Genomic DNA, 143,155 nt, shown 5'->3' on the forward strand with positions numbered 1-143,155 from the left:
CTTACTTGTGCACAGCATGAAGGAAGTCAGTTTTGGCTGGGACTGTCAGTTCATGGGAATTAAGCTTTTCCCTGTTACCTCTCAGGGAATACATTGGGCTATTCCTTCCCCCAACCCCCACGGAGTTTTAAAAAGTGTTTTTGCAAGTATCTGTGAAAATGTTACCACTCCACCCATCTATGCAGATCAGTTTGAAATCTGAACAGTGCAGCCGACTTTTAATTTCTGATGGAAGAAGTCCATGAAGTTCAAATGCTGCTAGGCCTGGAACGTGATCAGCAAGTCAAATGATAAAAAAAAAAAGAATACTACACCATATGCAGGGGGGAGGGGAAGATGGGAAGCGCTTCCTTGATTTTTTTTCCCCTCAGTATGTCCTGGTGTTCCCTGAGGTCCCAAGGCATGTGCATGTCCAATGTATGGCTGGACATGCGCAGATCTGTGTGTCAGTGGGACAAACAAAGACATGCTTGAGAAGGGTTGAGTGATGGGATAATTAGAACCAGCCAACAGCAGGGTGGAGGCATCATCTGTGCGAGATAGCTTGTCCACTAATTGCCAGCGCCAGATTTTCTGGGCAATTAGATGTTCGGTGTCTTCCAAGACCTTCTGTGCAAACACGGACACATGGCCTCCAGCCTTCCAGGTAGCAGGTGGAAAGAGGGTAGCTCCCTGGTGGATGGCAACTCTCTCGAGGTTACCCCAGGGATGGCATATAAAATGGAACCATCATCAACTGGTGGGATGATTGCCTGGCGAGGCCCCTGTGCAGAGACAGAAGAACCCCCTACTTTTATGGAAATCTGTGCCTTGAGTTCAGGAGGAACAAAGCTGGGGGTGTTCAGTGGGCTAGCTGAGGAGCTAAGTGTATTCCACTCTTTTTCAAGCACCGTGGGACACAGGTACTAATAGGTACAGGAAATATTGTGTCCTCCTACGAGCATGATTAAGTTATAGGTTTTGTTTTTAGACAAGGCCTCAAGTAGTCCAGGCTGCCCTTGAACTCCCTGTGTAGCCTGGGGATGACTTAAACATCTGATCCTCTGGCCTCTCTGCCTTCACAGTGCAGAGATTACCAACGTGGGTCACTAAACAGTGCTGGGGATCAAACCCAGGGCTTTGTGCCCACCAAGCAAGCATTCTACCAGCTGAGGTGCACTGCCCAATACGCGTTTTTAGTAAATATTTTTATTATGTTAGAGTATACATAACACTTTAAAACTTTCCATTGGGACAGTTTTAAAATGTACAATTAGTTGAGCCACACGATTTATATTCACGACGCTGTCCCATAGCATCACTAACCATTTGCAAAACTTTTCATGGCCCCAGTCAAGAACTCTAGGCTCATTAAGCAATAACTCCTGGTAACCTTTCATCTGCTTTCTGTCTCTTTGGATGGGCCTATTCTGGATAGCCCATACAAGTGAGATTACATACTATTTGCCCTTTCTTGTCCAGCTTATTCCAATGTTCCCTGGTCCACTGGTGTTAGAGCGTGTTGAGGAAGGCTGTTCCCTTTGCACACAGTTGTTCTGTCCCGAGAACTGTTGAGTGAACAACATTTCACTTACCCACTTCTTTGTTGACGGACACATGCGTTTGTTTCTACCTTTCGGTGATGGTGAATATTGTTGTTGCAGTGACCGTTCACCTACAAGTCTCTCTGGGAGTCTGATTTCCAGGCCCTAGTAGTTACATTGCTGGATCATAGAGTTATTCTGCATGCGACATTTCCAGGAGCTGCCAAACCGTTCCCACAGCAGCTGTGCCATTTGCATCCTCACCAGCAATGCATGAGAGTTCCAATTTCTGTACTTGTTTTTCTTTCCTTTTAAAAAATTATGCTCATCCTTGTGGGCAAAGCAGCACAATCATTGTGGTTTTTGGTAGAGCACTTGGTTTTAGACTCACAGAAATCCACCTGCCTGTGCTCTCCAGGGGCTTGGATCCAAGGTGTATGCCAACACACCCTGTCTTCACTGTGGCTTTGGTCTGCATTTCTCCAGTGGCATTTGAAGCCAGCCATCTTCTCCCACACTTGCCGAGCCTCCTGGTGAAGACAAGAGCCAGGAGCTCACAGATAGGTGGTGACTTGCAGGGTCGAAGGTTCCCATTGGCTTTTTCAGGATCTGTTTCAGTCTGCAGTCTGTCCGAGAGCCACTGAGATAATGCTGTTCCCACCAAGTAGAAGAAAAAAAAATTCTGCAAGAGCCTGGGATTAACACAAAGTGATTTAGCAGATGGAGCTATTTCTCATGCTCCCTCCGAGGGGAGAGCCTTTCCCAGATAGAGCCAACCCACCCACCGCCTACATGGAATTAAGCTGTGTACTAAACCAGGAATGTATTCAGAGTAGCGCTTGGCCCCTGGTACTGGTGGGTGTGCAGCATCTGGTTATTGTTTCCCTGGTTGTTTGTCAGCTGCTGGTCTTGGCTTGGTTGCTTTACAGCCCTGCCAGCCCTGGGCAGTGGCCTGAGGCCACTGTGGAGCCTTCAGGCACTGACAGGTCTCTTGTCCTTGAGGGCCCCTGAGAGTACTCCAGAACAAATGTTCGTACTTGAATCCTTGCTACAGGGCCAGGACAACATGATATTTCTGCTACTTTGCCATTGGTCCTTCTAAAGTTTGACTTAGTGTCCCTGTGTCCCAGGGCCAGAGAAGCTAACCCAGCTACCTTCTGGCTGCTACTCTCCTCCCCAAATGTTGGACACCTTCGGCACCCTTGAAGGCACAAGTTCTCTGTGTTCTGGTGGTCCTTGAGCTAGCAGTGGGTGGCAGGTGGTGCATTGGCAATGAGATGCTGTCATTCAGAGTTGCACTCATGTCCCATATTCTGTGGACAGGAGTTGTTCATCCTGGGATAGAGGGTGTCCCATTCATCTTTAGGAGCCCAAGGGCTATAGATGCTCTTCCAGAATACATGAAAATTGGCACAGCCTCTCTGATACCATTGCAATAATTCCTTTCCTGGGGAGATATAAACAACATCTGTCTCCCCATTATAAAGTCTACAAGTGAGTTACAAGGCTACACAGAGAAACCTTGTCTCAAAAACCAATCCAACACACACACACACACACACACACACACACACACACACACACACACACACACACACACATCCCAGTGACCATGTATGATTCCACCAAAGATCAGAGTGAGGAAGTGAGTTTATTGGGCTTACAGATCATGGGTGAGGAGTCACTTACAGGAACATGGGTGACCACAAAGCAGCCACGCTAGAAAACCTTCACCCAGCATGGGGATGATGGCTTGTCCATTGCCACACTGGAAGAGCCTCTTGGGTTGAAATTCCCCAGCCTGTGTTCTCCAGCACCTCCGAGACCCCAAGGCCACTGTAATTAGAGCAGGATGGCACACGCATGCTGGGAGGAAAGGTTGGAATCTCGGGTGAGGGTCCTGTGACCCTCCCCATCCCTTGTTCTGAGGGAATGTTAACAGTCGACCATTGAGGTGAGCTCTTGCAGATAGCTTCAGCTGATGTAATGAAGACGAGGGCCGCATTGCTTGGAGGAACACACCCTACTGCAGAGGATTCAGGTTGCTCTGGTCCACTGTGGAGTCTGCATCACAGAGCCACCTGGCCAGGAGCTGAGCCCGTCTGGGAACAGAGCAGCAACTCCTGCTTAACGGTGTGTGTGTGTGTGTGTGTGTGTGTGTGTGTGTGTGTGTGTGTCACAGTGACAGGCCTGACGGTCACTTAGGGACATCCAGTTCTAGTTCTAAAGGCCAAGCATACGGTGCTAGCCTGAGTAGGGACCTCCTGCCTCCCTGGGTGGGAACTAGCTCTGCTCAGTGTGGTAGCAGACTTCCAAGAATCCCGTGCAGGGAACAGAGCCACACGGACCTCCTTTCTGCTCCCTGGGTTGCTGGCCCATGTCACTTTAGGAATCTAATTTTTGTCTTTTCTTTTAGAAACAGCCCCTACATCTGCATATTCCTCTCCAGCTCGGAGTCTCGGGGACACAGGAATAACACCCCTGTCCCCTTCCCACATCTTGGTAAGAAATATGTGTGACTGTGCATATGCATGCTCTAACTGCCTTTGCTTCCTCTCTCCCATGGCAGGCTGCTAGGCAGTCCTTTACACGCCTTTGTGGAGCCGATGCTGGTGTGGTGACAGCGTGTGCATTCTGCCCAGTCTGTTCCATACCCTAGGCCTGTAGAGGCTTTCTGGGGTGTGGCTGGTGTTTCCAGAGGCACCAGCCTGGGGATAATGTGAGCAGGCAGAGGGATCAGCTCCTGAGAGACTGGAGCCCAGAGATGGCAAGGCAGCTTCTTGGGGATGAGTCAGCAAAAGTCAGTGGCTTTGTCCACGGAGGTTCTCTCCGTGTCCAAATATCATTGGCTAGGGAATTGTTTCTTTCTCTGTTTTCCCTGGAGAGATCTGAGCAGCCACTGGTCTTAGGGGATGGGCTCTTGCCCTCCCCAGTCCTTAGATACAAGGAAAGATGGATGGTAGGGGAAGTCCACGGAAGGGAAGCTTTGCATTTGCTGTTCAGAGCCACAGAGACTCTAATGAGGAGCACATGGGAGCCACCATTCACGGGGGGGGGGGCGGGGGGGGGGGGGGCGGGGACAGCTTTGTTTTGTTCAGTCCCAGAAGTCTCAGTCTTGCGTCTTGGAAACTCCCTTAGTCCTGGCCACATACTGAGTAGAGGAGGTAGTAACTTGTAGGCCTGGTCCCATGAGATCCAGACTTTGTACCCCTTGCTCCTTGGGAGAGCAGTTGGGGACAGTGACAAGGGAGGCTAGTGGTAGTGTTCTCACCCTCAGTTTAGCCAGTCCAAAGTGTTTCAGGTTTATAATTTGGTGTTCTTTGGGAATTAAAATAGAGGAAAAGGAAAAGAAAGTCTATGTTGCTTTAGGAAAAAAAAAAAGCTGGGATACCTCAGGCGGCCTGTTCAAGTGGCTTCACAGATGAGGAACAGCTGTGGACATGAGGCCAGGGGCCTGAGGCCATGTGATGGGTGTGTAGCACTGGACAGAGTCACTTTCCATGCTTGCACCTGTCTATGCAAAGAAAACACTGCAAAGATGGAGTAGGCACTGGTGAGTGCTCTGAGTGGTAACAGGGTTCTGCAGAGGGAGGTGGGGACAGCAACAGTGTCCACACAAGGAGCCACTCACTCTACTGGGCTTTTGCCCTGTGGTAGCATTTCCATAGTGCACGACTGGGAGGGGAAGGGTCTGTAGGTGGCACTCTCAGACCGTTGACCTGCACCCCAATTTGGGGTGTCCTCATCTCTCTTTAAGCCTCTCAGGTGGGAGCTGAGGCTGCTTGAGCTGCTGTAGTCTACCTGCAGCAGATCCCAAACTGGGCAGGGTAGAGGTTTCTTTCGGAAGGCGAGGCCCGGCCTTACCCTCCAGCACTTTGCTATGCACTTTCAGAACGATGCTGATCCCGTCTCAGACGAGCAGACGTTCCTGGTGGTGGTGGCCATCGACTTTGGGACCACGTCCAGTGGCTACGCCTACAGCTTTACCAAGGAGCCAGAATGCATCCACGTGATGAGGTGAGTGCTGAGGGGGAGGGGCAGGCGTCACGTGACCTGGTCACCTCACTTGTGTAGACTTGGGGGTGGGGCTAGTCACTGGCGCTTAGGAAGGGCACTATGGATTCAGGTCTAGACCACCTGGGTTACTTTCTAACATCGAGACTGCAGCTTCCCGTCTGTCAGCTCATTAGTTCAATTCTTGCCTAGTTTTGGGAGGGGCTATATGGTATGAATGAATCCCAACCAAAGTGATGCCAGGGTTCGGCCTGGGTGAGAGGAGCCAGGGGATGGCCTACGTGGTGTCTGTGTTAGAGGCGACCCATGGGTCAGCTCAGTAATCACTTGCTGTGATTACTCAGCCACTTCACCTGTTTCATCCCCTTTGAGATGGTGATAATGGCAGCTTCTGCCTCTCATGTTTGCGCAAATATTAATGAGATTTTTCTATGGAGCAAATCAGCATACACAAAAATGTAAGCAGGAAGGTGCCAGCTGGTGGCCCTCAGCCTGATGGCATCCTTAATGCTCACAGTGAAGGGACCAGACCCTCACCCAGTCCCCTGCTTTAGCAGCCATGACTGGCCACAGAAAAGACCCAGCAAGATATAGGCCTCTGACTCAGCACATGTCTGACCTTACAAGAGCTGCCCTAGTCACTACGAGGGCAGATACCCTCCACGTGGCAAGGAACCAATCAGAAGTTAGCTGGTGGGCTCTGGATGTGGTTTACAGTAAAAGTGGCTAAAAGTGTCATAACAGTGAGGTACAGAGCATAGCAACTGCCCTGGGAGGGCCTATAGACCATAGCAACCAGTTGACCAATCAACACAGGATAGGTGGCCCAAGCCGGAAAGTGCACCAATCCTGAGACTGCTAAGAACCCCTAGTCGCTCCCCTTGCTCTCCCCAATAAATTCCCCACCTTGTGGTTCCCCTGGGTCCTTCCCAGGCCAACCACTGTGTTGGATGGATGAGGGAACGGAATTATTAAGGCAGTTAGCTCGTTAAACAATAAAAGACTCTTTGCTTTTGCATCAAAATGGGTCTCTTGGTGATTTCGGGGTTCAGAATTTGGCCACAACATGCACACAACAGCCTGGCCCTCACAGCACCGTCCATCCCTGGGGTCCATCATCAGATCTTCCAGTCTTCAGACATCCTCACAAAGCTTTGGAAGCTCAGAACTTGTGGCCGTTTTTCCAACTAGGAAATGAGGTTAAGACGAACCAGGCTTGGTTCTGTGTTGGCTGTAGCAGGGTTGATTGTGGAATTCACTCATCAATCCTAGAGTGAGACTTCAGCTATGTGTCTAAAGTCATTGTAAAAGTGATTCACAGCAAGCCTTGTTTACCAGGTGTGTCCATCCTGCAGCAGGCTGTGTGTAGCCACACTTGGCTGAGGGTAGCTTTGAATGTAGCCCAGCTCAAAATCATAGTCCTCCTTAGAACATTAACAGTTGTCTGGGGTTTTGTTTGCTTGCTTTTTGGTTTTGCTTTCCTGTTTTAGTTATTTCTCCAGAACTCTGTTGTGAGGTTTGTACAGGAAAATACCATTCCACAGTGTCGTATGTCAACACTCCTCACGAAGCCAGACTTTCTCCGAAAACCAGGGTGTTTGGGCCTGAGGGTGTTGCCATCAAGAGGCTCCACTGTGTGGGAGGTGGCTCAGTGCCAGTGTGAGTGAGGACCTGAGTTCAAATCCCCAGCACCCATGTGAAAGCCAGGCACAATGGTGAAGTATAGAGCTCACTGGCCAGCCAATGTCGTGTGATTGCTGAGTGTCTGGTTCAGTGAGAGACCCTGTCTCAGAAATGTCAGTATTTACCTCTGGCTTGTGCATGGGTGCATTCATGAGTGCTCTCACACATAACATGTGCGCACGCGCGCGCGCGCGCGCGCGCGCGCACACACACACACACACACACACACACACACGCATGCACTCACGCTCGTGTGCACACACACACATATACATACACATACGCATGCCACCTACACAGTGGGGGGGCATGAATATGTAAAATTTATAGGAGTGAAAGAATAAAAGACTGAGTGGAAGAAGCTATGGGTGTCCACTTGCAGAAAACAGAACAGAACTACCTAACCTAAATAGAAGTGGCCCCATGTCCCCATTCAGTCACCTGGGGCATTTGCCTGTGGGAGAATATGCCTCCTGCCTGGGAAGCTGGCCAGGGACAATGCCAGAGCCATCCGAGTGGAAGTCCCTCAGGAGGGAGGCACCATCTGCCCTGTGATGGCCTCTTCATGCTGCATGCAGCCCTGTTCACCAGCACAGGCTGGAACTCAGCCTGGGCCTCAGCTGATCCCTCCCCCGTTGGACTAGGCCAGTGTCCAGCGCAGTCTCCACCTGAGGCTGCCCCCAAGTCTGGGCTCTTGGCAGCCCTGGCTTCTGGAGGGCAGGGACCCCAAAGAGAGAAGAAACATGCGTGACCTGCCCTCCCCGTACTGTTTCCCTGGCTTTTGTTTTCTCCTTCTGTCCAGGAGAAGGAAGATTCTCTAGGGTTGAGCTGACCTCACCCCTGCCCCGTTGCGTGTCTGTATCTGTCTCGCTGTGCCCTCCTCTGCTGTTGCCTTCTGTGTTTATAACTGACCAGTCCCAGATGATCCCTTAGTGCCCTCCCATCTGTCACCTCGACTGTCACTGAGCTATGGAAGCTGTATCTGGGGTCTTTTCCTTCAGTTAAGGGTGTGTGCTCTTCTGGGCACTCCCCACCTTCCCCTAGAGTTCCCTGCTCCCCAGAACTCCAGGTCACTATCTGTGCTCCCCTCTCCAGGGTCCCTGGGGCTCCTCCTCATCACAGCAGCCATGGGCTGCCTCCTCCCTCTGGACTTGTCTGTCATTCCCCTCTCTCTTCCTAGGTCTCTCTCAGCCCTGCCCCAGCCTGGGCCTGACCTCTACAGCTGCCTCCTGGCTTCCACTTTGTTCTCAACATCAGCATCTCTCATCCATCAGGCTTTCAGCAACCCCTGTAGTAGTTCACAGGTTAAACCCAAGTCTGCAGGGTTCTTTTCAGGCTTCTCTGCAGCCTGGCTCTGCTGTTTCCCCCCTCATACCTCAGGCTTCTAATTTACATAGTGTCTGACCAACCTGGGTCAGTTAGCTGCCCGGGCCAGCTCACCTCAGAGCAGCCTGGAGTGAGCTCCCTCTGCCGTCTAATTCTCAGGGGAGCTCTCTCCTTCTTCCATTCTCTCCCGAGCCCTGTCTCCTGGCTCCACCAACCACTACTTCTGCCTTATCTGGCCCCTCAGGCCGTTTGCCTGAGCTTCCTCGTGCCATCTGGACAGGAAGGTCAGGTGTGTTTGTTCACACCACCTTATTTAGAAGAGGTTTCCAGCCAGCTCGGTATCAGCAGATGCTGCTGGGAGCTGGGAGCTGGAAATGAACAACAAAACATGTGACCTTCCAGACTGTGAGTTATTGGAGGGCTGAAACGTATTATTCAGCCTTGTGCCCCCATGTCACAGTCACGTGGCACATACATAGTAGCTGCTCAGTAAACACCGAGTGGAAGATAAAGGCAGGACTCATTTCGAGTTAAGAACCTGGTTTTCGCCTCGTCTCATTCTAACTGAGGCGTGTCTAGATGTTAGCTGAGACGGAGTGAGTTCTGGCACTAACGTCAGTGACTGACATACACATAGTAGGTACTCAGGTTCACTATGCTGACTGGACTGGGGTTTTCAAAGACTTGTAACTTCTGCTTTCCCTCCCGACAGGAGATGGGAGGGAGGTGACCCTGGCGTCTCCAACCAGAAGACCCCGACCACCATCTTGCTGACACCAGAGAGGAAGTTCCACAGCTTTGGGTACGCTGCCAGGGACTTCTACCATGACCTGGACCCCAATGAGGCCAAGCAGTGGCTGTACTTGGAGAAGTTCAAGATGAAACTCCACACCACAGGGGTGAGCTGGCCTCTCTAGGAGAGCAAGGGACCTTAGTATGAGGGTTGTTCAACTGGGGGCCTCTAGGTTTCTCCTAAACTGAAATTAATGCCCACAGGGCACCACCGCTCCACACATCCATTTGTGGGCTCAGTTCTTACTGGTGTGTGTGGGGGCTGGCAGGAGGTGTTGGGGATGTTTAGCTGTTTTGTTTGGAGAAAGGTCACCTCAGAGAAGATCCTAGTTGTGATATGGATGTAGGGTGCCGCCACCTTGCTGCCCAACGGGTTTTGGGGAGGTCAGGGGACTCTCTGTCCATTGAGACTGACTCGTGGCTGAAGGCTCAAGTAGGGAGGAGGGTCAGGGCTATGGTTATTAACTGGTCAGTTTGGAAGTAACAACCGGCCACACCGGACAGGCCACCATCTGTGTGTGGAGCAAGAAACCAAGTAGAAATGGAATAGTCATTAGAGGCCTGAACGCCACAGCAGTGGCCTCACTTCTAAAACCCCAAGCAAGCCAGCGCTCTGTGAGATGCCCAGGTCCAGCAGGCATCCCTGCCCCAAAGCTTCCTGGGAAAGGTGGGAGCTAGATGAAGACCATGGGCTCTGAGCCGCATGCCGTGGGCTTCAGTTCCACTCCTGGTTCCTCCAAGGACCTTGCTGTATGTACCTCGTTAGTTATACTTCCTTTTTAAGATGCAGACAGTTATAGCATCTTGTTCACAGGGAGAATATGAGGACCAAAGCGCTAGAAATGCAGCATGCTCCCAGAGGAGGGCAAGTTCCAGCCAAGCGGTAGCTTCGAAGCATTAGTATTTGCAGATGGCAGGCAGCACAGAGGTGACAGGAAACCCAGCACTGGCAGCTAGCCTTCCAAGGCTCTGGACTTGCACGAGTTTGCATTTCTGTGCCTGGACCCTCTCGGGCTGGAAAGGGCTCACCCCCTTCTCTCCAGGTGGTATCCCATGCTGCTCCTCAGGATTGGGCCTCCTTGAGCCCAAGAATCTAGAAGCAGGGAGGCTTTGCTGGACACCAGGAGAGGGTGCTGGCCGGGAGCAGTGAGCATGAGCAGACAGTTTGGGATAAGCCTGAAGGTTCCACAGGGACCCTACCTAAAGCAAAGGCAAAGCCTTGTTGTCCAGCCTGCATCGGTCTGACGTCCACTGATTAACTTGTCCCAACACTAATAAGCAGGTTAGTTCAGGGACTTCCTTCTACTTTCCACCCACCCTCTCCCGCTTGGGGACCATGGTCATCGTTTTTCTGACGACCTCTCTCCAAATTCCATCTGGCCTGTGCACAGTATCCTTTGCCCAAGGACCATGTGCAGCAGCTGCTTTGGCTTCTGGCAGAACTGGAGAGGCAGCTATGCCTAGCTTTCAGCAGATTAGACAGAACTGGCCTTAAAATAGGAGCTCTTCTATTTTAGTGACTTGGCTGGCAGCTCACCGGGGAAGGAGAGATTCCTGTGTGTTAGCATCCTACTTGGCAGCGAAGTGGCATGATTTAAGCTCTGTCACCGGGCTCCCGAGGGTGACTGGTGTCTGGAAGTCGCATGTAAATTTCACTAGGCTTGGCACCTGCTACACCAATCCGTTCATCCTGGGACCTGCTATTGGCCAGAGAGGCCTGCCTGCTCCTGAGGATCTAACAAAGGGAGAGAGAAAGGAAGGGAAGGGAGGAGGCGCAATGAAGGTCGGGTATCCATGAACACAAAGTGTAGTCAGAGATATGTTAATAATGATAGTTTATTGGGGGAAGATACTCACTCAAGGACGAACCCAGAAATGCTTCCCAGTCGGCTCAGCCTAGCGAGAGAGCACATGGAGCACATGTCCTTCTCCCCGCTTCTTAAACCCCTGCTATGTTCCTATGACCAGGGTTACTCCCCACAGTGGGGCCTGGAGAGAGCAGCCAGGGCTCTTATACAATAAGGGGCATTGCTGCCAGTGCCTTTGGGGGTGAACTGTTGTATCTGCCTCTCTGAACACAGGGAGCTAGACTCCACTGGTCTCCAAACACCGCTCCCCCAACCAAAGTCATGGTTCCCCTCCACCCTTTCCTGAATCGAGTGTCTTTCTCCCTCCAGGACCTCACTATGGACACAGACCTGACAGCGGCAAACGGCAAGAAAGTCAAAGCCCTTGAAATCTTTGCACATGCCCTGCAGCACTTTAAAGAGCAGGCACTGAAGGTGAGGCTGAGGGCAGTGGCCCAGGGCGGCGGTAGGCAGCCTTCTGTTAGGCCATCTGTGGTTACTGTAACCAGCAGTGAGGCAGAGGGCAGGTCCAGCATGCAGGGAGCAGATGTGGGCTCTGGTGTCACAACAGTAGGATGTGTTCTTCAGCCATGCTGGTTGGCTGGAAGGTGTAATGGTTCGGCGTTTTGGAACATATTTGGAAGCTCCTAAAAAAAGATAAACACAGACATCACCCAGCAACCCCACTCCTAGGCACACATCTGAGGGAAATGAAAACATGCACACCTAAGACTATTTAATGAAAGTTCACTATTCGTAGTAACTAAAAAGTGGGAACAACTCAGATGCCCATCAACCGGGGACAACCAAATGTGGTTATGTCCATTCACTGGAGTGTTATCCAGCCATCAAAAGGAGCGAAACACCGATGCATGGTACGGTATGGAGAAGCATCACAGATGTCTTGAAAAATAGAAGAAACGATGTAGAAAAGCCATGTCATATAATTCCATTTGTATGAAATGTTCATAACAGGTAAATCCACAGAGACAGCAGTCTTCAGGGAGCTGGGGATGTGGGAATGAGGACCGTCCCCTGCAGGGTGTGGGTGATGAGACAATGAGGCAGCCAGGAGCATCCTGCCTCCACACCGCTGTGGCTTGGGTGCCAGGCACAGACTCCTGTGGAGTCCTGTTAACATCCTGCTGCTCAGCAAAGCCACAGGAAGGGTGTCCCTGGGGGCCAGCAGTGTCTCCCCACCTGCCACATTTACTCTTCTCGGCATTAGGAGCTGAGTGACCAGGCGGGGTCCGACTTTGAGAACTCTGATGTCAGATGGGTCATCACAGTGCCTGCCATCTGGAAGCAGCCAGCCAAGCAGTTCATGAGAGAAGCTGCCTACCAGGTGAGGGACATTGGGATGGGGATGGGGGGCGGTAGAGGAAAGGGCTCAGGGATGCCCACGCGGTGACTGTGCTCAGGCGTCTCCCAGGATTTGCCAGCTTACTAAGGAAGATGGGACATGGGACAAAGAGCCTTCTTATGCCTCAGCTTCCGGGGTTAGTCCTACAGGGATTGTGCTCTCTCTCTCTCTCTCTCTCTCTCTCTCTCTCTCTCTCTCTCTCTCTCTCTCTCTCTCTCTCCCTAGATCTATGTGTCTGAGTCATGTCTCCACTGTAAATTTCCTAGGGTTGGATTTCACAGTGAGGGTTCAGAGACATTCCCTGTAGATGAAGGAAAGTGAAAAAAAAAAAAACAACTTCAGGAAAAGCCTTGGAAACAGGAATATTTGTATAAGAAAGGAACAGAGGCAAGGATGTTGTCAGGGCCCAGGCATTTCAGCTTGTCCAGGAGGCTGAAAATGGCCACCTGCCACTGAGGAATTGAATTGTCTCTTCCATACACTTGCCTGTCAGAGCCACACAGTAGTCTGTGGGCTCTAGGGAAGGGTGAGGGCTAATACATGGAGTGCTGGCAGGCCCCCTTGTGAGAGCAGCAGTGTGGCTCCAAGATCAGTCTCAGTGGTAAGACTCTCCCATCTTTGGTGACCAGCCATTAAGGGTCCATCAGCAGCATAAACACTCGTGGTCTCTATGATGGTTGATGGTGGTGGACAAGTTGACAGGATCTGGAATTATCCAGGGGACAAAGCTTCAGGCATGTCTGTGAGGGAGTTTCTGCAGGTGGCGCCATCTCAGGGGCAGGAGGGCTAGATTGATTACATTTGAGGAAGGGAGCTCAGCGTCAGCGTTTACCTCCCTGCTTCCTGATGGTGCAATGTGACCGGCTGCCTCACGCTTCTGCCGCCATGGACTGTACTCTCAGATTGTGAGCCAAAACAAATCCTACCATCCTGGAATTGCCTTTGTCGGGTGCTTTGTGTTAGCACTGAGAAAAGTGACCCACACAGCTTCCTACTGTCACAGCCAGACAACTTGTGCCTATCTTCCATGACAGGGACAGCTAGCCACACCAAACTGCTGTTCCTGCCCACAGCCCACAGCCCACAGCCCACAGCTGGCATTTGTTGAACCTGGGTCAATGCTCTGCCTTGAGAGAGTCAGCTTTTGGTCTTTAATCTCAGTCCCAGCAGGGCAGGTACATGGAGGCAATAGGTATCTCCTTTTCCTCATCCTCTTCTCAGGAGGCGTTGTGCCCACCTTCCCCAGGAGGCACACTTCTGGCATCAAGTTAGTAGCCATGTATATGAACCTTTTCTTCCAAAAGAAGGAGTCACCAAATCACCCGGGCCACAGCAGATGGCAAAGTGGCCCCTCAAACTCCAGCACCATGGGCTCTGCTCAGTGCTCAGGGTTTACAGAGCTCAGCTTGTACAAGGTCAGGGGCAGATTATCCCTCCCCTCCCTGTCCCCTTTCCGGGACTGTTTCCTCTGCTCTCCCCTTCCTTCATGTGTGCAGCGTGAGAATCTGATTCTGTGTATGGAGCTGCCAAAAATAGATCTGCTTTCTTAGGGAATGAAGGAAGAGGGCAGAATTCCAGAAAGAGACAATTTCTTGAAGAGGAGGGTAGGTGTATCTTAGCTCTTCGGAGAAGCTCCAGGAATCCCAGCCTCAGCCTTCGGGGAGTGTGTAGAGATGGGCCATCATGGCATGGTCATTGCACACATTGCACCATGCCCTGAGCTGTTCCCGGGAAGGAGATTCATAGCAAGGTTAATGGCCTTGGTTCACATTCACCAGCCCACAGGAGGACTTCAGCAATGCGTGTGTGACCTGTAAAGGGGTCAGATCTTATTTTTAGACTGGAAAAAGGAGAAAGTGCACGGGCTGTGCAGCACTGGACTGGCTCCTCCTAGGACAGAGTCTCCCAGTGGGGCCGCACCCCGTGGAGTCTGAGTAGAAAATCAGGCAGTAGAGGCATAGGCACAGTATTCTTGGCTTCGGAGCCGAGCATGGTGGCTCATGCCTGCAGTCCCTGGAAGACTGTTTCACTTTTTCCCCGGAGGCATGCAGGACATAGGGACTGTCTTCCAGGGCGGGGCAGCCGCTCTTTGGTAGTGCTTTTTGCAGCTTATGCCTTGACCGTTTTGTAGTTATGCTTTCATACTTACATTCAGTTCACATGGCCAAGTGGGTTTAAAGATGGCCACCTCCTTCAGCTAGTCTGTGTTCATTCATTCATTTCTTCATGAGGCCTTCACACTGGGGCCCTTCTGTGGCAGGCTCTGGAAGGCACTGGATGCAACAACCCAGCTGAGTCAGGGTCCCTGTCCTCAGGTTGCCCGTGGGGCCCAGTGGCTCATAGTTTGGAAGTTAGAGGATGTAGGCAGGGGCATGGTTGCTCTGTAGTATCTTCAGGAAGGGTTCCAGGAGGAATGGGAGAGCAGCACCTGGCGTCTCCCCGCCGCACCCCTCCACATTTTTTTTTTTTTTCTTAAACAGAATGAGAAAGGTCTGGTTTTGTGAAGGTCCATTTTTGTGGGTCATCTTGACTGGGCCAGAGTTTGACCAGATGTTTGGTTAAATAATGTTCTTGGTGTTTCTGTGAGGGTGTCATTTAGCTGTCCAGAGTAAAGCAGATATCTATGTAACATGGATGGGCCGCCTGTAGTGGACTGAAGGCCGAGCAGGCCAGAGAGCTTCCCTGAGAGAGAAGAAATCCTGCCTCTGGGCTGGGACTTTTTTTCTTCTCTACCCTTTGGAATCAGACAGAAGCTTCAGCTCTTCTTGGATTTTGAGCCTGTGTCCTTTGCACTGGAGCTGCTCAGCTGCATCTCCTGGGTCTGCAGCTGTCTATCCTGGGACTCGCCAGGCTTTGTAATCATGAGCCAATCCTTATAAGAAATCTCCTGAGTGTGTCTGAGTATCCAGCTTGTACTGTTTCCCTGGAGAGCCCTGGTTGGTAACAGTGAGTGAATCCCGAGTTCTGAGCCCAGTGTCCTCTGAGGATGCTCTCAGCATATCCAGCTCCACGAAAGGGCTTTCCTCAGGTGGGTATTTGCTTCCTCCTACATTGTGGTGGCTGCCTGCCATCCCTCCCCCAAGAGTGACTTCAGAATGAAGCAGAACCAGTGTGCCAGCAGGACTGTAGGAAAGTGGGCGCACCATTGGGTTTGGGTGGGAAGCACGGAGGCCCTCTTTTAGGAAGCTTTCTGAGTACAAGATCATGGTCCATTCACCTGCCAGAGGGAGGGAAGAGGCCCGGAGAGAGCAGAGCTGCAGTGGTCTCAGCATAGCACCTTCCAGGCTGGACCAGGTCCAGAGCCTCTGCTGAGTCAGTGCCCATAAGGGCTGCAGAGCTATGCACACAGATCTGGTTCCTCTGGAGACCCTCCCCAGGCCTGTCTGGCCTCAGTCCTGAGTGAAAGAATGTGCCAAATCTCAACAAAGCTCAATCTCTTAGGATTCACACACTCAGGACAGCTGCAGATCCTTGAGGAGCAGACAGTGGTAAGATGGTAGCAGAAAGAACAGCTGAGGTCTGGAACACACAGAGGAAGAGGGAGGGAAGGGGAGAGAGAGAGAGAGAGAGAGAGAGAGAGAGAGAGAGAGAGAGAGAGAGAGAGAGAGAGAGACAGAGAGAGAGACAGAGAGACAGAGACAGAGACAGAGACAGACAGAGAGAGAGACAGAGAGAGAGACAGAGAGACAGAGAGAGAGTGTGTGTGTGTGTTACTGAATCTCAGGGACAGGAAGTCATCCAGTTTTTAGAGGCGTTTTGCATAAAACATGTAACTCTGTTGAGTGAAGCCTGTTAAATAAATGATGCTGCCATGTACGGTGGCCTCATTTAACACAGAGACACAGCTTGTAGCTGCCTCCCTGCCTGAACAGGCTGCAGTGAAAAATAATCCTATCAGGAGAAACCAGAGTGCATGACACCCAGCTGGGGCAGCTGGAACTTGCTTACAGGCCGGTAGAACGCATAGCTGGCCTGGCCATTATTCTTATCTGTGGACACAGTTTCTTGGTAGATTTTCCTGGCAGATTGCAAGGATCAAGGAGATGAGTGGTCAGGGTAAAGTGTCACTTCCATGGGCTCCTTGGAGGGCGGTTTTGTTGCCTACACCTCCTGCGTGGATCTCGCAATTCCGGGAAGGCTGTAACATTGCAGCTTCCATTCGGTGGCTTTGATCCCAGAGGAGTAAACAGGGTAGTGTGCTTCAGGCTTTCAAACTAGCTACAGGACACCCGGGTCCCTCCTACAGAACGCTAGGCTCTGTACAGACCAGGGCAGGAGAGGGTAGAAGAAGGTGGCTGGAGGAGTATTTGAATCACTCATTCAACAGCTGCCTTCTGAGCAGCTGGTGCCTGCTACCGAGCAAGAAGACCTTGTTGTTGCCCTTAGCCGGTACAGTGCCTTGCTGCAGATCCTGGTTGTGTCTGTGCCGCGTCTACATAGTTGGAGACAGACTGGATTACTTGGCAGCGGTGCCAGTGTTACTGTTGGTGAGGGGCTGGACTGGTTTCCAAGTTCTTGGCATCTCATTCAAAGAGGAAAGGCACATATGGAGTTGCAAAGTAGTAAGAATGCTTTACTCAAACCATCTAGAAAGGAGTACACTTTCAAGAGTGACAGTGGCGTGCATGAATGAAGATGGGCCCCCTTTTATGGGGTCTAACAGTAAGACGCGTTTGATTACTGGGGTGGGGGTAGTCTGTGTGGATCTCTATTGTATTAATGGATTACGTCCTGTAACTGTTTCTCTATAGTGCATGTCTCTTCCCATAATGCCTTTGGTTATTTTTAATCGTATACACATCAAGTTACGCATAGGTAAGTAGAGGTAAGATGGTCAATAGAGGATTGTCTCTAAAAGTTCACTCTGAAGACATAGTCAGCCTTATTTTGCATGAACCTCACACCAGTTCAGGCCATCTTGGCCTTTCTGCTGGCTATGCCCAGACAGAAACAATTGTCTTGAATCTAACTTTGATGTCTTTTAGGAGGAGGAAAAACTTATTCTGGTGGGTACCAGAACAGGACACATGATCCCCTGGGACTGTGGGTGACTGGAACCAAATACTGGTCCTCTGGAAGTGCTCTCAATTGTGCAGCCATCTTCTCAGGCCCCCAGGCATGTCTTTTCAATGTTTGAGAATGCCCGAAAGGACAGGACCATCTTACTAATTCTCAGCTACACACTAACCCAGGCGCAGCCCCGGCAGCCATGTCATCTCAGGCAGGATTCATGCTCTTGACTGGAGTTTCCATGTAAAGGTTTCCTGGGGCTGAGGATTTGGCTTAGTAGGTGAGGCGTATGTTGTGTGAACATGAGGACATAAGTGTGGATCCCCAGAACCCGTGTAAAAGCCAGGCGTGGCAGCATATGCCTATATGTGCCCCAGAACTAGGATGGGGGTGGAGGCATGTAGGTCCCTGAGCTCCCTAGCCAGCCAGCCTAGCTGGCTCCAGGTTTACTGAGAGAGCCTGTCTCAAAATGAAGAGGTGGAGAGCAATAGAGGGAAGACACCGATGATGACCTCTCACCTCTGTGTATTGCACACAGGGCGTGTGCACCCCCCACACATACACGTGCACATGCATACACATGCATATACCACACATATACACAAAAAGCTTTCTATCTGAGTCAGAGGTCCTGCTTAGGATGTCAGGGTCATAGTCAGTGACAAATGAGGCCTTGTGTGTAGGTATTTCTCCCTTCCATCCCTGCACCTCCTGGCCATGGTCCAGGCCCATCGGGATTGTGGCTGGTGCAAATTCCAACTGGCAGGTTGATATCCCAGGGGGACACAGGAATAGTTTTTTGGCTTTAAAGTCTGAAAGGTCTTTGCCTGACTCTTTCCTTGGTCCCTGGGCTCCACCCCAGGGATGGGCCCTGTCACCTTGGTTTAATTTCTAGTGTGAATTCCAGAAGCTGTGAATTCCAGAGTCCCAGGAATTTCACACATGAGTGTCTCCTTACCTTTCACCCCTGTCTGGGGAAGCTGCCTTTGGGCATCTGTTCTCTAAAGAGCTCCTTGGTGCTAGAGACCCAGAAAGGGGCTGTTTGGCACACAAGCTGTCCTTTAGCAGGGTAGCTCTGCTCTGCCTTGCTTTGGGTTACTGATTGTGGGGACCCCAGGGCTCAGCAGATTCACCATCCCTCTGGCACTAGTTGTGTCTGGCTCCACCCTATTTCACTGGGCACCTTTAACTTTCAGCTGTCCATGTGCTGAGCATATATGGTCTGACCTGGGAGGAGTAGCTGGGGTAGGACTACCAGTAATGGCTTGACAGGGTGCAGTGGGAGATCCTTCATGCCCGAGTCAGTGGCCTATTGATGGATGCCATCTAAGGGCAGCCCAGCCTGTTTTCCCCATGGACCAGAATAATGAGCACTGTTGTTGCCTGTGTGCATGGCCGTAGCTGAGGTATTAGGCAGTAGGGAGGAGGTACCCTATGACTTGTGCAGAGCATGGGTGTGGCTCTGGAAGCCACTCCTCCAGAAGTGGGTGTGCTCCTAGGGAGGCACATGGTGTGGGCAGAGTGAAGCCTGCCCTTCTCCTGCCTGGTTGATAGCAGCCCTTCCAGATGTTATTTGTGACATTTATTTGGGGTGTGATTGCCATGGAGAGCTATGGCAATGCATTATCTGATCTGCCCCACCCAGTGGGCAAAGAGATGGTGCCTAAAACCAGAGGAGGAAGGAGTTTTGTCAAGAGGTTGGGGCACTCCAGTTTGGTGTGATTTAAGGAACCTGGTTCGAGGGACTCAAATCCTCACCTGTGCTGACAGTGGATACCTGTGAATAAGGCTCAACTGTGTTTAGCTCTGCAAGCCCCAATGTTCCAAGGGATACGTCCTGTCCTAGACAAACTAGAGTAGTTTGTAGGGAGTAACCCTAGCCCCGCCCAATAGTCCTGGGGCAGGTACCAGGTGGACCTGGGGACTCGCCCATAAGGGCGGGGTGAAGGAAAGCCGGGATGACGTAAGAGGGACTTCTTAAAGGGCGGCACGGGGGACCGCGCGCTCTCTTTGTTCTGGCTGCGCTGGCTGGGTTCTTAACCTAGCTCTGGCCTGTGTAACACCCGGTTGTGCTTGGAAATAAAGAGACCTTAACCCAATAGTAGTTGGTCACCCTCTTGGGGCCTTCCTGTCTGTGATGGTTTGAACATTGAATGTCCCTCATAGCCTTGGGCATTTGAACCCTTGGTCCCCAGTCGTGACATTGTTTGGGAGGTCTAGGAGGTGTGACCTTGATGGAAGAGGTATGTTACTGTGGGTGGCCTTTGAGGCTCAAAAGCCCAGAGTCATTCCCAGTGTACCCTCTCTATTTGATGCTTGTGGTTCCAATGTAAGTCCTCACCACACCTTTGCTCTCCCATCATGGACTCTAACTCTCTGGACCTATAAGCTGAAATAAACTTTCTAATATAAGCTGCCTTGGTGATTGTCATGGCTAGTTTTATGTCGGCTTCTCACAAGCTAGAGCATTGGAGAAGAGGGAGCCTCAACTGAGAAAATGCCTCAGTTAGAGTGGGCTAGACAAACTTGAAGGGCATTTTCTTAATTAGTAATTGGTGGGGGAGGGCCCAGCCCATGTGGGCTGCTGGTCCTGGGTTCTATAAGAAAGCAGGCTGAGCAAACCGTGGGAAGCAAGCCAGTAAGCAGCACCCTCCATGGTGTCTGCATCAGCTCCTGCCTCCAGGTTCCTGCCCTGCTTGAGTTCCTGCCCTGACTTGCCTCAGTGATGAACAGTGATGGGGAAGTGTGAGCCAATTAAACCTTTTCCTCCACAAGTTGCTCTGGTTATGGTTTTTTCCTCACAGCAATAGTAACTCTGTAAGTAGGATAGTCACAGTGTTTCCTCACAGCAATAGCAACCCTGTAACTAGGAAAGTCAAAGTGTTTCATCATAGCAATAGAAAGTCACTAAGACATTACCTTTAGTGAAGGAGCTATGTGAAGGTCTGAGGGGCCCTTGGTTTCCAGCATTCTGATCTGAGCCTCCTCTTCTTCTTCTTCTTGCTTACTGATGGAGCCCCCAAGGCCCCTCTGCCCCTGGCTCCCTGGGGCTCTTCTTGTGAATATGTGGCATAAGGAGACTGTCTGGAGGTGGGAGTGGGGAACTTTCTCCAAGTGGGTGTGGCATGGAAACTGGTCCCCAGATCTCTTTGGAAACAGCAGAAAAGCAGCACCATGGTGACAGGAAATGATTTGTGATGCTCGTGGCCAAGAAAGCCCCATGCACCATGCACAGCCTTGTAGGAAGAGCTCCTGCTCTGACCCAGGCCTCTGGGAGGACCCTGTTACAGGTCAAGAATCATTTCTCTCAGTATGCACAGAAGAGTGGCTTTGGGACCTCCAGGGCCTGGAGGGGAGCTGACTGGGACAGTCACACATTATGGAACAGAAGCATTTCTGCCTCTTGCAAGCCAAGGAAGATCCCAGATACCAACAGATGGAATTGCAGATGGGGACCTGGGGGCTTAACTGTTATAATATTAAGAATATGTAGAAGCTGGGGGTGTACTCAGTTGGTAGAGTATTCCTCCCTCTCACACACCCAAAGTCCTGGCTTCAATCAGTAGCATCACACAAAACAGACTCAGTGACACACACTTGTAATAATCCCAGAGGAGCACCCATGAAGTAGATTCAGGAAGATGAGACACTTGTGGTCATTCTTGACTACATAGCTTGGTTGAGGTCAGTCTGGGATCCATGAAACCCCATCTCAAATTATTATGCAGTAAATTGTTGAAAGAATAAAGGCGTTAGTTAGAACACCTGTCGGCTGACCGCCACCCTCACTCTAGGAAATAAGGGACTCCACGAAGGCTTCCTCCAGGAACCGCTGCTCACATGTCACACCCAGTAGGCGAATGGCAGGAGCGCTCCAAGCTCTTGCCTAGCTGTGGGCCACCAAGATCAGGACCTGCACAGCCTGCCAGGAGGCGTGTGACCCACTGTCACAGGGGTGCATCACCCCTCTTCTATCTGTGACGCTTTGCAAAGTGTTGGGGTCTTTGCAACCCTGTCCCCCAGCTGCTTACACACTAACCTCATCATTACCCACGGTCACCTTGCCTCTCCCATGGCACTTTTCAGTTCTGATCTGAACAAGCCCCAGGGGCCAGAGTGCCCTGCATTTCCCAGGAGTCCTTTGATAATTCAGAGACATTTGAGAGCTCAATGTCTGTCTGGTCACCTCGGGTATCAAATTCTGCAGAGGATTGTGGAAGGAATGTCCCCCCTACCCCCACCCCGAACAAGCTAAGCTCATTGCTCAGTTCCTCCCCTGGGTGTGTCACCCACACTGCAAGGTGTGGTGGTCCTCTGAGCAGGCCTGCCCAGGAAATCCCAGGTCCCAGCCTCTGTCTCTCTGTCTTCCAGGCAGGCCTGGCCTCCCCTGAGAATTCAGAACAGCTCATCATTGCCTTGGAGCCCGAGGCCGCCTCCATCTACTGCCGGAAGCTGCGGCTGCACCAGATGATTGAGCTGAGCAGCAAGACGGTGGCCAATGGGTACAGCACCAGTGACTCAGTAGGAGCGGGGTTTACACAGGGTACCTCTGCTCTCTCTCTCCCTCCCTCCGCTTCCCCACCCCAATCCCCTGGGTGTGACTGAGCTTGAATGATGCTCCAGGCACCTCAGGCTGTAAGGGTCAGGATACTCCATGGGGAAGACGGGGGTCTTAAGCCCCTCCTCGTTCTGTGTTCCTACCTGGCCCCTAAGAGCACTCCCCCATAAGATAAGCGTCAGTTACCCTGGCTTGTCACTTCTTGGGGTGGGGGTATCTCCACCCCAAGGGTGACCTGAGAGCCATTCTTAGCCTTGCACTTTACTTTACAAGGACCGAGGCTTGTCTTGTCTTTCTCCAAGTCAGTCTAACCCACTTTGCCTGCCATGAACTCCTCCATCAAGACTGTTGACTTGTTGCTGTCTTACTCACTGGGCTGCTCTGGGTGTGTGGGAGGGATGGGCCCTGTAACAGGTAGAGACTGAGGGATGCTGGGAGAACCTGGAGGCCTGGTCCTTTTTGATGGTTAAATAGGCACGTCGGCCATTTGTCCTGGTTTTGAGACCTAACAGGATCTGCATTTTCCACAGTCCCCACACCAGAACCCCAAGTCTGCCCTGGCCAAGACCCCAGGCCCAGGCTAACCCTGGGAAGATGCGCTTCCCATCCCTGTGTACTGCAGTTTTCCTCAGGTCACTCCTCAGTTGTGAGTCCTCACGAGGACAACTCTGTCCCAGGAGACACCCTTTTCCTTTTAATCCCTTGCATTAGTTTCAAGTGGCTCCCAGGGGGTGGCAAGAGCTAAGCTTGTCCCCCAAGCTGCTGTCTCTGCTTGCCAGGGACTATGTGTCAGCACCTTAGATCCTCTTTACCACAATGGATGCAGAGACTTGCCTTTAGGCCCAAGGGCTATATTAGTCCTTATCCTCACTAATGGCCATCCTGGCCTTGCCAAGGGATGCCAAGGCCAGCCTTGCCTCTAAGGAACCTGGTGCTTTATCATCTCAAAGACACAAAGGCATGCCTCTCTCCATTGTCTCACTGGGTGGAAGATGAAGCTTGTGGTCTTACAAGCTAATTCTCAGTTCGTAAACAGAGATTCATATCAGGGTCTATTGATTTCAGCACAGCTTTTAGTATGGACTGGCCCTCGGTTTCCAGGAGGTGCCTGCTGACTTCAAATGAGATCCTTCCTCAGAGTTCGGATTCAGGTTTCCCAGCCTTTAATCTGCTCTGTCTCCCCATGGCTGCTCTGTCCTAACTGTTCTGTGGCTTGTGGATTCTGTGGCTATCTGTGTGCGCTCACAGTGGGGAGCCTTTCCTTTTGGTTTTTGGAGCCTCATTGGCGACCAACATGCCTTGGAGGGACAGCAAAGCAGGGGTGTAGGTGTCAGCCTTGCATTGTAGTTGGGCTGTCTCTCCCAGGGGTGGGGTGCCGTAGGGACCCCAGGGGACATCTGACGCCCCGTGGGTCCCTCGTGATCAGAGGCAGTGGACTGAGGCTACTCTAGAGGGAGGGAGCTGGCAGACACTCAGCCTCCAGCACTCCTGGTTTGCAGGGAACACTCTGTTACTCCTGATGGGTTTTAATGGGATCCATAAAACATACATTTGTCCAATCTTGGGCTTAATCTGCCTGAAAAACTGGGATGGTTCTTGGCGAACTGGGAAGTTGTTTTGTCGCCTTCACTCAGATATCTCTTATGAATTCCATCTGTGGCCATCTAAATCGTTTCAGCAAATCCGATCCCTGCTACACGGTGTTACTGTTTTGTTTAAAAAGAAGAAAAGAGAAATTGCTGAGACGTGAGACTTAAGACTATAAGTTTATTATAAGGCCCGGCAGAATGGGGAGACTAAGAAGAGGAACAGGGGTAAATGGCTGACCGCCATGGCCTGTCGCCATAGAGAGACAGAGCGAGAGCATAGGTGGGGGACAGAGTAGCACAGAGAGCGGGACAGAGAACGGGAACGGAGAGCACAGAGAAACAGAGAGCGTAAATGGGCAGGGGCCTATCTTTTAAAGGGGTCCTCTGCACCTGCGTGCAGACTTATTTCCCTGGAACCTTGGGCTGACCAGGGTACTGCCTGTTTCACCAGGTAACAGGGGCAGGCCAGCATAATGCCTGAACCTTTCACACGGTCCGAGAGGCAGCTTGTTTCTTGTTTGGCCCCTGCAGTGCCTGGGATTCCTCTCGGACCAGCGTGGGAATTGGAGAGAAGCCCAAGTTTGGGGAGACCTCCTGGGGTGCCCCTTTGACCACTCTAACCCCAGGCTCTAGAGAACTCAGAGTCAGCTGGGGCGTTTGCTGGTCTAATCTCTAGAGAAGTTGGTTTTGCGAAGGTCAAGGGTGCTGCTAGATGAGCATCCAGGAGGGGCTGAGTGGCATTTCAGAAGGAGTTGGGTAGCTTAGGGGTTTAAAGACTAGAAAGGTCGGGGAGTGAGGGAGGTAGGAGGCAGCAGAGCCTTTCTCTGTCACCCCACGGCTGCTCTAGTAAATCATTGGTTGCAGTTGCCATCCAGGGACCACCAGGTCTCATAGTGGGTGTCCTGTTTGTTTCACCCACCGTGTGCAGGCTGTCACTCCAGGTACACAGTGGACAAGCAGGCTGCATTAGGGAAGCAGTCCTTCTCTGTCCACGAGAAACCCAGACCAACTAGTGACACACCCATTTTATAAAGGAGGAAACCGAGGCCTAAAGGGCCCACTTGGCTGAGGCCTGCTGCTTCCAAGGTACCTTTTCGCAATACCTTTCTTGGCCCATTGCTCTGCTTTTCCAGGCCTAGGAATCATTAGATCTCAAAAGTCGAGGGGGTCTCTGGTCTGACGGTTCATATTGCCCAGACAAGAGACCTGGAGCTTCCGAGTGCCGTGACCTCACCCTTCGCAGCTGAGCAAAGGACGGTTATGAGTGCCCTGTCTGTCCCAAGGCGTTGCAGCGCTCAGCACACAGGCGGAGGCGTACCCTGGGTACCCTGCTGTTGGATGCAGCGCTGGGATCCCCTAGGCTCAGATGCTGCCTCGTGGGTGAAGCGCCCCCCTGTGGCTGAAGTGCACATTGTCTCCAACAGCTGCAGGGTCGGGCTCTAAATTCTTTTATGGGAGATTCTGATGGACCCAGCATTCCAAAGTTGCACGATGTGGAACGGCTTAACCTGGTGCACCGTGGGCTGCTGGGAAATGGGCCCATTTCATTAACCCACTCCCCCAGAAGAAAGTCACCACGGCCAAGACTCTCCTCGGGGCAGGCTTTACAGCTGGGCCTGGGCCGAGGACGAGGGACTGACTGGCTTTCTGGTTTTTGAGGTCGTGTTTATTAATCCTATTGGCCAAGTGTCCGCAAACATTCCGTCCCTGCACCCACCGTGCTGTTGTCTCCAGCAGCTGCAGACAATGGTCGCTTTTTCCTCTCCAAGTTTTCTTACGCTTGTTCCTTTTTCTTTCTGTTGGCCGCTAGCTAAGGAGCATGTTCGGCGGAACCGGCAGAGTCGGACCTTCTTGGTGGAGAACGTCATAGGAGAGATCTGGTCTGAACTGGAGGAAGGTAGAGTATTGGGATGTCTTTGTCCCTGTTTGTTATTGTTTATTTTCACTGCTGGCAACAAATGCATTCGTATTCGTTACGTTTGCACTTGGGGGAGATGCTCAGCAGAAGGTATAAGGACTCAGGCGTTATGCTGGCCTGCCCCTGTCACCTGGCAGAATGCACTCAGGCAGTGCCCTGGTCAGCCCAGGGATCCATGAGTACATAGTCTGCAGGCAGCTGCAAAGGACCCCTTTAAAAGACAGACCTCTGCCCACTTCTGCTCTCTTCCCTGCAGTTCCCCTGGGACAGACAGGACTTTTTCCTGTCTCCCTCTTCTCTTCTGTCCTCTCTCTGTCTCTTCCTCTCTTTTCTCTTTCCTTCCCCTTCCCTTCCCCTTTCTAATAAAACTTCTCACTTAAGTACTGTCTGCCTGGCATGTTTGTCCCCTGCCTCAGTCACCCTCGCCTGCCTTGGAATCCGCCAAGGTTCCCTGGGGCTTTATCCTAACAGCAGGGGCCTTAAGGACCCTTGCCCAGGGATCCCCGTGGTCTGGCTTTTGGGAGCTAGAGTTCTGCATGTCAGAAAGCCACACAGATGCAGATACTCCCCAGTTATCGAGGGAGTCATGGGATGTGGTGGGGACACCGCCCTGTGTGACGTGAATGTCCTGGTCTTCTAGATTCTCTCACCTGCTTCTTCTCCTTCCATGCTTAGCCCGCCCTCTTGGATGGGCACAGCCGAATTCTCTTTAGTTACTGAATAACTTGCTATGCTGCCAATTGACCAAAACCACTGTGCTCGTGGGCAGTGCTGATGTGAGTGGCCGAGTCCAAGCTATTCACCAGCTTGTTTGAGGGGGGACGGATTCTTGGTGTATCTTAAAAATCACTGTCTCTCACGCCAGGTGACAAATATGTGGTTGTTGACAGTGGCGGAGGCACTGTAGACCTGACAGTCCATCAGATACGGTTACCAGAGGGGCACCTTAAGGAACTGTACAAAGCGACAGGTGAGCCACCGCATGGCTGGTTAGCTTTCCCAGCCTCCAGCCATTTCTAGTTCACTCATTTCAAATCTCACTCGCATCACAAGCATGTGGAGTGTGGGTAGTGGGCGGCCCATCCATCTGTTTACAACTGGAAAGCAAAATATATTTAAGTGTTCTCTCAAAGACAAACTGCCGGGTGACTTTGGGCATCAAACTGGATTAGTGACACTGTTTCTAGAGTTTTGCCAAGATTTGCCTATGGCTTGTTACCTCCACCTGAAATCCAAGGCTAGATTTATACACGTAGACCAAGATCACCAAAATAAGGAACATACCTTTCCATTTGGGAGGGGAGGTCTGCGGGGTGATGTCGTCGACAGACTAACTACACAGGCCTAACTGAGGCTTGCTGGTTTTTCAGACCTCACCTGTGGGTTTTCCAAGAGGGAAGGTTGTGATTTTTTTTTTTTTTTGAAGTTAGTTATCTGTCCTGATCTTATTTATCATGAAATAGATTTAAACAGACTGTAAGATTGCTTGGGGGAGGCACAGAATAAGAGCCTAAGGGTACTGAGGTGTGAGAGGGGATGGTTAGCTGTTGTCTGTGTGCCAAGTGGGCCCCCGGGTGCTTCAGAGAACCCAGGGAAGGCCTGGGTTTTTAGCATTTTCAGTCCCCCGTGGTTTTTCTAACACTGTGGGCTCCCATTTTGTCCTCTTCTCAGGTGGACCCTATGGATCTCTGGGAGTGGATTACGAATTTGAAAAGCTGCTTTGTAAAATATTTGGAGAGGACTTTATCGAGCAGTTCAAGATCAAGCGCCCGGCGGCCTGGGTTGACCTAATGATTGCCTTCGAGTCTCGCAAAAGAGCTGCTGCACCCGATCGAACGAATCCCCTGAACATCACTCTACCCTTCTCTTTCATTGACTACTACAAGAAGTTCCGGGGGCACAGTGTGGAGCACGCCTTGAGGAAGAGCAAGTACGTTGGGCTCCAGAGAGTCTGGGGGTGGAGAGTGTTGGTGCGACAGAGAAATCGGGTGTGGATGGTGAGTTCTGACCCTATGCATGGTGTCCTGAGCAAGTGACTTAACTAACTTTTACTATGGAAAATGGGGGTAATAATTCCACTCACCTCAAAGGGTTGCTGTGGGAGGAGTGTGAGTGAATTCCTATCTGTTAGGCACTTAGCGTGATACCCAGGTCACAGGAAGTATGGTCTGTGTGTTAGCTGGTACCTTCCCTGAGAAAATAATAGCTTTATGAAAACGGGACATTTTGTTTGGGTGGTGTCTTGAAGAGACATCGTGATCAAGGGAATGCTTATGAAGGAAAGCATTTAATTGGGGGCTTACTTACAGTTTCAGAGGTTTAGTCCATTATTATCATAGCAGGGAGCATGGCAGCAGGCAGGGAGATATGGTGCTGGAGAAATTAGCTGAGAGCTACATCCTGATCCCTGGCTGAGAAAGAAGAGAGAGGAGAGGAGGAGAGGAGAGGGGAGGGGAGAGAAGGGGAATGGAAGGGAGGGGAAGGGAAGGGAGGGGAGGAGAGGAGGGGAGACAGAGACAGAGACAGAGTCAGACAGACAGACAGACACTGGGCCCTGACATGGGCTTTTGAAATCTAAAGTCCCCCCTCCTGCCAGTGATACACTTCCTCCAACAACGCCACACCTTCTAATCGTTTTTCAAATTGTGCCGCTCCCTGATGACTAAGCTTTCAAACCTTTGAGTCTGTGGGGGCCATGTATTCAAAACACCACAGGTAGCTGCTGTAGCAGTGTCTAGAATAGGACTTGGCCTGTACTAGGTCAATGAATCCCACTGGGAATCTGGTTTTTTTGCTTCTCAAGGCCCTGGCCTGCAACTGTAGCTCAGTTTGTTGCAAAATGAATCCATATAGAAGATTTGGATTAAGCTGAATTTTTTAAAATAGAAAAAAAAAGCAAAGTTTCTGATAACTTTTAAAAAGTGTCTTTTGAGCCATATGTGGTAACCCATGCTTGTAATCTTAGCAGTGTGGAGGCTGAGACAGGTGTGTATCAAGTTCAAGACCAGCCTGGGCAACTTAACAAGACCATATTAAAAGTTACTTTTGATATACACGTCCAAGGTGAAATGGTTGGCACTACAGTCTAATTTTTTTTCTGTCCCTTTGCATAGTCACCCCCTCTTAATGGCCTTGTTATAATGGAAAATGAAACTCTTATCATCCGACAATCTAAACCACCTGAGCCTCCCCCAATTATTTTAAAGCAAATCTCTGCTTATTATCTAATCTGTGAGTGTGTCAGCATAGATTCTAAAGGAGAGACATTTCAATATGGCCATAGTACTGTGGCACTTAAAATGCATTGTTCTTCAGTGTCACTGAGTTACAGGCCGAGCCAGGTACAGGAGCATACATCTGAAATCCCAGCATTCCTACAGCAAGAAAGGAAATGGCACAGGAGAAACTGCTGGAAGCTTGTGGGTCAGGTGGCTCGAAATACTCAGTGGAGAACAGTTTCCATTACTGTGATAAACACCATGACCCATCTGAAACAAGGTGAAAGGTGGGGACTTGTGGCGTTTCTTCCAGCCTGGTTGGTCCCATAGCTCCTTTAGTCCCATATAAGCACACAACACTGTTAGTTATAAAACTGTTGGCCGATGACTAGGGCTTCCTATTGGCTAGCTCTGTCTTAATTATTAACCCATTTCTATCAATCTAAGTATTTCCATGTGGTCTTATCTTACTGGAGAAGGGTCTGGACCTTCTACTCCTTTGTGGTCCACATGGCTACTGTCCCTGGCGGGCCCTCTCTGCCTACCACTCCCACCTATCTTCCTGCCTCATTGGTCAGACAGTGTTTCATTCATCAACTAGTAAGAGAAACGCACATTCAGAAGGACACCCCCATCATGACTGGCATTTGAGGTTGTCCTTTGACCCCCTCATGTCATCCATACTATGACATGTATATGCCTGCATGCCTACATGAGTGTGCATGCACACATACACATTTATACACACACATACATGTTCTCTCCTACACACACACACACACACACACACACACACACACACACACACACACACTTTTTAAAAAGCCACCTAGCTCTATCAGTCTTCCTGTCCCGTTTCTCTAGTTTGTGTCAGCATCCTAGTGAAGGCTGTACAGCATACCTTGCTTTCAAGCCCCACCCACGGTGCAGTCTTCCCTCCTGGTTTCATCCTTCTGCAGTGTGTTAGTTGTCACGGAGACTGGCTGCCCTGTGTGCCCACAGATCCCATACTCTGTCTTGTGTCCCTGTTCTGCTTTACAAATAGACTGACACTGAGTCTTAGGTGGCTTCCAGTCTGAATTTTTGGCAAATCTACTTAATGTGTGGCAGTTTTTGTAAATTTATGCTTATTAGCACATAATAATTTTATGTAATAATTATATGCAATAACTTCATTGTGACATTTTTATAGATGTAAAGAAACAGTTTTTCCTTGGTAGTTTGGTGACTTCAGAAAAGAGAATAAATGATGAATGATAAATGATTCTTCCTTCCAGTTGTTTTTAAAAAAGTGGTGTGGCAGCACATGCCTTTAATCCCAGCACTAGGGAGGCAGAGGCAGGAGACTCTCTGTTTGGGGCCAGTCTGATCTACATAGGGGGTTCTAGGCCAGCTAGAGCTACATGGCAAGACTCTGTCTCAAAAAACAAAGTAGAACCTAGCATCCTTCAAAATGGTAATGAGTTTAATTTTGTAGGGAAATGTGGATTTAAACTTGCTTGTCGCCTTTTAAATCCTGATGACTATGGCCTCGCTGATGCTCAGAGTGTTCCCCCTTGGACAGGAGCGGCCTCTTCCACTTGGTTCTGATCCCCTTTGAGGCAGCAAACGGCCTCTGCTCTGTGAAGATGAAGACACTCTTGATTTACCTCACACATTCTCTGTCCCCGTCCTGGGCTAGACCATTTCTCTAAGAAGGCATGGCTCCTTTTAGTGAGAAACAAAGTAGATTTGATTCAGGATGTCCTGCCCTCTGGACAGGGCCACATCAGGCTGGCAGTCTTTTTGGGATGTTGTTTTCTCTGCCCCATTGGTTCCCTAGAGAGAACACCTGCCCTCTGGCTGGAGTCCCAGGTCCTGGATGCACAGTTCCTGAGGCCTTCCAACCCTCCCATTGTGGAAACCAGCCAGCCGTAATGAGCCACAGGGTCATTCCACACCAAATGTTGTCCTTTGGCTTTTGCCATGGGAATCCGTCCTGGCCCAGGAAACCAGGTGCCATCTGGATGTGTTGTTAAGAAGCTGGTGTGCACTTTGCTTCAGAGACTGAAGTGCAATTTGCGTGGTCCCTGAACTTCTGAATGGGTGGGGTCTCTACTGAGGGCCTGGGTAATGGAGAGTTCCCAACATTAAGTTAGGACAATAACAAACTTTCCCAAGTGTTTTCACAGACATACCATGTACTTGGTCTTCACTGTCTCCCCTGAGAGGAGACACTTAGGTCAGAACTGTTAACCTTAGCTTCCGGCCACGGAGACCAGGCTCTGAAGAAGATGGAGGACAGAGTCCATGGCTTCTGAGTAATGGGGCCACACCACAGCCCAGCCTCCCTGGCCAGTGCTCTTTCTGCTCCACACTGCTGCTTCTGACTATGCTGGGTCTTGGCTAGCGATCTAGAAACCCAGGGCCATCCCGTAAGATCAGGTTCAGCTCTGTGATGCCACAGGGGCCTGGAGAGCCGAGGGTGGGGGTGCACCCAAGCACAGGTGTGTAGCTTATGTCTGTACAGCACACATATCCTACCCTCTAAACAAAAGACAGGGAGCCTCTACTTACCTCCTGGCCTCTTGTGCTAGACTTTGGCCGCTTTCACTGTATATAGCAAAGAGAAACAGATGAGGAGATGTCTTAGCTCGAGCTTCTGAGGGTCCAGGTCCAGGTCCAGGTGGTTGGCTTTAAAAAGCTTCATCCCCAGGATGAGACAGACATTCTTGCAGACCCGCACATCTGTGCAGATCCACCTGGGTGCCATGCACTCACTCACGGCTTGCTCCTCTTGATGCTGTCTATCCCCAGTGTGGATTTCGTGAAGTGGTCCTCCCAGGGGATGCTGAGAATGAGTCCGGATGCCATGAACGCCCTCTTTAAGCCCACCATCGACAGCATCATCGAGCACCTCCGTGAGTATCAGCTGGGTCTTGGCCACTTGTGGGACAGAGCTGGGGCAGGGACAAGCACTGAAGAAGCCCAGCTGGTAGGTAACCTGGAACTGGAAGCTACGAGGCCAGAGCCTTCTGGAGTGGGCAGGATTGAGCACATCATGAGAGGGGCTGCTGGGCGTGGCTCTGCATATTGTTTGTCTAATTCTGCAGACCTGAGAAAGCTGAGGGCCTGCCCGCCCTGACCTAGGCTTCACTTTGGCTTTGAAGGTCAGAGGTCAAAGAATGCTGAAGCCATACCACTCTAGAGTGACAAGCCCTGGGAATGTATCTTGTCTGAAGTGTCAAGAAAACTTAGGAATTCTTGCCTCACTGGGCAAGAAGGAACTGTTTTGTGAACCCGGGAAAGAGTCCAGCAAGACAGTCTGTCTGTCCATGCTGTCATCTGGTGCATTGTTTATCCTCGCCCAGAGACACACAGTAACCTGGTGGGGATTTTTTTTTTTTTCTTTTCAGGATCCAAACATCATGCCCCTTTAAGCATCCCTCATCTACCTTTGTGACTATCAGACAATTATTTCTAACAGCTTGGACCACATGTTTAAAGGAATACTATTGTTAGGAAGAATGAATTAAAATCACCACCGGGAGGTGGTGGTGCACACCTTTGATCCCAGAACTCGGGAGGCAGAGGCAGGTGGATCATCTGTGAGTTCGAGACCAGCCTGGTCTTCAAGAGCTAGTTCCAGGACAGCCTCCAAAGCTACACAGGGAAACCCTGTCTTGAAAATCTCTCCCCCACCCCCTGCCCAAAAAAATAGCCACCACCTCTGACAAGTTAGGCTTCAACTTGGCACAGCCCTGGCCTTTATTCCTAGGCATAGAGTATGTAAAACTTTCTTTATAAGACTAGCTCAACACAAACTCAGTTGGATGAGCCCCGGCAAGCCAGTGTCTGGGGGCTGGTGCTCACAGTTAGCTGACTCCCTTTTGTAAGCATTTCGATGGCTCGGTTGGGATAAATGGGGATGGATTATGGCACTTGGGAGCCAAACAATACTATTACAGCTCAGATGGAAAGTATTCTGGCACTCGGGAGCCAAGGAATACCACAGGTCACAGTAAGCGTAGCAGTCTACAGCCCTGTTTCAGGGAGAGGCTTCCCCAGTGTATCAGTTCTGCTCCAGCAGGAGAGAATTTTCCCCACCAAGTTGGGCTCCAGTCCCCCAGAGAGCAGAGTGTAACAACTCTGCTTAGCCAGCGGAAGGTTTCCTGGGCAAAAAGTGTTACAGCCCAGCTCTGCTCTGCCCAGGGTTGTCTCTGTTCCAGCAAAAGAAGGTCTTCACCCAAACCTCATTCAAAAGATTTACTGGGAGGGAAAAATCCAGGAGAGCCCAAACAGCCACAAGCTGAACAGACACAGGATTTATATAGGGATTCTTAGGGGGTGGAGTTTTCCCAGGGTTGGGATTGGTCAGATTTCAATCCCTGAGTTTAGGATGGCTAGATCTGCTCAGGGATTGGTTAGTTTTCTGCCCAGGTTTAGTGTCAGATTTGGCTCTGGTCTCAGGGCAAAAGTGTGTTTCTTTCACTGGTCCTTTTTTAGCCTTTTGGCTGTAGTTTTAGGGCCAGGGTGTATGTCTTTAATGGCTCTGATCCCAGGGACAAAGTGTGTTTCTTTGGCACTGGTTTCAGGGTCAGGGTGTATTTCTTTGGTTCTTGTTGCAGGGCCAAAGTGTGTTTCTTTGGCTCTGCTCAGGGTGTGTTTCTTTGGCTGGCCCCCTTTCCCTATACCATTGGCTCAGAGGGCTGCATTTCCCCCTTGCTGGCTTGCTTTGGGTAACCCGATCTTCACCCCCTCCTTCCCTTTCAGGGGACCTGTTTCAGAAGCCCGAGGTTTCCACCGTCAAGTTCCTCTTCCTGGTGGGTGGCTTTGCAGAGGCGCCCCTTCTGCAGCAGGCGGTGCAGGCAGCGTTTGGTGACAAGTGCAGGATCATCATCCCCCAGGATGTGGGCCTCACCATCCTCAAGGGTGCGGTCCTCTTTGGCCTGGACCCTGCGGTCATCAAGGTGCGCCGGTCTCCCCTCACCTATGGGGTGGGCGTGCTGAACCGCTACGTGGAGGGGAAGCACCCTCCCGAGAAGCTGCTGGTGAAGGATGGCACGCGCTGGTGCACCGACGTCTTTGACAAGTTCATCTCCGCCGACCAGTCCGTGGCCCTGGGGGAGCTGGTGAAACGCAGCTACACTCCCGCCAAGCCCTCCCAGCTGGTCATCGTCATCAACGTCTACAGCTCGGAGCAGGACGACGTCAGCTTCATCACCGACCCCGGGGTGAAAAAGTGCGGCACGCTCCGCCTGGATCTCACGGGGACCAGTGGCACAGCAGTGCCCGCCCGCAGGGAAATCCAGACCCTTATGCAGTTTGGGGACACCGAGATCAAGGCCACGGCCGTGGATATAGCCACCTCAAAGAGTGTCAAAGTGGGGATCGACTTCCTAAACTACTAACTGTAACCATCCCTCTCTCATCCCTGCTGCCAGCCACCCACTGGGACTCCTCGTTTGCATTCGCCGACCTCCACCTTGACTGTTCTGTCCCCACCCAGACCTCACCCTCACCATTGCCCACCTGAATTTCAGTAGGAAAAGAGGAGAAACAGGGAGAGAATTAGCTAAGGATTTTTTTTTCTTTTTGAGGGTACATTGGAGTCAGACAAACTCAGAGATTAACATCAAGGCGTGGAAATAGGAAGTTTAAGGATCCTGGAACAGCCAGCTTTCACGGGGTTCCTGAGTGGTAGGTAAGACAGCCCTTGGTGAGGAAATTGGTGCAGCTTGCCACGAAGAGGCCCCTGTCAGGGAGGACTTAGGGCACCCACTGCCATCTCTCTGGATTTGAAGGGATCTTCTTTGGAGGTCTCTGTAAGTTCTCTCATGGGACAGTGACTAGGAAATACCAGCTTCCTGCATTTAGCTTCTTCTCTTTGTCATGGGACTCAAACTGGTGACTCAGTGGCAACTTAAAGTATTTTTTTTTTAATTTTATATTTTAAGTCAGTGGCAGGAGACTGCCTACGCTGGGCACTATTTTAGGTTCTCATATAATTTAAATTTCCAAGGAGGCTCGATGAAGGATAGGACAGCCTTGGCTAACTCAACCAGGGTGGGGGTGGGGGAGTAAGAGGGCTGATACCTCCATTTTCCAGAGCAGGTATAAAACTCCCTTTGGTGGAAATGCATACCGAAGAGTTAAAGTTAGTGACTTACCCAAATTAGAGCAGTCCCCTTCTATCTGTAGAGGATACATTCTGATATTTCCCCCAGTGGCTGCCCAAACATTATCTATACTATGTTTTTTCTATACTTAACGTATCTGTGATAAAGTTCAATATAGTAAAGTAGTAAGAGATTAGCAACAATAACTAATGATGAAATAGGACAATTAGGAAAACACACTTTGATAAAATTTATATATGAACATGGTCTATTGAAGCATATCTTACTATACTATACTGTTACACATTTTTGGACCACAGTTGACTGGGGCTCATTGAAAACCCAGTAAATGCAAACACAGATCAGAAGGTAATTCTTAGAGCAACAAACCTTGGGTTCAGAGGCCCTGCATAATTCCAGGTGATCTTAGCAGGAATTTTGTTTGAGAAAGTGAAGTTTTTATTTGCCCTGTTTTTTATGTGTCACCAAGCCCAGAAATCCAAAATGGCCCCCTGCCTTGCAAACCATGCGCATTTTCGTTCCCCAATGAGGAGATATGAAAGGAGGTTCTGTTCCATGGAATGTCTCGATCAAATCTTCAGCTTTTCAAATTTACCTAAAAAATAGCATGTAAACCTAGACCTGGTAAATGAAAGCAGCCTTTTCTAAAGTGGGTCTGTGGCCCACTTGCCGCAGAATCGCCTGGGTGCTGGTCGAGAGCAGGTCCTGAGTCAAATACCTTTTAGCCAGAGCTGAATCTGGAGAGACCGGATCTGCGTTTTTTAGTGTTGGAATGTGAGATTCTTGAACCTGAGGCTTTGTAAAGCTGAAGTGACCACAGACCACAGCGTGTGGCTTCAAACCTACCTATCAGAGTTCTCTTAGGGAAGAGTGTGTGTACCCCTACACTCTGCCCTCCAGATAAGAGGGGTTGGAGATCCACCTGGCCTGGCAGGGGGGAGGAGGGGGGGGAAGCCGGGGGAGGGGGGTTGGAGCATCCCTAGCAGTAAGGCACAGGAAGAAGGATCAGGGAAGGAAAAAGATGTCACAAAAGGAACCCCTGAGAATGAAGCTGCCCAAGGAGCCAGTTAGGTTCTGTGTTCCCGCCTTCCCTCTGGGCAAAGCCAGTCTCTACAACATTCAGGAGTCAGCTGAGGATAGGGAAGGGTAAGAATCAGACTCATAGTCCATTTGATCTGTTCAAAGCTGCCTTTCCCACCTGCCGGAATTCGTTCTGATTTGAAATCACTGGAGGCATGCAGAATGAATGAATGAATGGATGGATGAATGAATGAATGGATACAGAATGAGGAAGGGACTTCAAATGCAAGTTAGATTTGTGAACTCATCATCATAGCCAATATGTAGATTTTTACGTAGCATTTTGAATTCCAACCTTCTGTCTTCTTTTTCACACCACTCCCTTGCTGCAGAATTCCCTGCTAGAATGTGAAAATGCTATCAAACCATAGAACAAGAGATGGGAGCCCCAAACCGAAAGGCAGAGTCTCAACTCTGGGCATCGGGATGCTTGCTAGGACTCTCCTGCTAACTCTGCCTCAGAAGGTCATGGGTTTCTCTTTGGTGTTTCCAGCCGCCACAGTCCTCAAACAGACTTTCAATTTTGTTATAATGGATATAATTTTATGTACATATACTACTAGAATCTTGTACAGAATCTTTATTTCTACCGTGTGCTTGTTTGGCAAGGAAAGTTCTCTTAATTTTGGTTACTAACACTGCTGCCTGTAAGCTCCATGGCTTCATTTCTTATTTGCTCTCACCGATGATCACTCTCTGTGCTGACGCCCTGCAATGGACTATGTATGCAAGACCGAGCAATAGACAGAGGTGCCTTGGGTCAGAGTATTCTGACCACACAGACTACCCAGTTGGACAGCTTCATCGGACCCTTCCACACGTGCCCACCCTGCCCAAAGCTGAACAGCTTCTGCATGAAGAGTAATGTATCAATTCTCCTGTCCAGACTATGACAGCTGAACATCCTGGTTCTGTAAGCTATGCCTACCCAAACGCTTTGTCTCTCGCAGGGTTGTTGACCTCTCCTCTCTGGTAAGGCAAAGCTTGGCCTTCTTGGTGATCAAAGGAACCCAGTGGTACATAAACCTCAGTTTATGTCGGGCCGAGAAAGTGAGTGGGAGAGGCTATAGTTCAGCCCTTCTTCTCCTAGCTAATGTAAAGCACCCCTCACCGTATGCTAGCTCTGTCTCCCTGCTCTCATTTTTCACTTCAACGAGCTGATAGAAATCTACAGTGTTAGCGAACTGTTGATTATGGAGAAAGGGTGGTGATTCCTTCTGGCCCAGAGCTGCAGCCTCCGTGGCCAGACTCCTTAAATAAAGCCCTCCACTCTACCCCTGCCCCAGTCGGAATCATCTTATTAGAACACTGGATAAGTATACTCGGAACACATTCCCCAACTCAGAAAGTTCTAGAGGGTCTGTGGTCTTGGCCAATTGACCTTTGTGTATGTTATGTGGCTACTGAGCTACCTTTTCTGTACACAGTAGGCATTCACAATTGCAGACCGACAGGTGACATACAGTAGGAAAGAGGGGGTGCTTCTGAAACAGTCCTGGGAGCGATGGCTGAGTCCAGGTTACAGAGCCTGCCCGCCCCCACCCCCCCCACCCTTAGAATGTTATTTAGACCAAGTTTAGCTTTTAGAGTCCAGGTCTGGTTAACTGCCAGGGTAGCAAAGAGTTGCATGCACCAATATAAACAGGAGTCAACAATGCATTATTAATCGAAGATCGAATTTCACATTTTAAGGATGAAATAGTTGTGTTTAGGCTGCATAGAAGGTATGGTGGGGAATGGCTTAAGTTAATGGCTGGTATAAAAGTTTTGGCCATAATATCTTAACACCTCTCATCTGCTCGAAATATGGAACAGTATCCTAAGACCTCAGCCACTGGGAGTCTTGTTCACTACAAGACAGAGCCAAACTTCACACAATTTCGAAGCAGTCCACAACTAGACAGGATTGTGTCTGCAAACTCTCTTGTCTTCACAGATTCTAATAAAGTGAAATTCTGAATTCTGCGTGGCCTGGAATAGTTTGCCTCATTTGGGGTGTACAGGTGGAATTGTTGGGGGAATCACTGCTGACTTCCTCCCGTCTCAAGTCTCTTTTTCGGGTGGTGCAAGCTTTACTGACTGCCCTTCCTATGCTGGGAACCAAAGCTCCATGGATGCCCCCAGAGTCCTGTCTCCTCCAGACGAGGTGGGGGCAGTGGTTAGCTGGAGAGAAGGCTGGTTGGCAGAGTGATAGATGGAAATCATTGAAAGCGCCTGCCCTCCGGGGCACCCCTGCAGGCAGAGGCTAGCCAGCTAAATTCTTGGCTTCCTCCCAAGTTCTACCCCTGGGGCATATTCTAAATTGGCTCTAGAAGTGTCTGGATGGCTTGAGGTGTGGTCCCAGGAGTCCATGGGGGGTGAAAGGTGGTGAAGTTCAGTCTCCAGGATAGCTAAGTCCTCCTGCCCACTCCAGGGAAGCCCACTAAACAAGCTTAAGGTAGGCAACGCAACGCAGAGGCAGCAGCCAAGCAGAGCTTTCCATATCCATTCGGTTCACACAGGGCATCTTACTGGCATTCAGGCGAATGAGGCCCTGGCTCAAACCCTCTTCCCACCCATAAAACCACTGCTAGAAATGAGTAACACAACTTTCCCAAGCACACCTTCAAGTTGGGAAAACACTGGTGTGCCGGGACATTGGTGGGGTGGGGGGGTGGGGGGGGGGGGGGTGGGAGGGGGAAGGGAGAGAGAGAGCAAACCCCAGCTCTCCTAATGGAGGAGAACGTTGTATGCAGGGGTGGACTAGTCTGGGGAAGGTGCCTGTGTTTGGAAGCCAACATGGACACAGATGCCCTTCTTCTTCCTGACCGCCTCCCGCCCCTTGCTGGCCCTCACATGGCGGGGGCGGAGACCACTGGCGACCTCTGGGAGGAAATGGGGGTGGCTTTCTGCATGCACCCCCTCGGTGTCCACACCACCGAACAGGAGCTGCAACCTCCCGGGACAGTGGGTTCCACTTCCCTTGGTGGGAATGAGGCACTCAGGCTAACAGGCATGAGCTCCCAGAACAAAGGTTTATGGCAAACGTCTGGACTTCGCAGTGCCGGGGAGAACTAGCGGCTGAGGGACTTGGTTCTGGTTCTGGTTCTGGTTCCGGTGTCGTCCCCCACCCCCACTCCTGATGCCCATGTAGGGGGCGGGACCAGCCCCAAATATCCCGGATGGATCTAGAATCTGCCCCGCCCTGCTAGAGTGAGCGCACAAAGGCCCAGAAGAGCAGGTGAGCTGGCAGCAAGGTGGAGCTGCCCAGTTCCCTTGGGGGTGCTCGGCCTGCACAGGTGAGAGCAGGAGCCGGTGGAAGTGGGTGGAGAACGGTCCTGGTCCTGTTCTCTCCGGGACCCTGCCCTGCCTTTCTTCAGAAATCCCCCCAAGCGCCTCCCACCGGGTTCTAACCACCAGGGGTCACACCTTAGACAGTATGGGCTGCCTCTGGGATTCAGCAATCTTTGCTCATACCTTCTTTCACTCCAAGAAGTGTCGCTTTACAGAGAAACACCGCCTTGGTGGGATAGGGCATAGACGAGTCAGAGAGTCCATATACAAACCTTGCCCGGTTGTGGGAGACCACTGATGATCTCTGGTGAGGGGAGGGTTTTGCTCCAGAGGTGGTATCCGTATAGCTGGTACTAAGATAGGCACCCATCACCTCTATTCATCTCCTCCTTGGACTCCAGGACAGTTTTTTTTTTTTTTTTTTTTCGTTTTTGGTTTTTTGCTTTTTTTGTTTGGTGTGTGTGTGTGTGTGTGTGTGTGTGTGTGTGTGTCTTTCAGATTCCCCCAAGACTATAATTGCTGTAAGCCTTTGTTGTGTGTGGGGGGTCTTATATGCATTGAATAAAATTCGGAAGGGATCCAACCAAAAGATACCAGTAGCATCCTGCCCCCCTATTTATGATACCCAAAATGTCTCTAGACATTGTCAGATATTCTGATAGTAAAGGGATGTAGCAACATGAGTCGCTACCAAACCAGATTCTGCCTGAATTAAGAATGGGCTGTGGAGAAATGGGTGTCTAATCATTTCCTTGTGCAAGTTTCCTGAGCCTTGCATACTGGCTCCTGGGTCTTGCTTGTCTGTATATTCACAACTCGATCCATTTTATGGCCATATATGCATATGGTTTATTAGATGGGTGGATGGATGGATGGATGGTTATCTCTGGAAAGAGACACTCATAGGAGGAGATCTGCAATAAGCATAAAAAGTAATGAGCCCTTGGTACCAGGTCTCTGGTTTATAACTAAACTCTTTTCAACTAGCTTTGGGTGTGATGGTGGCATTACCTCTCAGTCAGAGCCTGACAAAGTCATTCTTTTACATCCAAGAACTATTGCCTGTGTGCAATAAGTCCCTGAGGCAAGGACTCCTGAGACCATTTCATGCCTCTTTCCCTTTCCTGGCAGAGTAAAATGGAGCCTCCTGAGACCTTCATGAGAAAACTACCCATCACACCAGGGTACGGTGGTAAGTGACATTTGTAACAGTGGTCCTGGTCTCCGGCTTGTCTTGGTTATTGTCTGTGTCTAACTGGGCCCATGCAAGCACTCTACAATACACTTGAGAACACCCAGTGCTACAGGAGGTGACAGCTAGTCTTGCATAATTGAGAAGAAAACACTTAGGCCAAGTCCTTTAGGAGTTGGCTGGGGCACCAGAAGCATTTGACCCCTGCTGGGCAGCTTGTGGGTCAGATAGACAGTGATTGAGGGTAGGCAAAAGGGGAGAAGTTGGGGCTCTATGCTTTCCCAAGTCTCTCCCGCAAGGGCGGTTCTTGCTTCCTCACTCCTTCCTGTGTCTCACAGAGGAGACCGACTTCTGTCCTGCTGAGGTTGTAGCCCTCAAAGTCCTGTCTAAGAAACCCTTTCATCTTTTAGAAAAGACAACAGTTGGTCTCTTTCTTTGTCTTCTTTTATTTATTCTAATCCTGGCTGAAGCTACCCCTCCCCCCTCCTCGTCCCTTCCCCTGCTTCCCTCTCCTCTTACCCATTCCTCCTTTTTTCCTGTTCAGAAAGGGGCAGTTCTCCCATGGGCATCAACAAAACATGGCATATCTAGTTGCAATAAGACTAAGCCCCTTAAGGCTGGCAAGGCAATCCAGTATGAGGAATAGGTTCCCAAGAACCAGCTAAAGTGTTAGGGACAGCCCCTGCTCCCATTGTTAGGAGTCCCACAAGTAGACCTGTTACGATAAATCTTTCTGCCAAAAGCTGCCGAGCCCCACCGCCACGTGTGCGCTTTACGTCAGCTGCCTGCCTGAGTTAGGGCCCAAATGAATACACAGAAACTTGTATTAGGTACAATGCTGCTTGGCCAATGACTAGCTGTTAGCTCAGTCTTAACTATCATAAACCTATATATTTTATAAGACTTACGGGGGCCTTATTGGCGTCCCTCCTTGCTGGTGGATCACATTGTGCCGCTGGAACAGGAGCCGAGGGGAAAAGAGACATACTTCCTGTTTCCTCGCTTAGATATGAGTCTCCTTGCCATGTCACTTCCTGCCTGGATCATCACTTCTCTACTACATTTCCCAGAATCCTCTTTGACTCCTAGTCCTTGCTTGCCACTGGCCAAACAGTATTTTATTCAATAATCAATAAGATAAATATACACAGAAGTACATTCCCCATCATAGGCCAGGCTACACAACTGTCACATATATGTAGAGGGCCTAGGTCAGCATTGGTCTCCATTCTTTAAGGCTCTTCCTCCTCAGACTTCTGAGAACTGTGAACATCCCTGTTATTGACCTGCTCAGTGGGCCCTCAGTTTTCAGACAGAGCTGTTTTTAGAACAGGCTATGCTTGAAAACATTCCAAGGTGTCCTAGGCTCACCCTGGTCCTACTAGCTAGGTAAGAGAATATGTTTGGATTTGGACAGTTCAGGTTTCATACCTCCCTTTGTCCACTGTCTGCAAGATTGCAGATAACCCCTTTTAACACAAGGAATGAATTCTATACAATGGTGACCAGCCCCATCATTGATTCTTCAAATGGATGTTTGTAAGTGTGAGCTTCTCTGGTCCTTTCCCTTCTCTGTCTTATTAAGGACGCTGGCTTTAAGGACAACTTAAACATGGAATGATCTTGCTTCTAGTTCATTAATTCTGTTTTCTAAGACCGTGCCCATAGGTATCAGAGATTAGGGACTTTGAGGTCTTTTGGGGGGATACCATTCATGCATCTTATCATATTGGATACTCTTTGGTAGTTGTGATAATTAATGAAGCCAGTATACACACACTCCACTCAGTGAGACGTCTTGTATAACTAGGTATGTGAGTGTCATGTCTACGCATACACGTACATAAATGTATAGCTAAAAGTAGGCCTTGGTGGTAGAGGTACCATTTCAAAAAGAACCTTAAGTTTCTGTGGCTTTCTCCATGACATCACAGGACATATTTTGATTGCTCAGGGGTTGGGGGAATAGTCTATAGTTACTCATTGCTGTGACCGAGCATCTGATGAGGGACAACGGAAGGGAGAAGGGACTTATTTGGGCTACAGTTTGAGCTACAACCCTTCATGGTGGAGAAGGCCTGGCAGTGGGGCTTGCAGATATTGGGTTTTGGGGACTCCTCATATTCTGATGGACCAAGATGCAGCAGCCCTTTTCTTTTGGGCCACCAGCCAGCTCTCAAATCATGGCATGAAGACTTCTTACTAGTTATGAAAGCTCAGCCTTATCTTAGCTCTTATTTTAATCTGTTTCTCTTTACTTTTTTGCCTTAGGGCTTTTTATCCTTTCTTTCTGTACATCTTACTTTCCTGCTGTCTTTGTGTCTATTTGGCTGGCAGCTTCCTGCTTCTAGCCCCAGGTATGTGCCCCCTTTTCTACTTGTTCTCTTATCCCTTCTCCAGCCTAGATTTCTCCTCCTATTTATTCTCTCTGCCTGCCAGCCCCCTCTAGCTATTGGCCATTTTTTAATTAGACCCAATCAGGTTCCTTAGGCAGGCAAGGTGAAACAGCAACACATCCTTACATAATTAAACAAATGCAGCATAAACAAATGTAACACACCTTTACACACTTAAAGTAATAGTCCACATCATAAACGTAACACACCTTCACACACTTAAAATAATAGTCCACAGCATAAACAAATGTAACACACCTTCACACACTTAAAATAATAGTCCACAGCATAAACAAATGTAACACACCTTCACACACTTAAAGTAATAGCCCACAGCATAAACGTAACACACCTTCACACACTTAAAGTAATAGCCCACAGCATAAACAAATGTAACATACCTTCACACACTTAAATAGTCCACAGCATAAACAAATGTAACACACCTTCACACACTTAAAGTAATAGCCCACAGCATAAACGTAACACACCTTCACACACTTAAAATAATAGTCCACAGCATAAACAAATGTAACACACCTTCACACACTTAAATAGTCCACAGCATAAACAAATGTAACATACCTTCACACACTTAAAATAATAGTCCACAGCATAAACAAATGTAACACACCTTCACACACTTAAATAGCCCACAGCATAAACAAATGTAACATACCTTCACACACTTAAAATAATAGTCCACAGCATAAACAAATGTAACACACCTTCACACACTTAAAGTAATAGCCCACAGCATAAACAAATGTAACATACCTTCACACACTTAAAATAATAGTCCACAGCATAAACAAATGTAACACACCTTCACACACTTAATAGTCCGCAGCATAAACAAATGTAACACACCTTCACACACTTAAATAGCCCACAGCATAAACAAATGTAACACATCTTTACATAGTTGAACATTCCACAACACCAAGAAGCAGAGAGAGGACAGGAAGTGATGCTGGACTGTAACCCTTAAAGCCCTCACTCCAGCCTCCTACTTCCTCCAGCTAGGCCCCACCTCCTAATGTTTCCACAATCTCCTGGAACTGCACCATGGAACCAAGTTTCAAACACATGAGCCTGTGGGGACACATTCATGTTAGGTTCAACCCATAACAGATGAGGAATCTGTGACTTGGGCCCTGTCAAGGTCAGTCTATTAGATTTTTCTAGAAGGTGCTTTTTTGTGGGTAGAGGACTTGGAGCTTCTACATTCAGCCTCAAAGCCAGGTTTTCTTTCTTAAGCAACAAAGCAAAAGCCAAACAAACCAAAACAAAAAACCACAAACAATGAGCTACAATACTGAGAGATACTTATTTACTTTGAAGATTGAAGCTAAGTTCTTAACCAGTTTTCCTCATTTGTTCTTTAAAAAAATGGTCTCATTGTGACAGTATTATAGTACTTAGGATTCAGCACCCCATTTAAATAAATAGTTGTGTTTTACCCTTACTAATTGTAATGATTACATGGTATTTTGTGGGAAATGGTGAAAAATTGTCCTAGGGGTGGGTCTTGCAGATAATGAATTTACCTTTTTATGTCATATGACTCTGCTTTAATGGGCCTGCAATTTCTCTATGGTCTGGCAAGAAAGATCCCAGATTGCATTTGGGAAGTGTCAAGGAAAATAAGCTTTTCTCAAAATAAAAGATGAATAATTTCAATTACTCCTCAGACTGTCATTTAGGCCCATTAAATGCCTTCCCCATTTGCTGTTCAGCCTAACATGGGGGCTTTGCCATCAAACTGTATGACTGTCATCTCCTTTGTTGAAGTGGACCTTCCCTCCCCAGCTCCAAGGTCATTTTTCTGCACCAGCCATGGTGCAAACAACAACACCATTTGTATTAATGGCCTTTGGGGAAATAAAGCCTTGGCGGCAGTGGAGGGGAGCCAAGCAGCGGGCTGCTGCGGTGTTGGGCACAGAGGTGGCCTCTCAGACTGTAGCTAGCTACCTCATTCAGACTGTGACTCCCTGTGCTCTCCCAGGCTTCATACCGTGGCTCAGTTGCCAGGGACCCTTCAGCGAGGATGACATGAATCACTGTGTGAAAGCCTTCCAGGAGAAAACGCAGAGGTACAAGGAGCAACAGCAGGAATTGAACTGCTCTGTGAATAGCATCCCGGCCCTGAAGCCCATCTGCTCCGAGAACACAGTCCTGTGGAAGCTGCATGAGTATGCCAAGAAGTACCACCCCCTGACTCTGGGTATGGCCTCCCCCACATCAGCTTCTCTCAGCCCTGGTCCCGAGTGAGATCCCAGCAGGCCAGAAAGAGCACCTAACCAAACACAGCTGATGTTGAGGAGAAGAGACCCACCCCGGGCAGTTGGGAGAGGCTGGCAGCACCTTAGGAGCCCTAGGCAAGTCCCAGTGGTCTTTGAACATCAGCTTCTGGCTCTGTGTATGCCACTTTGGGAGTTGTCTCTGAGCTGGACTTCATGGTTCTCTGAGCAGACACAATAGCCTTGTGAGGATGAGGCAGCCATTCCTCTTAGAGGTTCCTAGAGGTGCTCCCAGAGGTCACAGCAAGGATGCTGACATCTGTCCTAGATCAGAATCCAGCTGTTCTGATGGAAGCTTCTCCCCAACCCCTGACACCCATATCCCTGGTTATTGGAACTGTGCCACTAACCACGCTAATGTAATAAGCCAGTCAAACTGAATTAATAAATCCAGGTTTAATGAACAGAGCAAGGCAACTCCTGGGTGACCCTTGAGAAGGCAGGGGAGGAGTCACCCCTCATCTATGGTGGCCAGATCTTAAGTAGCCGGTAGATGTGGTCTTGAGCAGCCCCAGGGAGGGGCTAACTCTTGGCGGGCTTTCTGAGGGGCGGAGCCTGAAATGAGGCAACTCCAGGGGAGGGGCTGCTGCTTGGCACCCTGAGGGTGTGGTTTGAGACAGGGAGCAGCAGATTCCAAACATCAGACCTGTAGACACTAATTCTGCAGGAGGAGGTGTCATACAGAGAGACAAATGAGGCAGCAACAATTTAATGAGATTTTGTCGTGGGTTATTTGTATATCTAAAGGGCTATAGGAAAAGTAGTGGAGGGCCCTGGAATGGTCCCCCAAACCCATGTAAATAAGCCAGGCAGATGGCTGTAATCTAATGGTGTATCTCACGGCTGAATCAGTCTTCAGAATCACTGAGTTAACCAGCCTCCAAAAAACAAGGTAAGAGTAACAAAAGAAGACATTCAGTGTAGACCTCTGACCCCAAGTACGTGGATGGACATGCTCACATACAAGTCCATGGATGCTCTATGGCGCACTCTGTGTGTGAGTGTATGTGTGCATGTAAGCACGTGGGTATGCACACACTGGGCTGGTAGCCTTTCTTGTTAATATTAAATTGTTTAGGGATTTATAAAAAATAGATGATAATTTATATGTTTGCCAGGTTTTAAAATATTCCAGACATGACAAAGAATCCTTGTCCAAGTTTTAGGATTTAGCCCATCACTATGGTAACTTGCTGTGTGTCCTAAAGCAAACTGCTTTACCTCTCTGGACTCCAGTTTCTTCATCTAAAGCAGAGAAGGATGCACCAGGTATCCCCTAGAGTGCCACTCTTTGAATTTATTTGATTCTTTAGCACCTGCCTTCACCCTTACAGTCAGTGTCACCGCCAGGACCTGATGGCTTTTCTGGTGATAATTTCCATGTGCTGTCTCCCACCTGGGGGCTCTCCGGGATTCAGGACCCGAGAGCTAAGTGTATACTGGACCTATCCTACCTAGACCTCCTGGCTATGTCTCAGCACTTGCCACGGAAGTAACATGTGGAACTAACAGTGGTGTTCACCTGCTTGGCTGTTGAAAGAATGATATATGAGGTATCTGCTGGGGAGCAGCTCACTCCAGGTCCCTGGCAAGCAGTTGGGGATCTAGGTGTGGCCTTCCAGTTTTTAAACTGTTAATATGCCAGGGAGCTTCCCACCCTGCTTCTCTGAAACTCTCAGGACCCCTACTGTCTCCTTGCAGAATGCAAGAATGTGAAGAAGCCCCTAAAGGAGCCCCCCATCCCTGGCTGGGCAGGCTACCTGCCCAGAGCCAGAGTCACTGAATTTGGCTGTGCCACAAGGTATACCATCATGGCCAAAAAGTGCTATGAGGACTTCCTGGATCTGATGGAGCAGGCCAAGAGGGCCCAGCAGAAGCCCTATGAGCAGTAAGTGTAGCTTGCCTTGTTCCTATAAGCTGCAGGGTCTAGGGGGGAGAGCAGAGGCAGGGGCAGGGACAGCAGGGCATGCCCCACCCCAGCACTATAGCCTTGTCTTGGTTCTGGGTCTGGCTTGCTATGTAGACATGCCTGATTTGTCACAGCAGGGCCTTCCTGCAGGGAGCCCACACTCTGTACCCTCCAGCTTCTTTTCAGGGAAGGTATTCTTTTCAGGGAAGGGCTGGGAGCAACAAACAGAACTGTCTGTCTCAGCATTGGCCTAAGACTCAAGATGCCGAGGGAAGCCAGGCATGGTGGCGCACACCTCTAATCCGAGGCAGAGGCAGGCGGATCTCTGTGAGATCAAGGCCCAGTCTACATACTGAGTTCCAGGACAGCCAGAGCTACATAAAGAGACCCTGTTTCAAAATAATCTAATGACAACCAAAAAAATGAGGACAATTGGTTCTAGCCTCCAGTGCCTCAGGGTTGATTTGGGATCTGGCTGGCTAGGCAGCTGTCGCCTGCCTCCTCACTGCTCCACATGCGTCCCTCTTGTTGGAGAGGACAACTTTTCCCCAGTAGAGGAGGACTGATCTGCTGTGCTCCCTGCTACAACCTCCAACAGGTTCTCAAGATGCTCACCAAATTGCTGGCAGGGACACTGGAGCACTGCACAAGGCAGCTCTCTTGCCTCAGTTTACCATCGGTGGATGGTGAACTGAAGGGTAGGGTGGGCCCTAAGTATTAGAGCAAACACACTATGCTTGCCCAGGGCCCGAGTGCTAGACCTCTTACTGTAAGGAATATCTTCACTCTTTCTGCTTACTTTAGAATATATGGTGTGAGCTCTGAACAGCCTCCCCAACCTTCTCCAAAAGTCTCGCAGCTCCAAGGTCTCCCACCTGAATACCCGGAATCCTCTGTGCCAGGTAAGTAAGTGGAGGGACTGTTTCCCTCTGACCTCCATGCTCAGCTGGGTCACCTGTGTTGTGTGCAGCTCCTAGGGAGGATTTCTCTTCCAGGTCAAGCACTTCCAAGTGAGGACTCCCGAGCTCCCGGAACCTGTGGCTGTGCTCAGTGGTCCAGTCTGTCATGCAGCAGGAATGCATATGAGAGATACCCACCCCAAGAGATGCAATTTGCAGTGGGCCAGAGCCTTACACCCTCCCAAGAGATTTGAGCCTCAAGGGACTTGAGAAGCCTGCTGCACTTGCCTGTCCCACTCTTGGGCAATGAGGAGATTGAATAAGAATTCTTTAACTGCTACCTGTGCCCTGCGAGATTGGCCTTGTCAGCCATGACAATCTTTGAATAGAGAGGTTACCTCTCAGCCTGTTTTTTTTTCTGTTTTTGTTGGGACAGGGGGAGGGGCGGCTAATGGGAGTTCTCAATATGTTGACCTAGTGAAGGGCCCATCTAGGGCTGTCTCATCCTACCACCAAGGTAACCTTGTGTATCTGGGTCTGGTTCTTCTTCGAAAGCCTAGCCAGTGGGTCCTGGTATAGCCTGCCTCCAGCCCTGGTACACATATTCTACTCCAGCCCTGTTTTTCTAGAATCTAAGTCCCCAGGGAGACTCCAGCTGGTGGACCAGCTATGTGAAATTACCAGGACTCTTTAAACACAGTACCCAGCTGGGTGGCTTCATCATACACAAAGCCCAAATCTGTAGGTTTCAGTTGCTGGGACCAAATACCTAAGAAGCAGCTCAAGGGTGGAAGGGTTTGTTGTGGCCACAGTTTGGGGCTTCAGAGTCCATCATGCTGGGGAAAGCATGTCAGAGAGGAACAGGAGGTGGCCAGACACATTACATTTGCAGGCAGGAACAGAGTAGACAGGAAACAGACCCAGGATATATCAAACCTCAAGGCCCTCCCCTAAGTGACACATGCCCTCCAGTGAGGCTTCACCTAAGTGTTCTGCAGCATTCCAAAAGAGCACCAGTGATGAGGGAGGTCCTTCTGTGTATATGTCTCTCTTACTGGTTAATGAATAAAACACTGTTGGCCAATAGGGAAACAAGATAGGCGGGGCTAGGAGAGAAGGAGGATTCTGGGAAATGTAGTAAAGAGGAGTCGCCATGTGATCCCAAGAAGAGAGGACTTATAAGGCTGGCGTCCTCGGTAAGATAAGTTCTTATAAAAAATATAGATTCGCAGTTATGTTGATAATTAAGACTGAGCTGGCAAAGAAGAAATCCTAGTCACTGGCCAGCAGCATTGTTAACTAATTTAAGACTCTGTGTGTTATTTGGGGGCCCTAACATGGTGGTGGAACTCAGGCAGCTGGCGGAAAGAGTTACTGTTACACACCACCAATGGGGGACAGTGCTCAAACATGGGAGCCTGTGGGGGATGTTTTAATATTCAAGCCATGCCTTGGATCCTCAGTCTCTTCTTCCGGTCACACGGCATTCTTCCTGTGTGTCTGTATACTCACAGCCTCTTGGGGAGTTCACTGTGCTCCATTCTGATGTCATCCTAACCACTCAAGCCTGCAGGACCCTGTTTCCAAGTCAGTCATATTCAGAGGTCCTTGTTTTTAAGGGACTCGGTTCAGTCAATAGGATTGGCTTCCTCCCTCTTTGCTGTGGCAGGTCAGGTGTCTGATTTCCTGTTGTAACTGTCATTTACAGAAGAAGTCGGAGGGAGCTCTGGGGGCACAGTCTATCCATGCCCATCAAAGCACTTGGAAACTCACAGAGCCCACAGGGACAGCGTTTTCTGGGGACTCCTCACACAGCAAGGTCATCCTTGCTGCATGGCACATGGCTGAGTTCTCTGGGTAAAAAAGGAGTGTGCAGAGAGTAGGGGAGTGAGTCTGAAATGCCTTAGATATTTCAGGACAAGAGAGATAGCTCAGTAGGTAAAGGCTCCTGCCATCAAGTCTGATGACTTAAGTTCAATCCCTGGGACCCATATGATGGAAGGAGAGAAACAACCCCCATAAGTTGCCACCTCAACCTCCACAAGTGTGCCATGCATGACACATGTATGCCTAAATACATTTAAAGTTTTTTTTAAATATATTGGAGTTTTTGTTTAAAGGAAAAATAAAGCCTTGTCTCAGTAGAAGGTAAACTGGTGTTCTCCTCAGAGGGCAGAAGCAACACTCCAAGATCAGTCAGGATTCTTCCAGGTTCTTTATCCTGAAGGAGTGACTGCACAACCTCACATAGGAACCAGGAAACCTGTCCCCAGCTTCCTGGAGGTGTGTGGTCCAGACCTCTGCTTCTCTGAGATGGCTGAGCGAGCAGAGCAGGCATGAGAGGTGTGTCTGCTTGGTTCTTCTTAAGACCCGAGGTTTGCAGGTAACTGTGCTAGGCTACTGGGGTCTTCACAAGTGAATTGAAGGGGATGACAAACTGGCGTGTTTCTCATATTGCTCTCCTCCCAGGAGGTAAAGCCTGTGACAATATTAAATTTCTTGGTGAATTCCTTTTACAATGACTTTTGAAAAAATGGCCAAAACTTGAAACCTCCAACAAAACCCCCAAACAATCCAGTGGAGAGGTAACGAGGTTGGAGGCGTTCAACTCATGGATGGGCTGTTCTTTTCCAGGTCGCGATCACCAAGTTCAGGACACAGGGCTGTGATTCCCTTTGTTTCCTCAATTCTTCGCTTTGCAATTCTTTTCCTGAGTCTTCATCCTTTCTATAATTTCCCTAGCCTATAATTTCCACAAGCTTCTGTCGCCCAGAGGGGTGTACAGAGGTGATTTTTGCCTTGCAGCAAATTATCATTATTAGCACAGGCTGCATCCGTAATGAGCTCATTCTTGCCACTAAAAACAATTCTATTACCTGATAAGAATAAAGGAATCCCTGGGCCAACTGGGCCTTTTGTCAGGACAGGCATTTTTTTTTTGTGGCGATTAAAGTCCTCTTTTTAGGGGTCACCTCTTCTGTACAAAAATTGATAGCCTTCCTTCAGCTTGGTGGAGAGGGGACACCAGTGGCCCCTGTCCCTGCTACAGGTCCCACAGTGGTGACCACCAGCCTGTAAACCTCCTTACAAAGCTCTTAGCCACAGCTTTGACTTTGCTCAAGCACAACTGTGTATGGTGTAGGGTGCAGACCCCAGGACTCGTATCTCAGCTGTTTATTCCTGCAAGTGTCACCGTGAACACAGTCCCTAAACTCTCTGAACACCTCATTCCTGATTTGTGAAATGAAGGTTATAGAAGAGCCTTAGAGCATCCTTAGGTAGTGGCATCTTGATTTGCCAGTGGACAGGCAGCAGTGGCCACATCCTATGGGTGTGGCTTCAGGTATGCAGACGTGACCCCTTATAAGGAAGAGGAGGGGCTGGCTCATGCACTTAGGATGTGGCAAAGCAAGATGCCACTACACCTTATGATATCAAGAGGCCAGACAGACGTGGGACTGTGGCTGTAGCTTAGTGGCAGAGAGCCTGACTAACGTGGGTAAACCCTGGGTTCTGTCCTGCTGTGTTAATATTAGTTGTACTTTTCTTGTTGCTGGTGTCCAATACCCAAGAAGAAGAAACTTAAAGAAAAGTTTATTTTCTCTTCCAGTTCAAGAGGGTACAATATGTCACTGTCAGGAAGACATGGGCTGCAGAAACAGAAGGCAGCTGGTGATGTCACACCCACAGTGAGCAAGCATAGTGCTTTTTATTCTGCTCAGGACTTCAGCCTGTGGAATGATGGCTACACTGGATCTTGCTACATCACTTAACCCAATCTGGAAATTCCCTCATAGAAATGCCTAGAGGTGTGTCTCCTAGACTATTCTAGATCCTGTCAAGTTGACAGTACAAAAAACGACTACACCTATAAGACAAAACAAGACAAAGCCAATCAAAACAACATCGTAGAAAGTTGTATGGCACCACCAGAAGGGAGGTCTGTATATTAAGCCCTCGGCCACTCTGTGGTCTGTGGATTTCCACCTTGGCCATTGTCACAGTGAACAGCTTGTAAAGAGTCATGGGCTCACCCGGGATCACCTCAAGGAGATAACAGGTGAGGGGACAAGGAGGGGAATGCAAGAGTGTAATGAAGGGGATGGAGCCTGCTCTGGGGTTTGGTTGGCCACTGCTGGCTTGGGGAGTCCTCAGGCCTTGTGTTGTATTATTGCCAAATGATCTCCATGAGAAAACAACCACTTCAAGTTCCTGTCTTCTGTCATAAAGATGATCAGCCTGCCTTCCTCGTGAGGTTGTTTGGGAAGATTCAGTGTAACAATGGGCTTAGCAAAGTACCTCACAGTTTGCAGGTGTTAAGTTCATAGGTGTAGGCCTTCACACATAACGATTGCTACAAGCATTAGGACAGGCAACACAGGAAGAAGCTGACTGAAAACAGACCCCTCACCTGGTGTGAGCTGGCCCGGAATTCTCCACTTGCTTAGAGTACCCCATTTTTTTGTGGGTTTGAAAGCAATTATCAACCTATTGGCTAGGCATTTCTAGTGAGCAAGCCAGTAAGACGCCTTACTCCATGGTTCCAGCCTCCAGGTTCCTGCTCAAGTTCTATTCCTGGTGTAAGATGAAATAAACCCTTTCTTCCCCAAGTTTCTTTTGATCAGAGTGTTTACCATAGCAACAGAAAGCAAATCAGAATAGGTCCGGACAATTACAATAGGCTTCATGGGTCATATGAACTTTGGAACAATTCCTGCCACTAGTAGAATAGTCAGTGTATAATTAAATGGTTGGCTTTTGTGTTTCAATAAAACTTTATTGATAGACACTGAAATTTTAAGTTCATAAAAATTCTCCTGAATTGTAAAATGTTGTTTGTATTTTGAATTTCCAAAAATGAATTAAAGTTGTGGATGCCATTCTTAGCCAAGGAAGAAGGACAAAGAGAAGGGGTTAGAACCCTAACTCTAGCCTCTGCTGTAAGCCACAAATTAAGCCAAGAGCATGGTGCTAGCCAGACTCTAGTTCTAAGTGATGTATTTGTTGCAGTATGGGCCAAGCAAGCACCCCTCTGAGAGATAACCCACTGGAAGATTCCAGAAACATAGCCTCCTGCAGTAAGAACCCTGAGAATGCAGCCTAAAACCATGGCCAAAAGACAGGAGGACAAAGACCAACGTGGAGCTTATATTAGCCAGGAGAAAGCCTACAGGGGCTTGAGAGAAGGCAGAAACAAAGGCCCAGGGGAGGCTTTTTATACCATGCATTAAAGTTAAAATCTAATTTAGATGAAAATGGAGGTACAGAAATGAAAAGTGGGTGTGGCCCGAGCTGTTCAGCCACATGCCCTCTAACGATAGCTTTACAGAAGCATATTCCCTTGGCTTGAAGATAAAGATGATATTTCTTCTTTTTTCTGCAATTTGACTTTGTTGTTTTTGCAAATTGCTTTAGCTTTGTGAATAGTACGAACACCATTTCTGATCTGCAGCAAACAAAAATAGAGCATTAAAGTGTTTAAGGTTCAATCAAAGGCTTGCTGTGTGCGGCACATATTAAAATAACAGAAAAATCAATTCTGTTTTTATTCTGAACGTGATTTGTCACAAATAGCATTCTAATAGATAACACTGATTATATGGTAGCAAACGTAGTTTATATATACCAAGCGCTGTGGCTTTGTCAGTCGTCATTAAGGAATTTGACACGTACGCAGGAGAACAATAAGTGTCAGCTGAAATATATACCAGCCGGATAGAAATGGGATGCTGAATGAGTGGCACTGGCTTACACTATACTTATAAGTAATAGTATGCAGTCTAAAGTAGCTTGGGTTTTCAAACAAGAACTCTTTTTATGTTGTCATTTAAAATATCTCATATTTCTGAAGGTCAGGAATAAATGGCACTATTAGCATTAAAAGCTAGTAAAAGATATTCATTTAACATAACATTCTATGAAATAGCTTTGTAAAGAATTCATTTTTTTCCCTACCCTATGGAGGCTGAGAAGACATGAAGATGCCAGATTCTCTGTGGGCGACTTTACGTTGCACCTATGTTGCTGTTAACATCATTCAGCAAAATCTTTATGGAATTTTGTGCCTTGAGCCTGGGAGGGAGTACTGTGGAATAAAGTTGTCTGCACAGCCATGGCCTTGGCTGGTGTGGTGGTGCCACAGGGTGTAGGGGTATTAGGGTCTGAGGTGAGAATAAAGGGTTTTCTGTGACTGGCATGGGTCCAGGGAGGGGGAGAGGAGAGACTCTCGCCTTGTACTTCAGCAATAGCAGCTGAGGAATTAGAATCGAACTCAAATAGAGACATGTCCCTCCTGGAGGAAGCTGCCATTGAAGGCCTTTTGATTGCTTTTTTTACCTTCCATAGTTGCTGAACTGCAAAAAACAGTATCAAACTTAATCTATTGGGCTCCTGCAACTCCATCAGTCAGTCCCTGTATTTCCTCATTTTCTTAGATTTGGACTTTTAAGAAGTTAAACTACAAAGGAACCTTAGTGACAACCACCTGGGGTTATTATCAAAAAATGAACCTTTTCATCACATTTATCTGAACTTCTTTTGCCATGGAAATAGATAACATTATTGCTGGTCTCTGGGCAGGGTTCTAAGCAGCTTTCTTGGCCATCAGGGTATTTCAAATAGCATGAGTGGTAGATAGTGATGTTTTTATGAAGAGTGAAATATAAAAAATCTCTGAGTCCCCCATGACGGTTTCTCAGCACTGTTTGCCTTCTCCCTGGGATGTGGGGGCTCTGTCTATTTTGGAACCTAGGGATTCCAGTTTGTTATTTTTGTTTGGAATAGTTAAGTTTTATATAATCAGTCAAGTGAATTATCGTTTTGGTCTTATTGACATTCTCCTGACTCCTCAAATGAGGTGAACCGATGTGATTGTCCTCAAAGGACAATAATGGAACCCTGGTCCCCTTGGTGGATGTTGAGATGTTGGGGGTCTTTCTTCATGAGGTCTTTTTGAGGTGAGGTGTTTTGGGCACCAGGAGGACAGCACTGTTGGAAGGGACTGATGCCCTCACGAGGGTGTGAGGCAGGTCTCAGGAGGATTGTTTCTCAGGAGGATAGGTTGTTATAAGGTCATTGTGATTCCCTTTCGTTTCTGCCCATGCCCACTTGTCCACCACGTTGTGACACAGACCTTGACATTTAGACTTTCCAGCCTGCAGAACTGTGAGACACATGAGATGTAGCTTCCTTTCCTGTTACTGTTCAGCATCATGCTGTTGCTATTGTTTCAAGAGCAACATCACGGCAGCCTCTCTGTGGGCTACCTGCTCATCTCCTCTGTCTCTTTCTCCACAGTAGTGCTCTTCTACTCATGGTATCTACATACCTGGCCTTGGCTGTGCCTGCTTGAGACACCTTCTCTGAGGCTAGGTCTTGTCTTTGCTGTTTTCTTTTGATTCTGTATCACTCCAAAATAAAACCCATGGAGGAGGAAGGTTTTTATCTGCCTCCCTGCCCCCACCCCCATCCCACAGCCGCCTATAAAATAATCACTCAGAGGCTTAATATTAATTACAAACTGTTTGGCCTGTTAGTTTAGGCTTATTACCTAGCTCTTACAACTAAACTAATCCATTTCTATTAGTCTGTATTCTACCACGAGGCTCCTGGCTTGTTACCTCAGATCTGGCTTCCCAGGGGGCTGCCAGTGTCTTCTGGAATCCACCCTTCTTCTTCCTATGTCTCTGCTTGGATTTCCTGTGTGGCTCTATTCTACCTGGCTATTGGCCAAGTCAGCTTCTTTATTAACCAATGGTAATAAAACATATTCACAGCATACAGGGGAAGTCCTGCATCAAATGCATGCCAACTGGTACTTCTTGCCTCATGGATCGGCTGCTAATTATTTACCAGGCTCTGTGGTACTTGGCTTTTTTGCATGTGGTGTTGACTTAACCCTAATGGCTACCCTGTGTGCAGGGTTGTTGTTGAGCATGGAGAGGTCATGTGGTTGTGAAAGAGCCAGCTTGGCAAACCTGAAAAGCTTTATTCCCACTGTTAGGATCTGTAGGGGCTGGAGAGATGGGCTGTCAGGGCTTCGATGCTCTGCCATCGCAGAGGACCTGGGTTTGGTTCCCGTCACCCATACTGAGCAGCTCATAGCCACTTGTAACTCTAGAACATGCACTGATGCACGCGTGCGCGCGCGCGCTCACACACACACACACACGCACACTACAACCACACAGATGCACACACATACACACACACACTCACACACAAGAGTACACACACACACACACACACTACAACCACACAGATGCACACACATACACACACACAAGAGTACACACACACACACACACACACACACACACACACACAACAACCACACAGATGCACACACATACACGCACACTCACACACACACAAGAGTACACACACACACACACACACACACACACACACACTACAACCACACAGATGCACACACATACACACACTCACACACACACAAGAGTACACACACACACACACTACAACCACACAGATGTACACACATACACACACACACTCACACACACACACAAGAGTACATACACACACACACACACACTACAACCACACAGATGCACACACACACACACACACACACACTCACACACAAGAGTACACACACACACACACACACACACAACAACAACAACAACAACCACACAGATGCACGTGTAACCTAAAGAAATAATGCAAGGGGAGGGAGGTGTTGTTAGAAACCCAGAAGGAACTGTACTCAGTGTCTTTCACCTTGGCTGTACATTTCCTAGGAGCTTAAAAAGTACAGGTGTCCACCACAGAGGTGGCGACTTGGCTAGGGCACAGCCAGGGTATGAAAAGCTCCACAGTGATTGTAATACGAAATCAAGACCAAGAGCAGAAGCTCTGTGTTCTGTGGCTTTATCTAGAACACACAGTAGGGCTCAGACAACAGCCCATTTCATTGTACAAACTAAGACTTTTAAATGATGATACATAGGGTTTCAGGGAAAAGGAGTTGGAAAATACTAACAAAAAACGAGGGAGAGGAGAATGGGCCGAGAACCCCAAGATACTGAGCGGAAGCACGTCAGTCCCACAGTGAGCTCCTCACTTCAAGCATTGGTCTCTGCCGCCAGGACACCATTCTTGAAAGTTACTAAGTGAGGCCATTTCTAGATTCTAAGAACTAAACAGTGACTCCCCACTATGGCCCATCAAGGTCACCCAGCAGAAAATATTGCAAAAATAAATAAATTGTGTGAGTACTTGTGATGGAAAGAGCCTGTCCTTTTCAGCAAGAGGACCCACCATTCACACCTGCATGCCTGCCCTTGGAGTTCACAAAGCTTCTTGATGAATAAGAGCCCCTTTCTGTACCATGAGATAATAATACCCAATTTATGGAGGATTAAAAACACAGCACATACAGTGTTCTTCCATTTGTGCCTGGACAAAAGGGTAGGGTTTGAGGTGGACACGAGCATATACACATATAGACTATTATTGGAAATAAACTCAAGTTGTCCCTTGGAAGAAAATCAGGGACACCTGAAGACGTAGGAGCGTTCTGTATCACTTGAAATCTGTGCCAAGTGCAGGTATTAACTTGCTGTTTGGAAGCTTTCTCTTTGATGCCACAGATTGATTTTAACCCCAAACACAAAAGTTTTTGGTGTTCTAGGAGCACAAGATACACAAAATGTCCTAAATGCAAGAGATGTGACAGAGGAGTGTGTGAATGTGTGTGTGTGTGTGTGTGTGTGTGTGTGTGTGTGAATGTGTGTGTGTGTGTGTGAATGTGTGTGTGAGTGTGTGAGTGTGTGTGTGTGTGTGTGTGTGTGTGGTGTGTGTGTGTGTGTGTGTGTGTGTGTGTGTGTGTGTGTGTGTGTGTGTGTGTGTGTGTGTGTGTGTCTGTGTGTGTGTGTGTGTGTGTGTGTGTGTGTGTGTGTGTGTGTGTAATCCCAGGTAGTATTATTTGTGGTGACCTTGCCTTTAACCCATTCATCATTTCCCGGTACACAGAGAATGCCGTGCTACACCTCAAGCTCAGAACAAGTGCACTAAAAACATTTATTATGGAAAGAGGCAGGAGCCCAAGCACACCTTTAACAAGGGTAAAGAGACTGTAAGACGTCTTCACGCACAGTGTTGTTGCTACAGAAGTTGTACCTGTGGGGAAAGCAGCAGGCTGGTTTGTCAGTGGGTCTATGGCTTTGAAGAGACTGTTAGACAATAGTGATCTAGCTCCCGGGTCTGCTTCCTCAGACTGAAAGACTCTAGGTGGGGACCCAACTGATTCTAACTAGGAATCAACCCTTCTTCTCCTTGAGGGTTTTCCAAATGCCAGAAGTGTGTCAGCTGCATCAAACTGAAGCTTCTAACTCAGGCTTCCCCTGTTGCTTCTTCCATCTCACGGAAGCCAGCAGTGGCCCCATCACTGGCCCAGAGCAGGTTTTCCCTTTGAGGTCTACATTTCCTTCTGATAAATCTCATTATTTTTCTGATGACTATCTGTTGAGGTATGTTGAGGTATCTGTTGAGGTTTTTCTTTCTATGTTTTGAAGTTATTTGGTCTCCTGGTTATTTTTAAATGTCAACTTGACACGCTCTTGAGTTGTCTTAGAGAACCTCAATAGAGGAATCATTCAGACCAGATTGGCCTGCAGGCAACCGTGGAGCACTATCTCCACTGTGGAGCACTGTCTTGACTTTTAATTGATTTAGGAGGTCCCACCCCCTGTGGGAAGCACCACCCCTAGGCAGGCAGTCCTGAGCTGTTGAAGAAAACTGGCTGAGTGTAAGCTGGCCTTTGAGCCACCTGGCAAGCAAGATTCTCCATCTGGTTATGGAGTGAGTTCCTTGGCCACAGAATGCTGTTTGGGCTGGCAAGGGGGCCTGCCTTCAAGTCCAGGCTAGAGTTCAGTCTGTGCTGGGGTGCTGTACTCCCTTCAGTGATGGACTGTGACCTGGAGATATAAGCTAAAATACTCCTCTCCCCTCACCACCCAGTTGCTTTTGGTTAGAGTGTTTTTATCACAGAAACAGAACGGAACCTCCAGCAGCTGGTTCTATCACAACTCCTACTAAAGGAGATTCTCTTCCCTGAGAATTGTCGCTGTGAGCCAAACATACGTCTATAACCCTCTCACGCCAAAATCTCAAAACCCCAGTTCACACTAAACACTGCATACTAGCTGAAACTAATCCCACCACTATTTTTCCTAGATAACTTTGTCATCAGAAAGCAAAGAATCCCCCACTTGCTTGTTTCTCATATCTTACAACCAACCAATGTTTTGCCCTTCATCACGTTGATCCTTGTCTAAGGGAAATGATCGCAAGTTTTCCCAGTAAATCAGATGGGTAGGTGGCAAAGTGGAGTGAAAAGCTGGGTAATGAGTGGATGGGGTGAAAGGTGGGAAACTTGACTTGGTGATGAAAGAGGAAGTGAGAAGGAAGAAAGAGCTTAGCTGGGTGGGGAGGCGAGCGAGTGGGTGGAAGGAAGCGAAGACAGGCGCATCAACACAACCAGACAGAAGGATCTCAGATACGCACTCTTTCCCGTCTTTGCCACTTTGCACTGTGATCTGGGACGCTCCCATCTCCGGCCTGAAGAGGTTTATCACTCTGTTGTTCCACAGGAACTTAACCTTCTGGATTTCTCCGACTTCCATGTCCACGTCGATGTCTCGAACATGCACTGCTTCTGGTTTGAGGGACCCTCTGGTTACACAGACAGAAATATCATGTCAGCGCACGCGTGACTATAGAGATGACATTCACCCATTGTTTCTAAATGAAGTGGGTGCTGGGTTTCAGCAAACACATGGAAGATCTGCAAACATACCCAGGGGCTTCACAAGCAAATGCATTTCTGGAGAACACGTCTTTTTAAAAAAGTCAGTCTTCACATGTCCATTGTTTTTGTTTGTCCCAAATTGGAGTGAAGTGCTTGGGGTAGCTGGTAACTCTAAAGTTTGCTACAGGACAAACTGATGCAGTCTTTGGTTGAAAGATGCATGCAGTTTGGTAAACACAATTTGAGAATGTCGCATCAGTAACTCCAGAAGTTGTCAAATAAACTCACACGTGGAACCATTAAAGTTAGTGCAAACCAGAATCTAATTTTTACCATCTAAGTTATATATTCACTCAGCACATACTTATCAAGCTCTTCTTCATACATGCCATACATACATGGGATGAGACCATGATAGGAACAAGCCGTGGGCCCCAGGCTTCATGTGTGCCTCTGTGTGTATTGGGGTGCGTGTGGGGAGTGAGGCAAGGTGTGCATCATATAGATGAGTCTTGCTAAAAGGAAAAAAGACCAATCCAGGCCAGATGCTGCAGGCCTGTCATTCTAGTTATCTATAAGGCTGAGGTAGGAGTATTCCAAGTTCAAGGACAGCCTGTGCAACTTAGTGAGACCCTGTCTCAAAACAAAGTAAACAGAAACACTAAAAAGAGGCTGGAGACACAGCTCAGTGGTGAAGTATTTGACCAGCCTGCAGGAGGTCCTAGGATCCAACTCTGGGTATTACATTACACACACACACACACACACACACACACACACACACACACACACGCATGAGCATGCACACACACACACACATGCATGAGCATGTACACACACACACACACACACACACACAAACACACACACACGCATGAGCATGTGCACACACACACACACATGCATGAGCATGTACACACACACACACACACACACACACACACACACACCACACGCATGAGCATGTGCACACACACACACACACACGCATGAGCATGTACACACACACACACACACACACACACACACGCATGAGCATGTACACACACACACACACACATACAAAAGCACACACTTGCACATGTACACACACACACACCATCCTCCTGTGATTAACAAAAGCAGTCAGCATGTGATCCTTTTAAAACAATAGGCTCTTTCTCACCGGGACTCCTCTTCTCCTATATAAAATGGGGTGATTGATTAAATTAGACATGGCAATTTCCTCCCAGCTTGGCTGGTCTAGGGCTTGGGTTCTGCTGAGTAAACACCTGCATCTGTAAGTGGTGGACAGCCAAGCCTTTATGAGTCACCTCTTATAGAATTCTTAGCTGTTGCATTTGCTGCAGAACTTACTTGAAAATTTCGTACTGTCTAGAGTTTCCGTTACTTCCATACAAAGCGACCAAGATGTGCCCATTCAGTTTCTTTGCTCCAGACAGTGTGACTGACACCTTGTACCTCCAACCTGTGCCAAGAAGTATATCATTTCAACAAATTTATCTTGTTGGGGAAACATATGACTCAATTGGAAGTGTTGTTTTCTAAGATCGACTCCCCTCGGGTAAGAGGTGAGGCGGGTGTGACTGTGTTCTTCCATGGAGTTGACACATGACTTCACATAACCGGGCAAGGTGAGGAGACCAAGGGGACAGAAAACACAACAGCTGAGCATAACACAGTGTCTGCCCCAATGGATGAAGGACAGGCCATTGCTACACATGGCCCTGATGGATGCAGGAGAGTGTCCCCCTTCTCCACCTCAATTTGTATGTTAAAGTCTTGTTTGTGGTGGCTAGTTTTGTGCCAATGCAACACAGAGTTATTTTAAAGGAGGGAACCTCAATTGAGAAAATGCCTTCCTAAGACTGGGCTGGAGGCAAGCCTGTAGAGCATTTTCTTAATTAGTGATGGGGGCGGGCCCAGTGCTTGATGGGTGGTACCATCCCTGGGTTGGTGGTCCTGGTTCAATAAGAAAGCAGGCTGAGCAAGCCGTGATGAGCAAGATGGGACGTAGCATCCCTCCACGGCTTCCGCATCAGCTCCTACCTAAGGGTTTCTTGTTCTGGCTTCCTTCAGTGATGGACTTAAATGTGGAAGCATAAGGCAAACAAACCTTTTCCTTCTCAACTTGCTTTTGGTCATGGTGTTTCATCACAGCAATAGAAACCCTAACTAGGGCCGGGTGTTGCTGGCACACACCTTTAATCCCAGCATTGGAGGCAGAGGCAGGCGGATCTCTGAGTTCGAGGCCAGACTAGAGTGAGTTCCAGCACAGCCTCCAAAGCCACAGAGAAACCCTGTCTCGGAAAAAAAAAAGAAGAAAGAAAGAAAGAAACCCTAACTAGGACAGAAATTGGTACTCGGGTAGTGGGGGTGTTGCTGTGACCATGTGTTTGGGATGATTGTGGGAGGGCTTTGGAACTTTGGGCCAGAAGAGCCACTGAGTGTCGAGAGCTCAGGGGGCTGTTCTGTGGAAGCTATGAAGATGAGAACATTGAGAGCCCTGAGATGATGGGGGCCAGGCTTGTGAAGCTTCAGAGGGAAGTTTCAGAGTCCCTTAATCATTCTATGGGTCCAGTCAGCTCGGCTGAAGAGTCAGCTGTGATTAGCAAGAGTCCAGAATCACTGTAGCAAAACCTTTGTTTAACGGGGATAGTCGATGCTGCATAGCTGGAGCTGGGAAATCAGGGATGGTTAGGAAGAGACCAGAATCATTAATGTGAAATCATCCGGGAAGTGTTTTCTGAGAGTCAACACACAGAAGCTGTGTTCAGAGGTGGCCAAGATTGTACCTTGTGCTGGCAGACAAACTTGGTAGTATAAGAGTCTCCCAGGTGGCACTGATTTTGAAGGCATAAAGGGGTCATGGAGAGCATCTGAGGCTCGGTGCTGTGAGAGGCCAGAGAAGCCCTGGTGAAGGTGCAGCTGCAGTAGCTGTGGAAGCCCCAGGATTGAAGGGGCCATGGAGAAAGTTGAGGCTTGGCACCAAGAAGAGAGGGCTATTGATGAAGGTGCAGCCCGGGTGTAGATGAAGACCCCAGCATTTCGGAGATGCTAGTACTCTGGGATGACTGCTAAGAGCAGCAGCAACCGTGATGTGAAGTGAGACCAAGTCTAGAAGACAAGCCCCGTGTGCTGCAGAGGAGAGAGGCCGAGAGGAGACCCAAGCTCCTTGGAAGAGCCCAGAAAATTGTGAGTGAATCATAGATAATTGAACATTGAGTATTTACATTGTTGGAGTTTGGTTTTGCTTTGTTCAGATTGATTGTGTCCTGGGTCTTCCCTCTTAAAGCAAGAAAGTATTTAGTTTTGATTTTACAGGAGCCCATGTCGAGAGACTTTTAATTTAATTTAAAAAGACTTTAGATTTTAAAAGACTATTTTAAAGAGGCTGAATTTTTAAGTGTTTCAATTTTTAAACATTTTGGGACTTTTAAATTTTAGAAAGTGCATTGCAATGTTGATATTAATGTGTGATCTTGGCAAAGAACGATAAAGGAAAGGTTGCGGCTTAACAGTGATACATTTGTGTATCAAGCTGACAAGGGGTCAATAGAGCTGACTAGTTTTATGTCAGTTTGACACAAGCTAGAGTTACCCGAAGAAAGGAAACCTCAATTGAGAAAAGGCCCCTATAAGATCTGGTTGTAAAGCATTTTCTTAATTAGTGATTGATGGGGGAGGCCCTGCCCATTGTGGGTGGTGTTATCTCTGGGCTGGTGTCCTGGGTTCTGTAAGAAAGCAGGTTGAGTAAGCCATGGGGAATAAGCCAGTAAGTGGCACCTCTCCATGGCCTCTGCACCAGCTCCTGTCTCCAGGGCTTCTGTCCTGACTTCCTCCAGTGATGCAGTGTTACCTGGAAGTGAACCCTAATAACCCCTTTTCTACCCAACTTGCCTTTGGTCATGTTGCTTCCTCAAAGTAACAGTAAACCTAACGGGGACGGCTGAGGTGACAGTAGTGGTGGAGGAGGAGGAACCTTTGGAAGATAAATCGTGAGGGCAGAACCCTTATGGATGAGATTATTAAAGGGACTCCAAGAGGCTCTGCAGCCCTTTCTGCACTAAGAGGCAGGATGCAGTTGGAAGATGCTTGTGTGTAGAACCTGGCCATGCCGCTGTGCTGAACTCAGTTCCAGCCCCCGGGACCTTAGGGGGCAGATGTGTTTATAGAGCTGTCATCTGCAGAGTGCTGCTGTAGCTGCCTGCACTGCCTAAGGATTGGCTGCAGGTGGCTTTGTTACTCCTGGTGTCTGAGCATTTCCTTCTTTCCCAACTGGTCGACAGATTTTCTACTCAATCTTTTGCTTAAAAGCAACCCTATGGGTAAGAATCTTTGAGCACATCAGTGTTTCTGTGGAATGAGAAGCAGAGTGACTCTATGGAGGGGAAATGCCTGTTAAGGCTTTATGGATACTAACGAGTTATTCTTTTTCATGATGAACGTAGGATTGCAGGAAATAATGTAATTGTATAGTATATAACTAATGAGTTATTTTTTATGATAAAGTTAGGATTGCACGAAATAATATAAGTGCATACTATATAACCATTTAAATTTAAAGCTACCTCAGAAAAGGCTTTTCAATTAGTTTGATTCTACTTATGACAAATTAATCTTGATGTATCAACTCTTTTGTGTTTTCTAATGAGAACTTGAGCAATATGAAACCCGTGACAATGGAGTGCTGTGTGTCTGTGTCTGTGCATTTGTATGCATTGCGTGTGAGTGTGTGCGACAGTCATGTGCGATGACTGTCTGGCGGTAGTCATCTCTGTGGCTTTCTGATTTACAGTCACATGGCAGTCACTCTGTTGTTGTTTCAAGGCATGTATCTTCTCTGTCATGAGTAGGTGGACATGGGATGCTGCTGCTCACTGATATCTAGTTTTCCTACAAGTTACTAGAGTGAGTGAGCCCTAAGGCATGCCTTGTTCTGCCACCCTTACACGACAGCTTGGGCAGGTGACAGTTGAACTTTTAGTCATTTAATACCAAGGGGCTTTACTAACAGAGCTCAGATGCTTTTAAAATTAATTGTAAAAGATTTTTAAGTGAAATGGGAACTTACAAGTAAAGTTACCACTATCTCCTGTGTTCAGGAAAAAGGTTTGTTCTACGGCGATGGTTTTCCCCTCAAACTGTTCAGCATAGTGTCCCATCTTGGGGCACCCTTCTTCTGGACAAGGGAAGCAGCCATTCTAGGGGGGAAGAGATCATTTGTTAGTAGGAGACCTTGTCCCAGGTCACTCCTTCATCTTTCCTTCCTTCCTCCTTCCTACCATTTGTCTGCTGATTATTGATCTCTCTTTTATCTTTATTTCTACCCATCCTTCTGCTTACCCATCTTTCATTCATCCTCTTGGTTACTCAGTCATCCTACTAGCTCAAACATCCATGCATTTATTTACCTATACATCCCTGGACCCGTGGATCCATTCATTTATTCTCAGAATTGTATACATGATCATTCTTGACCATGTAGAACTCCCAAACATGTACCTCCAAAACTTACAGTTGGGAGACAAGTCCTATAGGAAAAAGTAAAATAAATCAGAAGGAAGACTGTGAGATGATGATTCTGGGGAAAAGTCAATTGGGAAGACAACAAATGATCTGGGCCAGGTATGGTGATGCACACGCCTTTAATCCCAGCACTTGGGAGGCAGAGGCAGGCAGATCTCTGAGTCTGAGGCCAGCCTGGTGTATATATTGAGTTCCAGGACAGCCATAGCAAATAGAGAGACCCTGGTCTCAAAAATACAAAACAAAACAAGAATGAGAGAAAAACAAGGATCTTTAATCACTTGTCCTTTGCTACGAATGACTTGACTAACTTGGTTGACCCCACCAGTACTCCGTAGATGGCTGCTCCTTCACTGGGCCTTCCAATCAGACAAGCACTTGCTTTGTTCTCTGACCTTATGCCTTACCACAAATATGTGGTTTGAGATTTGCAAAGAGTCAGACAGATGTTGGAGGCAGTGTGACTGCCCAGTCTCTTGCAGTAACCAGTGCAGGCAAGGCTACTCACTAAGTAATCACAAGCCATGATGATCACATATGAGGTTCTTTTAACCCTGATACCTCTCAAGATGTCAGGGTCAAAGTTAGTTTTGAAAAGAATAAATATATTTTTACTTGATAAAGATATTTTAGAAACTTGAGAGTTTTGCAATATTTGATATGAGAACTGGTTTAGGTGAAGAGCATCAACAAAAACTCCATTTTTTTTTTTTTTTAGTTTATTGCTAAAAGCAGAGTTCCCTAAAAGGTTGTTTAGAACTAGTTAGTATTTTTATAACAGAGATCTGGCACACATGACCTTACGGAGTAAGCAAACTTCAGCTGTCAAATACTAGAGAAAGTGCTAGTGAACCGATGCTCCTGGCTGTGATTCACTGAGAAGGGCCCTATGTCAATCTCAAAATCAGAAATAAACCACTTCTGAGCATGGGCATTCTACCAAACACGTTGTCTGGAATCCTCAGAACTATCTGTGTTCTGGAAACCGTGGAACTGCTTCTGATCAGGGAGGAAAGAGGCATGGCAATAAAGGCAATGCAGGAAAAAAGGGGCAGAGGGCAAGAAAGATGGGGAGAAGAGGAAGGAGCGATGGGGAGGAAGGGAAGAGGGAAGGAAGGAGGAAGATGGAAGGAAAAACAAAGGAAGTTAGGAAGGAAGGGCAGTGGCAAGCTGACACAGTTCCAGCAAACTTCAGATACATGGAGTCTTGACCATGGCCTACGCATTTAAAATGTTAGTGTATCGAAGATGAACTTAAGTCCCTTTGTAGGAGGGTGGTCCTGTTCTTGGAGATGAACACTGCAGGGCCTATGAGCACAGTGCCCTAATATCTCTGATTCACTTTCACATACTTAAGGTACAAAACCACACACATGCTTGTGTTTGAAACATTAGCAATTGGTGTGTGTAAGTGACAGGTGTAACAGACACTTTTGTGCTCCTCTTTCAACCTGCTTGTAGACAGGGAGTTGTCCTAAATTAAAAGCTGGGGACCCTAGAGAGGTCCAGTGTGGCCAGCAATGAATGTGATCTCCCCTCCAGTTCACTGCTGGAGGAAGGGGCTTTGGAAATCTCTTCATCCCCCCACCCCCGTTCATGTCTGCAGAGTCGATGGCATCTTTTTATTGTGCTATATGTCACAGAGATGAACACAAGCAGCAGGGTCACCAGGCTCTTCTCTCTGGGGCCCTGCAGTGACCTACCTGTTGGAACTCCTCATAGGAGGTGCAGGGGTACCCCAGGAAACCGTCGGGGTTGAGGATGCTGCTGGCATAGTACTTGTAGCTCCGGAGATGGTTGCAAGCTGCAAAGTTTTGAGTCCCTGAGAAAACCAAGGCCACAGGAGTGAGAGAAGGGCCTTCACCTTCAGAAGGCCAACTATTCTGAGTGAGCAAGGAGCGGCCTCCGTCCCTCGGAATTCAGGGCCAGGCAACTGCTGAGGAGTGACAAGTTCTAGAAGTGTGCCTGTTGAGTATGTGTAACATATGAAAGGACTGAAAGAGGGCAGAGCCAAGGGGCAGAGAGAGAAAGAGACAGATAGACACAGAGAAGGAGAAACAGATAGATACAGGCAAATCTGCATATATATGGAAAGAGAAAGTAGAACAGTTGATTTTAAAAAGCTTTTTAAAGACTTAGCTTTTAAAACCCAAACACACACAAGGTATGCAAGTAGAGAGAAGATAAGACAGAGATAATCCACAGGTGGTCTTCATTATCTGGGAACTCTACAGCCTTGGGTTGAGCCAACCATGACTGGACAGTGTCATTAGGTCTATGGTGGTTGCGTTTGTACCAAGCATGTGCTGACTTCTTGTCAGTATTCCCAGAACAGTGCTGCATAGCAGCCATGTGGGCACACAGTCTTCCCTGGGGGCCAGCTCTTCTCAGGTCTCACTGTTAAGGCTGCGTTAATGCTGAGTAACCTCCCACCACACATACTCTAAGCTGGGCCAAACTCGGGTGATTCCAGTGCACTGCCTTCTACTTTGACCCAAAGATGATTTGTTGGGAAGAAAATCACTTTTCATTTCTCTAGTTACTTGACATAAAACTTCCCATGGAGGAATCGAATAGGACCATTCATGGGAGTCACTCATCAAGAAACGACCTGTTCCCTTTGTGGGTGGGGTAGCTTTGCTATCTCAGCTCCTAGTCTCCTGCTGTGCTCACCGCCCACCATCCAGCCCAGAGTGCTCACTCTCACGCCCCTCAGTAGACAGCAGAACCTGCTTTAAGCTTAATTGTTTCTTTCATCCAAAAATTGCTGCTCAGGGATCCCATAATAGAGGAGAGAGTGTGTTCAATTGTTCCCTATGCCCAGGGCCTGCATGACTTGTGTGGCATACAATAGAAACACACTCCAGTGCTCATGGGCTGCTTCACTCTAAACTGCCTCTTTAATTAAACCTGGGCTCTCTGCTATTGTGTGTGCCCTGCTCGTCACTTCTGGGAGGTGGCAGCTGTTATCACGACTCAGGCTTTTTTGGGGGGTGGACAGCCAATCCCCCAATGAGTTACCAGGTAAGGGACCAAGAGGTCAAAAGCTGTTTACTTGTCAGTAGGCTCTGAAAGTTGCTTTATCCATACTACTTCCAGACATTAAGCACACAGGACATTAAAAGGCCACAACAAACCACTCAACATGTGCTTGGTGCTTGCTTCAGGTACTGGGGTGATGGGCTAAATCCAGCCACATGGAGCTTCCAGTTCAGAAAATAACGACAAATGAAATGATCACTGACCCTTCCAGAGAAGACAGTGAAGTCTGTCCTCAGGAGAGGGACAAAGAGAGCAAGTGGCTGTCATGCCAGCTAATAGTAAGTAAGTTCTGCTCTCTTAACACAGTGACACACAGGCTTTAGGAAGCCACACTGCTGCTAGCAGTTCAGGCCTCCCTGCCCACGAATGCCTCGAACCCTCAGAGTGTATCTTCTTCTAGCCAGCTACCTCAGTTGCCTGCCTGACACAGCCAATAGCAAGAAGGGTAGAACCTCCACATACTGTGATGATCTGCAGTTCTTCAAGGAGCAGGAGCTGAGGACATGGTGAGGGTGGGGGCAGAGCCAGAGCTGGGTGTTTGCTGCTGTGTCTGTCTTACCCTGGCTTTCTGGCAACTGAGTTAGGAGCTCAGAGCCTTCCAGTAAGAAGCCCAGCTTACATATAGTGTACCCTTGAACAAAATATGTAGCTGTCCAGGCACCCTGTGCCTGCATGTACAAAGTAGGGGCAAATATCTCGCAGTGTTGTCAATGCCTGGCTAAGAGCAAAGCCATGATAAATGGCAGCGAGTTCATCACCGTGGTGGTCAGACTCCTACATTCTGCTTTCAAGCTCCAGTTCTGCAGGTAAGACTCACTTCTCTCTCTTAACCTACCTTCCCATATTCCGTTTATGTCCACGATGGTGGAAAGGATGTTTTTCTGACATCCGGGCATTTCCTTTCCTCCGTTTGGGAAGAAATCCAGATGGCCGACCTTTTGGCTCATCCCAAAACCTGAAACATTTGAAGCTGAAGTGAGCAGGGGAATAAATGGTCCCAAAGTTACATCTGGCTTCAGTGTTCAGTCCATTCAAACAGAAGCACAAACCTTGGCAGTTTTCTCCTTCACCACATCAACTCTCTTCACAAGAGAGATCTCGGATAGGCGATTGGCAGGACCAACACAGGAGGCAAGGTGGGGAGAGGATGTGTTATGGGTGAGCGGGTATATATCTATTCATATATGTGCCTATCTGTCTACCTTGGAGAGGCCCTGGACAGTCGGTAAGACCAAGGTCACAAGGAACCAGTTGGTGTGTTATCTGGAAGGATGTGTATTATATTATTCATTTAGATCTTTAGTAAATTGTGTATGTACTGAGTGTCTGTGTGTGAGTATATTCCCTGAGTGCAGGTGCCCTAAGAAACCAGAGGCAACTACTTCCTGGAGGTAGAGTTTATAGACCGTTGTGAGATACCCAGCATGGGCACTAGGAACCAGACTCAGCTGTTTTGCAAATGTAGTAAGTGCTTTTGACCACCGAGCAAACCCATGCCCACTGTAGTTTCTCAAATTTGTGATACAGTGGGCCTATGACAGCGGTTCTCCAAAACTGAACTACCTCTCAAGTCCTCTAGAATGCATTGCTATCGTGAGGCCACAGAGGTTCTTTGGGCAGGAGCTTTTGATTTTTGAGGCACACAGACCTGTGATCAAGCCCTGGTTCCGCGGGCCAGCCTCACGATCTTGCTGAATTATTCAGTCTCAGCAAGTCTCCTCAGCTGTGAGGTGCTGGCAATTTACCTTTCAGGGTGTGTCATACGTAATAAACTTGTTATGTGCAAAATGTTCCATAAAGCACACGTGTTAAGCATCCACTAAATGCTGTGTCTGTCACCGTCGTTGTCATTATTGTTAAAGTATACCCTGTATGCACAGGTTTCCTGAGTGGCTATCTGATGCAAAGTAGTGAAAAAGAGAATGCTGATTTTAGGGGCTGGAGAGATGACTCAGAGGTTAAGAGTACTGGCTGTTCTTCCAGAGGTCCTGAGTTCAATTCCCAGCAACACGTGGTGGCTCACAACCATCTGTAATGAGAGCTGGCTCCCTCTTCTGGTCTGGGGGGATACATGGAGGCAGAATGTTGTAAGCATATTAAATAAATCTTTTAAAAAAAAGAATGCTGATTTTAGAAGAATTGAACAAAAAGATGTAGTTCCCACAGGACAGACTGCAGCCAAAGCTTTGTCAATTTATTTTTTTCTAAATAAAAAAGTCTAAAAACTTTTCTATCAGGTCAAGTGAAAACATCTATTCCTTTGGATGTAGGGAGAGATGCCGGGATGGATGAGTCATCGCCTCCCTGGACTAATAGAGTTTTTTGGTTCAGCCTGGGGTCACAGGCCCCATGTCAGCGGCATTGTACTGGGTAATTGCTGTGGCCGGTGTCCATTGTTACTGATTGGGACCTAAGGTGCTCTGTAGTTAACCATGTTGAATGTTCCCTCTGTAGCTGTGTGTGTTGGGAGGAGGCTGTCACCTGGACACAGGCCATCAGTCCCTGGTCATGAGGAGTTGGGGGTGAAGAACTCACCTAGGTAGGGAACTATGGAGGCACTATCTGTGTGAATTGCGTCTACAAACATGGCGTCCGAGGGGTCCAGCCGAACTTCCTCAGGCAGGCCTTGGAAACAGGGCTCTGCGGGGTCCAGTCCTGAAGGGTAGAACAGAGGTAGAATGATCTTACCCCATGAATGATAAGCTCCAAGTGTCAAACCACAGACTGAGGTGAGGATGCTGGGTAAAGAAAGCCCTGCACACCCCAGAGATCACAGCTCTGAGAGGCTGCGGCTTCTGGCCTGCTGGAGAGAAAGAAGCCAGGGCAGAGGACTGGTACAGGGATGCTGCCTAGAAAATGCTCAGACATGCCTAGCATCAGCTCCAGGGAGTGTTTGGGTGGGACACTCGTCGCTCTCACTTCTCCTTTCCTGATTTTCCTCACTGAGATCATAAGCTCCAAGGTCTTACTCAGCTGTTCCCCAGTTCCTGAGACCCACACATCATTGATGTCTCCCCAAGCCATTCACAGCTTCCTGACCTAGTGACACAGTCTCCCTCTGTTTAACTCTTTCTCCACCAAGCCCCAGCTCAAATACGGCCTTCTCATGGAAGCTTTTATTTCTCCTCCTGTCCTAGCCATGGCATTATTCTGCGCTCATAAATTCTACTTTGGATTTGTTTACTTTATTTCCTTGTCTCCTTAGCTCCCTACATTCTGGATGCGTCAGCAGGTTTCCTGAAGCAGAGGCTGTGCCCACCGTTTTCACAGAGAAGCCAGAAGGTAGAATGTCTGTTCAAGTGTCCATGCCCATCCAGAGAGAGAACAGGCCGACCCTCTCATAGGTTTATTATGAAAATCCCACAGAAAGCTGTAACAGACAGGCCCCTGCAAACAATGTCTACGGCATTATAAAACACTGTCCCTATCCTTCAATGCAGTGCCCTGAGCGGGGCAAGTTGGACAGCGTAGAAGGAATAGCTGCTCTTGTGTGTGTCCTGTGGTCATGGACTGGGGCTGTTTCCTTCAGTCACTCAGCATCTCCTAAGTGACAAGTCTCTTCCTGGCTGCGCCCAAATGAGCAAAAACCTTCAAGGAGCAAATGGAACTGACAAATTTTAAAAAATCATACCACTGATTATTTGGCTATGTTCCAGCAGTAATGTCCCCAAAGTTAGGTTTCATACACCTGAACCTGGTTATATTTTTCTTGTTTTACAAACATATTTTTTTAAATCTATGACTGTAGATTTTATAATAGGTATTAAGAAACAAGGACAACTCTTTCTGAATCAAGGTATCTCCTAAATCAGGAAAGCAGGAGGGTCGTCCGCTGCCTTGGGACAGGCACTGGCAGAGGCCTCCCCTGATCGCTTCCTGGCCCTGGGACCCCAAACTGGCTCTCAGGGTTCCTACCTGTGATCCTGCCCAAGTGGCCCTCCAGCCTCCGGCCTGCTTCCCCGGCCACGTGTGCTCCCAGACTGTGGCCGATGAGGTGCACGTTCTCTGGGCTGTATTCCAGCTCCGTCTGTGGAAAGAGGAAGCATTAGGCCACCGAGATCCATGTGGGAACGAGAAGGTCCGGGAGTAGAGGCTGGCCTCTGCTAAAGGACTGGCCCTCCACTGGGACTGCTTGGCCAGGCCATGCTGCAGCTTGCTGGGCCCTTGGGGAAGGTTCCATGCTCTTGCGTGCAGCAACAGTGCTGGCCAGTGGCCACCGCGCTAACTGCAGGCCACCTCTCCGGCTGCTGCCGCCACCTGGTGTCGCCATGGAGGCCTCTGCCTGGTTGCAGAGGACTGGGCGCAGTGAGAGGGGAGCTTGGCCCTTCTGGAACTTACAGCAGGGAAGAAAGGGAGCCAAGAGTAAGGCCCCACCCCGCTGCTTTCCCACATAAAGGATAAAGCTCCAAAGCCACCTTCCACAGAGAGAGCTGCTGGGCGTCCCAGTGGGCTTTCAGTTCCCAGAACAACTTGCAAGGAAGGCCTTGTGTCAAAAGAGGAAACTGAGGTTCCCAGGTCCGCAGCTAGGACACTATGGACAGTCAGGAGGGAGGAAGGTTGTTGCTTCACCTCAGGAGAGGGTTGAGAACTTGGTTTGCTTGGCCTGCAGCTCCGGCCCTGCCATAGGTCCTTAGCAATCTCTGTGGACAAGGTGGCAGTCTCGCCCCTCTCTAGCCCCGCCCCTCTCTAACTCTGCCCCAGACTTGGCCCCAGGGAGCCCTTACCGACAGCACTTGTACTAAATAAGCAATCTCAGCACCCACGACCCGAGTGTTGTAGGCGGCTTGGGTGTATTCCGCCTTGGCGCCACGCCTCCAATCCACACAAACACAGTTCACTTTCTCCACTTGAAACATCCTCTAGGGGAAAGAATAGAGAGAACGAACTTCATCAGCAAGCCAGGTGGTACACCCCTGAGAAAGGAATTCACCTCCGCAAAGAACTCGGTCCTTGGCCACAGCATCTGTTTCCCTCCTGCCCGGCACAGCTGACCTCGAGGGCAGCACTGTGAACTGGGGATGCTCATCTTACTTAACAGATGTGGAAACTGAGGCCTGGGAGGATGACTTCCTGGTCTCAGATGCTCATAGCCAGGCACAAAGAAACTACCCGGTCAGAGGAAAACGAATTCTGAGGCTGAAAAGCTCACAAGGCATGTCGTCATCTGTGCATACTAGCGCATCTCAAAGGCCCCAAACCTGCGTGTGGCCGGTGGCTCCCGGCACATACACAGAGCACTCTGTGAGCTACTCGAGCTAAAGAGGGCCATGTGTTTGTTCACTTTAATGCTACACACGAGTCAGAGACAACATCAGGTAGCATGTGGCGTCCTCACTTCTGAGTCTTGCTGGCTAGCAACCCTGGGAGAACATGGCAATGGAGGTGTTCCTTAATGGGTTTTGAGGAGGAATCCTTCTCCTCCAGGAGCACTTCCTCTCCTGGTGGATTCGGCGAGGGGTATGGGTGGCCACCTTGCACATGTCCAGCAGCCAGCTGTCCTCTCCCTTGTCTATGAAGCCGTGGATGATGAATCGTGTCTTGCGGTCCAGTTGGAAGTTGGAAGCCTCGATGGTGGCTGGGTCAGTGGCAGAGATCACCTGGTTTAATTAGACAAAATGAATTTGAATGTTGCCCTGGTCCATATGCGGGCTGGTGACACAGAACTATGAGACTGAGATCCCAGGTGCAGAACCATGAAGGCGAGTCCTGTGAATCTAAGGGTACAAACTCACTGACTTCCTGTTTCCTGTACCTTGAACCCAAACCTAGTATCTGTTAAGCATGGTTCAGGCAAGAAACTATAGTGGTTTTGGCGATAGCCATGACTCAGTTCCTCAGTTAAAGTCACAGATACTTCTGTGCCACGTGGCAGTTGTTGTAAATACCTCAAAGTATCATTTATACTCATTACTGCTTAGTTGCAGTGGTTTTCAGATCAATCTTCATTGAGATGATAAAATGGCACATTTAATACAATGCTTCGTATTTTCTGTTTCTTTCATGTTCTGATGACTGTTTTCAATCTAATTGATTTCCTTTGCAGCCCATTAAGTTTTATTTTATCCATTTGGAAATATTATCCTGGGAGGGGCCTTGAGGCTTCCTCTGGTAGCCAAATAGATTCATGTCACAGGGAAGGTAGAAAACCGTTGGCTGGAAGCCACAAGCCTGAGCTCTGGTTCTAGGGAGACTGATTCTTTAGAATCAACTTCCATGTCCCCACAGCCTTGCCCAGGAACCTTCTGCCAGCCAATGCTACAAGGGTAGGACAACAAAGGCAGTAATGGCCACTGTGTCTACACAGCTTCCAGGCTGCAGGAACCAAGCCCCAGAGTGGGTGATCCCAGGCACCTAGAGGCAGACCGAATGCCAGGGACCAAAGTTTGAGCTACTTGAACTCATGGCCAAGTCATCATCGAAAAACTCTCTGGTCACCTGACTATCTGGGTCAGGCCTGTCCTGAAAGTCACCCCAGAGACCTCATATTTTAAAACCCTTTGTGGTGAATTGAACTCCCGCCTTTCCCGCTTTGTGGCTTCTTGCTTTGTATATGTTACTGCTCCATTGCCCTTTGAGAAGGTGATGGAGGATGTAGTTGGGTTATACCTTCTCCATAAATGTCATTGTTGCTTTTCTTCTCGACAGGTTTCTAGGGTGGACCTGGAGACCTGCACACTAATGTGTAAGAGTTTGTAGTCTCTGGATTTTATTGCTATATTTTTTTCTCACATACTCAGGGTTATGATCCTTAGAGCCAAGAGCTCCCGCATTAGGAGGACAGTTGCAAAGTGTTAATTATGCCCTAGCCAGCTACTGAGGGGCCCTGGTATGTGGTCCAAACTGGTTCTGTCACCCAACCCAGACATCCCATGCCCACACTTACTTGGTAGTTGTCCGGATTTTCATTTGTGAACAGAAGAAAGCGGGTATCAATGTCCTCTGGGGACCAAGGTAATATCTTCAAGGGCCGCTGAACCATCCCTGCCCATGGCTTCTCATTGGAAAAGCAGCCAAGACGTTCATAGCAAACCTCTTTGCCTGGTACAGAAAGAGCCACACACAGGACAGGCATGAGGTTCTGGGGAGGCATAATGTCACCTGCCACAGGTTTTTCAGGGTGGACCGTGGTCAGGCAGTCATCTTGTTAGTGACCCAAACTTCTGCGCCTACAAGAGATGTCTGGGGTGCATCTGCCCATACACACTTCCACAGGCATCTTCCTGACTTTGGGGGTCCTAGGGTGACCACGAAACAGCATATTCACTAAGAACCCTTACCAGGCAAATTCAAGACACATTCACCTGCAATAAAACAGCACAGGGTGCTGCTAGTCAAGTCTAGTCTCACCGCTCTTAACGTTACACACATCTGACATGCCTGCGGACTCTGGCATGCCTACAGATCTCCACAACATCAAGATAGTGCCATGACCTTCTCTCTAGAGGGACACGCTCACCTCTGACGGTGGCCAGTAAAAGGCCAAGGAGGATCCAACAGAGCAGCATCTGCACAGATGGCAACGGGTATCTCCTGGCACCCATAGCAGAGGGATGAGGCCAGCAGAGGCAGAACTCAAAGACAGCCCTCTCAAGTGTACTTGTGAGGGTGAACAACTAGAAGCCTAGCAGCTCGGACTGCAGAGATGAGGATATCCCCGGAGGGCGGGACCAGAGGCCGAGGCCTCCCAGGGTGTAGTGAGCCAGACAGCACCACCCTGGGATCTTGGGCTCAGAGTCTTCTCCTGGAGCCACCTCCCCTTTTGGCGCCAATCCTTGTTCAGGTGGTGCTGTGACTTGTGCTAGAGTGTGAGATGTACAGTCATGATCAGTGGCTGGGCCGTGACCTCCTACAAACATGTTTTATCTTTTGGACTCTGTTGGAGAAATGCCAGGACAGGAGCAACAGGGCTGCACGAGTGCTCAGAACCCCAGTTATCATAAACACAGACCAGCACAGTCTGTGGAGAGGGTTTGCTACAAAGAGAAATTCAAGGGAAAGAAACAGTGATGATGGGAGCATGAGAAAGAAAGGACTCGGTGGTCCCTTCTGAGTCCACAGGTTCAGTTGCCGAAACGCCGTGTGTCTAAAACAAGAGCAGGGAAGTGACCCCCACACTGTACCATCACTATCACAGTCCCTCCAGACATGAGTTCCCCCGGTCATATTGCTACGCTTGCTTTTAGCAGACCCCAGGGAGGGTGTCCTAGGACACCCTGGTCGATGAAAAGAAGTATTTGTGAAGACACATGCCTCGGTCACTCGAGGGTAGGGTAGGAGGACCAGCAGTCCTCTGCCCCAGTGAACCCAGAAAGAGATCTGAAAGGCACAGAAGGTGGAGAAGGAGATTAGCCACACTGATGACTTTCTTCCCAACCAAGTTTGTTTAGAAATAATCCATTCTATTTGCAAAGCACCTGTGAGCTGCTCCCTGTACTTTGGCCTGGAGATAAGAAGTGGAAGTGTTTTCTTTCCTTCACAGCTAAGAAGTGGTCCTGGGAACAGCCAGCTGCCACCCTGCTATGCATTAGGTTGTCATATGGCATGGGCACACTAAAGGACTCAGATCTGTAGTTAAAAACTTAGCCGTGAGTTCTGGAGAAGACACACTCTGTGGACATGTCTGGGTCAAGATCCCCTTGGCTAGCAGTGTCCGAGGTGGCTCTTTTGCCATCACCTGTGAGGATGGATGTGATGATCTCTATTTCTACTTTGGTAAAGGAGCTGATACTTGAGTGTCCTCTATTCCTCACAGAGGACATCTTTGAGAGCTTTGAGATTCTCCCATGTTCTCACCTGCATCAGTAATTGTGTGTGTGTGTGTGTGTGTGTGTGTACGTGTGCATGTGTGTGTATATGTGTGCATGTGTGTGTATATGTGTGCATGTGTGTGTATATGTGTGCATGTGTGTGTATGTGTGCGTGTGTGTACACATGCATGCGTGTGTGTGTGTGTGTGTGTGTGTGTGTGTGTGTGTGTGTGTGTCTATGTGCACATATGCATACATGTGTCCGGGTGGCTACTGAGGCCAGAAGAGGGCATCATATCCCCTGGAACTGGAGTTGTGGCAGTTGTGGGCAACCCAATATGGATGCTGGGAATTGAACTCTGCTCTGCTGCAAGAGCAGCAAGAGCCCCTAACCACTAAGCCTTCATTCTAGCTCGTACTGCTTTTACAGTTGCTGTGCAGGTCAGTCACGGTGGGACAGGAGCACCTGAGTGTTCATGGATCTCCTTTTGAGTGGGTACTGAAGCTGAATTACACAAAGGGAATCAGGAATGTTTTGTAGTTTTATAGAGATACCCAAAAGACAGAACACCCCAATCTCCCCGCTCCAGTTAACATGAAGGTATTCCCAAATGCTCCCATGGATGCGGTCCTTGCTGAGCATAGTGTGTTTCCAGCAGTTCTCTGGGTGATAGATCTGGGAAGAAGAGTTGAGCTTTGTCCCAGAACAGTAGGGGGGGCAGGTTAGCCACATTTAAAACCTAAGTGCTTGTCTCAACACCACACAACCTATTCCAATCTCTCTCTCTCTCTCTCTCTCTCTCTCTCTCTCTCTCTCTCTCTCTCTCTCTGTCTCTCTGTCTCTCTCTCCCTCTCTCTCTCTCTCTCTCTCTCTCTCTCTCTCTCTCTCTCTCTGTGTGTGTGTGTGTGTGTGTCTCGGTAGAAACCTCTTGTGATTTCAGTGCTCTTTATTTGACACAAGATGTTGGATTTAGAGTAGTGTTATTCTGGCCCATTTCCACAGTAAATGACAAAAGACTTGATCACAAGTAAGAGCAGCTCCTCAGATGTGAATTAGTAAGCCACATCCTAATGGAAGTGGCATTTCCAAATAGATAAAATGCTTTGTGTCGAGTCAGGCAGTGGTGGTGCACGCCTTTAATCCCAGCAGTCAGGAGGCAGAGGCAGGCAGATCTCTGAGTTTGAGGCCAGCCTGGTCTACAAAGCTAAACAGAGAAACCCTGTCTCAAAAAAATGCTTTGTGTCAAAGTTATGCTTAAAAAAATACAAAAGTTACTCTCCCTTTCCCAATAGCTACCAGCTGGCAATATCTCCTCAACACAAAGGTGGAACTTCATCAGCCCCTCATCCTTCCTTGATGGGAGTTTTGTCTGGTTTGATTTTGTGCACACACTTCTGATGGGGAATGTATTTCTGTGTATGTTCATCTTATTGATTGATGAATAAAGTTCTGTTTGGCCAATGAGGCAGCAAGTTAGAAGAGACTAGGAGTCAAAGAGGATTCTGGGAAATGTAGTAAAGAAGTGATGATCCAGGCAGGAAGTGATGTAGCAGGGAGACTCTTACATAAACATGGGAAGAAGGAAGTGGGCCCCCTCTTCCTCCAGTGGCACCATGTGATCCACAGCAAGGGAGGGCGCCAGTGGAAGGCGTCTGATAAGGTAAGTCTTATAAATATATAGATTTATGATAATTAAGACTGAGGTAACAGATGAGAATCCTAGTCATTGGCCAAGCAGCATTTGTGCTTAATATAAGTCTCTGTGTATTAATTGGGCCCTAACTCAGCGGGCAGAATTCAGGCAGCTGGCGGAGACCACCCACATGGCAGTAGGGCTCGGGCGGCTTTTGGCGGAAAGATTTATCGTAACCACTCCCAGACGTTCTGAGTGCATGTCTGGCAAATGTTCACACAGGTCACACTAAACAGACTTAGTAGGTATTAAGGAAGACAAAAGTGAGGGGGGAGGGAACATGAAATTGGGGGAAAAACCTGGGGGGAATGGAAAAAATAAAATGAAATAGGAGGGAATATGGTATCAGTTTGAATCTAAACACATGAGTATATGGATAGTAAGATAATAAAAAATGAAGTCACAAAAACTTTCAAAAAAATTACAAAAGTTAAACCTACTGATACAAATGAAATGCAATCCCAGAGCATTTTTGAAATGTCAGCCTTGAACCTCAGCTAAACCTTGTAAACAGGCAAACCCCAGGGAGGTTTTGGGTAACGGAAGCCTGCCTACCTCCATTGGGTGGCCTTTATAGTATCCTGGCAGCATGGGGCCACGCTCTGACTTGGCACAATGGTGGAAGCATGGGCAGAACCTTGAAGAGCTAACAGGACCAAGCTCTGCTGCTAGGGCAAGTGGCAAGGTGGAAATGTAGCCTAATTTGGCATTTCCTAGCTTTAGGGGCCTTCAGATGCTCTTCTCTTTACCCGGGTTCTGCTGTGGGTAGGCAGCCAGTCTGGGCACTGAGCCTGTGGTTACTATAGACCTCCACCACTCATTCAAGGCCCTTGATTCCAGTCTCTGGTGTCCATGGGAGAGAGAGCAGAGCTAGGAGCTGCTCTCATGCTGAGGACAGAAAGAGGAGGAAGGAAGGCTGACTAAGGCCCTGGGATTGTCTGTCTCAAGGTACAGCAGAAGCCAGGATGAAGGGCAGACAGGACATTGAGTAGCTGTCCCTGTACCACAAGGGAAGAGGCATCACTCAGGGATTGTGGACAGCACTAGGACAGCCAGGGCCACTGCAGTGTGGCTTTCTGTGGACTGCTGTAGCATCATCAGGCCAACACTTCCTTTGAATAGGTGCTCAGCAACTTCTGGGCCTGGCCTGAATGTGACCATGGCCAAGGCCCAGCGATTCACTGGCATGATCTTGTCTCTGATCTGCCGACCAGCAATTTCAGCAACACTCCCTATAGGTACCCCCACCTGCCCCCATGTCTTTCTCCACTCTGTCTTGTGAGGAAGAATTCTGGGAAAGACCCTGGTCAATAAACACTTCGATGCTGAAGCCCAGGATTAAAGTCTAGCCTTGACACAGCTTGTGAATTTCAATGTGTGGTGGCAGCGACCTGGGGTGTAGGATGTCTGAACCCCAGCCTGGCAACCAGGTATCGCTTGGAGAAGTCTGAAGCAAGAATTAACATTTACATGGTTTTAATGATTATTTAGAGCTTGCTTTGATAGCAGGGTCAAGATACGTATAGTGATTTCTGGCTTGCCTGAACCCTGCTACAGCTATAGCTCCTCATAGGTGACTGATAAATGCTTGCTGGGTGTCTTACTGGAGACCTGGATAACTCCCATAAGCCTCTCTAGATCTAGCTTCTGCCCTTCTCTATCCTGAGACTGCCTCCCCAGGCAACTTGCACTTGACCTTCTGGTTGAGTTGGCCAATAGGAGGCACCCACAATCAGGGGTTAGGAGGAGTTTGAAATATTTATACAAGACTCTTGAACTCTTCTACCATCCTGGGCTGTACTTCTCTCTCAAGGGCCACAGACTCTCTCTATTCTTAGCCCTAGCTCTTAGACTCATTATTTCCCTTCTCCCTATGCTTCAGGCCATAAGGAAGACCCACTGCTACTTGGTTGGTCTCTGTCTGGTTCCCTCAATCCTGTCTACTCCTCTATAAAGAGTCTTTTCAATAAGTCATTCAGGAGGCCATCTCCAGTCCTTTGGCAGATGCTGCTAGCTGTGGGACTGACCACCAAGGTTGATCACTGAGTCTGGTGGCCCATTTTAGGGTGTTGTCTCGGTACTTTTGTGGGCACCTTCCTTTCCTGACTCTAGGCTATATCCCTAAGTTACTAGGAGAGTCTTTGGGTTCTGTAGTGGTTTGAGTTGGTTTTGCTGCCCATGTTAGTGACTAGGAGGTAGTGTGTGCTATGATTTAGCTAAGGTGCTTTCTGGTAACCAGGAGTCTTTACCCATACTCACCCAGCAACAGCCATAGGTCAGTCAAGGAACCAAGGGAGGTCTCCCTAGAAAGAATAGTGGTGTTTCATTTGGAATACACCAGTCTGAGGGGAGGGCTTGATACCAGGCAGAGTTACGGTTTCTGAAATGTGAGAGATATTTCTTGTTATCCCCAGGTTCTAGGCTGTGTTCTGAAGGTCAAGAGCACATCATGATCATGCTTGCCACCAGGAACTGGGTAAAATGGATTTACATCATGTAAGGAAACACTGTGCAAAGGCTAAACTCATTACAAAACAATAGAGGGTTTTGGTAATGGAGTTTGAGCTCTCTGCCTGTTTCAGGACACAGGTTCAGGAATGCCTTCATTTGGGTTGTCTATTTCCCTGGCTGTCTTCAAATCTGGGATTCTACAAGAAAATTTGGAAATCATAGCCAAGTGAAAGAACACTGTCTTCCCACTCAAGCAAGAACCACCCCAAAGGAGGGCATCATTTTGTTAAAAGACTTAGGTGTAGGGAGCCAGGAAAATTCCATTAAGGAGTATCTCCAGGTCCAAAACTCTTTAAGCACAAGTGTTCAAGCTTTGGGCTTCCCTGGGCTACACAGCCTACAATTGTATTGCAGATTCGAGCTAATCTGCTATTGAATGGCATAGCCTCAGTGTCAAATGCCTCCTAGTTTGTATCTCTATAGAACTAAGCATTTGAATAGTCCTGCACCAGGGCAGAGGGATAGGTGTACATGAAAAGTGAGAACAGATAGTGTTAGGAGCTATCAGTCTACTGGACAGAGATCTGATGATAGGGTCTAGGAAGAGCAGAGAGAAATGGGCTCAGGGCCAGGGAAGCACGTTAGGAAACAGCTGGGAAGATGCTGAATAAAGAAAAGACTCCAGTTCTTCAGCATGGAACTGAGAGCTCTCTAAAGATGACAAGATGCCTGTATTTGGTCTTTGTTGCCATTGGGTTGCTAGGATTTTCCAAGTCCACGGTCCCCCACTCAGGCCAAACTTCATGGCTGTCGTGGTTTTGTAAGACCCTCAGAAAGCTGAGGCTTCCAGAATCTTAGCCCAGGACGGCGGCCACCCCAAACACAGAATGGAGGCGAAAGCTTGATGCAAACTGCATGAGGCTTTATTGTAGTTTAACGAACTAACCCCATGTTAGCTCGGGTCTTTCACCCACCCGCCATGGCGGATGGCGAGAAAAGACGGCTCCTTGGGTCTCCCAAAAGATCTTATAGGGCAGCGTAAGGGGAGTGTCTAGGGGTACGCACAGGCTTACGATTGGTGTGCCTCCAGGCTTGGAGGGCTTGCCCTGTGTTGATTGGTCAACTGGTTGTTATGGCTCATAGGCCCTCCCAGGGTGGTTGCTATGCTCTCTACGTCATTGTCGTGCGCTTGTCCGTAAAGCACACCCAGGGTCGTAAAGCATAGCGCCACCAGCTAACTTCCGATTGGCTCCTTGTCATGAGACAGGCATCTGACTTTCTAGTGACTAACTTCTGATGGGTTCCTTGTCACGAGACAGGCATCTGACCTCTACGTGACCAAGGCAGGTTTATGGCAAGCATGTGTTCGGCTGTAATGGCTGCCAAAAGGGAAGCCGGTTCCTTCAGTTTGGGGCTGAGACATGCCGGGCCACGACACTTAGGGTCACAGCCTATGTCCCTGAAGGGACCAGCTCCCCATTTCGGCAGCCATAACAGCCTAGCACGTGTTTGCCTGACCTTGCCTTGGTCACTAGGAGGTCAGATGCCTGCCTCATGGCAAGGAACCAATCAGAAGTTAGCAGGTGGTGCTATGCTTTATGGCTCTGGGTGTGCTTTACTTTACGGACAAGCGCACAGCAATGACGCAGAGCATAGCAACCACCCTGGGAGGGCCTATGGGCCATAACAACCAGTTGACCAATCAACACAGGGCAAGTCCTACAAGCCTGGAGGCACACCAATCCTGAGCCTGTGCGTACCCCTAGACACTCCCCTTACGCTGCCCTGTAAGATCTCTATGCGGTGGCTTTGCGGCATCTTTCCTAGCCATCCGCCATGGTGGGTGGGTGAAAGGCCGGAGCTAACATGGGGTTAGCTCATTAAACAACTGCAATAAAACCTCTTGCTGTTTGCATCAAGCTTTTGCCTCCACCTGGTGATTGGGGTCGCTGTGTTCCTGGGCTGAGATCCTGGGGGCCTGAGCCTCCAGAGGTCTTTCACCCCAACAAGCCATGTTTGGAGACCTGTATTCAATAAGCCAATTAAAATAGCCAAATTAATAGTTAAAAAGCAGAATGCAATCTACTCAATGTGGCCACACTGGGAAGAGAGGTAAAGAGATGTTTTATCCCACTGACAATGCCCCCACCTCAAGTCTGTCTTCCTGATCCTGGCCTGAGGTTTTGGTTTAAGCCGAGGTCCTGAATCATGTATATCTAAGCAATCCCGTCAAGGTGTGGTCTCTCTGAGTTGACCCATCCTTGTTTTAGCTTCACTCTCTGGCAAGGTTTGCTGACAGGTTCCAAATCTCTTTTCAGGAGAAGAAAATTCCCCTTCTGACCAGCCCAGGGTTAGCCTTTCTCTTTTCCAACGTGAGATTCCTGGGGATGGTCTCATTCCTGGGGGTTCATTGTTTCAATTGTCTGGTAGTCAAAGGAAGTGACATGAGTGTTTCCTTAGAATACCCCCAAGCCTTCCAGGCCTGTCAGAATTTCAACCCCCACTGTAAATGGATAAGAAATTGCTTAAGAGCCAGGCAGTGGTGGTGCACGCCTTTAGTGCTAGCACTTGGGAGGCAGAGGCAGGTGGATCTCTGTGAGTTCGAGACCAGGCTGGTCTACAAGAGCTAATTCCAGGACAGGCTCCAAAGACACAGAGAAACCCTGTCTGAAAAAACCAAAAAAAAAAAAAAAGAAATTGCCTTAGAGGTGATGGTACTCAAAGTGATGAGAAAGGAACTGAACATCTGGGGAGCACAGTTCAGAGGACAGAGCTGGCGGGAAAAATTAGACGGTGGTTATTCACAAGGTGTCTGCAGAGAAAATGTCAGGGATTGGACCTCTGTTCTAAGAGCAGCATAAGGCTCATGAAACAGAGACTGGCTGAGTCCCACTTCACAGCTGAGACGACAGGGCCTCATCTTAAACACTAGCACTCCTCTCTCTACTCCTCACAGGTCTCAGTCTGTTGACCCAATTGTGGGTGGGACTTAGGAACACTGTCCTTGCACTCAGCTGCCTCCAAAGGGGGCAGGGTGCCCCACACACACCTTGAGCACATTGGAGTGCCATCTGAAGGAAAACCGGCAGATGCCCTTGAGAAATCTAGAGCCCTGCAGCCTCTTCTGCAAGATAATTTAGCTGCATCCAAGCACACGCATTAGCTTCTACCTGCTTGCTCATGCCTGTTTCCTCTCAGTCTCAAGCCCTTCTTGAGGCCCCCAGAAGACCCGAGGTTCTGCCCTGTGTCCGCTGTGAATAGGAAATGAAGACAGTGCTTATGGGAAAACTCCGTTGCCAATCACATGTGGATACAAAGCTGGATTGGGGCCTTATGTTCCCTGCTAATTGGCTCTGCAGCTACCTGAGGCCTGGACTAGCTTGGACCATCCTGTCATTACACCTATCAGCCTTATAACCCCCTCTACTCCCTTTGCCCTTGAACTTGTTTGTAGACGCAAGTTTCTGTTCTGCCTGGTCCTGTAGCCGATTAGCCCTACATAAACACACAAAGACTTACATTAATTTGTAAACTGTTTGGTCGATGGCTAAGGCATCTTACTGGCTGGCTCTCTAATTATTAACCCATTTCTATTAATCTAAGTATTTCCACGTGCTCTTGGCTTACCTGGTAATGCCCCAGCATGCTACTCCTTCAGCCTCTTCATGGCATCTCCTGGCCGCTCCCCTCTGCCTTCCTCTCCCCAGCCCTCTCCTGGTCTGGTAGCTCTGCCTATGCTTCCTGCCTGGCTAATGGCCAGTCAGTGTTTTATTCATCAACCATCAAGAGAAACATATATACACAAGGACATTCCCCATCACTTATTCGTTCACACCACTTCTCTAATATAGGGCATATTCCTGTCCAGGTCAACCCCAGCACTCCCTTCCAGCTCTAGTCCTTCAGGTGGGCCCTTGTGTCTTCAGATGCCTGAGTCCTACATTATCTTGCTGAATTCACATTCATTTCCACGGGACTACACTGTGCTTGGTTCTCTTCCACTGTTATACTTTGGATCTTGAATGTCCTTCCAAAGGTCTGAGTATTAAAGTCTTGGTGTCTAGTCCTTGGGAGGTGCCAGGGTCTTTAGGAAGTAGAACCTAGTGCAAGGAAGTTAGGTCATTGAGGGTGTGCCCAGGAAAGGGGTGTTGGGTCTCTGACCTCTTCCTGTTTTTTTCTGTTCCCTATTGCCATGAGGTTATCAAACATCCTCTGTTACTGTGATGCACTTTGTCACCACAGGCCAAGTGATCATGACTGTAGACCTCAGGAGCTGATAGACCTAAGGAAGTCCATCTTGGTAGAGTAGGGAGTTTATTGGTTTTCTATCAGAAGCCTGGGTGACTCAGCCAATGTCACCCAAGTCAATCATTTATGTCTTCTACAGTGGTAATTGGGATCTCTGGGAGAGGAGAGACCTTGTGAGTCTTATCTCCCCAATCCGTCCACAAGGGAATATCAATAGGCTGGCTCTTGTGAGGGTTTCATGAAGATAATCACAGCTGCTCTGTTTCAAGGGTCCAGCCCAGAGAATAATAGCCATGCCATACTTGTGAGCTGTGCGCCTCGGGTGTTGGTCACACAGACAGGAGACACTTCCTAGCTCTTAGGGGACCAAGAGTCCCACAGGACACATGATCCTTCACAAGTAAATATACAATTACCAATAATTAAGATTACCAATAAGAGAAAGCCCATTAGCAGGGCTCACGCCTGGATTGTACTACATGTAATTTAGGCTTTTAATACCAAGAATTAATGCAGCAGGTGATCAAAATTTAGAGTCCAAGCTTCTACACTAGGTATATGAAGCCTTGTCTTAGTTTGTTTGTGTAGCTAGAATGAATGCTTGATACTAGGTATTTTATAAGAAAAATAATTTTCTTGTCATAGTTGTGGAAACAGGGGAGCTCAAAATGAAACATCTGGTGTCTGGTAAAGTCTGTTCTTTGCTTTCAAGATGTGCCTTTTGCTGGGTTCTATCATGGCAGAGGGGACAGAAGGGGACAACTCCATCTTTGCCTGGCAGAAGACACAGGTGTATTAGCAATTCCAAGCCTCCTTCTAGGACACTAGTGTCCCTTACTCCCTTTCTTGAGGATTAGTCTGTGGGACTCATAGTTTCTCATAATGACCCATCTCTCAATGCCATCAAAATGGGGATTCATTTCAACGTGAAGTTAGGGGTCACAATCACTCAAATGGGGATTCATTTCAATGTGAATTTAGGCATCACAGTCATTCAAATTATGGCTGCTAATATAGGGATTCGTTTCAACGTGAAGTTAGGGATCACAGTCATTCAAGTTATGGCTGCTAATATATATTGAATCACATCTTCCCTACCCTTCAAATTGTTGGAATCCTGACTTCTCCCCCAAGTGCCTCAAAACAGGATCTAACCAGAGTTTCGTCTTTACAGAAGTAATCAAATTAAGATGTCATCATTAGGGTAAGCCCTTGTCCTCTGAGATGCTTGTCCTGATAAAAGGGAGAGGATTTGGATTTAGAGAGTGAGACTTACATGGTGTGGACACGGGAATATGACGCGAGATCGTACAGGCATGTCAAAAGCTGCAGGAGAACTGCCAGAGGCTAGACGGATGGCACTGGACAGATGTGCCCTGTGCTCTGTGGGAGGAGCCGTGCTCGTCTACACCTTGGTCCCGGGATTCCTGGTCTCCAGAAGACAAGGGTGTCTGCTGTTGAAGCCACCTATCTGCGCTACTTTGCTGTGGCAGTCCTAGCAAATTAACACGGCCTCACGCGGCCTGCTCCCCAGCTTCGCCCTGCCACCCTCGATGTCTTGCTGCCTGACAGTTTTATAGACAGAGGGACCAGTTGCAGAGTGCACCTGCTTTTCCTGGAGAACAGACTTCACACAGAGCTTCTGGGTGTCTACAACTAGGGAATTATTTTCTTTATATATTACTTGGCAGCAAGCATTTATTATAGGTTCACACCTGCAGTTCTCTTGCCAGGGAAATTGCCACACCCCACACCCATCATGCTTGTCTTTCATCCAGGGTCCCAGAGAAAGTGTCTGCTCTCAAAGCCATGGCTAGCTCTTCCATAGTTTTGGTCCTCAGCCAGACTCCCCAAACTTTCTCAGATTCCAGTAGATATGTAGATGCCATTCTTCTAAAATATTCACATGATGATCTGAAATATTCCAATTCTTCAAGCATCAACTCAGGAGACAAACGTTTTAATGCAAAAAAAATAATCACAAGGAGAAAAACCTTATTTCTAAAACTGGTTAAAAATAATTATGAAAACTAAAAGCTAAGTAGGCAACTTTCCAAAGAAAGGAGAAATTAATTTTCTTTACGATATGTTCCAGCCCTGGGGATGGAAGCTCCTACAATATGGCAAGTCTTTACCTGCATGAATGTGGGAATTAATCTCCAGTTTTCCAGGTGTTAGATCTTGTGGTTGCATTTTAACTGCTTGTGTGGGATTTTCCTTTTATATATGCTTCCGTGTGATTCTTGTCTGCCTCCTGGATGGAGGACACTCAGCTTCTTGATGATGTCTTCAACAGTCGTTGGACTCTGATGCCTCCCCAGGCCAGGGCCAGCCTTGGCTGTAGATGGGTTGGGCATAAAGCTGTCTCCACAGAATTGCTGCCTCTCAGATTTGGGGACTGTAACTACTCTCCTCACCTGTAGGTCTGTAGCCAGACCATGACCACACCCTGAAGTTAACCTGCTTAGCTAAGGGTAGAGCATGACAATTCACCATGCTGTTGGTTTCCTTGTTAAAGCCTACAGACTCTAATACTAGGAATTCGGGGCCCACTTACTGCCACCATTGGATGTAAGAGGAAGCTACAAACCAGAGAGGTAATACCCTGGCTTAAGCGCACTCCTGACTCACAGCCCCGTTTTACTGCCTCCAGAGAGTCTGAATGGCCATCTGAGCTTTCTGTGAATAAATTGCCTGTCAATCTGTGTACCTCTGAAACAGGAAGATGACTGAAGTGTGCTTTCATGAGTCACAGAGTTTATTACATAACGATGTTTCTGAGGCTTGCAGTGGCTAAGGAGGAGGAGAACACATACCAAGTTCACAATGATACGGGACGAACATTAGCCTCATAGAGAGCTGCTTCCACAACCATGACAGTGTCCCACCTGGTGGACCAGGTCCTGGTGGAACAGTGCCGCATATGAGTGGTTGGTGAAGAAAGGAAGTTGACTTCCCAGTGTTCATGCCGGAGGACACGCCCTGCAACGCCACAGGGCACCTGAGGAGCAAGGTTGCAAGGCCCAGCAGAGAACATGGTGTCAGCTGTCCTTTCCAAAGTGTCATCAAACTCTTGAGTTTGTGCGCATCCTCCAGTCTGGCACTGGAGGTCAGGAGCCTCCATATGGAAATTGAACAGAGGCAACACCACATCCCAAGGGGGAGGGGAGCTGTACCAAGTTCTCACACAGGGTCTGATCTTGAAGAGAAAGGAAATGTAGTCATGTAACAAACTAGGCAAGTGTTTGGAATGGTTTCAAAGCTTCATGACAGCAAAGCATATTTGTATCGTCCCAAAGATTCTATTCATGTGCATTGTGAACCATGCTTGGCTTTCAATTAAATACACACACACACACAGACACACACACAGACACACACACACACACACACACACACACACACACACACACACACACACACACAGCCCAATGAAACATGCCTTTGGTTTCCCTTGGAGTCTGGAAACTTGATCAGACTTGTCCAGACCAAATCTACCTGGCAGGTTCTCCATGGAATAACCATCAGAACCAGAGAATGTCCATCTCCCTGGATCAGCACTTGAGAATCCATCTCTGGGGTCAGCACGCCACAGTGTACATCCCAGCAGAGAGTCTGTCTATCTCTAGGGTCAGCACATCAGAGTTTTCATCCCATCAGTATCAGGGAATAGGTCATTGACCCCCCTCACACCCATCAGTGCAACCTTGGGACCTGCCCTTTGCCTTTCTGTGAGTATTGTCCAGGTGTATATCTCACGTGGGGACACTTTGACCAGGTGCATGCTGCATATGATGTCACACCTTCTAGGAAAGGAAGTAGGAGGAAGAGGGCTGGGGCTTGGTGCTGCTCCAGTTTGGGGCCCACTGACTATGACTGTCCCACTCGATTGTGTGGCTGTATCTGCAGCACTATATCTGTTAGGACTCAGGTTACCCGAGGGCTGATATGAAGGGTGTGGCAACAGTGTGGCCAGCAGGCATTTCCCACCTGCTTTCCTTCCCCCATCACTGTGTAATGCTCTCTGCTCTGCTTTAAAATGACTTGTCCTATGCCACCATGACTGTTAGTGTGACGGACAAAGCAGCATCTTACCCTTGGCCAGGGAGCAGGGCCGTCATTCGTGACTACCTCAATCATGTCGGGTTCTAACTTCAGATAGTTCTCATCCTCGATAGTCTGTATAGCCATAGAGACTGCCTCCTCCTGGCTAGCCTGTCAGCCTCATATCTCTGGGGCTGTCATTCATCAAACCTGGGCCCAAAACTACCTCCCCTGTGAAGACTTTACCAATGTGTTCTTTCCCTTTCCGGGGGGTCACCCTGTCCTGCAGGCAGGCATGGCTTTGTGTCATCAGAACGTAGCAGTGCAGCAGCACCTGGTCACCCTGTCCTGCAGGCAAGCATGGCTTTGTGTCATCAGAACGTAGCAGTGCAGCAGCACCTGTTTTGGTTCAGTGCTGATACTCACTCCCAGAATACAATTGGTGTCCTCTGCACCCAGTGCCCGGCAGAGTCACATGCACAGAAATGGTGTGTGGTACGTGTTTGAGAGTTGTCGAATCCATACTACACTGATTGAGCTCTTTTGCTAATATGGTGCCACCTTCCCTGGGGTGTGGGGTCAGGCCTACTGCGGTTCTAACTGTGGCAAAAGAATATGTGGCATTTAGCAGCCCTGGCTGCTTGGAGTGCCCATCTCCAAGGAGCTGGGTGTCCCCTGCTACTGCCACCATCTTTTGCTTCCAACTGTATAACTACTTATTATTGAGCCTTCACTGGTCTTCTGTGCCGTTGCTACCAAATTGAAATCCGATTGTTTGACATTTCAAAAGAGGCACAGTGGATGGAGAGCAAACTGTTGGAAAAAGAAAGGAAGAACACAGCTGCAATGCTAGAAAATGAGAAGAAGGTGGACAAACATGGAGAATGATATTTTCTCCTTGAGCAAGGGGCAGATAAGGGGCTTCAGCCAGCCTCTCCCATGCCTCTCCGGTGTCCCAGAGACAGAGACGTGAAAATGTGGTAGCTGGTGATTCCTGACGGTGATGCCGTTCTCGTCTTTGGTGGAGTCTTAGATACTCCTATCTGTCATCTTCAGTCTTGAACGGGGTGATGGTGGAGATTGGGAAGGTTTCAGATAAATTAACCTTGAACTCTTGGCTCCAGACAAATTTTCCTTAAGTTTAGCCAATTTGTCTATATTAACATTTGAGCAGAAATATTTGTCTCCAAAGGGTAAGGTAACCAAGGAGCCAGATATTCCAAGACAAAGGCAGGGATGCCAAGCCCCTTTACAGTTTTAGTCGCTTGCAGGGCACCCACATGGGCCCCAGAGAGAAGTGAGTGCTTTTGACATTAGTGGTAGTCAAAGCCCAGAAAAGCAATGGTCATCAGAGCATGCGTGTACACAGCAGAGACGTCATCCAAGCAAGCCGGTGAGAGAGGCATCCATCAGAGCACACGTGTACACAGCAGAGACGTCATCCAAGCAAGCCAGGGAGAGAGGCATGCATCAGAGCTCACGTGTACACAGCAGAGACGTCATCCAAGCAAGCCGGGGAGAGAGGCATGATGCGTCCTGCCACCTGTGTGATGACCAGAGTCAGTAGCAACTATTTATTTACTAATTTGATGCGTGGCTGTTTTGCCACGCATCATAGATGTCCACATACCACATGCACACCTGTGGGCTATGGGGGTAAGAGCACTGGAGCCTCTGAGTCAGAAGTGACAGAGGACTGTTGAGCCACTGTGTGGGTGCTGGGAATTGAACCTGAGTCCTCTCTGAGAGCAGCAAGTGCTCTTAGCCACTAAGCCACCTCCCCACTCCTCAGAGTTAATAACTTTTAAAGGCACATGGCTGTCAACAGTAGAGGTTTATTTAGGTTTTTCGCTCAGTTACGCTAGGAAGCCTCTCCTACAGTGGCCTCTTCAGAGCCTTCCATAGCACCAGTTCCAGGTGCTCACATTCAAGTCTGAAGCTCTGAGGTGGCTTGGTTGTGACTCAGCTGGGCAGAAAGAGTCAAATACGGAGGCACCTGTGGTGGGATGTTACCAAAGGTTACTAAAGGGGTCATACCCTGGGGAGGGTGTGGCGTGACTGAATGGCTTATGGCTAGGCCAGTTGAGAAGATACTAGGCCTGCTCTGGGCTGCTGCATATTCTATAAAATCATAGCTTTGGTCTTGAATTACTCCATCTTATAAAACAGCAGTGTGAACCTGAGTCATTGCATTTGAGTATGGGTACCAGGAATGATGAAACCTACATCTTATTTACCCAGGGAAGCAGCCTCCATCTGTTTTGCCCCACAAGACACAACCTGATTACTTATTCTGCCAATGAATGATGATACCTGTGTATATACCAAGTCATACCAGAAACTCCAGACCCAGGACAATTCAAGGGGCACTCCAAGACTGAGATGTGGCAGGCTGGCTGGCTCATCATCTAGCCCTTGGTCACCAGCCTCCACCAGGAAAACGACTACATGGGGACCGTTCCTGTGAGCCCAGGCTCCAGCTCTGGTGTAGGTTTCTCCTGCCCACAACACTCAGCCTACTTCACAGTGGTATTTGGAACAGCCTGACACCTGGACCTGCATTTGACAAGTCTGAACTTTGAACAGCTCTGTGCTGCCGTTCATAAGACTTCTGACCTGGCCCGCTTGTCTGACACAAAGTGTAAAGGAAGATCTGAGAGGCAATACTAGTAATTAAGACCAGAATGAAAGGACTTGTGGTTGCCTGTGGCCATGGCTGTGACTGTCAGGCAAAGCCGGGGGCACTTCGTGAACTTCACCCAAGAAGGTTGACATCGTTTGTCAGTTTACTGCAATTCAACAAATTCTGGCTTTGTGGAAAGTCACAGGTACATTTGCCTGCTTCAGATATAGCATGCTCACCACACTGGGTCACCTTCAAAGTGCCCACCTATACCTGAGTCTGTGTGAGTGCAACCATGTCAGAGGTACCTGACTGAGTGCTCACCAGTAATTGTAGCAGGAAGTAAGTCTGCATTGCAATTCTAGCAGGAAGTAAGTCTGCATCATGCACCTCCTAGAATCCATCCTGGATCCTTCAGAGCTTGCAGGCAGGCAGGCAGGCACAGTGGGAGGGCCCTGAGTAGTAGTCTTGTCGTCTAGAGGGGCTGACTGTGCACATGAGCTCATACTAGTTTCTGAGTTTCTCCGCAAGAGCCACCAAGGGGTCCTCCCCGACCAAAACCCCTTTGTCACCTCTAACCTTCCAGGAAATGAGCATAGTAAGGTATTTCTGAGACTCCATCGTCAGTAGCTGGGTGGGGAGGGAGCATTGATGGTGGAGTTCAGCTTGGCTCTCACTCCTGATGGGGGCCTGAATTCAAGTCTGGAACCTCCCTGCTCACTGCCTCAGTTTCTCACTGTAAGATGCTGCAGTGAGGACAAGGATTTGGCCAAGTTATCGGCCACTCCCCCTTTACTTGTGCTGTGTCTCTGCACCCTCTCTGAGAAGGAGAAGAGCGAGTGTGGAGGAGACCAAGGAAGTGGGGTGAGGTGGAGCTTTGTTAGATGCCAAGGCGAGAGACCCACATGCAGAGAAATGCTCATCCGTGTTTTATATATTCAGTTGCTGAGTGTCCCCATGGGTGGCGGCTGGCATACGAGATAGACACCGAGTGGGGACGTGCAAGCCGAGGATTTTATTAGTATTAATGAGGTCACATCGTGTCTGGGGTGTCACAGGGCGTGAGAGTGAGCAGAGTGTCTTCTCTCACCGTGTCTTCACTACAGAAGTTGTACCTGTAAGGAGACACAGTGTTTGGTACCGGCGTGGTCCGTCATCCTTAGGGAAGCTACTGCTCTCTGAGTGTTAAGCAACAGGTTTCAGTTCACAGCCTGGGGGAGGAACACTGGACCCTGCGTATAAGACCCAGAAGTCTGGCTTCCCTCTTCCGGCCCCTCTGCCCTTCCCTTCCTCCCCCAGTCTCCCCAGCACTCTGTGGTCTCGGCCCTCCCCCTGGGTCATGTGATCGGCCATGTGCACCCAAAGTCTTGTCTTTTCTCAACAGCTAAAGTGTCACTTCCTCGATGCAGGCTCTCCCTTAGCTTTCTTTGCTATTTTCTGGGACAGGTACTCTTGGATTCCTTGTCAATGTCACATTTACAGTAGGTACTGAATGAGATGGGGGTGGAATGGCCGGATGGGCTCTAATTATTTTTGTCTCATGTCGCTGGAACAAAGTCCAGCCAGCAGGTCCTAGGTAGCACTTGGAATCCCCTTGAGGTGACTACCTCAGATTACTAGGGAGAGGGAGCCAGAACAAACAAAAATGCTGATTGTTTGTTAGCTTTATAATTGTTATTAGTGTTATTTAGTAACACGTGTTCCTGGCAAATTCTCAGAACAGCATAAAGAACTGACTACAGCAAGTTGTCCTCTGAGTTTGTGTGCACTGTGGCACATGCCAAATAAATGCATAAAACTCTAATATTAAAGATTCTCCCCAGAGAGTGAGTAGGTAAAGTAGCTGTGCTCAGCCTCTGGAGGGGTCAGGGCCACAGGGCCCAGAGTTCTCTTCAACTAGATCCGCTTGCTTTCCAGAAACCTTTGGGATCCCAGTGACATTCTAATGTGCCTTTAGCCACAGTGGCAGGATCCAGGCCTTGGAATGCTCAACAGAACTCAGGATCTTACAGCGGAGCCTGGAGGGACGGCTCTCCACTGGCCAGCCTGGGCCTCCTCTGTGCTGTTGTCCCACTGAGAGGACACAAGTCCTGCTGGTCACCTGACCAGTCTGCCTGTCCCCTGACCAGTGTGATGGCTCTGCTTTCCCACCTTATGGAAACAGAAGTCCACCCAAGTGGGTGACCTGTGAGTCTCAAAAGTTCTACGTCTGACTTGCAGTGGAGTTCTGTTCGGCCTCCCTAGGCCATCCTATCTTCCCCATTCCCGCTGCCCTCTTTTCTACAGAAGGCAGAAGGAGGGAGCTGCGGGTGGGGATGGGATTCCTCAGGTACTGCCCCTTCTGTGCTTTCTCTGTCCTCTTTCAAATGATTTATTTTGCCTTATCTGGGCAAGGGGGAGGCCCCCACATAATCCTCTGCAAACCTCCCTAGGTAACTCAGCAAGGGAAGATACATACTTCGTCTGCTCCTCTCCCTTTTGCACAGTGATCTTGGCCGCACCCACTTTGGGGAAGCTTGGGTTTACCACGTGATTATTCCAAAGAAACTTGACTTTCTCGATTGTTCCCACATCAAGTTTGGCATCAAACTCACTGGCATGTGTGGCACCTGGCTTCATAATGCCCCTTGAAATAAAGAAGGAGAAATATTCGTGTTCATGGGAGCACACTGTAATGACGTCAAAGGATGATGCCTGTCTGCTCTTATCTAACTTGTAATGAACCTTCTCCCAAATGTGTCTTCAAATCAAAGACGGAGAAATAGAGCATTGGCAATAAGCGACCAACCCCAATCTATCATTTCGGCTTGCTTTTCCAACTCAAATTAATTTCTCTCTTTTTTTTTTGGTAGAAAATGATAAAACTCTCTCAAACTGTTTTAGTTTTTTTTCTAGAAGAATCATCTGTATCATAAGTTATTGTCTTAGCTTAACATGTGTTATCTGGAACAAGAGATTTTTAAGGTATATCGAGAGAGAAAGAAATGGCTAGGATTAAATTAGAAATTGTTGGAAGTAAAAAATTATTTTCTGCACATAAAGTAGTTTCAAACCCACTGATATCTAAAGATGTAAATGTTTAGTGCTATGTGCACAGTACAGGGATTACCTGAAGATATCATACTGTTGAGTGTTGCCTTTACTGCCAAACAGAGCCACTTTGACCTGCCCAGTGACTGTTCTTCCAGACAGCGTCAAGGAAACCCGGTACCTCCAACCTGGGCAAAGCAAGGGAGAGGTTAGCCTAGACTATCACCCATGCCTTGACATGGCAGCACAGAGTATGAGAAATCACATTTACTAATCCACATCTTAAGTGAGCACCCAGGCAGCCCTTCTGGACCTGCTTACAGTTAAAGCCATAATAAATAAAATTAAACATGTACTCTGTCAAGTTCACTAACCATGCTGTGGGTTTTAAATTGCCACATGGAGTCAATGGCTTCTGGATCCAACAGGGCTGAACAAGCCTGCTCCAGAGCTGTGGTGCTATGTGTTATGGCAAGAAGAAGAACCAGGGTTCCAGGCCACCCATGGGAAGACAACTTAGGAATGCAGAGCACCTCCAGCCTGGGACTGTCACGTCTCTGCACACCCAGGGCCCCTGGTGCTCAGGTAATTATCATATAAACTTATACCTAGGGTGCTGTCCCAGGACCTGTGTGTGTGCACAGGTATATATACAGGCATAGCACACACACACACAGAGGCATAGTGCAGGCAAACATATAACTAAATATACAAACACACAGTGCATCCATATGTATGCATATATGCAAATGTGCATCCATTGTACACACACACATAAAGACAAATTCACCAAGCTATCTACACACACACACACACACACACACACACACACACACACACACACACATATATACACAACCACATGTATACCCTGTCTAAGTCCCACCCACCTTTTACATCCTAGAGATGTTACCCCTTCCCTTTCTCTTCTCAGGGTCAAGTTCCCCTTCCTTTAATTCCAGCAGAAGCCCACCAGACCCAATGCTGCCAAGGACTCATACACTTCAAAGCATTGCCGTTATCATCCTTGCATCCCTGTACCTAGCAACCCATATCTGTGATCCCTAAATAAGTGTTGATGGGGGAATAAATTATTCCTTTGTTATAGTTAAAATATAGGCAAGCCTTCCAAGTATTGCCTCATTGGGGGGGGTTGATTAATCAGTCTCCTGGCAAAAATAAATTTATAGGTATGTGTATTTACAGTGATGGGGAGGCCCTGGATCTCCAGGAAAGCTGGCTACCCATCTGTTGGTTTGCCAAATCAGAAGTATTGTATTAAAAAATAATGAGTCTTGCTATCTGTAAATTATACCTCAATTCACCTGAGTTTCATAAACTACACAAGACATATTGTTTTATATAGTGTTATAAATGTATCATTTCTGTTTTTTACTGAGTGACAGGGCATGGAACTCACTAGTTGTCACAAACGGCCCAAAGATGCATAATCTGGACCTAGCATCTGAGTAAACTCAGTGGGATTATGAAAGAAATCATCCCTCCCTCAACTGGCCATTCTACCTCAGAGAGGCACCAGGGCACATGGATAGGGGAGGGCAGATGCTGAGAATGGGACTGGGCCCCCCTGTAGAGACCCACCTGGCAAAAAGCCATTACCAAGTATGTATGCTGAATGAATACAGAAGGTTTTGTGTGTGTGTGTGTGTGTGTGTGTGTGTGTGTGTCTGTCTGTCTGTCTGTCTGTCTGTCTCTCTCTCTCTCTCTCTCTCTCTCTCACACACACACACACACACACACACACACACAAAACCCTCTGTATTCATTCAGGATACATACTTGGTTTCCTAAAAAGGAAAAAAACAATGCTATGGAATGGGATAAAAATTCAAGCTAATGGTTCCCAAAGCTATGCAAATTGCCTCAACCTGGAAAATCACCCTTTGACTTCCAGTCATTCCACAGAATGGAAATAAAATGGAGGAAGTTCAGATGTTCTCTTTGCCTCTGAGGGATCATGCATGAGAGGCTCAGGGCAAATATGTCTTTCTCCTGGGCGATCAAATGTGTTCGGAACTCTTTCAGACGAGAGGCAAGCTTTCCCTTGTAACAGGCGTGGCACATTCTGGACCCGGGCAAGTAGTCAACTTACGTGCAAAGTTCTTGGCATCTCCTGTGTTCAAGAAGAACTTCTGTGGTTGCTCACTTGTCCTGCCAGCAAACTGATCAGCATAGTGACCCATCTGCGGGCAGCCTTGCACTGGGCAGGGGAAGCACTTGTCCTAGTAAAGACAGCAGGGGGCTGAGAAGCAGATCCATCCTCTTATGACCAAGATGGCTGGAGAAAGCTGCTGCTCCATTTCCCTGCGGCCCAGTTCCCTCATTTGCAATGGGGAGAGAGCTGGAGCCCATTGTCTCCAAATTCCCTCCATCTCAACAGAACTCCTAGCCCTGCTGTGTACAGCATGTTAGAGCAATCAGGGCCTTTTAAATGGTGCTGCCATCTTGGGCCCAGCTTCCGTCAGTTGTATTTCCCAAGCTTCTAGTGGTGTCAACTCTCCATATTGATTGTAGAGCTTGCTAATAGCTTTCTTTTTCTTTCTTTTAGACAGAATCTTATTCATTCCAGTCTCTCTTTGACCTCACTATATAGTGGAGGATGACTTGAACTTCTGAACCTCCTACAATTGCCTCCTGAATGCTGAGACCATAGTCTTGGATATGATACTGGTTTATAAGTGCTGTGGCTTGAACCCAGGACTTTGTGTATGCCAAGCAGGAATTCCATCAACTGAGCTCCAGCTCTAGCCCCAGAGTTGGCAAATTTCTATGGTATAAATACTCCAATCCTGGCCAACTTCAGGCTGCCAACACGATGCCACTAGCATGGAGCTGATGAGGGATGCTCCTACCGGCTCTCATGAGTCAATGAGGCAGGCAACAGTATGTTGTGATGTTGGTCTCTTCCCTGTGGCCAACCTAGCACGTAGAATCCCATCACCTGCCTTTCCTCTATTCTAGAATGAGGGTGACACTGTGCTCACAATTGTCTTCCATGTTTGCTCTACAGAAAGGCATGTTCCTCCCCCCCCCAATCTCTATCATTTCTTCAAATCAAATTCCAGGGTACCCTTCTGCAGGATGCCCCCCAGACTCATATGGATCTGTTCTCTGATCTTCTAGAATATGTTCCTCTCCTACATGGCTCATTTGAGCTATCTCTCTCTCTCTCTCTCTCTCTCTCTCTCTCTATATATTATATATATATATATATATATATATATATATATATCTCCTACCAAAAGTTGTGGTGGCTTTTTATCTGCCCCCACTCCACAGGAGTGGGGCATTCTGAGGGACATGGCAGACATGAACTGTGGATCCCCACATAGTGGGACCGCAGTGTGTGGTGCCCATCAATGGTAGAGTAATAGCTTACAGACTCAAAATCTTTGTAGGAAGTGCAGGGGTATGCAGCAAACCCATCAGGGTTAAGGATGCTCTCCAGGTAGTACTTGTAGCTTCTCAGGTGGTTACAAGCCACGAAGTCCCGGGTTCCTGGGGACACAAGGCAGGGGGTCAGTTCAGGCAACTGGAGGCAGTGTAATTAATAGGTCCAGATACAGTGGGACTGTATCTACAGAAACTCAGTTCATAACTCATTCACAAAATGGCAATGAACAAATGAGGCTTTGGGTGTTGGGTGGTAATGCTCTGGTTACTTCATTGGCGTTGTCTGCTATCCCCGCCCCTTTCCAGGAGGCAGGCGTCATGGTATCCCTTTTGTAAAAGTGCCCACAGTTGATTCACAGATGACAGCTACCAAAGGGGAGAGTTGTCATGAAACACTGTCCATCTGGTGCTCAATACTCCCCTCCAGCCTCCGTGTCCAGGAATAAGGTTGGAAATCCTCAAAGGCACAACCAGATGTGCCCCATTCCTCCCTATGTGACACAGTAAGCTCTAGGACATTGTCATCACAGGCTCATGCAAATGAAGGGAAAAGTAGATTTCAGTGGCATCAGCTGAGTGCCAGTCTTATCCCCTCTCACTCCTACTGTATTCTTTCAAGTCCTTACTCAAGCCACTTGACAAATCTGCCACCATTCCATCTGGACCTGCCTGGCCTGAACTTTATTGTCCACTGCTGACAGAGCTGTCAAAGCCCAAATGTGTCATCAGCGTTCATATCAAGGATATCCAAGCCGTTTTGATTGAATCAAGCAACAATGACACTCATAAGATTCTATCATACCACTATGGTTTGTTTGTTTGTTTGTTTTAACTTGAATTCTGCCCGTTGACTAGCTGAAAATGACTTGGTCTCATTAGGAAGTATTGGAGCTGTTAACTGATGGGTGCCCTTGGTCTCTGTGTATTCTCATCAATGGAAAGTGGACAGTTCCCATTCTAGCCTCCCTCATGCCCTTGCTCCTGCTCAATATAAGCGAGCAATGACTTGCATTGTGAAGATGGCTTTGCCATGCATGCCTCTGGGAGAGCCTTATTCTAGTTACTGAACTGAAGTGAGTTACCTAAAAATTGAACCATAATATTGATTCACAGGGAATATTTGCAGGAAAATTCTTTTGAGATATCCACCATGTCACTCTTGTTGCCTCCCCTTCTCTATGTGGTGACAACTAGCTGACAGTTGGGATTATAGCTGTAAGCCAAGCTTAGTGATTCCTTGTTGCTTACTCAGTCTGGCATATCCACAGCAATGTTTTAAGGAAATATAGAATGTGAGAGCACAGTAGTTATTTTTTTTCCAGAAATAATATGCAGAAAAGGAAGTCATATTTTTTAAAAGGAAGTACATTTTTTATCACTAAGAATTGCTATGAGGCTGAGCTAAGTCAGTAAAACGCTTGTTTTGAAACTATGAGGACTTGAGTTTGATGCCCAGAACCCAAGTTAAAAAACACTGAATGTGGCAACGCATGCTTCTGTTAGTGCAGGCATGGTAGAGACATTTCTCTAGGCCAATGAGGGACCTTGTATCATTTAAAAAGATGCATAGTGTCTGAAGAATGATACACAAAGTTTTCTACTAGTTTCCACACAGAGATATGCATTCGTGCGCGCGCGCGTGCGCGCGCGCACACACACACACACACACACACACACACACACACACACACACACACGCACACGGTGGGGCAGAATCTGTCATGGCAAGTTCTGAATAACACAAAGACGCACTGTCCTCCCAGACTGGCCCCCATGGCCTTACCTGACCAGATGCCATCTAGGTCCACAATTTGTGACAGGGCATTCTTCTTGCATCCAGGCATGTTCTGTCCCCCGTTGGGGAAGAAGTCAATGTGACCCATCATTTGATTTGTTCCAAAACCTAAAATATTTGTAGCAACAATGAGAGGGTTTGTATAGAGCTCTCGGAATTAAAATACCATCAGTCCTGTCCACAGCTAGAGACTGGAACACCATGGGGCTCACCCAAGAATGGGATCAAGGGAGCTGCATCTGTGTGAATCACATCAACAAAGTCCGCATCTGAGGGATCGAGCCGGACCTCTTCAGGAGTGCCTTCAAAATTTGCTTCTACAGGATCCAGTCCTAAAAGAGATGGCCAACAGTGTCAAACAGTGAAGGACCAGACATGAAGGACCAAGGTGTGTGGTTGTACAGGCTGGCCAACTTGCAACTGGACAAGTACCACACTGGTAGTAATATAGGGCCATTGCCTGTCTAGAGAACATGGGGTGTGGAGTCTCAGGGCTACTCATTTCAAGGGGGCTTTGTGGCAGGAGAGGAGAGCAAATGAGAAAAGAACTCAGATTTTGTTTGATTGTAGAAGAAAATGATTTCTTTCTACATCAGATTCTTCCATGTATCTTTCATATTTAATATTATCATTGTCCTTTCTTTTATCTTAGTGAAGAAAACAGAGTCCTGGGCCTATACCAGTTGCTGGTTCCAAATTGTACTAAGGTAGTTTTTGGGCAAGTTGTGCATGACTTTGAGAAAGCCATTCAAGAGTTTTGTTTCTCAGCTTCCCTATTTTATAAATTGAAGGTAATAACTCCATCAGCTTATATAGTTGTTGCTGATTAAATAATTTAAATACAATGTGTGGCACGGGGAATGGCATCGAGTCATAGAATCTGTGTGTTCTTGGGCCAGCTATTTGCTTCCCTGTGGCGCTTCCTCAGTTCTAAGGATTAGGTGAGGAACACAAAGTGTTTTTGCAGGATTTAGGGTAACCAGGCATGGTAGTACTGCTTCCTTTAATAATGGCATTCATATTCTCATGTAGATATGTTCTATTGTTCTTGTTATAGTGCAAAGGCTTTGCTGTGTTTGAAGGCTGCTTTGGTGGTGCCAGTCAAAAGACAGTTTTTGGTAGTTACAGCAGCTGGGATCCTTTTGCCAGCAGAAAAAGTGGGAAGCAATTTCCAGGTTCCACTGTCTCCCGACTTCTAAGAGAAGAAGGAAGGAATGGGTGGTGTAGCCCTGTTCATGAACACTTGTTCCTGTCATACTAGCTACACTCTGCATTTTCTTGGGTGTTCAAAGCTGCTGCCCAACCCACATCACGGGAAAGATTGGCAGTGGAGCAACTGGGACCGTGGGAGAAGCACCACAGAGAAACAGCCACCATCTCCCTTGCCGATAGCGAAGGCCCACGTGTTTGTCACAGGCGTCCTAAAATCTCCTGTCCGTGTTGTTCCCAGCCAAGGGGCTCCGACAGCTGTTAGCTGGGCTACGGTCTTATGACCACTTTGGGGTTGTGGGAATGTGACCTGGGGCCTTACCAGTAATCCTGCCTAGGCCTGGAGTCCGACTTCCTGCTTCCCCGGCCACATGGGCTCCTAGGCTATGGCCAATGAGGTGGACTTTGGAAGGTGAGTAGCTGTAGTTTGTCTAGAGAGGAGAGATCGCAGGATGGTTAGCGTGACTGCCCTGCTGGGAACTCTCCTTGCTTTCTGGGGCCTCAGAATTGAGCTCTAGTGCCCACAAGGACCTCAGGACTTTCTGGGCTCAAAGTGGCCCTTCTTAGACTCATCTCTAGCTAAAGCTCTTTGTGGCTTCAAACAGTGTTCCACTCCTTCACCCTGGGCCTGGTTTACACTGCTACCCTGTAGTCCATCTCCCTGTGTTCTTGCCTAGCTACCACCTAAAGATCCTATCTTCAGCAATCCAGACGCCTTTTCTAAAGGAGACTTCCCAAATGCTACCCCCCTCCCCCGCCCACACACAAGGTATATTATTTCCATGTCCTGCACAAACCCTGCATGCCTGCTCCTCATGCTGTGACCCTTTAATACAGTTCCTCATGTTGTGGTGACCCCCATCAAAAATTATTTTCATTGCTATTTCATAACTATAATTTTGCTACTGTCATATATCATAACGTAAATAATCTGTGTGTTTTCTGATGGTCTTAAGAGAGCCCTGTGAAAGGGTCCTTTGACCCCCAAAGGGGCCGTGACCCACAGCTTGAGAACTGCTGCTCTAACAGATCAGACTCTGTGGTCACTGCAAGCCCCTTGATAGACAGCCTCCGTCTTCACTGTCTTTCTCCTTGCAAGCTGCTGAGCATCTGCTATAGAAACGTGGGATCGCCCAGACATCCACATGCAACGCTCTGTGATATCCCCAGCAGCCCTCTCACTAATGTGTCTGCACTGCTCTTTGTGTGGCCCCATGGGTTCCGATTTCTAGGGGTGCAGAAGCAGTCTGTTCTTCATAGACCTATTATCTATAAGACATGAAACAGTGGCACTCTGACCTGGTCCGGAAACTAGCCATAAAGAATTCTTGAATTAACATTCGGAATGAGAGATTTAAAGGATTAGCTAAGAGCAAAGACCAGGACAGGAAGAAACAACTGAAATGATCATGGCAGGAAAGATTCCCCAGCATCAGTGGGACTGACCCACAGCCATGGGGATCCGTGCTTGTCACTTGCATGTCCTGCCCCTGGCTCTGTTTGGCTTTCCTCAGCAATTCAAGGCTTCACTTTGTACACATTTTACTTGTGTGGTAAGCAGCTCCTGCGCCCAGATTATCTGAGCCCCCAAGACAACTCATCTCCTCACCTGCTCTGTGTTTTGGCAAGCTAGTTAGCCTCTCTGTGCCTCAGTTCCCTTGACTGTAAATCCAGAGGGTAGTGAAATCCCATCACTAAGTGTAAGCTGGGAAGTTTTTCTTTTACTCCTGTGTCACTAAAGTGGTGTCCACTTCTTCCTGTCTCCTTTATAACTCCTAAGTTCACCTTTGTTCTCCACTCCTACTGGCCCACTCACCATAAGGACATCAAGCATGTGAGCCAGCTGGGCACCCACGACTCGAACATTGTTGGCGGCCTGCGTGTAGGTGGTCTGAGAGCCCCGCTTCCAGTCCACACAAATGCAGTTCACCTCCTCCACTTTGAACATGTTCTGGGGATGGGGAGACACAGTGTTGCCAAAGGGAATGCAGAAACCCATCCATCCAGGGGTCAGAAGTGTTACTCTTCTTCTAGCTGGGGTACGGAGGTGGACTGAACTCTGTCTAGGGGATCCTGCAGTCTACCAGGGCAAGTACTAGCAGCAGAGAAAATCCACACCCTAAAGATGAAGGGCAAGCCAGCCCTTCTGATTTCTTCAACCAAATCTGATAAGGTGGATCAATTACACCATTAAGGGAATTGGGCCTGACAGGAAAAACCTCAGCATAGTGTCTGGTGACTACTGTATATGGGACCTTGTGGTTCTGCTTGTGAGAGGTCCTTTAGGTGACATGCCAAACCACTGGGTATTTCTTGAGCTATAAAGAGGAGGGGAGGTGTCATTTTCCACAGTCAAGATGGCATAACATTTCACGGTGGGGGGGGGACACACATGGCAGGTATATGAGAAACAGAGGAGCACTAATGTGAGAGAGACTGAGGAGTTAGGAAGGAGAAACTCCCCCAGGTGTTCAGCCAGGCTGTGCATGTAGTCATCTTGACACCCACAGCTGAGGTCCTCTTAGCGCTAACACACATGGCATCTCCACTTTCTGATAGTTTTGTTCCTTGGGACTTCCATTGTCAGAGCAACTCTGAGAAATCCCTCCAGGTCCTAGAAAGTTTGGTACTGAAAACTGGGTTAACAGTCAGGCAGTGGTGGTGCACACCTTTAATCCCAGCACTCAGGAGGCAGAGACAGGCAGATCTCTGTGAGTTCGAGGCCAGCCTGATCTACAGAGCGAGTGCCAGGATAGGCTCCAAAGCTACACAGAGAAACCCTGTCTCAAAAAAAAAAAAAAAAAAAAAAAAGAATGTGAGGGAAGATTTGGACATACAAAACTCCACAATTACTCATTTTCAGAATACAAACACTGCTGCTAAAAGTGCGAGCAGGTGTTTCTGGGCCAGGGCTGAACAGGAAGCATGACAGTGTGGGAGGAGTGAATTCCTATAGCCAGTTCCGAATGGAGATGTGGGTTAGAAACAGGGAGGGGAGATGGGGCTTGCCGAAGAGAAGCTTTCTGAGTAGCTGTGAAGATTTCTAGTTTCAAGCATATGTGTTGGAGCTGTGTAAAGCCAGACAGCTCAGTGTGACGTGCTACACGGATCAGAGGCGTCCCTACCTTGCACATGTCCAGCACCCAGCTCTCTTCTCCCTTGTCTATGAAGCCATGGATGATGAATCGAGTCTTCCTGGCCACTTGGAAGTTAGAGGCCTCTATGGTTGATGGATCAGAAGGCTGGAGAAGCTGTGACAAACAGAAAGGTCTTCAGCTTTTTGCAGCCAGCCCCCTTAAGCCTGTCTCTCCTCTTTGCCATCCTTGCCTGGCCCAGTGTGTTGGCCTCTCAAGGCTCAGCACAAAGGCAGCTCTTTGGGTTGCCCATCCTGACCTCTCCACCCCTGATTCCCTGCCTCCTCTGGACCTGGGATGGGTCTCAGGGGGTTATTGTTCCTATGGGTGTAGTTCTTGCCATTTGCTCTAGTTGCATCACTGGCGATAAGTCTTAGGTGTGTTTGTTCTTATTCTTATTTTTCCTTCTCCTAGAGCGTGCTTGATATTTGCTATCTTTGCATATTGTTTCATATCAAGCCTAAATCTTTGGGCGTGGTCAGTGCTACAGGAATGTGTGGGGTTAATATCTCATATGGGTTTGTTGGACAGTAAGCTCTGTGCCCAGACCAGAGCTACAGAGCTGGCAGGAGGACCCTGCAGCTGTGAATTGTTTGTTCACTCACCCAGAAGGCTGGGCAGGGCAGGTACAAGGATAAGGAGATGCCCTACAGAGTTCATGAAGAGTCTCACCTGGAAAGCATTTGGATTCTCATTGGTGTAGAGCAGGAAGCGGGTGTTGATCTTCTCAGGGCTCCAAGGGAGAAGTTTCAAAGGCCTGGTGGCTGTCCCTGCCCAGGGCTCAGTGTCAGAAAAGCATCCAAGGTTGTTATAGCAAACCTCATTTCCTGAGGAGAGAGAATGATAGGCTCAAGGAAAAGCTGTTGTGGCTGAACTCAGGAGCACTTGCCTCCTCTTTATCAGAGTTCCCTGAGCCCTGAGGCAAGGGATTTGATGGAGACATCCCTTTTAGGGCTGAGTGTTCCAAGGTCTCTCACTCTCTGCACCTTGTCTGGCTATGGGTCTCTGTATTTGTTCCCCTCTACTGCAGGAAGAAGCTTCTATGATGATGGACATGCAAGGCATGCTAATCCAGAAGTTATTTCAAATTGACAGCCACTTGCAAATGAAAATCTGGTTTCCTCCAAAGGAGTCTCCCTGGGAAACAAACCCCTCTTTAGGGCAGGCCCCATGCCCAGGAGTAGATGGCCAACACAAAATGAACTCAACAGCATCTTTGGGGTTCTTTGTCTCATAATGAATTTGTTTTAACCACACAAGTCCTTCACATATGTATCAACGTGTCCAGTTTTGGGTTTTCCTGGGATTCCTGTGTGTGTGAACATGTGTCTCTGCATATATATGTAGGCTTTGCACTTTTTATCTGGCTCTTTTTCTTGTCTGGCACTTTTGTCATATTCTTATTTGTTTGCTTTTGATTTATTTTGCTATTATTCCTTAGATGCCTGTTTTCTAACAAGAGACCGAAGGACGTGGATCCAGATGGGAGGGGAGATGGGAAGAACTGGAAGGAGTAGGGTGAGGCGGAACTGTAATCAGAATATATTGTATGAAAAGAAGTCTAGTTTCAATAAAAGAAAAAAATCTGAAACATTCAAAGCTACCCCCAAACTCAGAATTCTAACGTGTTTGTAGAGAACCCCCTGAGAACTCCACATTAACTGAGCACACTTGTCATTTGTAGATGTTCTAGAATTTTTTTCTCAAAAATCCAAGCCATAAGCTCCTCCAGGCATAGGGAGCCATTTCCCCTCCCCCTAGCACCCAGCTCATTCTCCCAGGCCGTGAGTTCAGCCACCTTTCCCAGAAGCCTAGGAAAGGCTGGGGCTCCTGCAAGCTTTGTCTGGGTTAAAGTTTTCTCTAGCCCTGCTGAGAGCCTGTGAACACACCGTTACTTCACACAGGGTTGTGGTGTCACTTACCTTGGGCTGCTCCCAGGAGGAAAAGTGGGATTGTCCAGAGCATCAGCATCTACAACAAGGTCATACAAGGTCAACGGCATCGAGTACTCAGCCTGCATCCATGAGCAAGGTCTCTCGGGAACTCAAGGCTGTGCCTTACCTCTGCTTTTTAGCTGGTGGAGGAACGCATCCAAAGGTGGCTTGTGTGGTCCAAGGAGGCAGGTGCTGGCTCCCCCAGGACCCACCAGGACCTTTTTGTACTCCAGCCTTATCATCTGGACTCTAGTTCAAGCAAACAGTGAGTGATGAGAGCAGGAGCTACGTGAACTTTATCCTTTAATCTGTACCTCTAGTCTGTCCTTCGATTTGTGTATTTACACACGAGGTTGGGATGGCAGACAGATATTCCCACAAGCCTGGGAAGACGAAGGCATGCTTGATGGAAGAAGAGTTGGTAGCTTTGAGCTAATATCTGTGAGAATCCCCAGGAGCCAGACAGGCTCTGCTGGTCTCTTTCAGTTTCATCACCAAGCAGTGCACAGGTGCAGACAGCTGCACTGAGATGGAAAGGGTGAGAGTTCAAGGGCTGCCTGCATGGTGGACCAAGTTCAAGTCTAGTCTGGGTGACTTAGTGAGGCTCTGTGTCAAAATAAAATAAACACAATAAAAAGGTCCAGTTGTAGCTCAAAGACAGAGTGCTTTCTTTGACTGTACAAGACCTTGGCTTCTATTTCTAGTGTGAACCCCCAAAAAGATAGCAAACCTTACTGACGAGGGGTACCATAGATGGGAATGCCCTGGAAGACTGGGAAGAAAAGGGAAACATCTGTTAAGAGATTTCCTTCTCTAAAGCCCCCCTCCCCTTGCAGGTTAGAAACACCCAGGCACAAGCACCTGGAAGACTCAATTCCCCCTCGCAATACCCACCACAGTCTCCAGCCCCGTTAACCTGTGGTGGAGTGAGAAATCTGAAATACAGTGCTTACAGCAGCTGCGATGGTTGCACTATCTCATTGTGACGTGGACACTTGGGGTTCAGGAGCCCCCACATCCCACACCGGCCGTCCACACCATGCCAGTTTTGTTCTCTGTACAGCTGCAAGACACACCCGACCCTGACTTACCTTCAGGTCTCTGCACCCATAAGCAGCTGGCCAGTTCCCACGAGGCAGATAAGCCCTCCCAGAGCAAGTGTGTGGACGTCCCAGACGTGCTCCTAAGTTAAACATGTGTCCATGTCACGTTCATACACCAAAATAGCCTAAGAACCAGGGTAAAGATCAAAGGGCCCTCCTGTTAAGAAAACAGAAAGGACACCCATCCCCCAGAGTAATAAAGAGTAGCAGCCACATTAGGGATGAAGCCCGTGTGGTAAAGTGATTGCCTACCACATATGAAGGCCTGGCTTCTGCCCCTTAGCACTGCACACATAGATAATGCATACTCAACCCCAGTGCTGGGGAGATGGAGGCTCAGAGTTCAGTGTCCTCCTTGACTGCCCAGAAAACCAAGGCCAGCCTCGGCTGCACGAGACCTCATCGAAAAACAAAACAGAAACGGCAACCTCTAGTCATTGTGGTTCAAACACAGTTAGTGCGCCAAATGATCTCTTTTAAGCCTGACAGCAGCCATTCCAGGCAGCACTTGTAGTTAGCTTCGCTTTACAGATATGAAAACCCAGGAACAAAGAAATAAATCACCCAGCTAAATGAGTAAAGAAGCAAACCCATTTGTCATCCATTTAACATGTTGTGTTTTCCTGTAATTTTGGGCCAAGCATAAGAAATCTTTGTCTAGACAAATGTCCAGAAGTACTTCCCATAAGAGCCATGATGCACTTCCCATATATTTTCTACTACAATTTTTATGGTTTTTAGCTCTTAAATTGAATTACTACCATTTTGTGTTCATTGTTATGTATGTAGAATATAATCTTTGAATGGCATTCTACTCTGTGTGGACATATTTTTTCCCTGAAAAAAATCCAGGACAATTTATTAAAGAGAATTCCACTTTCCAGTATATGTTTTTGGTTTCCTTGTCAAAAAACTAGCAGACTGCAGATGCAAAAACTCTCATGATTCTCTATTCTGCTACCCTGGTTTATGCCAACAGCATGTTGGTTCTTTGGTATTTAATGCTGCTTCAACTAACCCTTCTCCTTCTCTTTAAATCTAAATCTACCACCACCCGAGAGCTAGTCGAGGTGAAGGAAGAAAAATCAAATGAAGACAGATGAAACACAGTAGCCTTCCTTGAAACAGTGGGAAAAGCAAATCTTTACCTGAAGGCTACCATGAGCTTCACTGGGGATGGTTAAACCAGCCCAGAGCCAGACCATCAACCTGTGAGTTGGGACACTGCCGTAGCTTGTTGCTGTCTGAGTGAACCCTCACACTATCATTGGCACTGAATGGACATGGTGCTTGCGGGAACATTACCTTGAAGTAATGGTTTGGTTATGGACTGTGGGGCCTAGAACAGGAGGCTGTTCCAGAACTGTGCCCTCATACAAAGTTTATCTAGTAGTAGTTATAAACATTCACTGTTAGAACCAAACAGAACGGAGTTATGTGTGCTACATGTCACATAACCAAACTGAACAGTGAAATGGGCCAGTTATCGCTTCAGTAAAACAGGAGAGGCTGCTCGACCCAAATAACCACAATAAGGGGGTCCCCTCTGTTTCAGCCGCACAAGGGAAATAACCTTGAAATGACCAAGCCAAGCTGCACTATCTGGTTTTGCTTTGCCAGCACCTTTCTGTCTGTAAATGCAAACTCATCAGGTCGGAATCTATGATTGAATTGAAATTTGCATTGAAATATTACATCTGAATTCTGTTTTATTGGTGTCAACTCATATATATATATATATATATATATATATATATATATATATATATTCATGCATGTATCATGGCCGTCCCCTCCTCACACACTCCCAATAGTTCTTACTCCCTTCTGATGGTCTCCCCAAGGTTAGGAGCAGGATTTGTCTGTGTGAGTCTAGCTTATTTCATGTAACACAATCATCTTTGGTTGTAAGAAATTTTTCTTCATGTCTGAAAGGACAGAGGTACCATGTTTTCTTTATTCATCGGTTGATTGACAACGATGGATTGTCCCTTCTCTTAGCCCTTGTAAATAATGTCACAGTAAGTGTGAATATGCAGGTTATCTCTGTGGTAGGCAGACTGAGAGTCCACTGTGCACTTAGCAGGAGCAGTGTACCTGGACCATACGTATTTCTATCTTCAGATTTTTGAGCAACCTCTACTCTCATTTACATAGTGACTGTACACTTTGCACTCCTGCCAGTAGTGTGCAAGAGTTTCTTTTTCCTCACATCCTTCCAAGAATTTGCCTTTCGTTTTCTTGGTGAGGATCATTCTGATTGAGGCAAGCCAGAATCTTTTTTACTAGCAAAAAAACCATATTAAAAATCTTTTTTATGTATGGGTGTTTGCCTGTATGTATGTATGCTCACCATATGTCTATATCTGTGAGGTTCCCCTATTCCTGTAGCCTACATCATTGGGTTTAATGTTTATTTTTGTGCCAGTACCATGCTGTTTTTGTTATCATGGTTCTGGAATATAGTTTGAGACCATCAGCTGTGATTCTTTCAGCATTGCTTTCTGTTCAGAATTGCTTTGGAAATGCTTTTGTTTCTATGTGAATGTTAGGATTATTTTTTCTATTTTGTGAGGAATGTCATTGGGATTTTTAGGGAATTGTGTTGATTTGGGAGATTGCCTTAGACAAGACAATCATTTTTTTTTTTCAATATTGATTCTACAAATCCATGAACAGGGGAGGTTTTTCTATCTTCTAGTGTCCCTTTCAATTTCTTCCTTCAGGGTATTCTTTTAAAAATCATGTGTGTGTGTGTGTGTGTGTGTGTGTGTGTGTGTGTGTGTGTGTATGTGTGTGTGTGTATGCGTGCGCATGTGTGTGCCTGCCACAGCACACCTGTGGAGGTCAGAGGATAACTTGCATGACTTTGTGCTCTCTTACCATGTAGGCTCCAGGGACCAAACTCAGATGGTCAGGCATGGTATCTGGCACCTTTACCTACTGAGCATCTTGCCTGCCCTTTTCAAGATCTAAAGGTTTTCATTGTGAAGGTCTTTCATCTTCTGACTTAGGTTTAATCCTAAGTATTTCAGCTCTCTTGAACCTGTTGTGAGTGGGGGTTCCCCTCCCCACACTAATTTCTTCCTTGGCAAGTTCATTATTGCTATGTTGAAAAGCTACTGATTTTCCATATGTTCAATTTTCACCCTGTTATTTTGATGAAATTTTCATCAGGTTTAAGAACTTTGTGGTGGAATTACCAGGGTCACTTGATCACAGGATCATGTTGTCTACAAATAGTGGTTCTTTGATGTCTTCTTTCCTTTTTACATCCACTTATTTGTCCGTTGTCATATTGCTCTAGCCAAGATTATAAGCACTATATGAATAGCAGTGATGTAGGTGGACAGAGAGGGCGAAGGGGATACTTGCAGGGTTTACCACTAGCACAAAGTTGACTACAGTGTTGCATGCAGTTTTTATGGGACAAGGTATGGTCTTTCTGGTTCTAGTTTCTTGTGGCCTTTCATCAGATATTGAACTTGGTCGAATTCCAATGTCTACTGAGATGATCACATGATTTATGTCCTTAAGTCTATGTGTTGTGTTACATTTATTTATTTGCATATATTGAACCAACATTGTATTACCTAAAGATGAAGCCAACTTGGTTATGAATTACATCTTTTTAAATATGTTATTTATTTATATTTCTGGGACAGGATTTCATTGGTGTTCAGACTGGCCTTGAACTCATTCATGGTGACCATCCTACCTCAGCCTGTTAGAATTGCAGGCCTGTGCCACAATGGCCGACACTAATCAACTCTCAAATCGAATTTTCAAGAAGTTTATTGAGGATCTTTTCGTATGTATTCATCAGGAATATTAATCTATAGTTTTCTATTTCTGTTGTCTTTTTCTGGTTTTGGTGTCAGGGTCATAGTGGCTTCGTAAGTGAGCTTCATAGTTTTCTGTCTCCTTCTATTTTGTTGAACAGTTTGAGGGGTATCGATGTTAGCTTGTGACCACGAAGTCCCACTCCTAGCTGAGGGAGAGTTAGTTTTCTTAAGGGTGTGGTTCTTGGTATGTCAAACACCCTTCAGTGATGGTCACACTCAAGAGTTTATAGCCAGGGCTAGTTGGATGAGATGAGTACAAAAAGCTAGGTGATTACAGAAGCAGGGGAGGACCTGGGAGGAATTGGAGGAGGAGTGTGGGTATGATCAGATTACAAGGTGTGAAATTATCAAAGAATATGTAGTGGTTTATAGTGTGTGTATGTGTGGTGTGGTGTGTGTATAGTGTGTGTGTATGGGTGTGTGTGTGGGCATGTGTGTGGTGTGTGTGGTGTAGCATGGTGTGGTGTGTGTGGTATATGGTTTGTATATAGTGTGTGTGTGTGGTGTGTGTGTGTGTAGTCTGTGGTATGTGTGTATGTTGTATGTTTGTAGTGTGTGTGTGTATAGTGTGTGCATATGTGTGTGTGTACAGTGTGTTTATGTGTGTGTAGTCTGTGTATGTGTATGGTGTGTGTGCGTGCATGTGTGTGTGTGTGTGTGTGTGTGTAGTGTGTATAGTGTGTGTGTGTGTGGTATGTGTGTATGTTGTATTGTGTAGTGTGTGTATATAGTGTGTGTGTATGTGTGTGTGTGTATATAGTGTATGTGTATGTGGCAGACATTATGAACTCTCAAATAGAATGTGTGAGTAGTGTGCGTATGTGTGTGTGTGTGTGTGTGTGTGTGTGTGTGTGTGTGGTATGGTGTGTGCATTGTGTGTGTGTGTATGTGGTGTGAGTGTGTGTGTGTGGGCATGTGTGTGGTGTAGCATGGTGTGGTGTGGTGTATGTGTAGTGTGTGTGTATGTGTGTGTGTGTGTGTGTGTGTGTTTGGTAGAATTCAGCAATGAATCTGTATTTTCTTTGTGGGGTAGACTGTTACTGCTTCTCCATTGTTGTTCATTCCTGGTCTGCTTAAGCTGTTTAAATCTCTTTGATTTAATTTTAGTAGGTCATATGTATCTAGGAATTTCTATGTCTTCTAAAGTTTTCAGGTTTGGGGAAATGTAATTTTGTACATAATTCCCTATTGATACTCTAGATTTCGTTTGAATCTCTAGCAACTTCCCATTTTCATCTATAATTGTATTAATTTGAATCTTCTTTTTTTATTAGCTTGGCCAGGAGTTTGTCAATCTTATTTGCTTTTTCTAAAAGTCAGTTTTACTCTAAGGCAGAAGGCTATCTCTCTGCAGGGGGTAGGGGAAAGGGGCCCTTTGTTTGCCTAGGTTGTGGTGAGGACAGGTGTTACTGTTGAAGGGAACATTGGGGGAAACAGTGGGGCTGGGAACACTAAGGATGAGGAATCAAGAGTTTACAGTTGGGTATGAGACAGCCAGGCAGACCTGATAAGAGACAAACAGAAATGCTAAGAAGCAAGGCCAGGATGGGCTGGACAGCTGGCAAGCTCCCATGAGCCCCCATGCAGTCGTATGCTGGGCACTATTGCTCTTGCAGAATCTTGCTTCTAACTCAGATAATTGTAACAAGGGCTTCTAAGAAAGCCTCCCCTATTTTAAGACTAAGAACCCAGACCATGAGGGTACAAATGCATCCATTTCTTAAAGATGTTGACAACAATAAATGTGTTAACGGAGAGGCCTCCGCATAGGCACCTGTGAAGTGGCAACTGTTCACTAACCCACCCAGCTAACCCACCCAGCAAGTGACAAATAGCTAACCCACGGTCCAATAACTAACAAAACAGAAGTCAGAGTTGGACAGAGGGGTCTTCAACCACCCCTGACTAGGTTGGGCCAGAGGAACATACACAGGGTATGTGGGACCCCCATTGGCTTGGCCAATGATAGCCTGAAAAACCAGCCAATCTCACAATTACCTCAGCTTTCATCAAGTTTCTACCATGGCCGTATAATCCCCCGACAACAGTGTTCAACATTTCCTTTCTTCTCCTGAAAGCCCCACCCGCCCCAATCTGGGGGTTTCCCTTCAGTTTCTCATTTTTCTGTAATACTTTTTAATACAGCCCACTTCTGCTTTGCTTGCTTCTGTGACTGTCCACAGCGTTAATTTTCATTGGCATGAAACAATGAACTCAGGAGCCATTGTCCTAGGTCCAGGTTCTGTGACTGTGGGTGTCTGACATCCTGGGTCCTCCACTCAAGCACAGCTGTGTGGGTCATGAAAACTCCTGTCTCTCAAAACCCATCTTAGTCTTTGTCTCATTAATTACTGTCTTGCTCTTTATTATTCCACATAATCGAGGGCTCAGGGAGTCCCTAACAGATCTATGGGTGGGAAGAAAGGCCCACCATGGCTACCTCTCTGGGGGAGAGGAGAGGGGCAGACTGGTGAGGGCCAGGGCTATCTCTCCCAGAGCAGAGAGAAGAGCAGGAATAGGTTCCTGAGGAATGGTGAGAGTGAGATTTTTGTCTCTCCACCAGCAACCAGTTTGGCTTGAGCCAAAAGCACCATTTTTGGACCAAGTCGGTGGCCTGGCCTGTTTTGGAGTGCTTGCAGTTTTTCCCTTTGGACACAACGGTCCAGCCTTTTGTTGATGATAAGGAGGGCATACTTGCCTTGCAGCTCCGTGTATTCATAGGGACATGGGCATTGAGCCCAGGAAGGCGGGAATATGAGTCAAAGGTGGGGTGAGTCAGGCAGACAGGCTATGGTAGGATACTTGACAAAGTTCTCTTAGAAGGGTCTGGTTTACTGACCATAGGTCGTTTCTCCTGCAAGTACCCGAAGAGTCAGGGAAAAATCATGTTATCATGGAAGGATAGAGATCAGTAGGCTGAGACAGGTAGGAGCCACAGGGCCCAAGGGAGACCAAAGGACCTTGGAGATGGCCCATGGGGGCTATAGTTTGCAGGCCAGTTCTCTTTCTCTTGGTTCACATTGACTTTCAGCAAATCTAGGTCTGGCTGGTTTTGTGGGAACAACTGGAGTTAGTGAGATGAGCCCATTTTGGAGCAGTTGCAGGGCTAAAGTTGATTCCTGGATGGTGTCTGTCAACTCTGTAAAGATCTGCTGGGACAGATATATACTAGGGCCAGAAGGTAAAGTTAAGGAGCTTTCCGGGCTGCGGGTTGGGGGGTGGGAGGTCTTCACTTGCAACTTTCAGGCCTGTCTCTTTGCCTAGGAGGTTGTGGGAGGAAGGAGTCTCTGAGCTGTGACAGATGGATCAAAGGCTCGAACCATTTAAAGTTGACAAAAGAGACGGGAGTTTTAGGTATGTTAGCATGAGCACTGTCTATAATCTGCACTGAAACCATAGTAAAAACAAGCAGTTAATGAGTGTCTATAAGCACTGTGAGTAGACTCACGCCTTTGAGCCGTAGCAAAAATGAAGCCTGAAAAGTTGTCAACATGGGGAAGTGTCAACATTCACAGTAAGAAGAAATGAGCTTCCTGGCAGGAAAGAGAACAGGGGAAGAGGAGCCTGAGGACCAGAAGATGCTCTGGGGGAGAATCCAACGTCCTTTCCTCTTGGATAGAGGACTGCATAGCTACAGTTTGCACAGAGATATTTCAGGGCAATGACAAGCACTTTTAAGTTTGTATTTATTAAACAACCAAAGGAAGGTTAAAAATTTTGAGCCTCTGTCTATAGTAATTTTATTTATTTAAAAAAAATAGTAGTCACTGTTTCTGTTACCAAGACCAGATTAAAACAATCACCCATCAGAACTCCCTTTAGTGAACTTGGAAGTTTTGTCATTTCTAAGTCTTAACTGTCACATACCTAAATCATTTTCTGAGACCTTCACATTTGACATCAACTGTAAACTTTTACCTTTCTTTCCTGAAAACATTCAGTCATTTACTAGGAGACAGAGGTGTCTGGCTATTGAGCAGTCACTGAAAGGCAAGTTCCTTTTCAATAAAGGAATAGCAAAAAGCAACCTTTTCAGTCAGTTACAGCAACATGGCAACTTGCGTTTGTTTCTCCACTGAAATCCATCTAGTTTATCTTTCTCAGTGGGAGGCCTGACAGCTCTGGGAAGAGCAGGGTCTGATTTTTACATCTACTGCTTTGGGGGTTTGGTTTGTTCTTACTTTTCACCAGCAGTTTTTAAAGATACTTTGTTTCCTACTTATTTAATTTAGGGTTTAAGGTGTATTGTTCCACACCTTCCTTGCTCTAGGGTTGCTGATGTGAGATTTGCCGTTATTATGATGTGTTTGCCTTTGATCAATAGGATCTATGTTCCTGTTCAAAGAAATCACAAAAGACAGTTTCAGCCTTCTGTAACAAAGTCCTAAGGGGGGCGGGGCTTGAAGCAGCATAGAGAGAGAGACTGGGAACTTGTGGGACACGGGAAGAAAGGAGCCCCTCACGCTGGAGTCTGGTAGACCCTCTGGCCAGCACAGAGGCAGGAAGTCCATCACAGTTAACCTTTACTGTCAAGGCTGCCTGCCCAGAGTTCACATCCTCTCATACTTAGACATTTTATGGTAAAATAACAATGCATTTGCAGCCAAGCCTAAAAGCATTTGACCTTGGGTGGGGCCCCATCACTCTTCCCAGACTTAATTTGAGAGTCTCACTCAGAACTTTTATTATTAATACTTTTAAAGCTTTTAATTGAAATATTAATACATAGATTTAATCTGGCTGGAGGGAGGAACCAGCAGTCAAAAGCACTTGCTGCTCTCCCAGAGAACTGGGGTCTCATTTCCCAGCACCCATGCACCCAGCACCCATGTTGCCTGTTCTTAACTCCAGTTCCAAGGGATCTGATGCCCTCTTCTGGTTTCTTATGGGCACTGCATGCATGTGCACTTAAGTACATACATATATACATACACTTTATATATTTATTTATATATTATATAATTATATACTATTTTATTTATAGTTATATCTATGTATATTTATTATATAATTATATAACAAATATATTTATTATTTACTACAAATAACAAATATTTAAAAAACATATAACACTGTTCACAGTAAAGATAACCTACGTTTTAGCAGCCCTGTAATTCAAACTTACCTTGACAGCTGTGATCTTGTGAGACACCCCCCAGAATCCACTCTACCCATGGTTGCACTTAAATTCCTTAGCAAGTCTTTGAAGCACTCCTATGTATGACTACCCTAAAAACAATGGCCCGTGATTCTTGGTTAAGGAGGTTGCACCACACTTGGATTTATTCATGGGTGCGTCTTGCCTTTTCTTCTGAGTTCCTCTCATACTTTTAACCCATATGTTTGAACTTATAGTAAAATCTCTTCATTAAACCCCAACTCTGCTTCATGAAAGAAAATAGGCCTCCAAACTGACTTTGGGAAAAGTAGATCGACCACTGAATGTCCAGGGATCATACCTGAGTTAAACATCTTGGCTCTGCTTCATTTGCCTCCTCTGAAAGTGGAACTAATAAATGGAGTTGTCTTACAGGATAGCATCTGAGTTAAATGAGTAACCCGTGCACAGAGCACTTAGAAAGACGCTAAAACACTTTTAAGTATAAGGCATATGTTGTGGAAAGGACAACACAGGATGTCCTTCTGTGGGTTGCGAATATGCGCTGCTTTTATTGCTTGATAAATAAAGCTGTTTCATCCAGTGGTCAGGAAAAATATAGCCAGGCAGGAAATCCAAACAAAGATACAGAGGAGAAGGAAGGCGGAGTCAGGGAGACTCTGTATAACCACCAGGGAAGCAAGTCGTGAGGTAACAAGACAGAAGCCTCACGGTAAAATATAGAATATTAGAAATGAGTTAAAATTTATTGGTAGAGCTAGCCAGTAAAAAACCCAAGACACTGACAAAACAATTATAATTTAATATTAGCTTTGGTGTGATTATTTCATAAGCGGCTATGGGTGGGAGAAAAACTGGTCCAGTGAGAACAGGTAAGACAGAGAAAAAACTTTCAACTACAGGATTGCTTTACTGCTAGATTTTATTAACAGCTAGATGCCGAAGTGGTCCCCTTGTCAACAGGTTCTTAACATGATGTCAGGGTGAGTAGGACGTCCTCCCTCACAGTGTCAGAACTGCAGAAGTTGAACCTGGGGAGAGAAAACACCAAAAGGTCACTCCTCTCCGGCACACAGCTGGTGCCGTCATGTGGGTCATGGTGCCCACCAACGCTCTCCTTGAGTCTGAGTGAGGTGCACACTCTGAAGTTCAGGCTGGGCACTGACTTTTGAAGTACGGAATTCTCCCATCCAAGTTTGTCTTATAGTTGTACAAATAGAAAACAAAGACACTACCATTGGGCTCCCTAAAGATCAGGAAGAGCTTTCCTGTCTGGTCTGTCAAATAGACATGAACACTCAGCCAACCAAAGCAACTGAGCATGAGCAGAGACCAGCACACAGCAACGGTCCAGCACAAAGCCCACGGGGTCCTATGCTAGCTCACTGTTCTTATTTTAATTCAGCATTGAACTGTAATATCTGAATTTCTCTGTAAGCAATATTTATGACTCTTTGGGTTTAATTTACTCTAATAAAATATATTAGCATGTATAAAGTGCAGGACCTATAAAAAGTGTTCAGAAAATCCCCTTGTTCTCTTCATTTTGCTCCCATGGTCTGACAGCTTTGCAAATGTCAGGGTAAAGGTTAAGAACTAATATTGATGAAGGCTACGTCATATCTATATGTGAGTAAATGCAGATGTACGGAAGTGTTGTAGTTTGGTCATATTTAACAAGTTTGCTGCAGTTATGCCTCGTGCAAATTCTGGCACTGAACTTGTGTGTGGTTATTTGTAAAATGGGTTAACTGTGGGATTGCCTCGGAGGCAGACATGTTTATCACAATAGCTCTGTTGAGCATTGGTTGACCTAGAATAAATTCTGAACATTTAAATTGTTTCTCCAATGTAATCTGTGTTACAAAAGCTGATGTGGGGGCTATTTAGAGGGAGGAAAGAGACCAGGTGGTGTGAGTGAGCAGGAAGAATAGCTTAAAAATAAGCCCCCTTTTTTAAAGGGCTGCCAAGATGGCTCAGCAGTTAAGGGCACTCAATACTCTTGCAGAAGACCAGGGTTTGACTCCCAGAACCCACACAGCAGCTCACAGCCATCAGCAATTACTATCTCAAGAGATCCAATACCCTCTTCTGGCTTCCACAGGTCCAGGCATGCCCATACACACATTCAGCACTCAGACACATAAAATTAAAATAAATTTAAGACACAATGGGAAATAAATTTAGAGGCTAGAAGATGACTTGGTGGGTAAAGGCACTTGCTGCTAAGCCTGACTACCTGAGTTTGAGCTCTGGGACCCACATGGCAGAAGAACTGAACCCTGTGCATTATCCTCCCAACTCCACATGCACCATGACACACATGCTTACACACACACACACACACACACACACACACACACACACACACACACACACACAGTAATTAGAGTGATGCATAGTGCTATAGTGAAAGTGGAACAACCAGGCCTGTTCTGGAGCTTTAACTATTAAGCGAAATAATAAAAGCTTGAGCCCAAGTCTGTAATCCAGCAGACAATCTGATGAGCATGAGGGCTACTTAGTGACTAGCGTGAGTGGGTACTGTGTGACCATGGGCACACCCAAACAGCTGGCAATTCCTGTCCTGGGATGGAGTGGGGCAGTGTGAGCTTTCCTTATGTGATTCAGAAGCGCGCACAATTTAAAATTTATCTCTGGAATTCCCATTTAATATTTTCAAAAGAGGAAAGTCTAATGAACCCAAGGGTGGTGTGACATACATTGCAAGTTGGCGTATGCTTGGCTTTTAAGGAGTTGCCCACCTGACTTCCAAAGTGGTTGTGGCATTTTCTTTCAGTGTTTGCTATTACTCTATAATATTTGCTTTTTTTCTCCCCATTTTCATGTCATACTTTGAAATTTTTGTTCTCTTCCTCCCCAATTTGTTGACTTACTGATTGCTTTAGAATTAACAGCACACATATTTTTTAACTTATCAGAGTAAACCTCCAAATGATATTATAGCAGTTCACAAACATGATGATGACCCTCTAAGACTGTATTTCCATCTGTCTTTTCCTGCCCTACATGGCATTGTTAGAATACACTTTGCTTATGCCTATCATGTAAACCCCTAAATATTATTATTATTTCTCAATAGTCATTGCTTTAAAGGGATTTAAAGAATGCCTAAAATATCATACATTTTCAAAACAATTACTTTTTAATTTGGTATTCATGGTTCCTTTCTGTAGATTCATTTCCTGCTAGCATAATGTGTTTGAAGGTTCTGAAGCATTCCGTGTAGTACCTCCTGGTGAAGAACTGTTTAAATGCTGGTACTTTGGAAAGTAGTTCACTCTCATCTTTGGAAAGTATTTGGGTGGGTGCAAAGCCTAAGTTGAGGGGTATGAGCCCTACTTAGCATTAGCTGTCAATTTAGCACAGCCTAGAATTACCTGAAAAACAAAGAGTCTCAGTTGAGAAACTCTTCATCAGGGTGGTCTGTGGACTTATCCACAGAAGGGATTGTCCTGATTGTCTTAATAGAAATCTGAAGGCCTAGCTCATTGTGGGCCACACCATTCCCTGAGAGGTAGACCTGGGATGTACAAGAAAGGGATCTCTATGCTCATGCTTGAATTCCTTCCCAAACTTCCCTCACAAGTGGGCTGTGAGTGGCAGTATGAGGCAAATAAACCGGTTCTCCCAGTAAGTTGCTTTTGGTGGGAGTGTTTCGTCACAGCAACAGGAGGGACACCAGAATGAAGGTCCCTTCTCTTCAGAACAGTGAAGACACTTCTTCTGAAAGCGCTATCGGTGGCATTTATCTCTGTGTGCTGTCCTTCCCCCCTGGCTGCTTTCATGAGTTTCCCTGTTAGAACTGGTTTGAATGATTTGGTTCAGGTGCATGTTAGCTGTGCCCTCTGGATCTGCTGGTTTATAGTTTTTCAATATTTTGTATGATTTTGGAGACATTACTTTTCCAAATAGATTTTTCTGTCCCTCTTGCCTATCCGGTCTTCAAAAACAGCTTTGTTATCTGTCTTGAATTTTTTAGTAGGTCATGATACTGTTTGCAGTTTAGAAATAGTTTTCTTTATATCTCATTTTGTATAATTCCTATTTGGCCTTTATGAGTTTTCTTATTCAGTTTCTAAGCTATCCATTGTATTTTAATGTGAGACAGATTAAAAATACAACGTCTCACAACTTTGGTCTTTTTGTACATCTGCTATGTTTTCCCTAACCTTGTTGAATAAGTGAAACAAAAGTGTGATAACTTCTGAGTGTTATTATATGTTGTCTAACATCAGTGTCATCTCCGACTGGACAGCAATTTATTGATCTTTTCATCTTAAATTATATTATCTAGTCTCTTTGTAGAGTTGTTAATCCTTGAGTTACATTTCCACGTGTGGCTGTTAAGATGTTCACTGATGGATAATTTTATGTCTCTACAAATCTAAGTTTGTTCTGAGATCCAGTTCAGTTGCTTGGAAAGAATTTGGTCATGTCAAATCCTGCTCAGTCTAGGTAATTCATTCCACACCATGAAAGGGGGCCTTCGCAAGTGCTCTCTCCAATGTCAGCATGATGACAGGCGATTGCAGTCTGCCTGGTGGGAATAGGTCATGGTCCCATTGCTGGAGAAAACAGAGCACTCTCTCTTCTAACCTTCCAAGTGGCCTGTTCCCTGGACATGGCTAGTTTGCTTACATATATGTGTTTATTATGACTATGCTATATATTCGAGGGAGATTTCTGGACCTTTTCCTAAACTTTCTAGACCATCCTCTCTCTACACCTCTCTAGTTGCCTTGTACGTTTTGACCCTTAGCTTTCTGACATAAACTTTGAGAGCCTGAGGCATATTTATGTTCTTTGATAAATTAATGAGTTCCCAATAACCTACATGGCAGTTTGGTAAACCCATGAAGTTTAGGGGACAACACACACACACACACACACACACACACACACACACACACACACACACACAGGAGTTACACACATAGTCTAAGCCTGTCTGTTAAAGAAAACATTCTTCTCCCTCATCTAAGAATCTGTCAGAGTAGCATTCCTCATATTTGACGGAGTCTTCTAAAGATACATGAGGTCTTAGGAAGGAGACCTGGCTGGGGCATGAAACTCTGCAGGAGATGTAGCCTCAAAGAAAATGTTAGAGGAGAATGACAAACGCTCCTGGACCCTTTGCCACCCCTGTTTCTAATTACTTACACTCTACCATCGTTTCTTTCCACTGTGATCCTCGATGCCCCCACTCTGGGTAGACTTGGGTTGATCACGTTGTTGTACCAAATAAATTTAACCTTCTGCAGATCCCCAACGTCCACAGCAGAGTCGATCTCACTGGTAAGAGTCTTTCCAGGTTGGAGAGAGCCCCTGGGGAGTGAAGAAGGTAACAACAATACTGTGTAGCACAGAGAAACACAAGCATAAATAAACACACGTGTGATGCACTTGTGCATATATACACCTATGAGTTTCTAAAAGCTTAGACTGTTTCTTGGGTTGAGTTGGTTGATAGGCACTGGCCATGCCATTGTATTAAATGCATTCACACGTGTATGCTAAGTGGTAACTTTTGCTTTTGACAATAAATTACTTCAAGGGCAACTCTAACTTTAATAAAACCGGAAACAGGATTTTACATAATGTCTCTCAGGATATAATTAATTCATGATATCATTGCATCATCTTCCCCAAGCTTTTTGCAAGGGAAAGAATTATTTACTGCTTACAGCTCAGATGTCAGCCATCGCAGTACACACAAGGGGTTGTCGAGATAGAGCAGAGAAAAAACTAAGAGTAGAATTCTGAAATGTGTTAAGATATAAGTATGAAAAATGTCCCCTCCATGCTACATGTGAAGACACTGCCATGTGGTTATGAAGAGTCAAACTCTTAGGTGGTATATTATAACAGTGAAGAAGATCAGAATATTCTACTCACTTGAAAATTTCATACTGCTTAGAGTTCCCTCCACTCCCAAACAGGGAGATTAGTATATGTCCAGTGACTCTCTGTCCAGACAGGGTGACAGCCACCTGGTACCTCCAGCCTTCAAGAGCAAAATTTGTCATAGTGTAACAATTGGAGAGGAGACACAGTGAAATCAGATTAATTTAGATCATACTGCATTAGAGTTTTGGAAAATTTATACATGGTGTTAGCAAGTCTACTGATGGCATAGTCTCCAGCCTCTCCTATTTAGGGGTCAGCCCTGATGAGTGAGAGTTATGGAGGAACTTCTAAAATTCATAGATAGTTTTATTTTTAAGTCGAAGGACTAGGAAATATATTTGGTTTTCAATTTAGTAATGTGGCAATTCAGTGTTCTAAGAACTCTACCTTAAGAAGGCACCAGAAAATAGTACAATGGGTAATTTTGCTTTATTTTTGTTGATCACCAAGTTTTAGAGTGCTGTCATGTTCTTATGTAAGCAATCTTTATTTATTTTTAAATTCCATAATTCTATTTTGAACCAGCCTTGGAAATAAACCAAGTTAGACCATCAAAAGAAGGTTGCTTTGGTACTAGTCAGTCGTGAACTATTAGTCTGTGCCTTTAGCATTAGCCTAGGCCAAATTGGAGGGAGAATACATTTTTTCCTTCAGTTCTTATAGGGCTGTTCACCCCATTCACACCCATCCAATTAATTTTATTTCTCCACTATCCAGAGAAGAAACCAGCTCCCCCCATACCTCACCCTTCCACACACCCCCATGCCCACCTTCCATGGGTCTACTGTCTTAGGACCCATATGTCTCTTTTCTGTCAATTCCAACTATCTCAGCCATCTCAGAGATTTCTTTCTCCTAGTACAAAAATCTCAGAATTCTGTTCAACAAAACTTATGACTGAATACAAGAGGATGGAGCAGAGGAAGCCTTCTGAATTCAGCTCCATGATAACATGTGAAGAAGTTTATTTCATGAGTAGCCCAGGTGTATGCTCTGCCCTGCTGCTCAGACCATATCACTACTCTGTGAAAATTTTCCACAGTGCAGAGCCATGCTTAAAGCTTCCACATGGAAATCAACCTCATCAGTGAACATGAGAAAATATTTTGTACGTGGAATATAAGGTAAATAAAATAGAAACTTACGAGCAAAATTACTAGCATCACCGGTGTTCAGAAAAAATTTCTGGCCCACTCCGCTTGTTTTCCGAGAATATCTGTCAGCATAATGGCCCATCTGTGGGCATCCTCCACTCGGGCAGGGGAAGCACTTGTCCTAAGGAAAGCAGATAATGAATGAGGGTGCTCTTTCCTTAGGAGTGAACCATCATGCCCAGCTCGTTACAATGGAAGCCTTCTGACTTGCCTGTATTTATCCTCTTCTCCAGCTTAGCTTCTTTGCCCTAAGACATCCATCTGTCTAAAGAATTGTTAGAATGAATTCATTCATTCATTCATTCATTCATTCATTCATATTTGTACAAAAGATGCAACCCAAAGCCTTTGTTGTGAAACTCAAGATTTGGAGCACAATAAGCAGGAGCTGTACCCTCAAAGACTAGAATTTATTTTGGAAAAGTCGCATAAGCAAGAGGAGGAGGTAACAACCAGGGACTGATAGGAAAACTGGGCTCCACTCAGAGGGTGAGAAGCTCAACTTTCTCAGTTCCCATGGCTTTCATTTAGTATGTGACTGCAAAATCACATTTTAGGATTCTCCCCGACATGCAAAGGAAAATCACAGAGTTAACCATTAAAGCTTAACCAGGTGTCTGGTGACTGAAGAAGACAGAAGAAAATGTCCTCCCCTGCTGGGACAAGAGTTTTGTGGTAAAAGATGGAGATGGAGGTCCAGTCTGTGGAGACACAAACATGCCCTCCCCTCCACACCTCCACAGAAGGCATCTCACAGGACGGGCACATGAAGAACTGAGTCAAGACAAGATGATGGGGCTGAGAGAGGCTCCATGTCAGAAGCTAAGGGGAGACTGTTCCACCATGAAGTGTGAAACACACTTGGAAGAAAGGTGAAATAGTGCCCCAATTTGTGGCCCTGTCTTCATCTTGTGGTCTGTGAGCCATGCTTTGAACTTGCTGACATGCAGAAAGAAAGTTATTTACTGAGAAGCGCATCCAGGTTAGACCCAGGGTTTGTTCTAAGTGTGAGACCAGTGAGACATAGAAGCCCATTTATCTTCTAGTCATGAACAACCTTGTGACTTAACAAAGTTCCATGAGGACCCTGAGACTATGCTCCAGTGGACTCACTCTGAGGTCTACTGGAGTAGATGTTCTTCAAATCATTATTTGAATATGCAGCAAATATATGCCGCAAACAACCCACCCTCATTCTCTCCCTCCATCCTTCTCTTTCTCCTATGGATGGTCCCTGAGGGAATTTACAAAACCAGAAGAGTAGGCAGGTGTTAGACTTCATCTCAAACTGCCAAGAGTGTAACATCAACTAGACAGACAGGGAGATGGCTCAGAGCCCAAAGTGGCCAAGAGACCATGTAACAAGGGACTACTGTATACCCCAAGGCACTGTCTATATAGAACACACTCTGACAAGTCACTACCAGGGTGAGGTGACCCCATACCAATCTCTTAGATGCTGAAGAAGTAGGTCCAAGGCAGAGGCATTGTGAAACGAAGACACCTTTTAAAGTGCCAAGTGGCCTCTGAAAGGTCCTTTATGTGAATCTGTCCCTGCACTAACCAGTGAGATCTGAAGCTTTCATTATTTGTGTTCCCTCTTCTCCATCCTTGGGTATCGGAAGAGTGTTTTCAGTTGCTGAATATTCTTATTTTACTTATTAATTAGAATAAGTTACATTTTCTCATAATAACCAACATTTACTGGATAATTATCACCACTTTTGCTTTAGGGTAATTAAAATAAATCATCTTATTAGCATTTCCTCTCAAATACGTGTAGATTGCCATTATTATTTGCATATACAGATGCAAGAATGTTTTAAAAGGAGTAACTAATTTTTTCTAGAGCTGTTCATTTATTTAAGTGAGAGCCGAATTTCAGTCTCTTCTTCAACCACTAAGACATACCTCTTGGTAATTTTGACTGCCTTGATGTACTTACTTGAAATTTTCTTTATTCAGTTACTCAGGTTAAAAATATTTATTTGAAAAAAATTATTGTGGGAAGAAAAGTCAATCTTACAAGCAACATCCAGGCAAACCAGGCATGCCACATCCTAGAGAATCTAACCTCGGTGAAAGATAATAAGCAAAACAAAGACTCAAAGACATAGCAGCTACTGTGAGAATTCCCCAAATCTTCCCACGACCATAACTTCACAAGGTCAGGAGTCAAAGGTAATTTCCCATGTTCATTACATCCTATCAACACAGCTCAGATGTCTGCAGGCCCTTTCCTTCTTTTAGGATTACTTCTAAAACAAATGTTCACATCTGCCAAGTACACAGGACATTGCATCTTCAAGCTGAACTCCCTGAAGTCCTCAAAGACTTCATCTTAAGGTGTTTCCCTACCATTACAGGGGGTACAGTATGAAAGCACAGACATCCGCTGAATGATGTCATGTCCAGTGAACCACACTGGTCTTTCCTTGAAGTGCAGCTACTTACTGAAGTGAAGTCACTGTATGAGGCACAAGAGAACCCAGCGAAGCCAGTTGGGTTGACGATGCTGTCTGTATAATACTTGTAACTTCTTAGATGGTTGCAGGCCACAAAGTCACGAGTCCCTGTTAAGCCAGGCATGATATCAACGACAGATTTTATCTTTCCAAAATTATCACTGTGATGAGGATAAAGACTATGGTTTAGACTTCTCTAATGGGTGTGAACTCCTGGCGGTCACAGCATAAAACCATTTATGAAGTTATTCATGATATGAGATGTGATCTGAAGCTCACGACTGCTTAGGATTAAAATCATTGAGTGATGTCAGGTGAAATGGAAAAGTAAGTGGACAAGAGGAAGGTTGCTTTGGATAGACAGAAATGCGGTTTAGTGATGTGTTGCCTGAATTAGGTCCTTTAAAATGTTTACATTTTTAAATGTATTACTTCTTATACTGTGTGTGTGTGTGAGAGAGATGTGTGAGGTCAGAGGTTACAGATACCCTTCCCCTGGACCTGGAGTTACAGGTGGCTGTGAATGTCAGTGTCCTCTGCAAGAGCAACACATGTCTGTAACCATTGAGCCACTGCAGCTCCCTGAGTTAGTTTCTCAAAGTCCCTAATGCCCACCTGTCCCTGTGGAAGCCTATGTCTAAGGGATGCAGTTAGAAATCCCTCTTGTGTACAATTAATTAGAGGCTATATGGCATCAGCAAGTTTGACACCATGGAGCACAGCTGTCTGTTCCCTGGTGAAAATCTTGGTCTCCGTAACAGTCTTACCTTCCCAGATACCATCCATGTCTACAATCTGAGAGAGAGGGTTCTTCTGGCATCCAGGCATTTCTTTCCCTCCGTTTGGGAAGAAATCTAAGTGACCCACGGTTTGGCTCATTCCTAACCCTGAAGAAGTTTAAAGGCAAGGAAAAGCTTATGTTACTTATTGATGCCTTAAGACAGTCTTACTCATGTAAAGTGCATGCCCAACATCTGGGCCGGCATGTTTTAGGACTCACCCATGTTGGGAATCATGGGGGCAGAATCGGTGTGAATGGCATCCACAAACTGGGCGTCACTGGGGTCCAATCGAACAACTTCAGGTGTATTCTGAAAGTAAGGTTCAGCTGGATCCAACCCTAAAGCAAAGGAGCTGTGTTGTAAATTAAGTCAGTATTCAGGTGCACCCCGCTTTCTTCATTAGTTCCAGACCTGAGTGCAAGCACTGGTTGTAATCCCAAATTGCCTATTGGAGAGAGAGACCACAACTTCCTTGCCCACCACTTTCTGAAGAGAAAACTGCTCCTAGGTTGTTTCCTATTTGTTAGGTAGTGAATTTGTCTCTACTTGAGGATGTTTAGTCCCTAAGAGAATCTGGCCACTGGCAGCAGAGAAGAGGCTGAGCATGAGAGGCAATGGACTATATAAAGCTTCTTGGGCTCAGTGATCCCAACAGATGTCAACTCCCAGAAGAGTGAGATCTCAGAATGGCATAACTCCTCACAGAGCAATAGGAAAGAACATTCTGGAAGAACTTTTTTTCATCAAGTTAATCCATAGAAATTTGAGATAACCCCCATCAATCTAATGTAACTTTTTCCAATGTATAAAGATGAGAGGGGCTAAGGAGATGGTTCATTGGATAAAATCCTTGCCATAGGAGCATGAGTTAGGCTCCCCATTACTCACATAAAAGCCAGGGTCAGCACCTCACTCTGTAACCCCAGAGCTCACCAGCTATCCAGTCTAGCCAATTGGTGATCTCCTGCCTCCAAAAATATGGTAGCATATGCTTTTAATCCTGGCACTCTAGCAACAGAAGCAGGCAGATCTCTCTGTGTTCACCACCAGCCTGGTCTATTTACAAATTTGCAGACCAGCCAAGGACACATAATGAAACCTTGTCTTATGGGGTGAGAGAGAGAAGACACTGCAGTGGCCATGCTTCAGGTCCAGGACAATGTCTGCCTCATGGTCAGCATGTGCAAATGCTGACAGCTGGCAGCACCCAGAAGAGATGGGGGGTTCCCTTCCCCGAGGCTCTGACTTTGCAGCTGACAGAATTCAGGTAACTATGTGTATTTTGGTGATGGGTTAGACTCTATCGCTTGTGACATTTATTCTGGCTGTGAACCTCATGTTTTGTGAAGATCTGGGCATGGAGAACATAAAGGAACAAGGCCTCTCATGCTTGAGCCTCACTTTAGATGCAGTAATTATAGATTTTAAAGAGGATACTGTAACCAGAGAGTCAATGTCAATTACAAAGTCACCTGGTGGGCGGCCCTGACGTCCAATCATGCCACCCAAGTGTGACAGGCTCCCTCCTGGCCTTCCTTTTGGACCTCACAGAGGCCACATATGGTCTAGTCTTGTAGATTTTGTTGTGGTGACCAACCTGTGATTCGTCCAATGGCCCCATTCAACCTCTTTCCAGCCTCGCCAGCAACATGGGAGCCCAGACTGTGGCCGATGAGGTGAACGTTGGAGGGAGAATATCCAAAGCCAGACTGGAGGAGGGAAGCAATCAAATGTCATCCAAGATATCTGCCACTCTGTGTTTCTCCTGCCTCTCTCCCATCTCTGTGTCCCTCTCTCCTCTGTGTCCCTCTCTCCTCTGTGTCCCTCTCTCCTCTGTGTGTCCCTCTCTCCTCTGTGTGTCCCTCTCTCCTCTGTGTCTCTCTGCTACCTCTGTAAGTCTCCTGCTTCTCTCTCTGTCTCTCTCCTGCCTCTCTCTGTATGTCTCTCTCCTACCTCTGTGCATCTTTCCTGCTCTCTGTCTTTCTCCTGCCTCTCTCTGTGTCTCTCTCTCCCATCTGTGTGTCTCTCTCTTTCTCCTCTGTGTCTCTCTCCTCTCTATGTGTCCCTCTCTCCCCTATGTGTCTTGCTCTCCTCTGTGTATCTGTCTCCTTTGTGTGTCTCTCTCCTCTGTGTGTGTCTCTCTCCTGCCCCTCTCTCCCTTCTGTGTGTCTGTCTCCTTTGTGTGTGTCTCCCCCTGCCTTTCTCTCTTCCCCTCTTTGTCTCTCTTTGTCTCTCTCCCCTCTGTGTCTCTCTCTCTGTCTCTCCCTCCTCCTGCCTCTGCATGCACCCACACCTGGAAAGACATGTCTCTTTGGCAGTCATACTGTCAAAGCTGAGCACACTTCTCTATAGACATTTGCCATGTGGTGCCAATTCTTCTCTGAAGGCTTTGGAAATTCACAGAAAAACACTGACAGGTGCCTTTAAAAATAGGCTTATGGAGAAACTTTAATATCATATTGTATTTTGTAAGAATTTCCAAAGTTCTGAAGAGGGTCTGGAGGAGCTGGATAGCTCTAGGAACCTCTACTTCCATACTGAGCAGGAAACCGAATGACTTAAATGGGCTGAGAATGATAAAATATGACTTTGCAATGACTTGCTTTTGGAAACATTACTGATGCTTTTTATACTTTCATTTTCTAATTGAAATTTTTTAATGCTATCTATATCCTTTAGCAATTTTGATAAAACATACTCTGTGAACAACAATTGAAACATTAAGTTTTTTTTTTTTTCTGCTAACTGTTCCCTCCATGGTTCAGAAACTATTTTGTGCAAATTCTTGTTTCTATGGTAACATAGTTATTTGTGTAAGTTCATTAAGAATCTGTTATCCTTGTAACAGGGTACACTTTGTAACAGCAGTTATGTGACAAAGGCCTTAACCAGAATGCATATTTCCTGACATGGACAGACAACTTGAAGGGACTGAGGTTGGCTTTTATGGATCTACAAGAATGCCCACTCCTCCCTGAAAAAGTTGCCCAGGAATCTTGAACAAATATTCCCATTATGGTGTTCCTAGCCTCATAGGGAGTCAAAGGTCATGTCCTGGACATCCCAAGATCGTAAAGTTACAGTGGTGACCTTGAGGAGAGAGGACTTCATTAGGCACACTTTAGCACTGAGGGCTTCACTGGATTTCCTGGTCATAAAAGGCTTTCCATGTCTAATATAAGAAGATTTCTTATCAAAAGTTCCTACAAGGGCCTGAAGAACTGGCTCAGTGGTTAATAACACTGGCTGCCTTTACAGATGCACAGAACGAACATGGCAGCCCATGACCATCTATACCTCCTGTCCCATGGGATCCAACACCCACTTCTGGCCTCTGATGAGATCACACATGCAAGCGGTACACAGGCAAACACCAAACAAAACAACCATTGCCACGCCTACACATAAAAGTTTCCAATAAATAGAGTTTAAAAAGAGTCAGTCATTGTTCTTCATGTATTTGTCAAATAATCAAGCCAAGCATAATGAGACTAATTTTGTTTTGACAACAAATGAGTCTCGCTCTGATTCTTCGATAAACAGGGGAAGGCTGTGGAGAAAAAATATCTCCTAGATGACAAGCCTATAACAAATAAATACTACACTCTAGCTCAGTGTTGGGTGATGTTTCGGTTTGTTTTTAGATTTTATTATTTAGAGATAAACTATATTAAAATCCCTTATTATCTAACTTTCTTCTAATATCTGATTGCAAGCTACAAGCTAACATTTCCAATTTTCTCCTGCTTTCTGGATTGAGATCATGGAAGTCAAACAAGGGTATTTTCCCTGACGCCGTGGAAATGGAAGCTGGGTGGGATTTAAGCTAGAAATGGAATCTATTGGAGTTTCTACTACCCACCCTTGCTTCAACTGGAGATATTTGGAAACCAGTACCTAAAAAATAAAATATCATCTGGCTACCCTTCAAACTCGGAAACTAAGTGCTTCTCTTATTATTAGCTTTTATTTTTATTTCGTTTTCATGGAAATGCCATCTATTTGCAATCTTAGCACCACACAGAGACCCAGTGATAATGCCAGTCTGCCTGTAGCCCTACCTCCCAGGAGAAGCTTGGCTGTATTGCTAAATTGATCTGACTGGCCTGAGGGCCAAGAGATCAGTTACACAGGGAGGATGCACTAGAATCCCCTCTTTTCTCCTTGTTCCAATCTACGCCCTCCACACATCTTTTTGCCAGTCTCATTTCATAGCCTCGAAGTCAACTCCTCAAAGAGCTGCCAAGTTGGCCTTAGTAGCAAAACATCCTGAAAATGCAGCTTCAGATTGAGGACTAAGAACTGATCTGTGCTGCCACAGAGCCTCTTTCTTCTTTCCCATAAACCTCTGAGGCCCTTGGTCATGGGGATGGTCCATGCTGCCCTGTTTTTCCTACATCAGTTTTTACCACACTCCATGTAGCTCTTACTGATCTTTCTGGAATTTACCTACCCTGCCTGAGAGCCTTCTGTCTTGATACTTTTTCACAAAAATTTTCATGCCTTGTTTTAAAATTGTGAAAGTTTTCTATCTTACCATCTATTTCAATCTTTTCTCTTGTGACTCCAAGTACATGCAAAAACTGATAAAAATTACAGATTCTTTGCCCATCAATCTTTCTTATTTTAATTTGGTTCCTAGACACAGCCTAAGAAACCAAATGAGAACTGGGGTGGGTAGATTTAGTCTAGAAAAGCTGCCCTACAGAACAGTCTCTCAGCATATTTTCAACTATTGCAGAATTCAAGACAGATCCATACAAAGAGCCTTCCTAAACTGAAATTTTAGACATTCTGCCCTTTCAAAGAATTTTATTTTCAGTTTTCAGACAATTGCAATAAAATTGAAATGGATTTAGACTATTACACTGGGAAAAGTTGGTCTGTCTTTTGCTCTATCATGGTAAAAGGAGAAGCAGTGAGTGATAGCTGATACCCAGAGATGATGAAACGAGAATCGAACTAGAAATGTACAATGAAAGCAACCATCAAATCAAATCCAAGTTTAACATTTTCCATTTTAGGTTACCCAGTCAGGTTAGCTTCAAATCTTTGTGCTTCTCTAAAAAATATTGCTAGCTTAATCTTGTTATCAATATTATCATGTCTAATAAACAATAAAACTCACTAGAAATGACCTAAACACTGTTTCTGAAAATTCTCCTACAAACAACAACAACAAAAAACCCCACAACTTTCTGAGAAGGAGGTTTACAGGTGAACCCAAATCTAGATTGCTTCGAGTCACTATTTTCAACTAGATGGAAAGCCATTTCAGTATAGGAATGTCTTTGTCAGTTGTCATACTCGTTCCAGGGTAGTGGTCTGAGTTCAAGGTTGTGAAATGAGATTGGCAAGGCCCCCAAATCACAGAAAACAAAAATGACAAATGGGTTATATTACTTTTAAAAGTCTCTCCTTAACACCATTGTGAAGAGATCTACCAAGTGAGAGACAATATTTGCATTTGCAAATGGGAAACAACCTAGGAACAGCTCCCCCTTCAGAAAGTGGTGGGTGAGGAAGTTGTGGTCTCTTTCTCCCATGGGTAATTTGGGATTACAGCCAGCGCTTGCACTCAAGGCTGGAAAACACTGTGTGATACTCATTACATATGTTCAATTTTTATGTATCGGCTAAGATGTGTTGGAATGTAAAATGCTCATATCCACAGTTTCCTTTTGGTAAGAGAGTTGAGAAAGTGGTGTGGGTTTTTATGTGATCAGGAAGCACTCACCTGAAGGGCCTTCACCAAATATGCGATTTCTGCACCTACGATTTGCACGTTCTGTGTAGCCTGAGTGTATCCAGTTCTAGAGCCGCCTTTCCAGTCCACACAGATACAGTTTGCGTTTTCCACCTGGAACATGTTCTGATAGGAAACGGCACAAGGACGTAAACAATCCAGGACTTTGATTTGTTACTAACACATTTAAAGACCAGGCAAATTCTCTCCTTGACCTGAACAATATTGTGCTCATACTATTTTTAATCCAAAATTTATGACCTGAAACTTAGTAATGGATATAGAATTCTTCCTCAAGATTATCACTGACTCCAGACTGAGGCACGCCCCCCCCCCCCGGAAACTGCATTCTTGACATTTCAACTGTAGCAGATGCATAGACTTATTTCATTAGAGCATTCATGTTTTAGAGCTGCTCTATGCCTTACCAGAAAGCTCTCAAGGACTCTGCCCATTTCTCTCACTGCTGTGTCCCCAGTGTCTACAATACTTCTTGGCACACAGTGGTGCCCAGTAAGAACCAAAAGGATCTCTTATATATGAAGACACAGTACAGGTGCTGTAAATCTAATCTGGCTTGGGTCAGCATGTTGTCCATCCTGGATTATTTCACAGGAAAGTACCATCTGACCGGAACCCATGAGCAACCGAATCAACAGTAATGGCGCCTTCATTACTAAGGAAACTTATTCTGCTTGACTGTCTCTTTTCAGTGTCCATTATTACTGAGAAAGAAGTCAAAGACAGATACGAAGGAAAACAGAATCATTTTCACAAAACACCAAAGCCAGACATGAAAACCCTCACAGTATTCCTAGACATGGCTAGCAGAGGACCTCAAGAAATCTAGTGAAGATCAAAAGAAAAAGTTTTTGTGAATGGAGTCCCCTAGCTCTTCATACAGAAATTCAAGGTCCCTGTGGTCAACTGGGAAACAGATGTGTGCCAGCTTCTTTTGTTAAAGCCAAAAATGTCCTGTATGCATTGTCAAATGGTCCCTGCCTGGGCCACCCACCAACTTCGCTGTCCTGACTGGTCCCATGGCCCTTGCAGCCATCGTCACATCCTTCCTCTCCCCTGACGTCCAGGCTCACCAGGCCTCAGAGGCATCCCTGTGTTGTGGCGACCAACACCCCTCTTAAGTACAGGTCCAGTTTCTTGTGTGACTGCCCTCCTTTGGGAGAGTACCCGCCCTCACCTTGCAGATACTGGACAGCCAGTTGTCTTCCCCCTTGTCTGTGAATCCATGAATGACGAAGTGGGTTTTCCTGTTTGTTTTGAAGTTAGAGCCCCTGATGCTTGATGCGTCTGCAGTGATCACCTGTTTGCCAAAATATTTCAAGGTCAAGTTCTTCTAGTAGGCGGTGGGTAGGCAGGGACTATTTGGGATTTGAGATCCTTGGAAATAAGAATTCTCATGGTATAGCTGAACTGCTGAGTGACCTAAAAGTCAACACTAAAACTGTGCAGCTTTGATATTATATAGCCACTACAGTTTTGGTGGTGAGGCTCTTTTCTGAACATAATGAAAGTGTGTGTGTGTGGGGGGGGATATACTCACACACATACATATATAATACCAATGTGCATGTTCAGCATGTATGCGCTGTATATGTGTTTTATATAATGGAAATATGAAACCATATGGGCAGGTGATAGAGGTGTTAGAAAATTTATGTTTATAACTTGTAAGTGGACTAGATAGACTTTCACCATCTGACTAACCGTCCTCAGAAGGCTTGGATTGTATTTTCTGCTACCATGTAAATATCCCATTCTAAACGTGCGATGTCCTCTTGCCATTGTGATGGTTAGATGAGATGGGGCCGTTAGGAGGCAACCGCATAGCTCTGACGAGTGAATCCAGGTGATCATTGTAGGGTTGTTTAGTTACTGTGGGAATGAGTTCCCGATAAAAGTGTACTTCAGCCCCACCCCTGTCTGTCTTTTCCTATTTCTCCCTCCCTCCCCTCCCCTGCCCTCTCCTCCATCACTCCTTCTCATTTTCTGTTTTTTTGATGCAACAGGAAGATTTTCACCAGCTCACACCATGAATTTTGGACTTCCTAGACTCCAGGCTTTGAGCCAAATGAATGTATATATTTTATAGTTTACCAGATTAATGATACTATTATACCACTCTCCTTCCCTCTCCAAAAATGACTAAGACAGAAAATTGGTCCCTGGAGTGGGGTTGTCATAGTAAACATCTAAAAATGTGAGTGTTGCTTTAGTACAGACAAGGAAACTCAAAATAGCCACATTTTACCATCAATGGAACACTGAATAGTATTAGGGAACACTGTCCACGAGTGGAACATTGGGCTAGTATTAGTGAACACTCTGAGAGAAGGTAATGACTATGGCGGAGATACGACATTTTTGGAGATTGCTAAAGTGGCTATGATCAGTGTGCTGATAGAAATGCAGGCAGAAAGGTCATTTTCCTGAGGTGTCAAACAGAAAAGGAAAATAGTGCAGGGTAAATGGGGGAAAAGGCCATCTTCATTTTATAGTTACAAAGAACTTGGCTGAATTGTGTTCATGTTTTAGGACTTTTTATAAAACACAGAACTTAAAAGCAATAGACTATTAGGCAGATAAAATATCAAGGAAGGATATTATTCAGGCTTCTACATGAACAGTTTTCACTGCTTGAGTGTATGGAAGAAAAGAATTTCAAGGTGTAAGTTATAACAAGAAGAGAAGCAAAATGTAGAGACTGAGAAAATATGCAGCCTGGGCATTTAAAAGAGTGAACTGGTGGCTTTAGGGGAGCAGAACAGCATGTTCCCAGGGACAGCTTTTTAAAGGGTGATTACAACTCGGGGAAGCCAGGTGGCCTTCATTAGGATGACAGGAGAAGGAGTCCCAAGACATTCCCAAGATCTTGGAGGCTGTATTTCCCTTCAAAGGACAACAGCTCTGCAAGAGGTAAACCTGGACCACTATCTATGGTCTTGCTAATATAAGCTGTGTTAAGTCTCAGAGGTCACAATGGGAGTTCACTTGTGGCTCATGTAACTCAGGCCACCCCTCTAGAGGACACACTCAGTAAATCTTGGTTATGTACATGTAATCTTCTCCTCAGGCTTGCATAACGAAAGGACTGGGAGGCGTTAACTTTGATCTAGACGTGAGAAACATTTGTGGGTAGCCTGGAGACAAAGACAGTCTATGATATAAGGTAGAACCCCCACAAGGGCAATTTGTGGTGGAGTCCCCAAGACCTCAGAACTGGCAGCATGTTAACAGCAGCCCAGATGATCTGTAGGTGTGAGGCTTAAGCCTCTGAGAGCAGCTGTGTGGACTGAGCCCTTGAAGCAGTGAGTATGGTTTGGAGGCCCAACCCTTACCCATAATGTTCTGGAGGTTGTTTGTAAAGCAAACAGTTGTTTTTGAGTTTAATGTTATTATCCCTGCTTGATTTGTATTTACTTGGATGTGGATACTCTTCTGGGATATTTCTAGTTCTTAGCTACATGTGGTTTTGATAAGGCTTTGAACTTTGGGACTGGAGAGAATGCAGGGATGTGTTAAGATGGGCATGGGGACAAAGGGATATGTTGTGTGTGGAAGAAGGATGTAGATTTGGGGAAGTTAGGATGGAATAATTGACATGTTAATGTTGCCCCTAAAAAAGTTGCAAATTCAATTATCACTGACACGATGTTAAGAATGAGGGCTGTTAATGGGTGATTAGGTCATGAGGACTCTGCCTTCATGAGTAGATTATTGCTAACTCTAGAAGAGTGGGGTTGTGACAACAGGAGTAGGCTCCTCAGAAGATGGTTCTCTGTCTGCCCGTCTTCACCTCTTATACACTTTCCCAGCCTGTGATGCTGCTCACTATATTGTGATGCAAAGTGAGAGCCCTCGGCCGGGGCTTCAAAGGGTCTGCACCTTTGATCCTAGAGTCCCCTTCTGATAGGGGATGTCATATGCTTCTCTTATTGGTTGATGAATAAAACACTGTTTGGCCTATAGAGGCAGAAGATAGGCAGGACTCGGAGATGAGGAGAATTCTGGAAAAGGTAGGCAGGGAGAGAACTTGAAGAGATGCCATGTAGAGGCCAGGAAGAAAGGATGTGCCAGGTGTTCTCTAGTACGATAAGGCCATGTAGAAACACATAGATTAGTAGTTATGGGTTAATACTTAAGAGAGAGCTAGCCACTTTCCCAGCCTGTGATGGTGCTCACTATACTGTGATCACTGTGAGAGCCCTCAGCCAGGGGCCTCGAGGGTCCACAACTCTGATCCCAGAGTTCCCTTCTTCTAAACAATTCACTGTAGTCTTCTCTTATGGAAAGGTAAAACATGTCCAAATAAAATCTGTTCTTATTACATAAAACTGGAGTTAAGTGCTAAAGATCCAGGAGTTCTCTTACTTGGTAATTGTTGGGATTCTCGTTCGTGTACAGGAGGAAGCGGGTGTTGACAAGCTTTGGAGACCAGGGCAACACCTTGAGAGGTCTTTCCAAAGTCCCTCCATATGGAGAATCATCACTGAAGCAGCCGAGTCTATCGTAGCAGACTTCTCGTCCTAAAAGTCACCCAGTGTGTCAAGGAGTTAGTTTAGCCAGAATGTTCTTTTAATAGACTCTCAGGCACAATATGTGCTAAATTTCATCTTGTGGCAGATTTTCTCCCTCTGCTTCCCCAAACACCCACCCTGCTCACACTCACGAAACAGCCTAAGGGGACAAACGCCTCTGCGGCAGACAGCCTGCAGGTCCTCATTTCTACCTCAGGGGCCATGTGTCCCATCCTGTCTCTGCCTAGTCCCAAGTGGGGACTCATCACAACTTCTCAACTCAATTGTTTGACCACTCATGCCCAGGGACAGAGGTGCCTTGTATCTCAGTTCCTGATGGGGGCACTGTCTGTGTGTTGTTTCTCAACTACCCATAGCCACCATTTGGCCTTGTACTTAAGGGGAGACATTTAGTTCCATGCAAGAGCCAAACTTTGTGTCTTCATCTTGGTTGAATATGTCTGAGGACTAACCTGGATCCTGTGATGAAGAAAACACAAACAAAACGTCTAGGATTTCACACAGCTGTAGCCTGGCTTGCTAGCCTAAGAAGGGGGTCTGGAGCTGCATTAAGATTAGATTGATGATAGAGTAGGAGTAACTGCAGCTGTGTGTGTGTGGCGGGGGAGGGGATGCATGTCTCTAAATCTTACTCAGCACCTGATGCCGGATAAGATGATTCTTTTATCTTAAGCATCATTGTCATCGTGAGAGAGGTTTCATTATCTACATTTCACAGATCAAGATACTGAAGCTCAGAGGAGTACGGATTACAGATTATTCTTAGGGTTGTAGAATCAGCTGATGAAAAGAGTGTTTGGACCCCTTCCTTGAATACAAGTTAGGAGTGTTGGTCTTTGAACATAAATGTTAATGTTAAAATTCAGGTGTTTATCCAAATATTTTTGAGAAAAAAATTAAAATGAATATATTACATACATTTATGCTCATCTCATTTATTTGTGTGGTTATGATCCACTTGAATAGGCCGAGGGGGCTTTATCTGGCAACAAAACCTAAGTGCTTGTGTTCTTACTCCGTCAAGCTCACTTGACTCCTCATCCTCGTGAAGGCTTGAACCTGGCTGTCACAGGCAGGAAGAACCCCACAGCTAGCCTCTCCCATCTCCACAGGCATCTTTTCTTACCAGCTACTGCTCCCAGCAGCACTGCGAGTGTCCACAGCTGCAGCATCTGCATGGAAGTAAGAACACGGCTGAGTCTGAAGAACAAAGGTTTCCAAAGATTAACGTAATCACGTTCACTCAGACTTTGGGGCGAGTGGGAGCAATCTAAAAAATTAGTCTCAAAATCATATTCCTGACTCACCGTGATGGATCCGTCAAATTCTACGGACAACGAGGAGGAACCCTAAGATGTATTTTTATAGGAGAGCCTTATCTTTCCAAGCAGTGTCATGGAAAAGTGGCACAAGAAGGGAGAGGCTCCAAGGACATATTTCTAATTTTAATCGCAGATAAGCCCAAGTTGGTAGAGTAGGTTGAGTTCCAAGGTATTCGTGGGAAGATGAGAAAGTGCTAGATATGGAATGTTCTTGACCGGCATGCTTGTGTACCACCCAGAACCACTGTCTTTAAAAAAAAGAATTAGTTATATTTAAAAACTAGCTTACTACTTTATTTACACATGTGCTTTGTTTGGGTGGCTGCTACTTTCCCACCCCTCCCACCCCTCCTTCACTCCCATCTCCAACTCTGCTTTCGCATTTCACGTGTTATTCTGCCTTCCTCACCCTCAGAACATCTTTTTTTTTTTTTTTTTTTAAAAAAAAAACCATTACCAAGGCCCCATTCTAGGTTTGTTGGCTTCCATCTGCATTACTGCCCCCTGGGCACACATATCTAACCTTTGGAATTTAGGTTCTGCCTACGATAGAGAACATAAAGCATTGTCTTCTCACTGTAGGGAAGGCTCTCATCTTTCTTTACAGTTTAATGTACAGGACTGAGCGTCGGCCAGTTTCCACACATTTGAGTAGCCAGCATCACACATGGCTTTTCTGTTACTTTTCCTCCTCTCAAACACAGAAAAGGAGAACCCATCTTAAGAGGGCACATTCTCTCTAGAAAAGCAAGTGATGGTCTTTGATAGTTCAAAGAACTCAACTATTTTTCAATAATAACACGCACAAGGAACAAACACAAAATGAAAGGAATTGTGTGGGTTGCTGAGAGCATACAGGCATGGTCCGTGAGCCAATCATTAGGGAAATTATAAATAAGAGTGGTAGTTGACCCCCATAGGCTCAGATATTTGAATGCTTAACCACCAGGAAGTAGCACTATTTGCAAAGGATTATAAGGTTTGGCTAGTTTGAAGAAGTCTGTCACTGGAGGTGGGCTTTCATGTTTCAAAAGCTCTTGCCAGGTCCAGTCTCTCCCTCTCTTCCCCTCTCTCTACGCCCCCTTCTCTGCTAGTGGATCAGGATGTATCTCTTAGTTACTTCTCTAGCTCCTTTTCTCCCTGCTATGTTAAAAATGGACTGTACCTCTGAAACTGTAAGCCACACCAATTAAATGCTTTCTCTTACAAAAGTTGCCATGGTCATGGTGTCTCTTCATAGCAATAGAAGAGTGACTAAGTCAAGCAGAAAAAGTAGAAAGGTTTGGGAAAATTGTTCTGGGAACTTATGCTAAGAAGAAGTCTGATAGAAAACATCTGGGGTGTTTTCAGTTTGTGACAGGTTGGTTAAAACCAGATTAAATTTCTTTTAAGCTTTGTTTATTTTTATTTTTATGTGTATGGGTGTTTTGCCCACATGTGCGTCTGTGCACTACATGCATGCAGTGTCTGTGAAGGCCAAAAAAGGGCATCAGATCGTCTGAAACTTAGAGATTGCTGATAGCCACCATATAGGTATTGGAACTAAATCTGGGTCCCCTAAAAGAACAGCCAATACTCTTAAGATCTGAGACATCCCTGCAGGCTCTAAAATAAAATTTTAAGTGTGTGTGTGTGTGTGTGTGTGTGTGTGTGTGTGTGTGTGTGTACCTAGAAAGTTTGACAAAGGACACATGAAAACAAGATGCAGGGACAAAATACTGTGTTTCGGGTGTTGGCATAACCCTGGGCATCCCTCCTCTTGGTCTGTGCCCTTCTTTCTCAGGACAACTTCTCCAGCCTTCCTCAGGCTGACGCTTTAACAGGACCCCCCCTTAGCATGTTCCTCACTTAAGACATATCACGAACCAGGTCCCAGGCCACAAAGACAGAAGGATGGAATTTTCTGGAACACTTTGACACAGCTGAACATGTAGCTGAGGGCTTGCTGCATGGCAGGCCCTTAAGCCACTGTTGAATAAATGAACAAAGCAAGAGATTATGAACCCAGAAAGCAATGTGTTTTGTACACTGGCTGCAGTAACAGCTGCCTACACCACCCAACAGTAAACAACTTGGAATTCTCTTAATAGTCATTGGCTCAATTCAACAAAAGCCCAAACTGAAAGCACAAACCTTCCCCAAAGCAGCTAAGGGCTGAAGGTTTGCATCTCCACAGTGTTTACTCGTGGTCACTTTATGTTGAGAATATAGTAATGCCCTATAGGAACCAATGTCTGTTCTGGTCTGTCATGATGTTTCTAACCAAATAGCTCTGTTTGCAGAGGAGGAAAGGCTTCCCTTATGCATCACCCTGGTTCTGGCAGCTTTGTGATACCAAACTTCAGGTGAGGGAAAGAAAGGCCTTGAGACACCTGTGTGACCAGATAACAACACAGGAGCCAACCTGGTTCTCATTTACCCCGTCTCCAGAGAGCCTGGCCTGAGCACTGCTTATCTAGCTCTGCCATAGCCAAGGCTGTCCGTGGGAAGAAAGACATGTTGACCTCAGATTCCAAAGTTCCCTGAGAAGAAAATTCTATGGCTACAGAGGTTGTTGGTCCTTTGGATCTTCAGAAGATCATCTCACTAAGCACAGGGCTTCAGCCCCAGGAAGTGGTTTATTATCTAATCTGTAAGAGAGAAAGCAGTCATGCCTAAGTTTTATTGACATTTCCACACATATGCAGGCACTTTTGCATCTAATCCACTCTGTCTCCACGGGAGGTCTGCTTTCTTCTGAAGACTGTGGAGTTTGTCTAGAGGTGCACTTTCCTCACACTAACCTCAGCTGACCTGTTGTGTCAGCGTGTAGAAGGCCAGTGTTCTCTAGGTTGTATTAGAACAGAGTTGATCTGAAGAGAGGTCAGGAGTGAGCACAGAGGCGGTTGAGAATATTCCTCTCTACTGCTCAAACGCAAATTTTAGTAAATAAAATCTCTATGATATTAAATATGGTAATTATTTATTTTCTAGGCCATCACAATGGTTTTTCAAAAGCACACTTGCTTTTTTTTTGCTAGTACCAAAAGATGCATGTTTTATTTCTGAAAAAAAAAGAATTAAAATCATCAGTGTCTTAGTCATCCAACAGGGAATCATGCTTGCTCAGAGAAAAGCCCTGACTTCCTATGTCTGTATGTATGTGTTCAGACACTTTTAAAGCTGTTCATAACCATGTACATAAAGGCTGTACAAAGATACAAAAGCATAACCATGAAGATAAACTTGGAACATGTGTGATATTTCACAAATACCACTCTGATACACCTAGGGCATGTTTACATATTTTAAGATACATTATGGTAATTTCCACTGTGAAGAAATCTGTCTTTTTTTCTTTAAAACCTGTAAATGATGATTTTGAGTGTATAGGTTTATTTTTGGTTAAATAGAACATCATAATCAGTAAATATATTACTGGAGATGCACACAGATGTTGTTTGTGTTTGAAAACACATTTAATTTTAAAAATGTATTTGTTTTATTTGTGTGTGTACATATGAAGATATTTGCATGCCATAGCACATGTGTGGAGGTCAGTGAATGAACTGTCCTCTCTTTTGCCATGTAGATTCTAAGGATCTAACTCAGTTTCTCAGACTTGGCAGCAAGCGCCTTTCCCCACTGAGCCATCCTGCTGAACCATTGGGGCAGTGGGGTTCCAGTTGCTCCCTCGTCTGTCTTATATACACTGCCAGACAGTCAGATGTGCCCTGTAGACGATTCTGTTACTTAAAATCTAAGTTTCCCCCTTCCCTGATCTGTGTTTTCTTGGTAAGCACTGCTTTTGAGTAATGGAACACAAGACAATCTGGAAAAATAAAAGTAGATCGGGCATACATTTCAGTGGTGGACTGCACATATTCTAATGCCTAGCTCTGCCAAAACAACAAAACAAAAACCATGACATAATTTTGACCCCTGCCAGAAGGTACTGCCCTAGTTGAGTGAATGTCTGTTAGCACTTATGGAAATGCCCTTACAGGTGTGCCTAAAGCCATGGTTCTCAGCCTTCCTGATGCTGCGACCCTTTAATACAGTTCCTCATGTTGTGGTGACCCCCCACTGTAAAATGATTTTCATCACTATTTCATAACTGTAATTTCACTGCTGTTATGTAATGTAAATATTTTTGAAGATAGATTACCATGTAATACTAGACACCCTGGTCAGACCTCACAGCCAATAGAAAGAAATAGTGAGTGTCCAGGTTAGAAAGGGAGAGGCCAGATTGTCCCTGTTCATTGATGGCATGGTCTTCACATAGAAAAACGCTAAATCATGCACAAAAGATTCTATTAAAATTAATAAGGAACCAGTAAAACTTTGGGATGTAAAAATCAACATTTAAAAGTTAGCATTTTTACACTCTAGGAACAAACTATTTGAAAAGGAAGCTAAGAAAGCTATTCTATTCAAATGGATACAAAAAATACTCAGAGCTGTATGC

The 143,155-nt window shown here is 46.8% G+C and overlaps 3 protein-coding genes and 2 long non-coding RNA genes across 6 annotated transcripts; 2 read left to right on the top strand and 3 right to left on the bottom strand.

Annotated features, from left to right (window-relative positions):
- Positions 1-4,662: 4,662 nt before the first annotated feature.
- Positions 4,663-38,005, top strand: Hspa12a (heat shock protein family A (Hsp70) member 12A). Its single transcript, XM_027406872.2, has 11 exons — positions 4,663-5,076; positions 5,416-5,540; positions 9,259-9,445; positions 11,516-11,620; positions 12,414-12,530; positions 21,930-22,101; positions 25,516-25,602; positions 26,489-26,593; positions 27,295-27,553; positions 31,638-31,741; positions 33,594-38,005. The coding sequence occupies exons 2-11, from the start codon at positions 5,536-5,538 to the stop codon at positions 34,229-34,231; spliced, it is 1,779 nt and encodes a 592-aa protein (XP_027262673.1). The 5' UTR covers positions 4,663-5,076; positions 5,416-5,535; the 3' UTR covers positions 34,232-38,005.
- On the bottom strand, positions 25,350-27,988 carry LOC107977441. Of its 2 annotated transcripts, XR_003483618.2 has the most exons (5): positions 27,931-27,988; positions 27,707-27,814; positions 26,908-27,000; positions 26,274-26,577; positions 25,350-25,592 (listed from the first exon to the last, which is right to left on the bottom strand). It is a non-coding gene; the product is annotated as an uncharacterized LOC107977441 (long non-coding RNA). The 2 variants fall into 2 exon arrangements; XR_004768926.1 differs by lacking the exon at positions 26,274-26,577.
- Positions 38,006-39,239: 1,234 nt separating the features above from the next.
- CUNH10orf82 (chromosome unknown C10orf82 homolog) lies at positions 39,240-48,890 on the top strand. The gene is made up of 6 exons (XM_035441746.1): positions 39,240-39,318; positions 40,445-40,505; positions 44,910-45,128; positions 46,906-47,092; positions 47,918-48,015; positions 48,109-48,890. Exons 2-6 carry the CDS (start codon positions 40,451-40,453, stop codon positions 48,264-48,266), a joined length of 717 nt encoding a protein of 238 aa, XP_035297637.1. The 5' UTR covers positions 39,240-39,318; positions 40,445-40,450; the 3' UTR covers positions 48,267-48,890.
- Positions 39,739-41,472, bottom strand: LOC113831671. Its single transcript, XR_003483619.2, has 2 exons — positions 41,414-41,472; positions 39,739-40,227 (listed from the first exon to the last, which is right to left on the bottom strand). It is a non-coding gene; the product is annotated as an uncharacterized LOC113831671 (long non-coding RNA).
- A 9,049-nt stretch (positions 48,891-57,939) lies between the features above and the next one.
- On the bottom strand, positions 57,940-75,900 carry LOC100758718 (pancreatic lipase-related protein 2). Its single transcript, XM_027406893.2, has 12 exons — positions 75,816-75,900; positions 75,243-75,397; positions 73,831-73,956; positions 73,084-73,218; positions 72,275-72,386; positions 70,895-71,014; positions 69,195-69,314; positions 67,021-67,139; positions 64,863-64,992; positions 61,145-61,256; positions 59,545-59,712; positions 57,940-58,158 (listed from the first exon to the last, which is right to left on the bottom strand). Exons 1-12 carry the CDS (start codon positions 75,898-75,900, stop codon positions 58,095-58,097), a joined length of 1,446 nt encoding a protein of 481 aa, XP_027262694.1. The 3' UTR covers positions 57,940-58,094.
- Positions 75,901-143,155: the final 67,255 nt, after the last annotated feature.

Source organism: Cricetulus griseus, chromosome 3, assembly GCF_003668045.3.
Source record: "Cricetulus griseus strain 17A/GY chromosome 3, alternate assembly CriGri-PICRH-1.0, whole genome shotgun sequence".
NCBI classification, from domain to species: Eukaryota; Metazoa; Chordata; class Mammalia; order Rodentia; family Cricetidae; genus Cricetulus; species Cricetulus griseus.

Bases quoted from the DNA above. Each gene is read 5' to 3' on its own strand.
- LOC100758718 (XM_027406893.2), bottom strand. From the start codon at position 75,900: ATGGGTGCCAGGAGATACCCGTTGCCATCTGTGCAGATGCTGCTCTGT. The intron at 67,140-69,194 runs GTAGGTTAAGAG...TGGTTTTCTCAG, and splicing joins CATAAACGGAATATGGGAAG to GGACTCAAAACTTTGCAGCT. The intron at 61,257-64,862 runs GTAAGTTCCCAT...TTCTTGGCACAG, and splicing joins AGATAGTGGTAACTTTACTT to GTTGGAGGTACAAGGTGTCA.
- Hspa12a (XM_027406872.2), top strand. The intron at 9,446-11,515 runs GTGAGCTGGCCT...TTCTCCCTCCAG, and splicing joins TGAAACTCCACACCACAGGG to GACCTCACTATGGACACAGA. The intron at 11,621-12,413 runs GTGAGGCTGAGG...TCTCGGCATTAG, and splicing joins TTAAAGAGCAGGCACTGAAG to GAGCTGAGTGACCAGGCGGG.
- CUNH10orf82 (XM_035441746.1), top strand. From the start codon at position 40,451: ATGGAGCCTCCTGAGACCTTCATGAGAAAACTACCCATCACACCAGGG. The intron at 45,129-46,905 runs GTATGGCCTCCC...GTCTCCTTGCAG, and splicing joins GTACCACCCCCTGACTCTGG to AATGCAAGAATGTGAAGAAG. The intron at 47,093-47,917 runs GTAAGTGTAGCT...TGCTTACTTTAG, and splicing joins CAGCAGAAGCCCTATGAGCA to AATATATGGTGTGAGCTCTG.